At 37.9% G+C, this 116,626-nt stretch overlaps 1 protein-coding gene across 1 annotated transcript; it reads right to left on the bottom strand.

Moving 5' to 3' along the window:
- Window positions 1–49,974: 49,974 nt before the first annotated feature.
- LOC149801291 (superoxide dismutase [Cu-Zn]-like) lies at window positions 49,975–71,762 on the bottom strand. The gene is made up of 5 exons (XM_089956785.1): window positions 71,372–71,762; window positions 67,206–67,288; window positions 53,949–54,139; window positions 53,307–53,430; window positions 49,975–50,082 (listed from the first exon to the last, which is right to left on the bottom strand). The coding sequence occupies exons 1-5, from the start codon at window positions 71,451–71,453 to the stop codon at window positions 49,975–49,977; spliced, it is 588 nt and encodes a 195-aa protein (XP_089812911.1). The 5' UTR covers window positions 71,454–71,762.
- Window positions 71,763–116,626: the final 44,864 nt, after the last annotated feature.

Below are 116,626 nucleotides of genomic sequence, written 5' to 3'. Positions count from 1 at the left end.
AAAATTGTAAAAGTGGCAAAATCTATGGATGGTTCAGATTTTGAAGAGGACTATTCGAATCAAATTCTTGTTTACCATATTTTAACAAATCCTGTCTTTTGTTGGAGTTATGAATCTGATTGTATCAAAACTGACTTTTAATATAGGTGTCAATAAGTTTCGTCCATTAGACCTTTTCGTCTTGTCTTTGGCTACAAGTCCCGGAAGAATTACTCTTTAATTCATTTGGCGCTTTTTAGAAAGGGTAAAGACTTTCATTCGGTGTACGATATATTCAAGAGACAGTAGGTCGCGTATTGAGAACTGTCTACAAGTTTTTCTCACTAGAGTTTACTATTCCCTGAGACTGAGGTGACAAGTAAAACGATGCATAGATATGTACAATTATTTCAGTCTAACGCTAAGACAGCTACCGATTTGATTCTCGCGTACATCTTTCATTTTAATGACAGTATGACACAGGATTTTGTGCATGAAATACTTGTTTTTCAGTTATGAGACATGATGCGTCAATATCGCGATGTTCACTTGCGGAATTCACCTTTTTATTGCCTTATTATATATTTTTTTTATACTTTTAGTTGGTGTCTAGTGGCTACATGTCATCAGTTCTGTACGTACATCTTATCAACATACTACCAGATGTACCTTTTGATGATCTGATTATCCTTAGTGAATAATAAATTCTATACAAATTCCTTTATTAAAATTTTTTCCTGTATTTTTCTACTTTCAATTTAATCAGGATGAGATTGAAACCAACAAAAGAAGGTGTGAATTATGTATGTTTCATAATTATAACCAAGGAAGGTCGGTGTAACTAGTTATACAATTAATTATATTTTTCATCTGGTTTTTGAGAGAACAACACTGCCTTCAGTCATAGTTACAGCGATTCATTATTTACGTGTTTGTTATTATACAGAAGATACATAACATCTACAATCTTTGCATGACCTAGGAACAATCAAACACGTAGGACTGTTACAGGAAAGAACGTACACGTCCAGGAACGGCCCTAGCAAACGAGGGGCCCGATTTCAATCGTTCTGGCTTGGCCTCTGGATTTACGCGCAGGGTTCCATGTGCACGACATTTGGAAATAAATTTAAAAAAAACTTGTAAGCAAGTTTTATATGGCATTAAACTGTACAATTTTGTTATCGCTTTACAATTACTTTCTCTATAATGATATATTTTTAACAGTTATTAACGCAAGGGGGCCCTGTGAGAGCGGAGCCCGATTGGGCCAAAAGGTAATACACGGATGCCAAGGTACATAGAGAGAGATAGAACGCAGATACACAACAGATTTGGCTAAAATCCAACATTTCCTCGCGGAGTTATTTTGGGAAACCAAAATTGTTGAGGGATTGAGGGACGGTCAGACAGAGAGAAGGATGGACGAGGGTCCGACGACTTGGTAGTTATGGGACCCTAATTATAAAGAGAAACTAATCAGCTTATATGAAAATGGAAGTTAACTGTGGCTGTGCAGCTTATGAGAGAGAAAGAGACATGCTGAACATCGCAAATCTAAGACAGCTTTGCTTCGAGTATTTTTACATTTAAAAGTGTCGTTTTAGAGGTTATCGAATTATGCTTTTTGACCATGTGCTGTCTCTGAATGCTGTGTGTCAAAAAGGTGGTATTAAGTCAGAAATTTATTTTGCTTTTGAGAGCTATTGCATGTTCGTTGTCGTTTTGAAAGATTAGGTAAATAGTTTTTATTTACTTCGTGCTTACTTTAAAACATAACATTCGCAGTGTTTAGAGTCTCTGAATTTAACATGCTGTTAGACATATTATTGATGGTACTTACGTGTTTTAGAAGTCCATGAACAAATATGTCTTGGACGTGCGCTTGATAGTATTTTCGCCCTTTTAGAGGAGCACTGTAATTGCGATTTTAGTATATAAGATAAGCGTCTTGTGCATGGGGATATGCGTTAAAAAGATCGTAGTAATTAATTAAATACCCTCATACATACTTCCTGGTTCACGATGTGTAAACAATTGATGTTGTTTTCTTGTTGACAATATTTCATTAACTAATTAACTAAAAATTAATTAATTCGTGGTTTCATGTTTGCATGTTGAGCAGCAGAGGTGAACCGACCTTTTGCCGAAACGTCATTTTTGGAAAAATAAAACCTCATACGAAATAAAACGAAATAAATAATGACAAACCGAAGCCTCTAATTTACCGAGAGTTTCTCTAAGTGGGTTCGTTTTTTTCTTTTCTTACTTTATCTTTGTCGTTCGTGTTTTTAAAATGTTTATGTGCGTTCGTTTACTCGATGAACGTTTCATTGAGGTCCCACATCCTCTGCTACTATAAACTTGTCAGTAATTAAATCAGTCTCTCAACCTTATATTTTATCAAGACCTATACGATATCGTGATCGATGATCGTGCACATTTATTGTTATAAATCCATGTGGATCAGATCGTGCTTTTGAAAAGAAGTTTTTGAACCAAATCATATCCATGTCCCCACTACACCAAGTCTGATGAATATTTCGCAGAGTATGTGTATCGACTCTATTAAACACAACTAAAATATTGCAGTTATCTCTGATCACTTTATGTATTTTTGTATATAGATGAGTAATATAAATCACATCGGTATTTTTATGTCTGCCTCGAGATAATATTCTTCCTGGATTTGATTGTTTGTCCAGCATTACATCGTCATATACTACCAAATTATTAATAAATCCATTGAGGTCATCTACAAGTGGGGCTTCATTAATATCTGTGATAAAATCAATAATATCATTGCCATCTTCGTTCAACAATTTTGCGCTTTCATTAAAATCTTTAAATACATCGTAACATCTCTGATCATCAACTAACGGTGCTACTAAATAAAACTTGACTCCCTTGAGTCATCTCATTATCAAATTAAGCAGTAATTGTGTTTTTTCCCGATCCGGATGGACCTCTTATTGTCGTTCTGATTTAATTCAGTAATGCTGAAATATCTTTGACTGGTCCTTGTTTTCCATTCGCTGAAAAATCAATGACATGCATGTTGTACAAATATAATAAATAACATGGATTTATATTAGTTCGATGTAAAGCATACACCCCCACAAGTGGATTAACAACAATAATAGCAAAAATAAAAAGTATAAATGTATGAAATGTGGTACAAATAAATATAAATTTATGTCTAATAATAAAATTGGTGGTGATATCACTACCTCATTAGTAAAATTACCAGGAACTCCATGAGCTAAATGAACAGGAGGAAAAAAGACATCTTCCAGGATATAATTATTGTGTTCCTTGAACCCGACTTGATATCCGACTTGACGAGCAAGATCAACGAAGACATTTCAGAGTATCCTATAAAGGAAATTGGTAAATCATGCCACGTTCTTTGTGTAGATTATAAAAGTAAAGATCTGCAACAACGACATGTTGCGGATGTGAAGTCGATTCACTTGTTAAATTCAACAACAATAAAATCCTTTAAAGAATTATTAGCTAATTGGTTAATAAGATTTGCGATGAAAGGTAAACTAGTATTAGGAGCCGGTAATTGATCAAACGATTATTATAAAATAATGGAATCGATTTATTATAGCCCAAGAGGCTGTTGGAGAGGAAGAGCAGCGATTAGTAAACTCGCTGATGCAGCAAATGTTACATGTTTGCTGCCAAGTGGCTAGCACGACAAGGAATATGGCAAATTTATTTACCACCACCTAAACAAATTCAGCATGCACATTTTGATGTCAGCACTCCTAATGATGTTCTTCAAGCACATACGTTTTTAACAAATGATACTATTACAATTGGTAGACGTTAATCACGTACATACAAATATGTGTTAATTATCGTTGATGTTGCAAGTTGATATAACGAAGCAGACCCGTTATTAACTAAAACAGCAACTGAAGTTTCTTCTGCATTTGAACGAATTTATCAACGAGGACCCTTACGAAAGCCACAACTATTACAGTTTGATCCTGGCAAGAAATTTCTTGGTGCATTATCATCTCTGATAAAAAGTACGTAACGTCAAAATCAAACGAAGACATACTACAATTCGTCGTGATTAGGACATTGTTGAATGATTTAGTCGAACAATCGCTGTGTGGTTATTTGGATATCAATATGCAAAGGAAATCATTCAGACACATATGAGATCTTGCGAATGGGTTGCAAGATTACCAATTGTAAGAGCTGCATTAAATAATGAAATTACTAAAACAACTGCCAGGAAACTCATTCATGCAACTACACAAAACAAAAAACAAAACACAAACCAATACAACGACATGAATTTTCAAACTAACCAGTATTAGGTAATGTTATTGTAAATCCTTTATATGAACCCGGTGAACTTGAAGGTGGTAAAAAAAAGGAACGACCGATTCTACTTGGAGTATTAAGACACACAACGCTTCTAGCGTAATGAGATCCACGGGTAGACCTGCAGTCTACAGACTAGACTGAACTGCTCCTCAACATAGATTGTACGCGAGCAATTACACGTAATTCCTGAAGACAAACAATTACCATAACGTTCACTTTAGTAAACTAGCACCTCGACGTCGACTACATTCAAGACAGGTCAGCATCACATTTTCGCGTGTATGACCAAGACTACTATTAATTATGTCTACGGTAAATTATGTTGGATTTTTTTATAAAGAAACACATCTCCGCAACAATACTGTATTACAGCTTGCACACTGATTATTCTATTGTTGTTTTAACATCATGATAAATTCAGCAACGAGATCAAATTCGCGCTTATTTGTTTTGTGAAATTGTTTATCACTAAAATATTTCCTACTATATGATCGCCATTGCCGGCAATGGTTTCCTGAATTTGATCATTATTTTCTGTGAAGTCTATGACAATTCTCCGCAGCTGAGATATTCTTCTGACTCGAGACACTGCGAGATAAACTGAGTTTGACCATTCGATACGATCATCGACGATTGAAACATTTGCATCATAGATGGTTAATCCTTATAATCAATGAATCGTCATTGTGTATCCTAGCGTCCATGGAGTTTTGTACATAGTTAACGCGCTCTCAGCAACACTGACAGGCACTAAAACAATATCATTTAAAACAAGATTTTGCTTCACTGACAATCCTGGTATATTAAACGTCGATATTTTGTCGTCGCGTATCTGCTTGTCGATAACACAATGGTACGAGTAGATTTGAAATTTTTTCTTTATTTAGCATAAATAATTGTTGTACAAGTGTATCACATACTATCTTTCTACTTGCAACATTCAGTTCATTTGGTCTCCATAAATTCCAAAAATTGTTAATAGGCGTTTCTGAAATTATTTCACGCATTATTTCACATTGAATTTTATTTGGTTATAGTCTGAATAATTTCTTAAACTCTCTTAATTATGGATCAAGTGCTCTATGATCATTAGTTGCTTTTTTATAATAATCTATAAAATTCCTGAGCCATTTATGTGAAGACAAGCTAACAAAAGGTGGTGGCTGGCCACGATCGCCACACATTATCACAGGAGATATTTTTTTCAATAACCAATCAAGAAATATTTTTTATGTTTCTAATGAAACGGTGCATATTTCATCCCAAACAATACTCCTTGGAATATATTTCTCTCTCGTTCGTTCAGGAGTGCATTTATCTCCCTTCCATCGAAAGAATTTGTGATAAGTGCATGATTTAATATTTCTTTCTCTCATTTTTCTTGCGAGAGTTGTATGTAGGTGTTAATACAACTATTTCTGAACAATTGTTCAAGAATAATTTAATCACGCGAGTTGTTTTACCACAACCCCAAGTCCATTGAGATAAACTGTTTTATGTGTAGCTACAGGATCATATACAGATGGTGCTGATGACAATTTTGTTATTTTATTTTTTGGTAATAAACATCCCTAATTTCAACGTCAGCAGATTCAGAATAATTAAGTATATTTCTTGTTTTATTCTCCATTCACCCGATGATGCATAAGTGCCGACATATAGTTGTTTTAGCAATCCTGTATTTTGCTATTCATAAAAAATGAATCTGTAGCAACTCTGACAGCAAACTCAGAAACTCTATTTATCATTGATAATAGGTTTATCGAAATGTACGCAAGCATTCAAGATCTTAAATGAGTAAACTGTGGTGACTCACCATCAGTATAACTTACAATTGTATCTAACTTAGTTCCGTCTGATAAATTAATATTACTTCGACTTATAAATCTGTTTCTATTTGTTGTATCAGCAATTATAAAATCTAGTTCAGCGTCATATAAAAAATCAATCTTGTAGAATGTCGTTTATGACCATGTGATCCTCCTTGGGTGAATTTACCGATTATTATTATGCCATGATCTTTTGCTATTTTATTCTTAAAATCAGTTATATCAGGATTTCCATCATCAGAATATTTCTTTTGTTATGGTAACAAAATTGTTTCTGCGAACTATACGATATAATTGCCTCACTTACTGTTAAGAATATTAGTATTTGCACATCGAGCATATACCGTAATAGTACTGTTGGTACACACATGTTTTCTGAAAAGTGTTTACCAAACCAGACAGAATCTAATCGGATGAAGATCTTCGGAAAAATGTAAATGTTCGATACAAGCGAATCCAGTGAAATCAAAATCCGGTAATGGGACATTTATTGATAATCTGGTCATCTCGTGTGTTGGATGCCCAAATCGCTCAAAATACATAGAACACTCTCCTATTCAAAGAAAACGTCCGGGATAACATGCAACCATATCAAACAAAATAAAATTCCTATAATCGTATTTATTATTCCATAATGCAATTGTCAGTATTCGATAAATTGCAAATGTCAAATAGCCTTCGTGTTGCCCTGATTTACGTGTACACCATGATGTCAAATCGCCTTCCTGTTGCCCTAATTTACGTGTACAACATGATGTCATATCGCCTTCCTATTTCCCTGATATACGTGTACACCATGATGTCAAATCAGCTTCATGTTGCCCTGATTTACATGTACACCATGATGTCAAATCGCCTTCGTGTTGCCCTGATTTTCGTGTACACCATGATGTCAAATCGCCTTCGTGTTGCCCTGATTTTCGTGTACACCATGATGTCAAATCACCTTCATGTTGACCGCTCCGGTGGCCTAGTGCTTAGAGCGTCAGCCTCGGAAGCATGAGGTCATGGGTTCGAACCGCGGCCGAGTCATACCAAAGACTTGCAAAAATGGTACTAACAGCTGCCTCGCTAGGCGCTCAGCGTTAAGAGGTTAGTGTTAGGACTGTTTGGCCTGGCGTCAGGATAATGTAACTGTGTGGGATATCATGCTACATGTCTGAGGCATGATGCCCTAGTGCTAGGCACTATAAATTTCCACACTGCAGACATCTTATCGTTATGACTGAAAAACTGTTAAAGCTAAGTTAAAATTCTTAATCACACATCACACACACCTTTATGTTGCCCTAATTTACTTGTACACCATGATGCATGCTTTAAATCAAGGTGCAGACCAGATTAATAAAGGGACAAACCTTCAACAGAGCCTTGACCGATAGAAAGTGGAAAGGCGATGATTGCTGTGCAATCAGGAACGATTACTGGGAAAATGGGAAAGTGGCAACCGAAAGTACCGCCATAACATAATCAAGAAGAAGTGTGATACGTCCGGCAGGATACAAAGAGTTGATTTTAAAAAAATGTCTCTGGATTCAGCATAGAATTGCTATTTTCATTACATTCGAAGTAAGAACATTACATTTGAACAAGTAGTGTTCTTTTCTTTCGTTTTTGCGCATGTGTATTTCTGTCAAATGCTTCTAATTCATTGAGGAAGTATGCCAACCAAGTTATTTATTTTTTATATAGATTATGAAGCATTTTATCGGAGGTGGTGACAATTGCTAGCTTATGAGCAATGTACGTCAAATGTGCAGTTTATTATCTGTGAAACTTTGAACTGGAAGGATAATACAAATGCTTCATTAATTCTATTTAAAACATGCAACATTTCTCTAATATATATGTATGTATGTGTATACAAATTCAGGCCTATTTCGGGGATCAATCATAGAGTTCAGTTTATCAGAAACAGTATGAAACTAAAATCTCCGAAAATACAGTAAGTGAAGAATTGAAACACTTTGTGGTGTTTCTACTAAACTCCACCTCAGAAATAATTCAGTGGCGTGGTACAATGAAAAGAGGGATACATCCTTCGAAAATGGCGAATAACTCGGTCACATGATAAAGTACGCTAGACGAAATAGATCCATGTACAAAGTAGTACAATATATTATGGGATCATTTGGTCAAGTTAAGGGGAAAACAAACAATGCGTGTACATGCTTGAACGAACAAACTTGGACGTAAGTCGTTCCAGCCTGCCTATAATAATGAAAGATATGATGATGTGGTTACCCATAATTTGATAACCTAGGTACATGTGTATGTGATGGCGGCTACCATAGACTTTCTGAGGTGTGGTTCTAGTTATTAGTTGAAAAGTTCCAGCGTATTTAAATAAGTAAGTAATTTCAAGTTTGTTGTCAACATTGTTTGTAATCCTAGGGTCACGTGCCTGATCAAGGAAGAACTAACTGGAACGTACACGGCTTCTGTCAATGGATGATTCTGTACAATTGCCAACAGAACAGGGGGAGGGGTTAAGGCATACAATGAAAAACAAATGCACATTTTGTTTTCTTAAATTTCATGCAATTTTAATTAGTTTCAATAATTTGCACTAATGATCAAAATGATATTACAAATATAGAAAATATTTAGTATTATTTGTATGGTGTCTTCTTCCGAACAATAATAGCTGACCCTCCGGTTCCAGTAGACCTCAAGAGGCCCAATGCATTTCTAGTACTCCTCGATGAGACTCTAAGGGTTTCCAAGTATTATTTCCAACAGAAATAACTGATCTTGCGTATCTCAGGCAGAAATAATATTTTAAAGTCAAGCTGAATTTTATCAGGGGCATGCCATCAAGGTATCAATATGATTAAATGATCAAATATTTCGAATATAAGGCCATGTGTAAATAATACAAATGAACCTACTGAAAATTGCCCCTACATTCCTGACCGTCATGCCATTTGTCTGCGAATAAAACACAACGATGCTTATCATAATAAATGGAGAAACACTGAATGTATCTACCTTTTGTACAAAAATAAAACAACGTAATGAAGGATGAGACCCCTTTGACTTCACATATATGAATTAGTCCGCAAACTAATTTACTGTCCTTTCCTGCGGATACCTTTGATATATATTGTCAGTTACAGAGTGGAAAAAAATTATTGAAATATGTCAATAGACTGTTGACTCATACATTAGAGTGATCTATATTTTTTAAGTTGAGAAATTCTTAAAATTTCAGGAAATTCATAACCATTCTGCAGAAAATAAAGGAGACCATGTTCCAAGCAATTAAAGTTGTAAGACCTGTATAGTCATCTATGACGTATGTAAACTTTTGGACCGCTTCGGTGGCCTAGTGGTTAGAGTGTTCGTCTCGGATGCGGGAGGTCGTGGGTTCGATCCCCGTTCGAGTCATACCAAAAACTTAGAAAAATGATACTAACAACTGCCTCGCCTGGCGCTCAACATTAAGACGTTAGTGTTAGGACTGGTCGGCCTGGTGTCAGGATAATGTGACTGGGTGGGAAATCGTGCTACATGTCTGCGGCATGATGCCCCAGTGCTAGACATCACTGTAAACTGTCACACTGCAGACAGCGTAGCGATATGACTGAAAAAATGTTAAAGCCACGTTAAAAATCCAAATCACACACGCACATTAACTTTTGTTTAATCATTTTATGATTGAAGACTAAGCAATATGACGATAAACAGACAGACAAACAGACAGATAGACAGCCTGTTATGCTAAGTCTCTATGTACTGTGTCCTTTTTTGTCTGTACCTTGGTATCTGTATTACCTTTCCTTCCACGCTAAGCCACACTGCGCACGTTCTTTTCTCTTCTCGCTCACATTCTTTTGGGGCCAAGTCCAAATTGAAAAATATAAGCAGAATCGGCATAATTGATGAACCACAATGGGTTGCACATAACCCAGATTTGCATGATTTGTACCACTATTTCGTGTGCATAAATCGGAGTCTGAATAATTTCTACCAGTAGTGAATGGGGCCACATTAGGGACAATGGGACTTAGCATTAAAAACACCCCTGGGCCACTTTAGGGACAATGGAAATTTAACATGGAGAAAAACGCTGGGCCAATTTAGGGACAATGTAATTTAACACAGAGTGTGGGTCTGTCTAGGGACAATGGGAATTTAACATGGGTAATAGATCGTGGGACTGTCTAGGGACAATGGGAAATTTAACATGGGGAATAGATCGTGGGACTGTCTAGGGACAATGGGAAATTTAACATTAAGGAAACCCCTGGGGGATATAGCCTCAAGGGAATTTAACATATGGAAATTGAACATGGTGGATCTGTATAGCGTCAAGGGGAATTGAACATGGTGGGACTATCTAGGGACAATGATGGTAGAGGGTCAAACACAACAGAGACAGAAACATACAAACACTAGTACAAGCGTGGGATTTATATATAAAGCGTTACCAAGACCTGAAATCTTGCTGGGGTGTTCAAAAATTTGCATAATTGTAATGATGCTATAAATAGCTATAATCAAGGAAATGCTCAACGACAAAATGGATGTGACTAAAAGTAACGTTAAAATGACGAAATTGTCCCAGAATTTAAAGGAAAATAAACATATCCACGAAAATTAAGTTACAATGGTTTAGACTAAAATGGATAAAATTAGTAACTACTTACAATATCAACTTCTGTGACGATCGTGGATAAATACCTATGTATCTATAATCAGCTGAAATTCCTATGAAATCCCACTATCTATTTATAGCTCCAACTTGTGGGTTTTTCCTTTGGAAAATCCCACTATCTTTTTATAGCCTCAGCTTGAATGACGTTCCTGTTTATGAATTCTAGTATATATGTATAGCTACAAAATGTGGAAATCCCCAAGTCGATATTTATAGTCTCAAAATTTCCAGCGTCAGTGACGTCACTGTACTGAACACTAGGGGATAAATGGCAACAGTGTTGCAAGTGGCTGACCTGAATACGCGCTACTGTAGGCAGGTAGGTAGACTGTATCTGATAGGGATAAAGTGAGTTTTATAGGGACAAACAGAGACCAATACGCAGACACACACACACACACACACACACACACACAACATACGCGCGCAGACAAACTCACACACACACACACACACACACACACAGAGGGAAGAGGAAAAAACAAACCCCAAAAATACTATCCACACTCGGGAGGAAAAAAAAACAACCAAATATACGATCTACACAACGAACGCGAACACACACACACACACACACACACACACACACACTATAAAATGGATAAAATTAGTAACTACTTACAATATCAACTTCTGTGATGATCGTGGATAAATACCTATGCATCTATAATCAGCTGAAATTCCTATGAAATCCCACTATCTATTTATAGCTCCAACTTGTGGGTTTTTCCTTTGGAAAATCCCACTATCTTTTTATAGCCTCAGCTTGAGTGACGTTCCTGTTTATGAATTCTAGTATATATGTATAGCTACAAAATGTGGAAATCCCCAAGTCGATATTTATAGTCTCAAAATTTCCAGCGTCAGTGACGTCACTTTACTGAACACTAGGGGATAAATGGCAACAGTGTTGCAAGTAGCTGACCTGAATACGCGCTACTGTAGGTAGGTAGGTAGAGTGTATCTGATAGGGATAAAGTGAGTTTTATAGGAACAAACAGAGACCAATACACACACACACACACACACAGGGAAGAGGAAAAAAGCAAACCCCAAATACACTATCAACACAGAGGGGAGATAATACAAACCCCAAATGAACTATCCACACAAACGTACGCGAACGCATACAAACCCCAAATATACTATCCACACAAGGTCGCTAACGCATACAAACCCCAAATATACTATCCACACTCGGGAGGAAGAAAAATAAAACAAAAAAACAACCAAATATACGATCTACACAACTTACGCTAACACACACACACACACACACACACACACACACACACGCACACCACAGAGGGAAGAAGAAAACCATTATACACTATCCACACGGAGGGAAGACATGACCCTTTATATATATATATATATATATATATATATATATATATATATATATATATATATATATATATATATATATATATATACATATATATACTATCAACAGAGAGTGAAGAAAATAACCCATTATATTCCATCAACACAGAGTGAAGAAGAAAAAGTTTTTGAAAGCACCTAAGCCCTCACCTGCATTGACCAACTCTGCCAAACACCTACACCCCACCCCACCCCCACTCCCAACACTACAAAACCCATTTAACCCGTTATTTTATGGCATCAGTGTGTGCTTTAGGAAACATCAAGACACAAAATGATGGATGAATAGACTGACTATTTTTTACGGACTTGCATGCCTAAAGAGTGTGCGTGAAGGAAAACATCCTTCCATTTCAATTCTAACTAAAACATGATCCAGAGGGATAGAGAAAGGTGAAAGAGCACAATTTCATAAAGTGTGAGTTAAAACAAAACACGCCATCCTTATTATACAATGTCAAGACCAAGAGACACTTACGTTTTCTTTCTGGTTTATTCTCTTTCAGAAGGTAGTATGAAATTTCACATCAGGGCCAACGCATCGGTTCACATTGTTAATTTTTCCATTTCCATGTCTTTACTGGCGCAAGTTCTTCATCATCTTCAATTTCTTCTTCTTCTGAATCCCTCTTCTCTGTTTCGTCTTGTTTCTGTTTTTTCTCTTTTCTCGTAGGGCACTCTGAATTCCAGTGTCCTTTCTCCTGACAACGATATTAGGTATCTTGACTTTTGTCTCTCTTTCTTAGACGAAGCAGGTATTTTGGAGACAAATACCCATTTACCTTTGCAGATATAGCAAACTTCATTAGCACACACTTTCGTATGACTCTCATCAAATCAACGACCAAAAGAGTAAGTTTTGTTGCCACTTTCGCCTGTGAATTATGCTTTCGTATGACTTTTAGCAAATATTTGACCAGCAGGTCGATCTGTGCTGACTCTTCCATCTTCTTGATCGTTTGAGAGTGGGATGAATACACTGACGCTAAGACACTCTCCTTATATACAGGGACCTGCTGCGTATGAAACCTAGTCAAATGTAATTTTGCAATAAGATGAAACGATTTCATTGAGGAAGTAAAAGGCAATGATGTACCGTATCGCCTCACACAAAACCTGAAGTGTTAGCTCAGATCCGTGTCAGCGATTTCGAAGACGACATAACTGAGCTTTCATCAATGCTCTCCATTTATGCAACAAAACCACGAGTCCTGATTCACGCCAAAAGAAATTTCGTTCGGTCCATAAAAAATAGTATCACATCTGAGAAACGCAAAAACGAACTTCCAGAAAACTGAGAACGACGGCTTACACCTACAATGTGAAATGTATGAGTTCAAGTAGTGCGTAAAACTTAGTCAAATTAAATTTTTTATAGTCAAGACGAAACGATCTCTTTTCGAAGAAGAAAGCAGACACCAAGCGACAATGGCGATCTGTGTCACACAACACTTTTCAAAATGTATATGATCAGAGGTTTGTTCTAGCGATCTGCACGGTTAAATTAAATGTTGATGTATTTTGTAATAAGACGGACACAATTTCCATGGGATCGCCCATGGAACCATTGTTCGTGCATTAGTTTAATTTTTTAAAATATTTTTTTAATATAAATCGCCTATAGGATAGACCCAGTAAAGTATGGCCATTCTCGTCACTGTGTGAATAGCTACTCAAGTCAATTCGAAGTGAACGCGGTAAGAAAATAAGTATAGCCAATGAAATGGCTTACAACGGGTGATGCATTGTTTTGTTCTAGGACTGTGGCATAATAATCCCTATGTTCTTGCGTTGTTACCATTACAGTGCAGACAGACTGAAATGTGAACTTACAAGCCCTCTTTGTGTGTGTTGTACCATTTCTTCTTACCACATCAGAATACTGAGCGTCACAGTATTGGTTCGCGTTTTCAAGCTGACCATTTTTTTATATCTCACTTAAACATTTTAACATAAACACTCACACTCACATCGGTAGAGTCAGAACAGATGTGTTACAGTACTGAGGGGCATGTTATCTTTTTTTTTTGTTTGTTTTTTTTTTTTTTTTTAAACTAATAAATTTGGGGTTTATATGAAGTAAAGAACCGAAAGTACAGTGAAACTCAAGGATGATGACCCAATCTGTCTGTCTATTGATGCGTGTATTTACTTAAGAAGAAATATGACCTCTAAAACACAAAGAGATACGGCAAGCATGATTAGAATGAACACAACGATGTTTTCCTTCACGCCCATGTAATTTAGAGCTTCAATCCTCTTTGAAGACAAACTTGGTCTCCTTTTGTAGGGCTTGAAATAATAAAAAAACCTGAAAAAATCTTAAGCACTTTGCTATAGATAATTTTATCAACAGACTAACAACATAAATACCCTTACAACACTAGAAAGCCTTAAATCTTCTATCAAAAAGAAATGCATGAAAAAATTAAAGATTAACGATAACTAACCAATGAAACCGAATTTAACAAAGGCAATGACATGTGAAGAAATGGCTCTCACTTTGGAAAGGTAGGCGAATGTACTCTGTCATGCACCATCAACTTGAAAAAAATTATAAACAGAGAGAAACCTGAATTCAAAATTCAGTTGTTTTTTTTTTTCAAAATTATTTCGTTTCTTTTTTTCTTTTTTTTTGGAACAAATCTAAGCACTAATATAGAGTGGAAAAGTGAAAATGCACATACAAGCTTTGATATTTCTGAAAAAATGAGGGGATATTCCTAACATTCATGACCACCTATGGACTTGTCTGTGACTTATCCACAAAACAAGATGTACATATTTCTGGTCCAGCTGCAAGTGTGTGCGTGTTTTTGAAAATGGTAAAAATTGGATATACAATTTTCTCGTGACACTTATAAAGTGCAGAGTCTGTGCAAGTGTCAAAAGCCAAAGTCATATAAGTTTTGTATTTTGTACGGCTTGTAAAGATTTCCACTTTAGAAAATGTGAAGTATCACAAGTTATTATCACAAACAGAAGTGGAACATAGAGGCTTGCAAGAAAGAAAATAACCCAGACAGTTGGTGTCATCAAGAGTGCCAGAGACGGTACCCGAACTTGCTTGCTTGCTTACTTGAATTAAAGTGATTTTCGCTCTAATGGAGCATATATCACTGGTTTAATAACGCACCGCGTGATTTTTAATTACTCCTGGGGAAGGAAAGAGAGCCTCATCCCCCAGGCTTTTATGTACTCACAGACTACTTTTAAATTTAGCCACTCAGGTGTAGAACTAACTAGTCCTTAACAACCTGACTGAAAGGCTTTAAACATGAGTGGGAATAGTCTCACCACACACTCATTTTTCTGTCCGAGCGTGGTAAAGGAGGAAAAAGGTGCTCAAAAAGACAGCCATGGGTGTTAAGTACTCAACAAAACGCTAGCCCGTACTTATTTCAAATCAAGTCGTGTCACCAAAAAAAACGACGTGTACGACATCAAAGGCATTGTCAAACGCAGAAACCGTAAAGTGGGCAAACGACGTGTCAAAGAAGTCAAAGTACGTTGGAAAGGATATCCACCCAGTTTTGATTCTTGCATCGACGCTTCGCCCTATAAAAAGAAGTGACCATCATGCCCTTTCACACAGATTCAGCTACTGCGATCACTCCTTCACCCAATTCTTCTCTGCAAGATTTACAAACACAACCCTTGTGGGTGTGGTATGGAAAACGTGTGCCTAAAACGCAAATCGTCTTTTTCTGCCAAACCTTCGTGGTGTATTGTGTCATCGGTGCATCCATTGCCAATATGAGTTTGCAACAAGGAGACAAACACGTGTGAACCATTGTATTGAGCAGTTACATCGGTTACCTCTTCCTAATCCCTCCCTGAAATTCTCCTCGAACGGGAACCACGGGAACCTAGTGTCCAGTGCCAGTGCCAGTGCCAGTCACCAGTCGAACAACAACAACCACAACAACAACAACAACCCCATTTTGGGCGGAGACACTCTTCTAACTTCCAGTATCGCCTCGGAAAGCCACAAAACTCTGGAAGTATGAGCAATAACAACCAATTTTACTTAACCTTACCCAGTGACAGTTCCATGGAGGTGTTTCCCAACAACACGTTGTGCTGTTACACGGTCAAATTACCTCAGGCCATCCAGTTAGAGCACGAAGCCCATTGGGAAGTGGCTTTAGTGGAAATCATTCACCCAACACAAATCAAAAACATCACCGAAAAGCAAAACACTTTCGAGGTGGAAATCCTGAATGCCCAATTGGAGGAAGAAATCAACAAAATCGGGTTTTTAGGGGACACAAGACCAGCCAGCAATCCAGCCTTCATTATCTACACCTTGAAAATTCCTTCAGGTTATTATTTTAGTGGTGAACATTTGGTGGACACTATTGCGGACAGGTTCAACTTAGCCTTTGGCAAAGCACTGAACAGAGCCAAAAAAAGTGCGAAGATTGAGTACCATAAAGTGGCTCATCGTCTCGTGATCAAATTTCAAGATACGGACACATTGTCCCTCAGGTTCAATGGTAGTTTGTTTGAAATTTTGGGTGGACATGCAGAAATGGTCGCAAACAATATGAGCCCCAAGATCAAAAGTAATATGGATTTTTACAGAGCTTTTGGAAACCCGGTAGAACTGAACCAAGGACTTAATTTGATCTTTGTGTATTCCGATGTGGTGGAGTACAACGTGGTGGGACACACCTCTATTCCGTCACTGCGTGTCATTCCTTTCAAAGTGGATAGTACCACAAACAATGACCAGGAAAGTGCAAACACCTAACACGTACACCGTGAATTTGTACATCCTCACTATATGCCCGTCAGTAAGTCGTATTTAGACACTGTCAACATTGCTATAAAAGGAGATCTGGGACAAAATATTCCATTCTCCAAAGGGAAAGTTACAGTGAAACTTCATTTTCGAAAACGGTTCTCTAACGAATTGTAAGTCAAGACAGCGAGGAGGGACATTTTCACCCTATAAAATCCGGCCAGATGCGTGTGGAATTTCAGTTTGCAGAAAATCTACGCGCAGATAATACGGTGAACGTCATCCTGTATGCTGAATTGGACAATACGATATAAACCAACAGATTGAGAGAAGTCATTCTAGACTATTAGAAGTCATGGAAGACTTTTATCAATGTTTGTATAGTAGGGATTCTTTGGACATGGAATGTGAAGATCCTGAGGAAGGAGAACCCCAAGACAAAGACGAAAAAGTCATCATGATGAAGTCTATGGTACTCAATCTTCACACTTTTCTTGGTTCTGTTCAGTGCTTTGCCAAAGGCTAAGTTGAACCTGTCTGAAATAGTGTCCACCAAATGTTCACCACTAAAATAATAACCTGAAGGAATTTTCAAGGTGTAGATAATGAAGGCTGGATTGCTGGCTGGTCTTGTGTCCCCTAAAAACCCGATTTTGTTGATTTCTTCCTCCAACTGGGCATTCAGGATTTCCACCTCGAAAGTGTTTTGCTTTTCGGTGATGTTTTTGATTTGTGTTGGGTGAATGATTTCCACTAAAGCCACTTCCCAATGGGCTTCGTGATCTAACTGGATGGCCTGAGGTAATTTGACCGTGTAACAGCACAACGTGTTGTTGGGAAACACCTCCATGGAACTGTCACTGGGTAAGGTTAAGTAAAATTGGTTGTTATTGCTCCTAATTCCAGAGTTTTGTGGCTTTCCGAGGCGATACTGGAAGTTAGAAGAGTGTCTCCGCCCAAAATGGGGTTGTTGTTGTTGTTGTGGTTGTTGTTGTTCGACTGGTGACTGGCACTGGCACTGGCACTGGACACTAGGTTCCCGTGGTTCCCGTTCGAGGAGAATTTCAGGGAGGGATTAGGAAGAGGTAACCGATGTAACTGCTCAATACAATGGTTCACACGTGTTTGTCTCCTTGTTGCAAACTCAAATTGGCAATGGATGCACCGATGACACAATACACCACGAAGGTTTGGCAGAAAAAGACGATTTGCGTTTTAGGCACACGTTTTCCATACCACACCCACAAGGGTTGTGTTTGTAAATCTTGCAGAGAAGAATTGGGTGAAGGAGTGATCGCAGTAGCTGAATCTGTGTGAAAGGGCATGATGGTCACTTCTTTTTATAGGGCGAAGCGTCGATGCAAGAATCAAAACTGGGTGGATATCCTTTCCAACGTACTTTGACTTCTTTGACACGTCGTTTGCCCACTTTACGGTTTCTGCGTTTGACAATGCCTTTGATGTCGTACACGTCGTTTTTTTTTGGTGACACGACTTGATTTGAAATAAGTACGGGCTAGCGTTTTGTTGAGTTCTTAACACCCATGGCTGTCTTTTTGAGCACCTTTTTCCTCCTTTACCACGCTCGGACAGAAAAATGAGTGTGTGGTGAGACTATTCCCACTCATGTTTAAAGCCTTTCAGTCAGGTTGTTAAGGACTAGTTAGTCCTACACCTGAGTGGCTAAATTTAAAAGTAGTCTGTGAGTACATAAAAGCCTGGGGGATGAGGCTCTCTTTCCTTCCCCAGGAGTAATTAAAAATCACGCGGTGCGTTATTAAACCAGTGATATATGCTCCATTAGAGCGAAAATCACTTTAATTCAAGTAAGCAAGCAAGCAAGTTCGGGTACCGTCTCTGGCACTCTTGATGACACCAACTGTCTGGGTTATTTTCTTTCTTGCAAGCCCCTATGTTCCACTTCTGTTTGTGATAATAACTTGTGATACTTCACATTTTCTAAAGTGGAAATCTTTACAAGCCGTACAAAATACAAAACTTATATGACTTTGGCTTTTGACACTTGCACAGACTCTGCACTTTATAAGTGTCACGAGAAAATTGTATATCCAATTTTTACCATTTTCAAAAACACGCACACACTTGCAGCTGGACCAGAAATATGTACATCTTGTTTTGTGGATAAGTCACAGACAAATCCATAGGTGGTTATGAACGTTAGGAATATCCCCTCATTTTTTCAGAAATATCAAAGATTGTATGTGCATTTTCCCTTTTCCACTCTATATTAGTGCTTAGATTTGTTCCAAAAAAAAAATGAAAAAAGGAAACGAAATAATTTTGAAAAAAAAAAAACAACTGAATTTTGAATTCAGGTTTCTCTCTGTTTATAATTTTTTTTTCAAGTTGATGGTGCATGACAGTACATTCGCCTACCTTTCCAAAGTGAGAGCCATTTCTTCACATGTCATTGCCTTTGTTAAATTCGGTTTCATTGGTTAGTTATCGTTAATCTTTAATTTTTTCATGCATTTCTTTTTGATAGAAGATTTAAGGCTTTCTAGTGTTGTAAGGGTATTTATGTTGTTTAGTCTGTTGATGAAATTATCTATAGCAAAGTGCTTAAGATTTTTTCAGGTTTTTTTATTATTTCAAGCCCTACAAAAGGAGACCAAGTTTGTCTTCAAAGAGGATTGAAGCTCTAAATTACACGGGCGTGAAGGAAAACATCGTTGTGTTCATTCTAATCATGCTTGCCGTATCTCTTTGTGTTTTAGAGGTCATATTTCTTCTTAAGTAAATACACGCATCAATAGACAGACAGATTGGGTCATCATCCTTGAGTTTCACTGTACTTTCGGTTCTTTACTTCATACAAACCCCAAATTTATTAGTTTAAAAAAAAAAACAAACAAACAAAAAAAAAGATAACATGCCCCTCAGTACTGTAACACATCTGTTCTGACTCTACCGATGTGAGTGTGAGTGTTTATGTTAAAATGTTTAAGTGAGATATAAAAAAATGGTCAGCTTGAAAACGCGAACCAATACTGTGACGCTCAGTATTCTGATGTGGTAAGAAGAAATGGTACAACACACACAAAGAGGGCTTGTAAGTTCACATTTCAGTCTGTCTGCACTGTAATGGTAACAACGCAAGAACATAGGGATTATTATGCCACAGTCCTAGAACAAAACAATGCATCACCCGTTGTAAGCCATTTCATTGGCTATACTTATTTTCTTACCGCGTTCACTTCGAATTGACTTGAGTAGCTATTCACACAGTGACGAGAATGGCCATGCTTTACTGGGTCTATCCTATAGGCGATTTATATTAAAAAAATATTTTAAAAAATTAAACTAATGCACGAACAATGGTTCCATGGGCCATCCCATGGAAATTGTGTCCGTCTTATTACAAAATACATCAACATTTAATTTAACCGTGCAGATCGCTAGAACAAACCTCTGATCATATACATTTTGAAAAGTGTTGTGTGACACAGATCGCCATTGTCGCTTGGTGTCTGCTTTCTTCTTCGAAAAGAGATCGTTTCGTCTTGACTATAAAAAATTTAATTTGACTAAGTTTTACGCACTACTTGAACTCATACATTTCACATTGTAGGTGTAAGCCGTCGTTCTCAGTTTTCTGGAAGTTCGTTTTTGCGTTTCTCAGATGTGATACTATTTTTATGGACCGAACGAAATTTCTTTTGGCGTGAATCAGGACTCGTGGTTTTGTTGCATAAATGGAGAGCATTGATGAAAGCTCAGTTATGTCGTCTTCGAAATCGCTGACACGGATCTGAGCTAACACTTCAGGTTTTGTGTGAGGCGATACGGTACATCATTGCCTTTTACTTCCTCAATGAAATCGTTTCATCTTATTGCAAAATTACATTTGACTAGGTTTCATACGCAGCAGGTCCCTGTATATAAGGAGAGTGTCTTAGCGTCAGTGTATTCATCCCACTCTCAAACGATCAAGAAGATGGAAGAGTCAGCACAGATCGACCTGCTGGTCAAATATTTGCTAAAAGTCATACGAAAGCATAATTCACAGGCGAAAGTGGCAACAAAACTTACTCTTTTGGTCGTTGATTTGATGAGAGTCATACGAAAGTGTGTGCTAATGAAGTTTGCTATATCTGCAAAGGTAAATGGGTATTTGTCTCCAAAATACCTGCTTCGTCTAAGAAAGAGAGACAAAAGTCAAGATACCTAATATCGTTGTCAGGAGAAAGGACACTGGAATTCAGAGTGCCCTACGAGAAAAGAGAAAAAACAGAAACAAGACGAAACAGAGAAGAGGGATTCAGAAGAAGAAGAAATTGAAGATGATGAAGAACTTGCGCCAGTAAAGACATGGAAATGGAAAAATTAACAATGTGAGCCGATGCGTTGGCCCTGATGTGAAATTTCATACTACCTTCTAAAAGAGAATAAACCAGAAAGAAAACGTAAGTGTCTCTTGGTCTTGACATTGTATAATAAGGATGGCGTGTTTTGTTTTTACTCACACTTTATGAAATTGTGCTCTTTCACCTTTCTCTATCCCTCTGGATCATGTTTTAGTTAGAATTGAAATGGAAGGATGTTTTCCTTCACGCACGCTCTTTAGGCATGCAAGTCCGTAAAAAATAGTCAGTCTATTCATCCATCATTTTGTGTCTTGATGTTTCCTAAAGCACACACTGATGCCATAAAATAACGGGTTAAATGGGTTTTGTAGTGTTGGGAGTGGGGGTGGGGTGGGGTGTAGGTGTTTGGCAGAGTTGGTCAATGCAGGTGAGGGCTTAGGTGCTTTCAAAAACTTTTTCTTCTTCACTCTGTGTTGATGGAATATAATGGGTTATTTTCTTCACTCTCTGTTGATAGTATATATATATATATATATATATATATATATATATATATATATATATATATATATATATATATATATATATATATATATATATATATAAGGGTTCTTTCTTCCCTCCGTGTGGATAGTGTATAATGGTTTCTTCTTCCCTCTGTGGTGTGCGTGTGTGTGTGTGTGTGTGTGTGTGTTAGCGTAAGTTGTGCAGATCGTATATTTGGTTGTTTTTTTGGTTTTTTTTCTTCCTCCCGAGTGTGGATAGTATATTTGGGGTTTGTATGCGTTAGCGACCTTGTGTGGATAGTATATTTGGGGTTTGTATGCGTTCGCGTACGTTTGTGTGGATAGTTCATTTGGGGGTTTGTATTATCTCCCCTCTGTGTTGATAGTGTATTTGGGGTTTGTTTTTTTCCTCTTCCCTGTGTGTGTGTGTGTGTGTGTGTGTGTGTATTGGTCTCTGTTTGTCCCTATAAAACTCACTTTATCCCTATCAGATACACTCTACCTACCTACCTACAGTAGCGCGTATTCAGGTCAGCCACTTGCAACACTGTTGCCATTTATCCCCTAGTGTTCAGTACAGTGACGTCACTGACGCTGGAAATTTTGAGACTATAAATATCGACTTGGGGATTTCCACATTTTGTAGCTATACATATATACTAGAATTCATAAACAGGAACGTCATTCAAGCTGAGGCTATAAAAAGATAGTGGGATTTTCCAAAGGAAAAACCCACAAGTTGGAGCTATAAATAGATAGTGGGATTTCATAGGAATTTCAGCTGATTATAGATACATAGGTGTTTATCCACGATCGTCACAGAAGTTGATATTGTAAGTAGTTACTAATTTTATCCATTTTAGTCTAAACCATTGTAACTTAATTTTCGTGGATATGTTTATTTTCCTTTAAATTCTGGGACAATTTCGTCATTTTAACGTTACTTTTAGTCACATCCATTTTGTCGTTGAGCATTTCCTTGATTATAGCTATTTATAGCATCATTACAATTATGCAAATTTTTGAACACCCCAGCAAGATTTCAGGTCTTGGTAACGCTTTATATATAAATTCCACGCTTGTACTAGTGTTTGTATGTTTCTGTCTCTGTTGTGTTTGACCCTCTACCATCATTGTCCCTAGATAGTCCCACCATGTTCAATTCCCCTTGACGCTATACAGATCCACCATGTTCAATTTCCATATGTTAAATTCCCTTGAGGCTATATCCCCCAGGGGTTTCCGTAATGTTAAATTTCCCATTGTCCCTAGACAGTCCCACGATCTATTCCCCATGTTAAATTTCCCATTGTCCCTAGACAGTCCCACGATCTATTCCCCATGTTAAATTCCCATTGTCCCTAGACAGACCCACACTCTATGTTAAATTCCCATTGTCCCTAAAGTGGCCCAGCGTTTTTCTCCATGTTAAATTTCCATTGTCCCTAAAGTGGCCCAGGGGTGTTTTTAATGCTAAGTCCCATTGTCCCTAATGTGGCCCCATTCACTACTTCTACCACTCTGGGTTTCCTATAAATCCGAATTTGCAAAATAGGAACCAAATGCCCTTCAAAGGACATAGTCAGACAGCCGACATAACAAGATAGATAGGGACTATGAAACAGCAGCACAGAGAGAGAGAGAGGTGCGTATGAAAGGTATAGACAAAAGATGCTCAGAGAAGATGAATTAAAATTACTCTGTTTTTCAGACGTTTTTATATCTTAAGACAATTGTTTAGAGCTCAGTTTTAGGATATCCAGGCCTGGTGATCATATGTTGTAATAACAATTCCAAGATTTAAACAAGACTTCCATTATTTAAACACAACTTCCAAGAATCGAGCACGACTTTCATGATATCTACACGACTCAAAAGACTTATAAACAACTTCCAAGACTTAATTATAACTTCCAGTACTTAAGCACAACTTCCCAAACTTAAAACCAATTTAAAAATTACAACTTTTAGAAAAAGTATTATCTATTGCAATATATACCTCTAAACATTTCATTATTTAGATTGTAATGTGGAAAAAAATAACAGTCGGCTTATTTACACCAATTAATCCCAAAAGTCACAAGCCAGTCCATAATTGACCAAATGTGTGCGCTTGAAGTTGTCATTGCATTGTATATTAATGTAGATATAAGACTGGTCATATTACCCGGATAATTACGCATACATCATTTGCATATACTCCCGTTCTATGGGACTATCACGAAGTATACTAACATACTTTACTCAGATAAGCGACTTATCGTCGCACGTGGAAATTGTACTCCTCATAGTATAACGTACTTCGCACTGTTTTTGCCCATCTTACACGTGTATAAAAGGCTTCTATCAGAACAGGTACTTTACGTGATGACGTCTTCTTCACGACAGTTTATATTTGTCAGCGTGCAGGTGTGTGTGTAATAATCATATGGGTTCCTCTTTCTTCCAACTTCTGCGCTTGATGAAGACTATATACATGTCATTTGTGTGAATTATATTGTACAAGATGTGTCTACAGGATACTTATATGGTGTTGAATATGCAAAGTACAGTTTTTCTATTGTACAAATGACAGATACAACAGTAACATTCTGGAAATTTTTTATAATAACGTGGTTATTGAGTACACCAGGTTGACCCTGCTTGACATCTGCCTTGACCAATTACAGCGCATTCGATGATTACACCGTTATTTATCATATAAATATTAAGAATAAACGTGACGCAAGAATAAGAGACGGTCAGTTTATAAAAACGTGGTCAGTGAGTACACCAGGATGATCCTAAATGAATTTTAATGTCGTTAGTACAAGCTCGCTCTTGCGATTAAGCGATACACCTGGAGCTGTCATACAAGTAACATATACAGTGCAGAACTTAACGTGAACATTTCCTCTTTGTTAATAATCTTTTAAATTCTATTAAAATTTGACCATTAGATGGGAAGTTATTCGCTTGTTCCAGCAGTTATTGTTAGAGCAGGGACTAGTATACAGTTCATTCTAGTGAGTACATGAGCGGTAAAATAACATCTTTAATTTTGTTTATGTTGCAATTTATCTCATAATTGTGTACATGGTGTACATAGTCACCATAAGATCAACAAGACCAGTAATAGCGACATTCTGAGCATAGATATTGAATAGAAAGACACCTGCTAATGTATGAAAATATAATAATAATAATAATGAGGACTTTGTATAGCGCCTAATCTTTAGAAGCTCTAAGCGCTTTACAACATTAGACAACACCTATAAGATAAGAAACATAATAATATTATTACAAAAGCAAACAACACGAAATTATAAAAACATTAAAAAATAAAAAAACATGCTGAGAATATTTCAGGTAGGAAACATTATTAGGTCTTTAAGTTTGCTCTTGCATTCGAAATAAGTGAGTTGTAGAGCCGTCTTGAATGTGATCACTGTGTCTTTGTGTCTAAGTTCAGTGGGCAATTCATTCCAAGTTGCTGGGCCCTGGTATGCAAAAGAACGCTGTCCATAAGTAGTTAAGTGGGGCACTATACGTACAATGGAAATTAGCATTACGGAGACCCCTGGGTGAATATACGTACAATGGAAATTTAACATGGCGAAAAATCGTGGGTTAATATACGTACAAGGGGAATTAACATGGGAAAAAATTGTGGGCCGATATACGTACAAGGGGAATTTAACATGGGAATAGAGTTTGGGGGTTGTTTAGGGACAAAGGGGAATTGAATATGGGATTTATTTTTAAAAAAAAATTTTTTTAAAAAGGGGTAGGCAATGGAAAGGCTATCTCTTTTCGAGAAATATGGCTGGCCCTGAAAAGGGCCTTTGGGTTTATGTTAATGTATTCATTAACATAAATGGTACCGCATTGGTCTTCTTCTTGTCCTTAGGCTACGTCTCACTGTTGGTCCGTAAATCAGCACTCTTTTCAGGCATCCTTGTCTTTCAACGTAGATCCTACGTATCCACAGGCTGGTGTTTGTCCTGTGGACAACGGTCCACTTGGATCGGACATACATGAGCATGTCCGTCCGGAACATCATGGAAGACACAAGCGTAGAAGATTGCACATCGGTCCACATCTTGAAGCGACGAGAACAAGTGAATCAATGAAGTGAACTGCGTTTATTTATAGGTACAGGAAGGATTAAAACGAATTGAATTCATTCACCAATCCGAACACGCGTTACAAAATTCAGTCAGCTCGCATCCAATCCGAAGAGAGCAGTCTGTGACGTCACGTGGTCTATATAGATTCGTTAGCGCTTGTGTGCAGTCAATCTATGCGACAGTGATTCAACATGACGGAAACTCAGAAAACGATCCATTGGGGTGCACCAGCAGGGGAGACTGCCCAAGGGAACCCGGACTTACTTTCAGAAGAGGTACATTGGGATTTTGTGGATTTTCTTACCTCGCAAGAATTTGTTCCGGAACCTTCGTTACCTTCTTCATTACCGCAAGTGGAGAATTTTAGACAGAGACAGAAAGAAGAATTGGAGAAATTTATGCAACGACAAAAGGAAGCGGAACAAGCTTTTCTCCTACAGCAACAGCAACAGCAACAAGAAGAGGTAAGAAAAAAACAACAGCAACAACAGCAAGAACAAGTAGCAGCAAAGAAACAAGAGGGTGAAAATCAAACGGCTACGGTACTGTTGGACATTTTAGCGGAGTTAAGAAGTCTGAAACAAATGTATCAGACTTCGTTATCACGGCCGAAGAGAATACGACCTTCCCGAGCTAAACACGCCAACCCTGTGACTAAGCCTGTCGTACCACCCTTAGTGATTTCAACCCAATCATCAGAAGTAGGCCTTGGCCGTGGCAAAGGCTTAAGGCAGTTAAAGTTGATTGGTTAAACTCACCCCTACACCAAAATAAAAAGGCCCTTTTCAGGGCCACCCACATTTCTCGAAAAGAAATACAATTTCAATTTGCCAATAACTCAAAAATAAACCCCACCCATTTTACCCTTATAGTACGTGTCTGTGTATGAGTGCGTGAGTGTAGCTTCTTATTTTAAAATCAAAACTCAAAGACACTTACCTTATATCATTCATGTATTCTTTTATCCATTTTTTACAATCCAATTCACAACACAACACTTTAATTAAAAGTTCATTAACTTCTTCTTTCTCCTTGTTTAGTCTCTCTGTTTTTTGAATTTCTTCACCGTTTTTTCCTCATTTTCTTCCCTTCTTTTCTTCTCTAGTTTCTTTGCTTCTTTTAAATAGAATTGTCTTCTTTCTTCCTCTGAAGAATCCCTCTCTTCTTCCGAAGAATCCCTCTCTTCTTCTGAAGAATCCTTCTTTTCTTCTGACTCCTCTTGTTTCTTTTTTGGGCAATCTGGAGACCAATGTGCTTTTTCTTTACAATAATAACAGGTATCTTGACTTTTGTCTTTTTTAGCCCCTGTTTTTTTTTTTTTTTTGACGGTCTGGACACTCTGAAGACCAATGCCCTTTCTTCTGACAGATATAGCAAGTATCCTGACTCTTATCTCGAAAGGAAGGAGAGTAGTCCGTCGGCTGGTCTGTAGAGAATTTTCTAATGACCCCTCGCAAAGCTCTGACGAAACGTTCCATCTGGGTAGTCTCTTCCATCGTTCTCCTCGGTTTGAGAGTGAAATGAATAGTGAAAGGACAAGACACACCCTTTTTATATACGCTGGTTTGCCAAGACTATAAATTAGTCTATGGTGTTTAAACTTGAGTCATTTGACCTTTTGCACTCAAGATGAAACGATCCCATTCATTCGAGAAGAAAGAAGAAGAAGAAGAAAGTAAGAGGCAGAAACGTGATCTATCGCCTCGTAACAGGGCTGAAATCTTGGCACAAATTCATGCCAGTGATTTTGAAGAGGACATGAGTGAACCAGAATCCGAACCCTCTAAACCAAGTTCACCACCCTTAGTCAACCCTGAAAAGTACTATTCCATTCGAGAGACGGAAAAGCGCTCCTCTAGAAAATTTAGAACCACGGCTTACACCTACACAGTGAAGTTTAAAGATTTCAAGTCCGACGTACCATTGGAGAAAGCAGAAGGGTTTATCACCGAGATGTGGGATTCTTTGCTCACCGCACTCAAGCGACAATGTCAACCCAAAGAAGACGATCGCTTGACACTATCCATAGATCACGACGGTTTGAAATCCCCTGTTTGGATCGAGTTTAGCAGACCCGCAGAACTAACCCCTTCCAAAATCATGGACAAGATTCAACACGTACAACAATCTAATGACCAGTTTGACATCACCGATGGTAAAGCCACACTGAAAATGGCCCACGTCTCTCTTCCTCAAGGGACAGGACGCAAAAAGATGTTATTGGTGAACGAGTTTCGCAGCATTAAGCGTAGTCTTGTCCAAATTCACAATCCTCATGACCAGATGTGTTTAGCCCGTGCCATCGTGGTGGGACGAACCTATGCCAACAAGAACGACACGACAGAATGGAAAAGAACCTGGAACACTATTCAACGATCCGATCGAGCCAAACAACGAAACGAAGCAGAACTCCTGTTGCAACAAGCTGGCCTGTCCAAAGACACACCCTGTGGCATTCCTGAGATGCAAAAATTGCAAGATGCCCTAGCTCCACGCTACACCTTGAAAGTGCACCCTCAAGAAATGCGCGGGCCTCTGTTGTTTCGAGGCCAGGATTTTAAGGACGGAAAATACATTCACCTTTATTATCACGATGACCATTTCGATACCATTACCAGTATCACCGCATTCCTGGGATACAGTTATTATTGTGAGAAATGTGATTATGGTTATAACAATCGAGAGCAACACAAGCATTGTGGATTGAAATGCCCAGGATGTTTGGCCTCTCCACCCTGTCTGAGCGAAGAACCAGTGCCTTGTTCAACTTGTCTGCGCACGTTTGTCAGCCCTGCCTGTTACCAGCAACATTTGAAAACACAAGGTTCACAGAAGAAATGTGCTTGTCAACTCCTGAGATTGTGCCCTACGTGTGGACAAGGCATACTTACCAACAATGCCAAGGCACACGTATGTCGAGGAAAGAAAAAATGTCACATTTGTCACCACATCGTGGACTTGGAACACGAATGTTACGTACAAAAATACCAACCCCCACCAGAAAAAGAGGACGGTCACAAGAAGAAAGGCAATTTCATCTTTTTCGATTTCGAATGCATGCAAGAGACCGGCATTCACATTCCTAATTTCTGCGTGGCTCATCGAGCGTGCGAGAAGTGCATTCAAGAACCTATCTTCAGTCATTGCCCTCACTGCAGCAAGATTCCCGGAGGGCGTGAAAAAATCTTTCGGGGACCAAACACGTTAGCCGATTTTGCCCGATGGGTCTTAAACCCCATCGACAAGACGTGGAGCCAAGAGGACATCGAACGTTACGGAGATTGTCATCGTCATGCCACGGTGATGGCTCACAATTTCTCCGGATACGATGGACAGTTTCTTTTGAGGTACTATACGGAACATGGCACCGAACGTCCTAAAGTGATTTTGAACGGAGCCAAAATCATTTTCATGCAAGTGGGACAAGTGCAGTTTAAAGATTCAATGAGTTACTTGGCCATGCCTTTGAGTCGAATGCCTAAAACGTTTGGAATGACAGAAATGGCTAAAGGGTACTTTCCACACTTTTTCAATACGGAAGCCAATCAACACGCCCTTCTACCCCATTTGCCTGAGGCTCACTATTACGACCCCGACAACATGCGTACCGAACAACGAGAAGCTTTCTACGCTTGGTACCAGGCTCACGCCTCGGACCCTTTCGACTTTCAGGAAGAAATGCTAAAGTATTGTCGTTCCGACGTGGACATTTTACGGCGTTGCTGTGGAAAATTTCGAGAACTGTTCATGGAACACGGAGGGGTCGATCCTTTGAAAGAAGCTTGCACCATTGCCAAAGCGTGTTCCTTAGTGTATCGACAACGATTCATGCCTGAAAACACCGTGGCTGTCATCAGTCCTCAAACGACCCACTATGTCAAACGTCAATACTCGGTCAAAGCCCTACTCTGGTTACATTACTTGTGCGACAAGGAAGACAAATGGATTCAGCATGCCCGCAACGGAGGAGGCGAAAAGACCATCGGAACGTATTCGGTAGATGGCTGGGACTTAGAAAACCCCAAGATCGTGTACGAGTTTAACGGTTGCTTATTTCACGGATGTCCCATCTGTTACCCTGACCGTGACACTAAAAATCAGTTTTTCCAACGAACCATGGAAGACTTGTACCAGGACACTTGTCAGCGACGCCTAAAGTTAGAACAGCAAGGATACCAAGTGGTGGAAATGTGGGAACACGAGTACGATCACCGTTTGAAAACCGATCCCGAGTTTAAACGCCTCGTGGAAAGTTACCAGTTCATGGACCCGCTGAACCCGAGGGATAGTTTGTACGGAGGAAGGACCAATGCCACCTGTTTGCTGTACCAAGCCGACGAAGAGAAAGGAGAAGAAATCAAATACTTGGACGTGTGTTCGCTGTATCCCTACGTGTGCAAATATTGTCGCTTTCCTGTAGGGCACCCGCAATTGTTCAGGGAACACATCGACCTGAAAAACATTCGACAATACGAAATCTATAAAAACCTCAGACCCTTTTTCGTCTGTCTCACTCTCAGTGCGAACATGACGTCCCTTCAGTCGCATCTTCCCGTCAAAGTGATTCGTGCCTTGTATGGCATCAGTCGAGAAAAAGATCCACAAACACGAGCTCGTGTCTTAGAAGCTAGTCTCAAAGAAGTCTTACGATGGTTCACGGTGACGGCACGTCAATTACTCCAAGGAATCATTCAGATTCCTCATCAAACCAAACGCATTTTCGATCGAAACAAAGTCGCTTTGGTCCAACTGGCCGATCCCCGCATCGACACTCAAACCAAAAAACAAATCATTTTGAAACCTGGAGGGAGCGGTACTCTAGGAGGGGTCATCATTCGCTCACTCTTAAGATGGGATCCTAATGCCCCCAAAGTTATCCCCAAGACAAAAGTCCAACGAATCCCCAAGAAGAAAAAGACCAGGTCCCCAAGGAGAACTTCTCCAGTGGCAGGACCCTCCTCTGACCAGACACCACCACCACCCCGGAAAAAGAAAAGAAGCCCCCAGAAAAAGAAAAGTCCACAGAAAGCTAGTCGCAAGAGAGGCACTTCGGCCAGGACGCAACCTTACACTCGCAAACCACGACCTGCAACGGCGGTGACTGCGTCTCCGGCAGCTTCACGTTTGTCCACTTCTCTGTTAATGACACCCAGAACTGAAGAGTACTTGGAGACGTTGATCACACCAAGAACTTCTCCGTTGATGACCCCCAAAAGAACTTCCCCAGTGGCAAGAGCTTCCAATTTAGTGGCAGTGGCTGCTGCTCACAAAGTACCTTCTCCCAAAATCAAAGTTCAAGAAAGATCGGGCATGTTACAAAGTTTACTGGATTTGTCCAAGCAAGAACTGGCTCGATTTAGTCCGTTACGTACCCCTGCACGACGTGTCATGCCTGTCCTCAAACTAATACGACGTAAAGACAATCAGTGGCGACGCGTTCCAGTATAAAAAAGGCCTGTGACCAAGTCGGGTATCAGTGTTTTTTGGTGCTCGTGAAGACTCAAAGATGTCACCCTCCAGAAAACCCCAAAGAAAGAAAAGGAAAGGACTGCCACCACGTTTAGCCAAACATGGGGACATGTTATCTGTCCTGTCCAAAGCTTCTCCACCCCTACGAAAAAAACTCATTCAAACAGCCTCCAAACAGGTCATCGATACCGTGTGCGAATGTTGTTTGAACGTTTTGAAAGGCACGATCCCTTTGTCCAAACACCAGAAACAATGCTTAGGCAAACATCGTCAAAAAAGGAAGATGTTAGTGCAACGTGGAGGTATTTTACCTCTCTTGTTAGGCCCCATACTGAAAGGAGTCTTGGGAACCATGTTGGGAGGCCTGGTGGGAGCAAGATAAAAAGGCCTCGGAAGTTCCACGATCTCAGAATCGACCCCTGACAACCCCATGGAAGGACGAAAACTAGCTTTAGTGCCTTACAAACGATGGATGGAATACCATCGGTGGCAAGAACAACACACCCCGCATTTGCCTCCCAATCCCAATTTGAGCGAGATGTCCCAGTTACAACACGAATTGCAGTCCTTGATGGATCGCCAAGATTTGTCCGAAACAGAAAAATCGCAAAAGTACGGTCAACTCTTGCAACGACTGCAACTCTTTCACCAGAAAGCTTTAGACGAAACAGCTCTACCCACTCTGAAAGATTTTAAGACCTTGATGAAAAGTCCAGCACCATCACCAGTACCAGTACCAGTACCAGTACCACCAGTACCCGTGACCAAGACAGAAAAAGGAGAAGAAGAGGAAGGGTTTCAAACTCCACCAGGAAAAGTACGCAAGTTAACAACACCACCTACCTCCAGAATTGGATGGATTAAAAAGATGATGGTCACCCCTTCTTCCTCACAAGAGAAAAAGAAAGTGAAGACAGAAGTGAAGACAGAAGTGAAACAAGAACGGATATCCCCCGCTCAGACATCCTTCTCCTCTTCGACACCTATTGCTGGCCGCACACGCAAAGCATTGCAATCCAAGAAAATACCCCAAGAGAAAAAGAGTAGCATCCTCCAAGAGTGGGTGTCTTATTAACACACCTACCAACACAAAAAAATGGAAAAAGTCTTAGCCAGCATTTACTACGATCCCTCCCATCCTGCAGGTTACGCAGGAGTTCAAAAATTGTATCGTGCTGCCAAAACGCGACTGAAAAGTCTCCGTTTACCTCAAGTGCAACGATGGTTACAAGAACAAGCTACCTACACTTTACACAAACCCATTCGACGCAAGTTTGCCAGAAGTCGCACCCGAGTGGAAGGCATCGATCATCAATGGCAAGCCGATATAGCCGATGTTTCTCGTTTGGCCAGCTACAATCGTGGCTACAAATATTTGTTTTGTGTCATCGACGTCTTTTCCAAATTTGCCTGGGTCGTGCCCTTGACTTCCAAATCGAGCAGCGAGTTAGTGCGAGCCCTGCAACGGGTGTTGAAACAAAGCGGTCGTCACCCTCTTCGATGGCAAACGGACAAAGGCACCGAATTTCTGAACCAAGCTTTCCAAAAAGAATTAAAGAAACGTGACATTCATTTTTTTACCACCGAGAATCCCGAAACCAAAGCCAGCATCGTGGAACGTTTTCAACGCACTTTGAAAGAACGCATGTGGAAATATTTTACGCATCACCACACTCTGAAGTACATCGACATCTTACCGCACCTGGTGCAAGCGTACAACCAATCTTACCATCGAAGCATCGGACGTGCCCCGCAAGACGTGACTCCCGACAACGAAGTGTTGGTGTTTGAGCGCCTGTTTGGTACGTCCCCGACGAGGGCTGTCCCCGAGAAAAGTGGAATGTTGGCTGTAGGAGATTGGGTGCGCATTGGCAAAACCAAACGCACTTTCGACAAAGGTTACTTACCTAACTGGACGACCGAATTGTTTCGCGTCACTGGACGAGTGCATGGCCGTCATCCTGCCGTCTATAAATTGGAAGACATGAACGGAGAAGTGCTCAAAGGAACGTTTTATTCACCCGAGTTACAACGTGTCACCAAAAAAGAAGACGACGTGTACGACATCGAAAGCATTCTCGAACGCAGAACCCGTAAAGTGGGCAAACGACGTGTCAAAGAAGTCAAAGTACGTTGGAAAGGATATCCACCCAGTTTTGATTCTTGGATCGACGCTTCGCAAGTCATCGACTATAAAAAGAAGTGACCATCATGCCCTTTCATACAGCAGACGCAGCTACGTTGACCACTCCTCCTTCACCTAGTTCTTCTGTGCAAGATTTACAAAAACAACCCTTGTGGGTGTGGTGTGGAGAACGTGTGCCTAAAACGCAAATCGTCTTTTTCTGCCAAATCTTCGTGGTGTATTGTGTCATCGGGGCAGCCATTGCCAATTTGAGTTTGCAACAAGGAGACAAACAATTGTGGACCATTTTATTGAGCAGTTGCATCGGTTACCTGCTTCCTAATCCCTCCTTGAAATTCTCCTCGAACGGGAACCCCGGGAACCTTGTGTCCAGTGCCAGTGCCAGTCACCACTTCAACCACAATCAGAACCCCATTTTGGGCGGAGACACGCCTCTGACGTCCAGTAATATCCCCTCGGACAGCCACAGAACTCTGGAATTATGAGTCACCAAAACCAATTTTACTTAACTTTACCCAGTGACAGTTCCATGGAGGTGTTTCCCAAGAACACGTTGTGCTGTTACACGGCCAAATTACCTCAAGCCATCCAGTTAGATCACGAAGCCCATTGGGAAGTGGCTTTAGTAGAAATGATTCACCCGACCCAAGTCCTCAATGTCCTTCCCAATCAAAATTTTTTTGATGTGGAAGTTCATGACGAGCAAATGCAACAGTGGATGGATAGCAATGTCAAATATGACAAGAAAACCCGTACACAAAAGTACACCACCTATCACTTGTTCATTCCCTCAGGCTATTATTTTAGTGGTCAACATTTGGTCAGCACCATAGCCTCCAGGTTTAATGTCGTGTTTCTGAAAGCTTTGGAGCATGTCAACAAAAGTGTCACCATGGAGTACCACAAAGCAGCTCGTCGCTTCTTGATGAAATTTGAACGAAGTAAAATCGTAGCCATTTTATTTTGTCCTGAATTGTTTGACATGTTGGGCGGAGACATGGACATGAGAAAGGCCATGCTCAAGAAAAACGAATTACCCATCGTTTACGACAACGAGTCTTTTAGCAAGTTATTTCGTGCCCCGGTAGAACTGAACCAAGGACTGAATTTGATGTTCGTGTATTCCGATGTGTTGGAGTACAACGTGGTGGGACACACCTCCGTACCGTTACTGCGTGTCATTCCTTTCAAAGTGGATTCTGCCACGAACACTGACGAGGAAGGTGGAAACACTTACCACGTCCACCGCGAATTTGTACATCTTCACTATTTGCCTTTCAGTAAGTCGTATTTGGACACGGTCAACATTGCTATAAAAGGAGATCTGGGACAAAATATTCCATTCACCAAAGGAAAAGTCACGGTGAAACTCCATTTTCGAAAACGGTTCTCTCACGATTCTTAAGTCAGGTATCCAGTGTACCGAGGGGTTGCTCGACAGCGAGGACACGGCTTAGGAGATATGTTAAAATCGGCCTTTCGTTCGGTGGCCCCGGTGTTGAAACCGATGGTGACACGCGGATTGCACGCCTTGAAAGATGCGGCACTGACGAAAGGCAAAGAATTTCTCCAAAATGTCATCATCGACAAACAAAACCCTAAAGAAGCCTTCATGAGGGCAGGCAAAAATGTCTTGCTGCAAACAGGCAAAGACATTTTAGGCCAACGAGAAACACCTATAAATGCCCTGCACGCTACCGAGTCAGGCATTCAGCAAGGACAAGGCAGAAAGAGACGACGAAGAAAACACCCTTTCACCAGACTTCAAGCGAGAAAGGCCAAGAAAAGAAGAACCGTTCGAGACTTAGACGTTTTCGATTATTGAGAAAAGAGACAAAAAAATGATGCACCGAGAATCTTGCGCTTGTTCCAAGACGGAACTGGATCTGTTTGCCATGCCCCCCACGAAGATGACGATGCAAGAATCCCAGTGGGTGGAATTTCACCCCGTCTCCTCACTGACCGATTCCGCTCCCATCGAGTTTGAAATCAAAGGACAGCCCGAAGATTACATCGATCTGAATAGCAGTTACTTGTACCTGAAAGTCAAAATTCTAGATAAGACTGGAGGTGCTATAGACGATGAAGCAGTAGCTCCCGTCAACAATTTCATGCATTCCTTGTTCAGTGGAGTGGACTTGTACTTGAATAACAAACTGGTCAGTAGCAGCATGGATACTTACCCTTATCGTGCCTACCTGGAAAATCTCTTGACGTACGGAGTAGATGCCAAGAACACTCATCTCAATGCCTGTGTGGTATGGGAAGCTGACGAACCTACCAAGTTTGAAATATTGGAAACTGATGAAAAGAAAGACAACAATGATGAATTTCTAGAACGAAGAAAGAGAATCACGGGAGCCGACACAAGTTTAGAACTGATGGATTGTTTGCATTTGGACATGTGGTTGCAAGAAAAGTATTTGCTGAACGGGGTGGATGTCCGCCTGAGACTGAATCGTAGCAGTGCCGCTTTCCATTTGATGGCTGATAGTGACGGTTACAAAACCAAAATCCTAGAAGCCAGACTCTACGTACGCCGTGTGGAAGTGTTACCTAAAGTGGGAAACGACATCAGTCAGACGTTGAGCAGAACGACTGCCAAGCATCCCATACGACGCGTGGAAGTGAAAACCTTCACCATTCCCAAGGGACAGCGATCCATGATCGAAGATCATCTGTTCCAAGGACAGTTACCCAAACGTTTGATCGTTGGTATCGTCGAGAATACAGCCTTCAACGGAGCTGCCGAAAAAATCCTTTCTACTTTCAACACTTTGGCGTGTCCAAAATCGAAGTCAGTCGCGATGGCAAGACCTTGTGTACCCGACCTTTCGAACCTGACTTTACCAAGAAGAATTACTTGAGATCGTACTTGTCCTTGTACGAAGCCACCGGACAGTTAGGAACCAATACCAGTCACGGTATTACGTACGAGGATTATGCAGGAGGCTACGCTTTGTGGGCTTTCGATTTCACTCCAGACCAAGGCAGCGACGAGGGACATTTCCACCCTATAAAATCCGGCCAGATTCGTGTGGAAATTCAGTTTAAAGACCGAGACCCTGATGAAATGGTGAACGTCATCCTGTATGCAGAATTCGATAATACCTTAGAAATCAACAGTTTGAGAGAAGTCATCCTAGATTACTAGAAACCATGGAAGACTGTTATCCCTCTTTACCTAGTGGAGAAACGTTTAGTGCTGCATTGTTGTTAAAAAATGTTAGAGTTGTTGTTTAGTGTTAAGTGATTTTTGAATAAAAAATGTTGTGTTTTGAAAAAATTGTTTGATGTTATATTGTTGGATTATTGTTAAAAATGTTAGAGTTGTTGTTTAGTGTTAAGTGATTTTTGAATAAAAAATGTTGTGTTTTGAAAAAAAATGCCTTTGTCTTTTGTTTAGCTATAAGAATGTTGGATTGATGCTCTTTCATTTCTTACTATCCCTCTCATGACACTCACTAAACGTTGCGACTCAAAAACCGTGTGGGGGATGTTTTCCTTCACGTCCGCGCTTTGACTTTAAGAACCGGGTTGTTTCCAGTCTAACCATCCATTGTCGACTCAGCCTCCTAAGAAGATGTGCTCCAAACTAGCTAAACTCAACGAAGCCTACGTGAATTTGCATAGGGTCAGACACAGTCTGATACCGAAGCCAGAAGAAATAGAGAATGTGAGAATGTTAAAAATCACTGAAGACCTGATAGAAGAGCTCTTCAGAGAAGAAATGAACAGGGAAAAAGAAGAATGGACAGAGAAGTACAGACTTCAGAGACAGCAGCAACAACAACAACAAGAGCGGCAGCAGCAACCTGAAGCTGACAGAGACTTTGTCGATTGTCGTATCGACACCAAAGAGTTCTTCTTCTCTTTCCGAAGAAGCAGACCTATCGCCAGAAAGTCTATCCTCAGAGGACATCGCATTCTTAGAAACTAAAAAGAATGCCATAGCAAAAAAATAAAACAGCCCTTTTCAGGGCTACCCAATACTCTAGAAAAGAAATAACAATCGATTTGCCAATGTGTGTAGGCAGAGTAGTGTGAAAATAAACACTAACTCTTTTTTAAAAAATGTGAGGGTATGTGTTTGTGTGTTTGTGTTTGTAAGTGGTTAAGTAAGTTGGTATGGATAGTAGATTAAAATGATGTCTTTTTTGGTGTTTGAGGTGTAAATTTTGGGTTAGATTGGATTGCTTTGCGTATGTGGATAGTCTATTGAAGTGATTTATAAAAAATTTTAAAATAGTGATGGGTAGCATAAAAAGTGAGTGAGTGTTTCTTTTAGGTCCGCGCGTTGTTGTTTTTTTTGGTTATGATCTAGGTAAGATCAATTTTATGTTTTTAGGGGGATGTTTTCCATCACGTCCGCGCTTTCACTATAAATTGAAACTCGCTGGGCAGTCTAGCTACCCTTGTTGATTGATCAACACAAGAATGAATAGCAGAATAAGCAAACTTCTTGAACTCCAGTTACATCTGGAATATGTCAGGCGCCTGTTAAATGAACTGGCCGCGGAGGCTATAGTAGAAGAGGAAAGAATGAAGAACAAAGAGGAGGAGAGAAGACAGAGGGAAGAGGAGGAAAAGAAACTAGAAGAGAGGATGTCGTACAATATTCCCGAGACAGAGGATTGGGGTGTTGAAGCGAATCATCCTCCCTCTGCGCTCCCCAGAAGAAAGGTGAAAGGAGACTGGGGAAGAAGATGCGTGTGTGGCGCCAGGCCAGGAAGGTGCAACCATTAGATAGGTGCATCTGGAGTTCAAAAAAAAAACAGCCCTTTTAAGGGCTACCCAATACTCTAGAAAAGAAATAACTATCGATTTGCCAATGTGTGTGTGTGTGTGTGTGTGTGTGTGTAGGTAGAGTAGTGTGATTATAAACACTAACTCTTTTTTCATAGTGCGAGGATATGTGTTTGTGTGTTTGTGTTTGTAACTGCTCACATAAGTTTGTGTGAATGGTAGATTATGGGTTTCTTTATTGTTTCTTAGCGTATGTGAAGAGTATAGTTTGGGTTTTGTAAGCGCTCACGTACGATTGTGTGGATAGTAGATTATGGATTTTGTTTATTGTTTCTTAGCGTATGTGAAGAGTATAGTTTGGGTTTTGTAAGCGCTCACGTAAGATTGTGTGGATAGTAGATTATGGATTTTGTTTATTGTTTCTTAGCGTATGTGGAGAGTATAGTTTGGGTTTTTATTATATGAAATGAGAAAGTATAGTTTGGGTTTTATTATATGAAATGAAAAAGTAGGGGGATGTTTTCCTTCACGTTCGCGCGTTGTTTGGTCATGATCTAGGTAAGATCAATTTTACGTTTTAGAGGGATGTTTTCCTTCACGTACGCGTTTTAAGTATAAGAACCCACAGTATTCGTCGTTCAAACCATTCTGCAAAGAATAAAAAAAGAAGATGGTTTCTAACCAAATGGACAAAATACAAACATTACAAGACGTTTAAACAACTTAGGAATGATGGAGCAGATGTTAATAAGACTGGTTGAAGACCATTATTCCTATAGTCCCCATCGTGTAAAGATGGAAATTAATAACTTAAAAAAGGTAAAAGACAAGATTAGTGGTGTCATGAAAGAGATAAAGGAGGAGAAGGAGGATGAAGAGGAAAGAATAAGAATAAGCAAATGGAACGAAAAGATTGGAAAAGAAGACGAAAATGAGAAGAGGAAGAAAGAAGAGGAGGAAGAAAAGAAGAAGAAAGAAGAGCAGGAGAAAAAGAAAGAGAAGAAGAGAAAGAGTGTTGGAGATAAAATAAGAACTTGGTGGAGAAAAAGAAGAAATTAGAAGCAGAAGAAGAAAACCCAAAGGCCCTTTTCAGGGCCAGCCATATTTCTCGAAAAGAGATAGCCTTTCCATTGCCTACCCCTTTTTTAAAAAAAAATTGTTAAAAAAAATCCCATATTCAATTCCCCTTTGTCCCTAAACAACCCCCAAACTCTATTCCCATGTTAAATTCCCCTTGTACGTATATCGGCCCACAATTTTTTCCCATGTTAATTCCCCTTGTACGTATATTAACCCACGATTTTTCGCCATGTTAAATTTCCATTGTACGTATATTCACCCAGGGGTCTCCGTAATGCTAATTTCCATTGTACGTATAGTGCCCCACTTAACTACTTCCATATGATTTTGTTTTCATAGTGGGAATAATGAGTATACGATTGTCAGAAGAGGAGCGTAAGTATCTTGCTGGTGTGTACACATGGGTGAGGTCCGATAGGTATGTTGGACTAGAGTCCGACAGTGAAATGTAGCACAGAGAACAAATTTTATGTTTGATTCTGGATCGAATGGATAGCCAGTGTAGGGTACAGAGCAGCGGAGAGGTGTACTCTGATCGTGGTACTCTAAGTATGATCCGAGCAGCTGTGTTTTGAACTTTTTGAAGTTTCTGGAGTAGATATTGAGATGAACCAGACATAATTGAGTTACAATAGTCCAGTCTTGAAAGTACTAATGAACACACAAGTGTTTTAGTGGCATCAACTGAAAGATATTTGCGAATTGAGCTGATGCGTCTAAGATCAAAATATGCAGCCTTGCATATGTTCATGACATGTTGGTGCAATGTGACAGTACTGTTCAGAGTAACACCTAGGTTTCGTACTGATTGTGTGAATTCAATGTTGGTGTTGCTGATATTTATTGTTTGAGGTAAAGGATGTGAATGAGAAAGTCTTTGTGTTGTGATCAGGATGGCCTTAGTTTTATCATCATTCATCTGCAGCTTGTTACAAGTCATCCATGATTTCACATCAGAAATTCACCTCTCTACACCTTGGATGGTAGCATCAGCTTCAGTTGGGTGGCTAGATTTGTATATTTGGGTGTCATCAGCGTACAATTGGGCAGACACTGCATGATGATCTATGACACTTGAGAGCGACTGAGTGTACATAATGAAGAGAACAGGTCCAAGAACAGACCCCTGTGGAACACCACAACATAGATCAACTGGGCTGGAGTGTATTCCATTTGCAGATACAATTTATGTCATGTTGACCAAGTAGGACTTGAACCACAGTAATGCTGTATCATGAATGCCAAATACATGCTGGAGACGGTGAAGTAATATATCATGGTCTATTGTGTGAAACGCTGCAGACAAATCAAGGAGTGTGAAGACTGTAATCTTTCCACTTTCCAACGCAGAGAGAATGTCATTAACTACTTTTAGAAGAGTTGTTTCAGTACTGTGGCAAGGGCGATATGCAGATTGTACATTGCTAAAAAGACTATTTGAATTTAGATGAGATACAAGCTTGGATAGAACAACCTTTTCTAAGATTTTTTAAATGAATGGGAGATTAGAAACTGGGCGGTAGTTCTTTAAATCGTTATGGTCTAGTGTTGGTTTCTTCAGCAGAGGCTTTACAATGGCAGTTTTGAAAAATGATGGGAATTCCCCAGATGAGAGAGAGGTATTAATAACATCAGTTAGTGAAGGAAATACTGGATCTAAGCACTCAAGCAGCAATGATGTTGGAATTGGATCAAGTTCACATGACTCTTCATCACGACTGTACATACGAAATCCATAGAGACAGGTTCAAACCTTGCTAATAGTTGCCGCTCAAATTCTGTATCCTAACTGTATGTTGACGACGAGTCAGTTGAAATTGTGGTGTCAAGCTTATCTCTAATGGTTTGTACTTTGTCACGGAAGAAATTTGCAAACATGTCCGGAAGATCAACTGGAGAGAAGGTAGTTGGAAGTGGTGTTGATTTGTTCCTTGACATTAGCTTTTTAGTAATCTCGAAGAGCTCTTTGCAGCTGAAACTTTCCATGATCTTAGTAATGTAATGGGCTGATTTCGCTGCATGGACTATATCTGTGAAATTCTTCTTAGCGACTTCATAGATTTGCTTATAAATAGTGAGTCTGTTGGAAAGCCAGAGCCTCTCAGCTTTACGGCTGTCTCTTTTAGCAGTGCGAAGCTGGTCCCTAACACTGCCATACCATGGAGAACACTTTTGAATTGATACTCTGCACTTGGTAGCTGGGGCATGTCTGTCAAGTAATGAACGCAGACAGTTATCGAGTTGTTCTGCGGTAGGAGGTAAGCAAGTTGTTAGGTTAGGTTGGATGTCGTGCATTAGTTTGGTTCTATTTATCATACGGAGGTTTCTCTTAGTAGCAAATAAAGGTGGAGGGTTAGGGACTGATACGTCAAGATGGCATATAATGGAGAGGTGATCTGATGCAAGGTCATGGGATACCAGGGAGGACCGTAGAATGTTATCATCAGGTCTATGAAAAATCCAGTCTAAAATGTGACCATGTTTATGGGTGGGTTGGTTAACTGACTGATTGAAGTTGAAAACGTTAATGGAATCTATGAGTTTTGATGTATTTGAGTTTCCGGGACAGTCAAAGTGAAAGTTGAAATCTCCAAGAATAATCAGGTTGTCATCTATCGAATTTCCATAGTCCAGGAGATTCGGAAACTGCTCCAAAAAGAGAGAGTCAGCCAGCTTGTTTTTTCTACTAGGAGGAGGGCGGTATAGGCAGAAGAAATGGACTGACCTTTCCTCCAGTGTGGTTTGGACTAGTTCAAACGATGTATGGTCGAAATTGAATGTTGTGGGATAGTTAAGATGTTTTATCATGGAGTTCTTTGTGATGACAGCAATTCCACCTCCGCGAGAATTACGAGGAAACGACTTGATGGAGTAACCAGTGGATGTTAGTCCCGCACACTTGGGCTCATCGCCTGATGTTTTTAGCCATGCTTCTGTCACGAAAAATATGTCAAAATTTTGGTCGTTGATAAAATTAACTATTTCTGTGCGCTTTTCCGTTGGTCCTACTGACTGGGCATTGAATAATGACTAGGGACTCTTAAACGCGTTGACGAATTAATTGGTATTTAAATTAGGTTATCTAAATTAACGGTCGAAAATATTTTAAATGGTTGTACCGAAGAAAGGGAGATAACTGGAATTCTTCCTGTTCTACGACGGCCAGCTTTGAAACAACGTTTCTTTTTTCGCTTCTGTTTACATTTAGGTAATGATGAATGTAGTCCCAGTTCGTTTAGTCTAGAGCACAATGTAGTGTGGAGAGCCAAGCAGTGAACATTTAAAGCAATTAATGAGGGTCCATCGTAGCATAAACGGGTTGACTGGAGAGTATCACGTGATGGCGGTTTGTTCAGAAACATTGGAGCAAGACAGCTGAGAATAAGTCTAATTATTCTCGTTTCGAAAACAACGAGATGAAGAAACACAAACGAACTTAACAGCCAATACATAATGAACACAATAACGAAGATGAAAACATGCAACAAGCACAAATATCATGAAAACTGCACTAAAACACGGAACAGCTGCTTCAAGCCAGTTAAGCGATAGCGGCCATCTTGGAGATGTTTAATCAGGTACAAAAATGAAATGATATTGAGCATGTTATTTGCATGATTCACTTTCTCTTAGAAATAGTTACAACATTTATGCTGAATTCAATTAGACGTTCTGTTTTATCGATATAACATAATTTCATATAATCCATTGAACTCAGATTGCCGACATGTTAGCATCACCTTTATGCATCCGATCTTTTCCAAATCAACGATAGTGAGAAGTCGGTGTTTTTCGTACTACTCTCTCTCTCTCTCCTTCTTTCTTCTTCTTTCTTCTTCTTCGGGTCATCAACCGTCTAGGATGTTGACTGTGCTCTTTAGCACTATGCAGTGCAGGTATGGAACTAATTTTCGGTTCATGTAAAAATATCATATCCAACCTAAATACGTGCAAGATTTTTAGTCTCTTGCGATCAACCACTATTCCCACCTTTTCACGACAGAGACTGTCTTACACCATTTCAACAGAACTAAGCTAATATGGTCAGATCGCCACATAATACACACTCATCCAATTATCAGAAAATTATTGTCTTTTGAAGCGATTACTCGCTTCCTACTGGAACATGACATAATTAGACATCGTAGATAAACAGCACACCCTTCTGTGGCTATACATTACTAGCTGAATTGTCATAGAAGAATCAATTTTCAGCATACATGATGCAAATTACTTAAAATATATAATCTACATCACAAAATTAGTATCAAAAGAGATGCATGAAAGCTTTCGGATCCATGATTTATATCACCGTCAAGACAAATGAATAATCACAATGAGTATCAGAATAATGAATGAAATTTATGTACTGCATGATTTATATTGCATACAAAACCACTCAGTCAGAACTCCTTCATATAATGCATGAGTCATATTATATAACGCATGTAAACAATTAACTTCTGATCTCAAGTAAATGTTTAGTATAACTTCGAAATGTATAATTCAACAAATAATTACAAACTTACATCAACGAACATGTTATATGCAATTGAGTCTAACCGTGTGCCTTACTGAAACTCACTCATACTATGCAGCTAAACTCTGTTTTGTGTCCAAAAATTTCCGACACACGTCCATTGGACATTCTAACGAGACACGCTTGTTATTTCCCGGAGCTAAATACGTGCTTTCCTCAGAAACTAAGACGGTCTCATTTCGCGAGGAAGATTTACTTCAACACCATGAAATCCGTATGGAAAACACCTCTTCGGTTAATTTAGCCAATCAGGATTACTTTATCTAACCGCCAAAACTTTTAACGAGCCCATCAGAGTGAGAATAATCCTCTCTAGAGTGCCATTACTAATAACTATTCTGGAAAATATCGTTTTATGACATCTATTTTATTTCCCAAAATGTTTGATTTGGTTTGTCTTAATTCTGTATATAAGACCTTACACTGACATATATGTCAGCCGATGTCGAACGGACCCTAATTAAAATTCAATTCATGACCCAAAAAGAGCAGATCCCATCGCTCACAGTCAGCAATTTATTGCGAGACTAGCCCATAGTCAAGCTGAATGGTTACTTGTCACGCTGTCCACGAAAGAATGTACGGAGAAATTATCTTGATAAACCATTGCACCATTCCAATATATATTGATATAGTTATAGATGTATGTGTGTGCTTATGTATGCGTGTGTGTGCGTGCGTGTGTCTGTGTGTGCAGTTATTCCGGTTGTTAGGGGTTTGTGAGGCACAGAACTATCAGATAAGCTTTGGATCAAAAGAGACGACAATTATTTATTTGAGAGCATTGTTTTGTCGTAAGTTCCTTTTCGGGATAAAAGATGAATGTCAAGGTGTCATAAACTGCCCATTGCTTATGATTGTCCTTTAAATCTACTTTTATACATATAATTATGCGATTATCAGTCTGAAAATGTTGCTGCCCACCTAGTCTTTAATTTGAAAATTAGTTTCTTCATTTCCTTCTCTTCCTTTCGTTCCCTTGTTTTTATTTATTTCATGTCATGCACGTTTGTTTACCTGTTTTCTATTGTAAAACTACATTTCTATAAATGAGATGACCTCTAGGTTAATTTAAATTTGATTACGAGCACCTGCAAATGCATGTCTGACAAAAGTATGTAAACAAATGTACAAGAAGATCTAATCGCTCTAGACGTACTTTAATCAACCAATCAACTTATAAACGTGGCATCTTTTAAAATCAGGGGAAAGAGCAAAGGATGTGGGGGCTTTTTTCAAAATTCTGCATGCAGTTAATGTCAGTTACATCTTGCTAATGAATCAGTGTTTCACAGTATTTTTAAGCCTAAATTTTACTCCAACCTGTATCAATGCGGATGTAGTGAAAATTATTTTATGATGATAAGTAATGTGATAATACTGTCCATTATTTACGACATATCGAAGTAGTGTGGCACAACTAAGATAATGACACAATTCGTTGTGTTTGTGTTTGTCACTGTGTCCATGTGTATAACGTTACTAATTTCAAACCAATACAAGATAATATACAGCTAAAAGAATAAAGACTCGTGGAGCAGCTGGCACAAATTATCATAAATAATTGTTATCGGCGATGCTGACAAAGATTGCCAAAATTAATACTGTAACACTCAAGGTGTCTGACAGGTCTTCACGACAAAAAGCAGAACAATCAATGCCAGAACGTTGTGTAAGGTTGATGTGAGGTCGATGTTACTCCTATTGACAAGGACTCCAAGACAACGATTTTTTTTAACTTAGGGACTCTTAAACGCGTTGATAGCACAAATAAATTCCTTTAATCTTACAATCACGAAACACACATTTCACACTTTCATCGTTTTCTTGCTTCAAGTCGATATTATTTATCAGTATGCTTTTATAAGTTGCAGATCGGCATTTTATGCCACGTATCACAAAACAAAACCAAAAAGTCTCATACATATACGTATTCCTAGCTCACATGACCAACGCTTGAACAAGAAAAAATCGCGTCAATGAATTATATTAACTGCTTAGGAAATATCCATTTTGCAAACCAATCCATGCGACTGGAAAGTCTTGCGAATATTATGCAAAGTAGAAGGGAGTAAATATTGCTTATCATTGACATCACGGGGACTGTAAGGGCTTGTAAAGCATTTTTTACTTATAAGAGATGCAAATCCTGTTTTTATACCCCCTGTTTTACATACTACCCCGTGTGAATGGGATGGCACTTGTGTTCAAAATATGAGGTACAGCTACTTATAAATGGATTACATATTTTACTTTAGTTATAGAGGAGATAGAGAAGTTATTTTTGTTTGGAGGAAATTTCAATTCTATTTTACCTCCTTTTACGTCCTACCTCGTTTGGACAATTTATAAGTGAATGTTGGTCGCTCCAAACGGATGTAATGAAGTGATCAGGGATATGACTTTTACTTTGTTTAGTATGAGATGATATGAACGTCATATGAAGATGGAGAAGTTTGTTGTACTTAGAAGGGATTTGAATTATATTTTATGCTCTTTCTTTTATATCCTACCCTGCGTGGTCAGTAGATGAATGGGTAATGGTCCCTCCATTCATACTTAGTTTATAAGAGGATCACAGGTTGATATGCAAGATAGAGAAGTTAGTTTTGTATATAAGGGATTTGAATTATCTTATCATTTTATGTTCCTTCTTTTACATCATACGTTTTGTTGTCAATACATGATTGAGTGATGGTCATACCAGAAGACATTTTAAATAGTATATGCCGTTAAACAATAATTTCTTGCTATGTGCCAGAAAACCTCACGCATGATCTTCGGTTACAGGGCAGACAAGCACACAAAGCCAAAAAAGATCCATACACTGATAAATTTCAAACTAGGACATATTCATCATGTGAAAACCATCTCTTTGTCATTTTAGTTAGAGAACAGATAAAACCGATTTTTGTTAACTTACTGTCTGTAACTCACCTAGCAATGTTTAGTGAGAGCATTCCGTATCTTTCCATCCTTAGCCCCGTACTATCATTCCAATGTTAAATATCCCTTTTGCCCCAGAGTGAAATTCACATATGAAATTTCCTTTTGAGTCCAGAAACATTTTTACCCCGTTTAGCTTGGGAGTTCTGTGTGAGCCTAGATGATCGCACTTTACTTACTATTGTTGTAAAATTATAAAACTTCGTCATAGTGGCGTTTGGTTTAATGAATGCTCTTTGAATATCTGGCTCAGAATAAACTTAATTCACCATATTTAACTGCTTAACTGTGTTCTGCCGGAAAATAATTGTTGGAGTTCATCTCCAACTTTCATATATTATCATCGTTTTTAACACATCTCATGGAGTGACATAAATTTAGATGGAATGCAGAAATCTCTCCTGCCATTTGCAGCCATCGTCACTTCATAGTTGTATATGAGACCACAATGACTGTTATATTTAGATGTTTTAAATTTACGAAAGCAAAATAACAACACATTATTAAAGTAAGAAAGTGAGAACATCTCATGAGTCATTTTATCGTGACGCTACCCCATGTTTTACAATCTCACCATATCAATTGCTTCTGAGCCAAGTACTTGCGTACCAAATTACGTTTAACATACATCATAAATGACATGGCCATTCCACTGTTCATATTAAAACTGGATTTAAAGTTTTGTTTTCAGCCAGTCAAAAGCACAAGACTTGTTGTTGTAAATGTGCTCCCTATGATAATCGGAGCACCAATATCCTCGTAGATACGAGTATCGCAGGTTTTCTGCTAGTTATATGTAGATGAAAGACATTATGCGCATTAATGATATGTACTGCTTTCATTAGTAACGTTTCATCAAGGTCTAAGATGTAAAAGCCACCTTTAAGTCCAACATATATATATTTTTTGTAATGTATATAGTTATATTAATTATCCAGCCAGCAGAAAATCGAATAATGTAACAAGACAGGAATCTGCATCAGTATCGTCCATGATTTACGTGTATGGGTTTGGAAGTTCTTTCTTTGCAAACCACAGTGTTTCTATTGAAATGGTTAATTTTTTAATTCATCACCATGATATACCAGTGTTAAAATCATGTATTGATGTACCGATAGGTATATATATATACATTGTACAAACCTGTACCATTTATATGCTTCTTGTGAAAGTTAGTTTATCTGAAGCAAACAAAATTCTAAGAGCCATTTTTGTCTTGCAGATATATCATATAATGCCCTTCTGACAAGTAAACGTTATACCTAACTTTATGAGTCTATGAAAGGATTTCTATCTTTTGAACTATAAAAATAAATAAAACTGACCTCTTAATTATTTGTGAATGAATTCATGAGTATGTACGTATGTGTGTGTGTGTGTGTGTGTGTGTGTATGTGTGTCTGTGTGATTAGGATTTTTAACGTAGCTTCGACAATTTTTCAGTCATATCTCTACGATGTCTGCAGTGTGGCAGTTTGTAGTGATGTATAGCTCTGGGGCATCATGCTGCAGACGTGTAGTCAAATTATCCTGACACCAGGCCAAGCGGTCCTAACACTAACCTCTTAATGCTAAGCAACTAGCGAGGCTGCTGGTATCACCATTTTTGTAAGTCTTTGGTACGAATCAGCCGGGGTTCGAACCCACGACCTTCCGCTTAGGCCACCGGAGCAGTTTATGTATGTATGTATGTATGTATGTATGTATGTATGTATGTATGTATGTATGTATGTATGTATGTATGTATGTGTGTGTGTATGTATGTATGTATGTATGTATGTTGTTATTGTTGTAGGGTTTAACGCCATTTTTCAGCACAGAATAGGCTATACATGGCGGCCAGTATTAATGATGGAGGAAGAAACCGGGAAAACCCGGGAAGAACCACCGACCCACGAAAAGCTACTGGCAAGCTTTCTCACATACCCACATTGGCCGAATCCGAGACTCGAACCTACGCAGACAGAGGTGAGATGGCAGTGATCCGTAACGGAGAGCGCTTTAGACCACTAGGCCACTCGGGGCCCCATGTATGTATGTATGTATGTATGTATGCATGCATGCATGCATGCATGTATGTATAAATGTAAGTATGTGTTATGCATATTTGATTCAATTTTCATTTGATTTAATTTACTTGTTTGTTAGTTTTAATTTTTTTATTATTTCATTACATGCTATTGTAATGTAATTTTATTTGCTGGAATAGAGTTTTCAGTTCTGGCTGATTTTTTTCTTCATATTTGACCTAAACGATTTTTTAGAAACATTGTATCTAATGTTGACCAAGATCCTGGCCTTGATTCAGAATCATTATTAGTTGGAGAAAACAACTTTCATATTGTTTTTATTCTTTCTCGGAGTAAGATTCATAAAGTGAAATAGATGCCATACTTGGAGTACTTGATAAAAAACATATATCAATTAGGTTTTTCCAGAGGATTCGCCCACATCCGGGCATCTTTTTTACCTCGTAGCTAGATTTATTATTGATGCTTTGCGAAATAATAGTCATTACTTGCCTTACGTTAAAGTGTTTTAAGTTGTGACCAGTTATGCGGCTAATTATTTTGTTTTCTTCAAATTATCTGGATTCCAATCGATTTTTTTCTCCTTGAAATACATGTGCTCTAAATTAATTCTTGGACAAGGACAGTTATCGAAACTTACAAAATTCAAACAGTGCAATATTATTTTCTGTGGCTCAACAAACATATATGCACGCACGCACGCGCACACGCACGGTTATATTTTAATTTAGATTCTGAGATTTTCTTCCAAACTAGATTTTAAAAATACAACAAATCTCAAAAAGAGTGTCCACAAGGAAAGTCCATTATTAGAAAGATACACTTATCGATCTTTTCTACTAAGAACTGTATGATGCATCAACCAAAGAAATAATATTTTTGAATAATAAGCACGTGCGAATAATGAATTATTATGTAAAAGATTGCATTATATATTACTGTTATCAATTTACTTTTCTAAATGATATAATAATGTTAGTATGACAAAAACAATTATGTAACATATTTTATTTTACAAAGTTATGCAGATAATGCCACAATACATTTCTACGCAGCTAAACGCGATGCTAATGACGTAAATGTGCTTAAACAAGAGTATGCAAGCCCACCTGGGGCTCATTCCTCAGTGAATTGGCACAATTTTGCAACAAGCCACGCGTCCACCCGAATTACCAGTCATTAGGCTCTCATCGTTTCCTCCTCTGCCAAAATCGTCAGGGTTTTCGTGGATCTAATTAATAAGAATAAACTATTTTAATAGACATGCATAAATAACGGTATTCGCGTACGTGAATAATATAACTGAAAACAGACATACAGTATTATAAAAAATGCATACCTACCAACCTACCAACATATATACATACATAAGTACATACATAATTACTTACATACATACATCCATATATGCATATATACATACAAGAATTTGTTTTTGTTTTTCGGACATGAATTGATCTCTGTCATTCTTTGGAATGGCCTTTATTTGTGTAATTTTATTTCTTTTTCTTTTCTTTCAAGGCGATCGGTGGATAATTAAATTAATTTCACTACTTTATCAAACTTCATACATATTGGATTTGTAGGAAATAATGATTAGATATTAAAGCTTGACTCAGTACATAAGTTTGCCTATAAAGTAGTTTTCGGTTATGAATACATGACGTTAGTAAGCATTAATTGGGTTAAGTCGATTAATATTCAATAAAAGTTTGGATCATATTAAAGCTAACTGAATGTTATAACTGATAAGTAAAAGCTCAGAGTACTTACTCTGCAAAATATCCTCAACATTGAATCAAACCATTTTCCTTAAAATTAATATTTATCCATCTCTATCATAATGAAGAGAAAACATCCATCGACCATCTCTTCTGACCTGGTAGCGTCTAACAGTAAGTTACTATTTTTATACATTTTATAACTTTTTCTGCCAGAACTTGCAGTCCTAAAGGAACATTATGTCCTCAGAGAGGAAATGATTTTGTTTCCGTATGGATGCATTTTCATTTGTACACGTTTACCTATGGTAGATCATGAACCTGCATTATCCACGAGTTTAAAATTGGTGACCATATATGTTTTAAACATTCTGTCAAGAATTTGGTTGTCCTTTCCATAACGGTTCTTCCTTTAAAGACAGCTTCAGGTAGACAAATTTTACAAACAAATTATTGACAGAGATCAGAACCATGAAAGCTCTAAAAAGACTGTGTGTTTATTTGTCTACTCTTGTTTCTTTGAACTATTTCGCATAATTAAAAAGTCGCAGAGCCATACATTGTAACTGTATTCAAATTTGTATGCAAATGTTAAGCCTGAAAAGAGTGATACAGTGAACGACGATTTACTGCAAACCCGCGATAAGTTATTCAAGTATCTAGATATTTGTTGCTCATCGCGATCCATTCTTTTAGAGCTGGCCTGATACAAGACGTCTGAAACTGTATCTATAACTTTATGTCCGTGATTCAAAGGAATCTCATTCATAGTTTTATTTTATTAACATTATTTTTTAAAACTTCTCTTGAATATATCAACTGAGATGATATAGGTGTCGCTTTTAGTCCTAAAGTTATTTGCTCTCTTCAAAACCTGCAGGGATGTGAGTTTAATTGTCATTTTCGATATTACGAATTACTCAAGGGTACATTTACAAAAAGGGTTTAGCTTTTGCAATGCCGTGTGAACGACTGTCTTTGGTTTGCTGGTGTTGTGATTGTATGGCTATGTATTGCGTTTTCGCAGTAAATCGCAGTATACAGTAACATAACCACACACAAAAAATAAATTTACATAAAGTTTGAACAGCAAACATAAAATAAAGTCTAAAACCTATGGACACTCTGTATCGTTTAAGATTAGCTTGAAATCATGTAACTTCTAATACTCTCCCAACTTCATTTGTTCTCTTTGTGTGTTACACTTAAATAACACGGATTTTCTGCTATGCTATAGCTGGATCCACCTTTGTGAAACTTTTCTCAAGCAAAACTTCCAACATCCAATGACCCTTGTTTTTCACTAACTTCTAAATTATAATTTTTTCCAATTTATCTTTAAAAAGTTAAATCTTTCTGAAATCTTTGATAGATAGTTTGTACACAAACGTTCTGATAATTTCGGGTTTGCTTTGGGTTCATGGAATTTAAATCGATTTTCATATTCAACAATTTAGGAGACTACGTTATTTACACTTGTGAATTCTTCATGAACTCTGCGCTTTTGGCTCTTACAATATATGGAGAGGAAGAAAAAATAATTTCGAGTTTGCGTTCTACTTTAAACACAAATTCTCTGCAACGAAATTAAGTATTATTATTTATGAGAAATACGTCTCTTATGGTTACCGTGAAAAATTTACTTCTCTTACCCAGATTACTATGTAGCAGGAGCATATATTTTATTTTGTATATTCATGTTTTAATTAGGCTGAAGTAGGTATTTTATTATTTTATGTAGTTAATGTTTATTAATTAGTAAAATAAAGTCATCAGTTGCAATTATTGTGCTATTCTCATTTTACACATATTTAGCCATTTAGACAACCTTGAAACAGGATTACCTGTTCGAATTTTGTTCACTGAGCAATGAAGCTACCCTGATTACTGTTCATGCTGGGTTGGTCGACTGTATGACAAGTGGTAAGTAACTTTCTGATTGGTTAGTTTGCTACTTGTCTGTATAAACAACATAGCATGACCAGCATATTAGTGCTGGTCATTCAATTTGAATTTCTGAAGGGTGCTGGCCATGGCATTGCATTAAGAAAATTGCCTGATGATTCTTTTGCTTGAAGGAAAATGTGACTTGACCTTTGTCACATATGACAAGGGTGTAACAAAGCAGGATAAATGTATCAATCTCTACTTATCAACCTCAATGCACAATAAAACCCAGTAATAACAAATGCTGGACTTGTATCGTCTATTAAGTGAGTAGAAGGCAAGTGCGTTAACAACTACATGGTTAAAGTATGGTCTGGCGTAGTTGTTGTAATATGTGCGGAAAATATAAATTGTAAGGTCGTTTATGACTTAATTTCATAAATCGTTTGTGATTCGTATATACAGAAATTAATGCGCTGTTATAAAATATCAATCATGGTCGAGAGACCACACTTTTTAAGTTTGATTTAAGTTTTTGAAAATTTATGACTTAGGTCTTACTTTATGAACGTTTCAATACAGTGCGGCAACTGTACTTATTACAACACAGTGTCTTACCTGCCATTAAAGATACCTGCAAGTTGTACATTTATTTCATGCGTCCTATGAAGGACATATATTGGTCCTGTCTTTTGGTTCCTGAGAAGACTTTATTTGTTTTCCTAAAAGTAGAATAGTAGCTATGCCGGTAAGGCACGTATTATACTATAAACAGTTGCTAGTATTCGACATTATTAATACGACAAAGATAAAAGAGGAAAGAATGGAATGTAGAGAGCATCCTTACAATTAGACCTCTTCCAAGGATGGAGAAAGGACCAACAAGGGACATAAAGAGATCTTTTGTGACAACTTTCACAAATCCAAATGGGTCCTTCACTACTTTACCCAGATCACCAAGATGCTTCCTTCTGCAAAAATATATATAACGATCCATTACTGTTTCTGTTTTTTTTTTTACCCTGTTGAAAGGCTTTGATCATTTGTGATTGGAACAAGAGCAAAGCGACTCAATTGAATTGACTGGCTGTAAACAAAAATTGTAAAGGAACCAGTTGAGTAATTCAATTTTAGGCACTGACATTTATGGCCTATGAGTTGTGTACGTAACTGTGTATCAGTGGTTCTTCTATTGTAAACTTGACATATTTTCTATTTCCTAAATGCAAAATTTTAGTAAAATGGTCATTCCTTGATGAGTCTTCATTTCTATCATTTAAAATTATTTATCCGTAGATGAGTAAAGTAAACGAATAGGAAAGATTGAAAGATGTTTAAAATGCATGTAGTTTCATCAACTGTGATAACAGATCAAACTATCTGAGATTCCATCAATAATGTAGTTGCTGGAAAATGACATGGATGATACACTTAAATTATGTCCAAAAATGTTTTAGGTTTGTATAATGGCAATGATTGGTACATTTACCCAAGGGGATCCTTTGGGCCACCGTGGACAGTCTGGAAAGGGTTATAATGCGATCCGAAAGATTCACAGCCATTGGAAAAATCTGAATTCTCGTGAACATGAAAACCATGATAAGCTAATTGACCGTTATGCGGAAACCCTGCCACGTCCACCTTGATCAGCAAAGGCCCCACGGCCCCGGAGCATTCATCCTATGAAAAGAAGAGTCATTGCTGGAATTCCCATTATTAAATACAAATCAAAATAATTGTAATTGATAGACTCTATCTAATTAATGTTCTTGGTAGGTGATTGAGTATCTCAGTTGAGATGGGGTCGTTCTAATGAAGAACATATAAGTTCACGGATATGTGGAAGGATGGGCCCCTATCTGACCCTGCATAGGCCCATAGGTCTGGCCTCGTATCATTTAACTATTCTGATGACAAAACTGAAGCTCAGACTCAAACACCTCAAAATCGTAAAGTAAACGTGTATTATTTTACCTTTTTCAAAATTTCATTTAGAGAATGTCGCAAATTACGGAGTATAAACACCAGCATGAGTTTAGCGATCACATAGCTTCGAGACTACAGGGCCCAAGTAAACAATACCATGTACAGACCATTTTAGGACGTTGTTCCATTTATTGTAGTCCTCGCTTGAGAGAATGACATCATATTGCCCATGCGCAACAGACATTCTAAATGTATCTGAGATTGTCCAGATTATATTATAATTTTAGCAAAAGATTTTCCCACCTTAACTAACATTTTATTTTGTAACCGTTAAGAACATATTAAAAGGTTATTTTCCATTAGGTAATACTTTTCTTTAGAAAATGTTAATTGTGACCCAAGTCAAGTAAAGGACTGTACAATATTGTCACTGGAAAAATTATTCATTCGTGCTTATGATCTAGCAGAATATATTTGTATTATATTTTTGTCCAGTAAACCGTTTGGGCTGGAATTTATTTCTTCACATTGTTCAGTTCAAGTGGATTTTCTCTGGAAATACATAGTGCTCATTAAAACATAACATTATTGATAGAGACATTAACTGGGAATTATGTTAATTCAAAAATGGAATTATATTACTGTGTTTCAAAAAAAGACGGTTAGTGCAACAACACAATACAGGCACATCATCACTTCAAATGTTTGGCTTCATTTGGATTTCTACTAAAATTTATTCAGAAATTTAAATTAGTAGGACTTGTGTCTGTAATTCCAGGATTGTTTGGGGTTTTTATTCGCATTACAGTTTCTTTTTTCCACATTCACTTACTATTCTTGAGAAATAAATTATTTGTAGAATTTTATAAAGCTAGTTGCTTTTCACTATTTTCTGTTACTTATTTTAAGAGGAGAAACTCGTATATATATATATATATATATATATATATATATATATATATATATATATATATATATATATATATATATATATATATATATGTGTGTGTGTGTGTGTGTGTGTGTGTGTGTGTGCAAAATGCAAAGTTCAACCTAAGACGAATGAGATAACAAGACAAGGCAAATCTGCTATGACTGATCTGTGTAATTGTGTTATTTACCTATATCAATACAAATTAGTTCGCCTCGTATGGCTACTGCGAGGGGCCGCGAGGGGCCCAGTGGTCTACCATTACATACCACTGCCATCTCACCTCTGTCTAATTGGGTTCGAGTCTCGGTTTCGGCCAATGTGGTATGTAAGAACGCTTGCCAGTAGCTTCTCGTGGGTCGGTGGTTCTTTCCGAAGCTTTATCGGGTTCTTCTTCCACCATTTATACTGGCCGCCATTTTTAGCCTCGCTTATGCTGAAACATGGAGTTAAACCCTACAATAATAACAACAACAACAACATTGCTACTGCGAAATGATGAAACTCGAAGTTTGCAAGACCGAGTAGCCAGACTAGATTTATTGGTTATTGCCTGCCAACCCCCACCTCCTTTTTCCGTGACATGTGCATAAGGTATAGTATTTTCTAACTTAATTGTTCGTTATAGCTGTAATGGCTCACATCCTGTTCGGACAATTGTTGGACTGGGCTTTTTCTTTGATTTGCTTGTATAAGTATAATGTTCTCATTTTACCTCGAAGTTTAACCCAATTTGGTACGAGATTCTATCATAACAAAATCCAAAACAAGTTGCTAAGAAGCATCTTGTGTCGCCTTGTAAGAAAGTATCACCAATATTCAATATAAAATACATCAAAACTATTATTGGTGCAGCTCTCGAGTTCACATTTCTTTTCCGAAATAATTATAAATTTTAAATGAAGGCATATCTAAACAAGATTTCAAATAAATCTGACAATTACCAAATGTTTGCTAACATTAGTAGCTAAAACGTAGACATAAGTTATAGCTCACCCACCCCACCCAGCCCAGCGCACCCACACCCACCCTCCCCACACCCACAAACAATGATAACGGACAGTGCAAAACTAGTATCGAATTCGCATGAGCGCTTTCGACTCTTAATGAGTCTTTTTCGAAGGCAAATACAAAACATAGACAAGACAAAGAAATAAAACAGAAAAACCGTTCTGTTTGCAAAACTTTTAATGATTATGTCTACAAGAATTATACCTTTAATTTTGTATGCTTCAACTGTACAGCTTTTTTGTCATCCAATCAGATCTATGAAAGTCGATCCTTTTGATTAGCTATTTAGTTTTACCGACATACTAAAGGCTACAGATCTTATATGTGATGAGAAAAATGACATTCTGTGTTTTTCAAATTCCACCGATGCTAAAAGTTAACGAAGGGATACAGGCGTGCAGAGAAGCGTGAGAAACAAGAACTGTGGACAATCCACCCACTCGCTTCCTAGTCCAACTTTTGGAGCTTGTCCTAAAACTCAATAAAACTTTGCATTTAATGAAGAAAACTAACTCCAAATCAATGGAACCCAATGGGTACAAAAATGGCACCTTTGTATGCTACATTTTTATAGGAAAACTGGAGGGTCAAATTGTAGCATTGATGAAACTTACATCATACCATCGGGTACACTTTATTAGCAACAGGGGATGATTTTTTCATGATTATAGAATATATAAAAATGGAATGTTTGCTGCATAATGTGAGTGTGCAGATTTAAAAAATGAGCCCATCTTTATGATATCTTTTTAAATAAAGTCACAGGAAGCATTCAAACACATGTACCGTCCACCATTTTTAATATTGGTCTTTGGCAATTTTTGAGAATTTCTTGACCTCATGTTATTTCAAGCTGCAATTTTCATGTTTCTTACATATATTTTATATAGAAATGTTTTGTGAACATTCAGCTTTAAGAATAAATTGACTTTTTATGTTCCAGGTAAGTCAGGAGCCCACCTGTGCCTTTTTATCACCCCATCCCCCAACTTGTTTGCATGAAATACTATATATTTTAGTCATACACAAGTTGAAATTATATGTTGCTTTTAAAATGGAATATTTTCTGCTTAATTTGAGTGTGCAGATTTAAAAAATGAGCCCATCTTTATGATATCTCTTCAAATAAATTCACAGGAAGGATTCAAACACATGTACCATCCACCATTTTTAATATTTGTCTTTGGTCACTTTTTGAAAATTCTTGACCTCATGTTACTTCATGCTAAAAGTTGCATATTTTTTACATATGGTTATATATAAATGTGTTGTGAACATTCAGCTTCAAGAATAAATTCACTTTTTCTATGTTCCCTGTACTTCTGAAGACTTTCTTTGCCTTTTTATCACATGCCCCCTAACATTTTTGCATGAAATATCATAATCATGAGACATACCAAGTTGAAATTGTATGTTACTCTTAAAACCAATAGTGCATATTCTTTACAGTGTTCTTGTACATATATACATTTATCTGAAATCACAATTTAGTAAATAACAATTGCTATCTTAGAATTTAGTTATCAAAGATATATTTGGTCAGTTTTCATATCTATAAAATAAAATCAATGACAAAAGGTTTTCCACTAAGTTTTCATTACAGTAAGTCAGGATTTCTATAGTGTCAGCTTAGGATGGTGCAACATTAAATTTTGGATGTCCTAAATTTGCAATATTTTCATAATAATTCTGACCATTGTTTTGAACAATATTACATAGTTCATGAAGTAAAGTCAATTGTGGTAACAGACATGGAGAAGAAACTGGCACTAAGTTGGTTCTCAAGAAATATTTATGATTATATATTTGTTTAAATGGAGAAATACTACAGATTGATTCTCTATTTCTTGGCTTATGATGACACTATTCATATTGATATTCACAAAAAAATGGCATGACAATTTTAAATGAATTTGTTTTCATTCTTCAAAATTCTGAAAAATAGTTTAACTTTTTACCTCTTTTCCATCCCTACTAAACATGAACATTTTAATTTTAATACCGGTGTCTCTAGATAAGAATCGTACGTAGAACAGATGACCTGACATTGATAATATCTCAGTGATCACAATCACATACATATTATCAATACGTCTAGTATCACTGATTCGGTAAGTGATACTCCCGTCGAGTCTCTAACCTCGAAAATATATTACACAAAAAATGTTGTACAAATATTTTATAAGTTTGGTATAATGAATGACAGTACGTCTGTATAATCCGATTCCTTGCTATAAACGACTGCCTTTTCATAAATCCAGTTTTCGTGTGCTTTTGAACCCAAATTATGTCGTATTATTGTCATTGTTTACATTTTGTACGTACCCATGTGCAGGGAAGAGTTACCGTTCTTGCTGGCATGGGTGACCTTAGAAAAAGACGTAATTCGTAGGTTTTCCGCAAATATTCGCACACAATTTACCATTATTCTCGTAAAAAGAACTCCAAAGTATATTAAAAAAAGTAGGCGTAGGTGAGCGTATATGTTCGTTTATTTAGTTTTTCAGCATTTGGAACAATTCGGTTTTCGTTTTATTTCCGCTGAATAAGTTGTAGAAATGGCCCAGTGTCATATACGCAAAATATAGACATTTGACTTTTCAACCATGAATACATTCAGATGTAACAATGTCGGCTTTTTTACATATTAAAGCGGAGAAAGTACCGGGTGTAATGAGGTTGACATTTTGAGAAATCGTTAATCTTGATCGCCAGTGCCCTCTAGCGGCGTCCCCTGTTGCTAATTTTATCGATGATATAGAAATGAAGTGGCAACATGGAAGAGAAAATCTTGATGATTTCATATCAAAGGCAAACAACTTCCATCCTTCGATAAAATTCACGGCAGAAGTCTCCAACTTAAACCACGTTTTCCTGGACACAACAACCTGACAGGTAAAATACAAACTCCATATGACATCTACTCGAATCCAACCGACAAACACCAGTATCTCATCCCAAGCTGCTGTCATCCAAACCACTGCATTAGGAACATCCCAGACAGCCAGGCAATGAGGATACTCAGAATTTTCTGAAACATTCCTAAATAGGTCTGAAGAGTTGTCTAAACATTTAATTTACCAAGGCTACGACAAAGGTCTGATTGCCGAGGCAACCCAAAGGGCGAAAGAAACAAACCGCGATGACCTATTAAAATATGGAGAGAAGGAAAAGGCTGATAAGATACAATTTATCCTGGCCTACCATGCAGACAATCCCAAAATAGGTAAAATCGTCGGGAAACACTGGCCCATCATGGAATCATCTGACGTACTAAAGTTAATCCTCCCGAACAAACCTGTAGTAGCCTAACGGAGACCAAAAAACCTCAAGGACATCCTAGTCAGGGCGAAGCTAACGCCTATCACGAATAAAGACTACCTTAGTCAATATTGCCTCTGTGGCGAATAAAGGTGCAAAACCTGTCAACATATGATAGAAACAAGGAAATTTTCTAGCACAGTGACTAGAGAAAAAATCTGAACACACATGGTCCAAATAAGACGTGCAAAACATATAATGTGATTTATCTCATCACATGTAAGATCTTTAGCCTTCAGTACGTCGGAGAAACTGAAAAGCTACACAAAAGGACCAACCTTCATAGATGTGATTGGAAGGCAAAGAAGCTGTACAGAAGCCCGGTCGCAGAACACTTCTCCTCCCCTGGCTACTTTCAGTGATATAACACTTATGGCAATTGCTCACTACCCAAACTGGGGTTCCGAAATTAGGAAAGAAAAAAAATCTTACTAGATACGCCGCCTTAGAACATTCAAACCAAGTGGTTTAAACTAGAAGGCTCGAAAATTACAGCCATGCACAAATAAAATTATCTTTTTGCAACCAACACATTTTCTTTTAAATAATTTTTTTAATTTGCTTATTAGTCACCCTATAATTACAAAAATAGCAATGACATATCCGGGATATAATTTGCACTTATATAAATTTATATAAAGAAACAGATGTCGCTATGGCTCATCGATTTCTAGGTCAATAACAAATATTTTCTAGGAACCACAACAAGTTGAAATAAACTAGTTCAAACATTAAAAAAAAATGTTAAGGTTTATTTCTTGTCGAAATTATCATGCAAAGTTTTGCAAACACAACGGTTTTTCTGTTTATTTGTTTGTCTTGTCTTTGTTTTGTATTCGCCTTTGACAAATACTCATTAAGTGTCGAAAGCGCTCAAGCAAATTAGATACTAGTTTTGCACTGTTCGTTGTCAGTTTATTGCATTTATTTTAATCAATCCCTGACACACGTGGTCGCTTGGTGGATCCAGTGCACTTAAAAGAGCTGTTATTCGCTATTTCCTTTGTATTATTATTATTATTATTATTATTATTATTACTATTATATATATATATATATATATATATATATATATATATATATATATATATATATATATATATATATATATTGTCTTTAGTTGGACGAGTTTACCTCTAAACGTGAAAGGTGAATGTATTCATGGCCGATTTATAATGTCTGATTGATTATACCTTTCGATGGCATTTAAAAAACAACATTATAAATAGAGAATAGGCACGTAACTGCAGAGTTATATTTCCCTTCACGTTTTGTTATTTATGATATCTACACCTTGTGGCTATGTCATAATGCACGACATTATTAACATTTTAATTAGCTTTTAATGATTGTCATAAATTCTTAATTTTGGTACAAAATGACTGGCCTTTGTTTAAACATTTTATTCCCTGATAGCTCACAAGTATGTATACAGGGTAAACGAACTGGAAAAAGTTTCAGCAAGTTCCTCTTTATTGTAAACATATATAATCAAACGACCAGCATGCAGGCAAGAGTTCTGGGAAAAGTCAAGATAGATGACATAAATAGGTATAATGAAATGAGTGTGATGATGAAGGATAGGAGCGTAGCGATGGTGTTGTTGTGTTCCGGTACGTAAAATATGTAATGCAGGCATAATGAAACGGAACGTAGTTATATGTTTGTGTTTATAATAAATTTCTGCATTTCTTTTAGTATCATAATGTTATTTTCTGCAGTGTAAAGTACGTTGAAATAAAGTTTATCAGAATCAATATTAATATTAATTACGTGCGCCATTTTCTTACAATTGTTGATGCATTTTCACAAATGGCGCACGTGACGGGAACAAAATTTCTTCATTTAAATTCATGCAACTGTTCAAGTATAAGCGAAAGTAAAGAAAACAACAGTAAAAACAAACAGAATAACATTGCAATATTGTTTAGAATTTTTGTTATAATATATCCGAATGAATATTACAAATCTAGTCATGCCTGTTAGAAACAGACAGAATCTTCGATTTCTTAAAAGAAGTTACTAAATTATCATTTTAAGTTAAGTGCATCATTACTTTAAATGAAAACATAAAAATTTTGAATGAACTGTAATGAGCTTTACGTATAACATCGAATGCGGGTAATTACAAATTTGCCCCGAAATTTCCTTGGAAGTAGTGTCTGTTCAGTAAACATAATATAAGAGAAGGGGCTAAACACTGGTTCAAAACCTATTGTCCATTTGAAAAGCAAGGAAAAATATACTTACCTGTGACTGCAGATTAGGTCCAATAATACGTACCATACAACATTAAACAAAATTCAAAGAGAATAATAGTAAATCCAAAAATGCAATGCAGATAGACAAATGACGCCACTGCACGTGGCAAGCCCCGATTACGTGCATAAGGTTTGGACAAAATGACCCATAAAAAGCCAAATGCCTATTTCATTTTTTCAAGTAAACATTAAAAATCGTTAAAAGAATGTATGAATAAAAAGGAAGTGCATGTTATAAATACAAAACTACGTAAGTATTTTGTTCCGATTATTTTGGCCGTTTATATACCATATCAAACTTGCTCGTTCCGCCCAGTATTATCTATTAACATTTTTGTGTGGATAGCGGTAGGTATTTCCACGAGTCGATACATTTTGGTGTACACAATGTTTGAAAATGGTTAGACTGATAATGAATCTTAAATTACAAGGCACTATGCTTCATGAACATGATAAGAGTACATCAATTCCATGATCCAGATAATGGTTCTTGACAATTTTTTAAAAGATGAGGATATTTTTATGTTGCGCTTTCTTCACGAATATGCCATCCAGTTTCAAAACAAAGCGCTTTTCTGTCATCCAATGTTTGCTGTCAAGAAACAGAAATGTGAGCTTCCATATGTAGTAGTTCGTGTTTTTATGAATCCGTGTTAATACCGGAATGGTATATTTTAGATACATATTTCAGAACTGGTCTCATAGAAGTTATATCGGTTTTATGCAAACGCTGTCGATGCCATCGGTATCAGAAACTCTGTTGTTTTGTATCCATGTTTTATGCAAACGCTGCCGATGCCATCGGTATCATAAATTTGTTGTTTTGTAGTGTGGTAATTATGCTCATATTTCTTTCAGTTTGGTTGATTTGGTTCAATGTCTGTAGGGTTTTCGTCTCCAAGAAAGGCAACTCTCTTTTGTGATCATTAGAAGAGACGGTTTTGTAAAAATAAATATTAAGTACGTTTGCTTTTAAAAATTAGTAATAGACTAGTTCTGAATCATTAAAAAGGAGCGGTGAAAATTGTAACCATCCAACAATAAAATATATTATATTCAAGTAGTATGTTTGATTGGATCTATTGTTTCCGGACAGATTAATGTCCAGGGTTCGACAATAATGTTCTTGATTACTTTTTCAAGTGGTTCTCTCTGTTTCATTGCTTTTGATAATAATTTACACTTTAATTCTTTTTTCAGTGTGTCGTTTAATATGATGTATCGTCTTTAATGTGAGATAAACCATATTTTATTCCCGGATTTAATTATAACTAGTGCCCTGTAGAGAAAACAGATTTATAACATTTTATTATAATTTGCTAATCTCTTTAACACTTTACATCAAATAAAAAATTCATCCCATGTGTAATCAGCAATTAACGTTTGAATCGTTCATTAATGCCTTTTGGATGAGCTTGACATTTCCTTTGAGTGAGTTAATTTTAGGGTAGTCTTGCTTTATGATGACAAATACGGTGTTGATGTCGCTGCCATGTATCAGATTCAGCAGTATGGTAGCCTGCTGTTATGACAATTTCATCAAGCATGGTGCGTGTATAAGTGCGTTGGTTCATTTATTGCATTATTCAAATGGCATTGCTCTAAAATATCGTGCAATTTATCGTTCATTTGTCTTACAAGGTCGACATTTAGATTGCCCATTATAATTATCACGGAGATGATTTGCTCGCAGCATCAATACTGGACGAAATGGTATCTTACAAATCAGCTGTTGGATTTCGCGGCACGTATAGGGTAAATATTTGGTTCCAAGAAATAGATGCAACTAAATCATGGCATAGCCAATAAACTCAGTATATTGTCTTCTTTTACGATGCATACTTCATTGTCTAAAATTTCCGAACCGCCACAAATTGGTTCAATCCTTCCGAAATGTTCGTAAAACCCTCAAGCTCTAATATTATCACAAATAGAAGGCTTCAATAGATATATTTAACTAGTGTCTGCTTTGTTTTGTTTGGTGCTTTACGGCTCAGCAAAGTAAATAGGTTCTTTGGTGCAGGGAACGTTAGAGTGAAATGCCTTGTCCAAGAACACAATATGGTGGCTGACACAGTCTGGTACAATGGTAGGATTAAAACCCACACGCTTTCGGTCACGTGTCCGGCTTATTAACCACTGAGCCAGTGTGGTTACAGTTTAGTGTAAGAACACACAAGATTTGAATATAGACCTGAAATATTTAAAACTGAACAAGGCAAGCTGTGATTACAGGATGTGTTTTTTTCAAACGAAACAGTCCAGTACATACTCTATATTGACATAACAGCTACAACATAGAAAGACGAACGTGTATCGCAGAGTTTCGGCTGTGAAATTGTAAACAGATTAGGACTGGCCGACCAAACAAGAGATAGAAGACAAGTCGAATAATCAAATGGAGGGAAAAAGAAATGAAATATAAATATATGCGTAAAGCGCAAAAGGAACTAAATTAATCGGCATGAGTAAGTTGGTAATTCGCTTCATGTAGAAAAGTAATTTTAAATAGGGAGAAATAATAATAATAATAATAATAATAATAATTAATAATAATAATATTTCTCACATAGCCTCCGTTGGTAATTAGTTGCAGCATATATATATATATATATATATATATATATATATATATATATATATATATATATATATATATATATATAGGAGAGAGAGAGAGAGAGAGACGCATAAATATACATTCTTATACACACACAAATATGCCATATGCACACATATTTGGCGAAATCCAACACGTTGTGTGTAATTCAACAAATGCTTTATTTCTTCTGAATGCAAACGTGAAAAATAAAAAAGAACTTGCAATATTGGGTGTTTAATCCCAAATAATCCTATAGTTTCTTAAACGTTTAGTGGTATTCCAAACTAAATCTATCGCTAGAAGTGTTATTGTGCCTGTGATGGATTGTGTCATAGTTATTTGTCAATAGCCTTTTGTTTAATCATAATATTACATTCCAAGAATATATCTTTATTTGAATTTCACTATAAATCCAAGTCTTTATTTCCAAGAATATTTTTGAACACTTTATATTTCCAGACAAGACTAACTTGAAGTATTTGAATAAATAAATTGTAGCCCGGATGAAATACTGGAAAACATTAATAACAATATTGATTCTGCTAAGATTTTACAGTACAAATTAACAATTTCTTGATAAACAAAATTATATAGTTCTGCTTGAACTCAGGTCACAATTAGCATTTTCTAAAAATCAAATTACCTAATGGAAACTTTCATTGTGGAAGGTTTCAAATATTTACAAGATAAAGTCTTAGATATCATTAGAATTATGTTACTAAATTATAATAAGGAATGTGGTTAAAAAAAAACGGGTAGATACGATATTTCATGAGGAAGTTCCAAAGTTCTGGACACAGATTGTGATACATGTTGTTTTCCAAACCAAAATCAGTGATTCAGGTCAGAATGAAAATGAACTTGAATTTCGAAAAGACAAAGTCCAAAATGTAATTATTGATACCATATATGAAAAAACTTACAAACAATGCGAATTAAATATGCATAAAAAGACACATATACACGATATGAACAGATACACACATATATGCATATAAACATACATGAACACACACATGCACACATATGAATGCACACATGTACCATATTATGATGAATGAGGTTCTGATATATTTAGAGTCTTACATATACTTGAAGTAAACAGACGAATGTATGCATACACAGTGTGAGGAAATGCAGCAAACAGTATTATTTTCCAAAGTTAAACATTATTTTACAATAATCTGAATATGTAATAATGTTTTGTAATGTATATAGATTAAACCTTAAACAGCCATTGAATAGAAGATATAGCAACCCTGATGATGTTATAAAAATGACCTTTGCCATTGATGATTTAATTTATGTATGCTAATAGTCAGGGAGGGGTGGCAACGCAGAGTTTATTGATGTCAAATTTAGGCCTGATTTATAGTTTTTTGATGTCACATTGCTTCTTCGCAATCACACGACCATCCATTGTCCTGAACCGAGAAATGTTCTTGCTGTTCCGTTTGACTCTGAGCTCCTTTATTAGTTCATGGTTTAGTCAGATTAGGTCTTCATCTACAAACATTTGGTTTCTCTTTAGCTTTTACTTCTTCCATCACTTTGGTGCTAGTCTGATAAGATGGGAATTTAACACTAACCCTGTGCCTATCGCAATGGTCCTGTTCAATGTAGGGTATATTGCCAAGTCCATTGGATCTACAGATGTAATTTAGAGTCAAGCCCAAACCGAATGTTGTGTTTACAGTGTTTAAATTGACATCTTCTATTTATCTTGGATCCATGAGAGGTGCATTGTAAATGTGTTTCATCCGACATGCTTATCGTAGAGTTCTGTTTTGAGAGTAATGTCCGAAATTGTTGCATTTCGCTTTGTAATTGCGACGTGTGCTCCTCAAAGCGTCAGATTTAATTTTCCTTTTCAAAGATGACTTTGTTCAGACGTGAGATAGTTGGGTAATGATAGAATGAATGGTAGATTGATTTTGTTTTTCTCTGAGAGTATCATTTACAGACTCAATTAATGATGGAAGAATGGAATAGGATTTTGTATCTAACACTAATATAATTCAAATGTAGCGAGACAAGAAAAGACCAAACGAATGGATGGCTGCATTAAGAAGTAGAATAGTATTTTTTAAAATTGTAATAACTCCAATTTAAAATTTCTTCACCGGAGAATGAAAGCGGAAGTTGACGTGCGATTTTATTTGTCCAAAGCAGCAATTTGATAGAAGTATCAGTAGCAGTAGTAGTAGTAGTAGCATTGGCGACGTCAAGAAAGTCTATTATATTTCTTTAGCTCTTTCATATATTTTACGGAGAGAAGCAACTTAACTAAAAAGGAATAAATGAAAGTTATGTAGGTTGAAGATAGCTGCAGCAGAGAAACCTGTAGCTTGCCACAGGCATTGTTTGAATGCCTTAAACTGAGCTGATCCATCGAGGGAAGCGAACTGGTATTGTTTATAACGTTGTTACACCAGATATAGATTTGATGTTTCTGAAGTGTACAAATGATCAACCAAATCTTTCGTTTCTTAGATATAACAACTTTATTAATGTATAAAATTAGATTTTCAATAAATCATTTTTTTCTACAATTTGAACAAAATGAGGCATACATTTTCTACACAGCAGGAATGAGGGAAGTGTATCAGAATTACTGAAAAATCCGGCACAAAAGAGGGATATGACATGTATCAAATCAATTTGTCCATGATGATAACAACAACAAAAACTTACTATTCTCTGTGTAAATAGCACCACTCCACGTATACTGGTCATTGGTCTGCTAGGGTTCCCTTGCATCGAACATACTGCCTGTACTAAAATAATACAACACAGATTAGAAATAGATTACGTAACATACGCAAACGAACATGAATCTTTTAATTCTAACTGTCTAAAATGTACCCCCTCCCCCAAAGTGTCACCCAACTAGAATAAATGTTCTATATTTTAGTAATTTGGTTCTGCTAAAAGTGACGTACTAGTAGTACTCCATGGTGCTTAGATCCCCTTTCACTCTGACGCCCAAAGCATTATTGTTGTTTTCACTTGAGTTCATGGCATACTCTGGTCAGATGATGTTACGGATCTGATACATTTGGACTCGAATCTATTATGGTTCCTTTTAAACGTATTTTGTCAATCGTCTGGTATAAGTATGGGTACATAGATTAATTTGTTCCCCTTTGCTCTATTGGTTTTTTGTGGGTGAGGTTTGTTTGCCTTTCTAATATTACAATCTTCACTTTGGGGCATGTATTTTAAAACATCTGCATTAGTATGCATTTTGCTGCAGTTTTGAACTTCCACATTTTATCTTTGAAGTAATTTCTTTATATCCATTGACTCTCAACGCTGGCTTGATATTCAGCTCTTTTGCGCTTGTTTCCGACTCCTCTGTACTGACGTGTTCAGCTGTCTAGAGACAGGTTCTGAGTACCGACCTTTCATCTGTTCAATAGGAGTAAAATCCCTAGATTCCATGAACGTCGCAAGGACCCCTTCCGTACGAGAAAACATATTCTTTCATCTTAAAAGTTAGATTTGACTAATTGAGGAAGAACGAAATCAATTCAACGTCTTAGTGAATGAAGGTTTTTCAACACGCTCGAGCATTTTCACCAATGGTAAGAAAAACACAACAGAAATATACTATTGTAGCCACAGCTGCATATACATGTAACATGGCTACCAAGTAACGTCATGTACACATCACTTTCCATCATAAAGTTCATTACGGGCCACTCGACTCAAACCTCTTATTCTTGACCAAAGCATTTAAAAGTTTAATTTTTCAAAACTCTGACTAGAAAAATTTCTTCAACTTTCGACTGTAAAGGTGCGCGCTTTAAGTACTAACTTTAATGATTTAAGTACCAAAATAAGATCCAGCCACCACATATTCATTTAAATATTTAACTGCTAAATATATATCTTGTACGAAAATCGCATATCACAATAAAACTGCAGTATATATTGACAAAATATCGACATCAAAAATCGAAACTACTCCATACAATACAGAGACCATAGTAATAATGACGAAAGCATCTAATATAAAGAAAACTTCATCAAACATAGAAACAGCAGATGACATACGAATGCCTGTCCAGCCATATTTATACAGTTTGTCATCAAAAGTACGCTAGGTCCGTGCTCTTTCCGCGGATCCAAACTGCCTACATTTTCGTTTCAAAGGTTCAATGACACTACCAGGTTTCATCGTTAGGAAAAGGCTTCCGTTAACTAGCACGTCTACTAGCAACCAAAAAATAACTTTACGGCTCCTGTCGTTGATCGATACTTCGAGAAAGGTAAGACCACAGGACCAGGTATGTGCTCTCCGAATTTATCCGAAGCGCACGAAGTCCATCCGGTCTTTCCTCCCACTATAACCAGGGAAACAGGCATCCCGTCAGGCATCCCGTCAGCATACGCTGATCTCTCGCAGATATGTATAGTTCAGATGCTGATTTCTGGTCATGAACGACAAGCTATTTTTTACGAGCTTTTCCTTTCAATGCAACTTCTCAGTTCCAGATGTAATGGAAATCATTGCATTGGCATGCCCAGTCCACTTTTTCCCCTTTCTATTTGCTTAACAGGGCATCGGAAAACTCGGAGTTGAATCTAGTTGGTCCTGTGGTTGCTGCCAAAGCAATCACCAGACCACGCCACTCCGGACATACCCACATCTTCAGTAGGGCCTGAATACTTTCGCTGTAGAAAAATCTTTTGGGGTTATTTAGCGAGTGCTTAGTCCGCAGGATAGTTCCTTTTACATGTATTTACGGTATCATTATTTATGTTTTATTCTTAAAACAAGAGAGCTCTATTGAACCTACAAGGTTCTTTTAGGCAGACGTTGGATGCTTAGTACTTCCTCCTCCTCTTACATATTCTCCAATTGTCAATGCGATTGGATAATGTATTTGATGGACAAAGAACATTTTATAGTAAATTATGTTTCTCCGAAAATAATTATCCAATTACACCAATACAAAACCGTTACAAACCCTCACGGCAATATTCCACCTCAGACATGGCTAAAGTTATACTAACTGCCACCTAGCGGGGTAAAGGAGGTACTTCCATTTATCTATACAAAGTGTAGTCTGCTAGACTGTTTTCAAAACTATGTGAGGGCTGGATTCAGGACATTAGTTTGGTGATGTAAATATTTTCTGAGAAACATAATTTACTATAAAATCTCTCTCTCTCTCTCTCTCTCTCTCTGGCGTACTAAGGGTATATGGCGCCATGGGCCAGTGGCGTCAATGATGCCGAGGGCTTCGATATGGCAAAAGAAAAAAAAATACGAAACCGAAATTCCTAAAACTGGAGAAGGTTCTTTAGAGCGGTCTAGCGCCCCCACCTACCAACTAGGGGTTAGGGGATCGCTTTGAGCTCCCACAGCTTGTCCCTAGGCTAAGCTTTGATTATCTTGCAATTTAATGCCATTTGGTTGCTTTCCTGGCATTTAAACTCTATCATTCACAGAAGTCGATCAAGCACCAAATTATGCAATGTCTGTGATTTCCACATTAGGCCCAGTAATTCCACCTCAAACAAATTACTGTTAAGCATGTACAGAAACAATACATTTTAATAAAATGGATTTATTTATCGACTGTTTACAAAATTATAGATAGATGTCTATTTCAACTGATTAGTGCACAGGTGATCGATCTAGGCACTAGTGGATAGAGCTGGTCTGGTTGACTGCCAGTTGTACTATCATACGTCCAGAGACATCATCACATGGCATGGGCATCCGTTACACTTTTTGTCACCGACATTCACCTGTCGCTTGCGAAGATGATCCAAGTCTATTAATCGAGTGTTTGCAAGGGTTTGTAAGTGATTTGTAATGATGTGATCGGAGAGAGAGAGAGAGAGAGAGAGAGAGAGAGAGAGAGAGAGAGAGAGATCTTGATCAAATGAGGTGATAATGAATCTTTTGGTAGACACTTCCTATATGTCTTTGGCGACAACAGATTATTATTTCCTATTGACAAATATGGTAAGCACAGTTATAAATGATAGGAAAAACATATTTAAGTAGGTTACATAGGTTTGTCCTTACATCAAATATCTCAACCAGATGTGACGACGGACTATCGCAGCATTAGCACCAGCAGTAGTAATATTAGTATTAGCACCTGTAGCAGTAGTAGTAATAGTGACGGTGACAGAGGTTTTGAGCCAATTAATAGTAATTATACCGTACTTGTATATTCATATGGAATTAAATTTAACAAGCCATCTTTAAATTTAGCAAGTCAGAAAAATAATGTGTATTTCCAATAATAAATTCAAAATTTGATAAAACTTATTGAAATCTTCAAATGATACCCAGCTATAGGTTAAACTAGTTTTCTCTTTTATCTTAAGGAATTTACTATATAATTTTTCCTACTATATTCAAAATTACAACTTTCGCTGTTTTTTTTTTTTTTTTTTGGAAACAAATATTTCTACACTAACTGAAAATTATTGAGAGATTTACGGAAGCTAGGGCCGGGATCAATCGCACTTCTCAAGTCCGGAAATACGTAAAGCGCACTTTTTAACACTTTTTAGGAGAAACGATGGAGTACCTTCTAGCCTATTTATACAAAACTACAATTACAGAAGCAAAAGAAAACAATCACAGAAACAATACCAACTAACACCAAATCACTATTATTATAATAATTTTAGTATAAAAACTTTAAAAAAACAGCAACACACTTTTCTTGTACACAAGAAATAGTATGAATTGAACCCATGGGCATTTGCTGTCAAAGATATAAGGCAGGTATCAAACCAAACTTAACAGTGAATGATTAACCAGTTGCTGTCCAAGATATACCTGAAGTGTCTAACAAATATGAACATTGAACAAGTACAACACTTACCCTCCTTTTGGTAACAAGGAACAGCATGAATTGAAACGCCAAAGTAAAGGATAACAAATCCACATAATGTTATCCTGAACATCTTCGCAACGTTGTGGAAGTGCTTGAAAGTCGGTTGCTTCTAGAAGGGTTTGAGATACGTTCCTAATATAGACAGTTTTGTACATGCTAAATGAGGTTTGATCGTTTGATCTCTCTTTGACAGGTCATTCTGGCTTCATATACATCTTTTCTTAGACAGGTAATATTTTCCTTGTCATCAAACTGTCAAAGACGTCGTGCGATGTTACATCAGAAAGTAAGGTAAGTCCGTTTCAATGCAGGTCCGTACAGGTGGATTAGATAAGATAAACTTCGGTCGTAGTAGGTGGTAGTAGTTTTCTTGCTTTTGTTTTGCAACATAAACATAAAATGGACAGCTTTGACACACTACGTGTCATTTGGCATAGGTTTTCATATACATGAGCAATGGTCGCTATAAAAGCTTTTGTCTGGCATTCCCTTTATGTTTCTGGTAGTACATTGTTATATCGTACTGACCAACACAAAATGCATCTTAATATATATATATATATATATATATATATATATATATATATATATATATATATATATATATATATATATATATTCCATTAAGTAATACTTTTTTTAGAAAATGCTAAATGTGACCTATGTCAGGTAAGTGAATATAAAATAATGTTTACTGGGAAAATTATTTAATGATGGTGTAAGATCATGAAGCAGACTCGTTGTTGCTTTCAGTGTTTGATTTAGGCTGAAATTATTTCATTAAAATTATACTTCTCCCGAAATACAAGCTACGTGTGTGTGTGTGTGTGTGTGTGTGTGTGTGTGTGTGTGTGTGTGTGTTTGGTAATAATAGTAATATCGGTGGTGTTGATGGAAACAACATCAGCAGTATTCGTTGCAAATGTTGTTCTTGGTATACGTTTAAAACAATATGCAAGTCTAGATCATTCAAATTTTGTTAAGCCGTTTTTCTCTAGGTAACCAAAATGTGTGTAGTATGCATTTATTCGTGGAAATATCTATACTTCTTCAATGTTCGCAAGCATTCCGAAAAAGATGATTTGAGAATAAAGCACATCTGTATGTTGTAAGTATAAACTTACTTTTAGATGAGAGACCGCTCCAGTTGCCTGGTTGTTTGAGCGTCCACCTCGGATGCTGGAGGTCGTGGGTTCGATCCACGGCCGAGTCATATCAAAGACTTATACAAATGGTGCTAACAGCTGCCTCGCTCAGCATTAAGAGGTTATTGTTAGGACTGGTCATCCTGGTGTAAGGATAATGTGACTGGGTGGGACATCATGTTACATATCTGCGGTAAGATGCCCCAGAGCTAGACATCACTATAAACTGCCACACGGCAGACATCGTAGCGACATGACTGAAAAAATTGTTAAAACTACGTTAATAATCCGAATCACACATACACATATTTTTAATGCGAAAATCTTCAATCGGATGGAGACAGAAAAGTCAAGTATTAAATTAAAATGTTGTTATATACTTCTAAATTATTTCTCGTAGAGATCCCTTAAGGATAATGATTTTTTTGCATATCCTGAGCCACTTCCTGAAAATACTTATCAGTGTATACTTATGGATTGATATTTCTTAACCCGACATGTAGGATGAGAAATATGCCAAAGGAAGTTCAAATCATAATCTCACATTGATCCCGAAATAAGCCCTGATGATTATTTAAATTCTTACTTTGAAAGCGTGTTACATGCAGTCATTTTGTTGTCTCTTTATATATGGTTTATGTTTACTGCTAGAAATAGCAATATAAGAGTTGCTTAAAATCAAAACAGTTTCTTAAAATCCTCAGAGTTAATTCAACTGTAAAGTTGCTCAACATCAACAGATTTTTATTGTGCTGTTTTCGGTATTCCTAAAGAGGACACAAATGTTTCATTGCTGACCTACTCGCTTACTTCAAAAATTGAAATTTATTTGCTCTTATTGTATCATTACTTTTAATATTTACATCATTTAGATTCTAAAAAGTAATTTCCAAATTATTTTTTTTTGTTCTTGTCTCATTATTTTTCATTAGTCCTTAGAATCTTTGTAGAATTTAGAAAAATAAATCCGTAGTAGTGAATAGGGGCGGTTTGGCGTCAATGGGAATTAGCATTAAAAACCACCCTGGGCCTGTTTAGCGTCTATGTAAATTTAACATGGGAAAAAATCGTGGGCCTGTTTAGCGTCAAGGGAATTTAACATGGGAAAAATAATCTTGGGCCTGTTTAGCGTCGAGGGAAATGGAACAGGGTCGGGACCCTATTTTAATAGGGTCCCGACCTGATGGGTCTATGGAAATGGAACATGGGAAATTTAAACAGGGAGAGGGATAGAACACACACACACACACATACACACACACACAATATAGACAACAGACATTTTTTTAAAAAAAGGGGTAGGCAATGAAAGTCAAGGTCTTTTCGAGACCTATGTAGGGGCCCTGAAAAGGGCCTTTGGTTTTATGTTAATATACCCTTAATATTAACATAAAGGGCATCTGTGAGATCTTCTTCTTCTCAAGCTGCGCCTGACTGCAGGGCCATATACTAATACTCTCTTTAGGCATCCTTGCCTCTCCACATATATCCTTCTTATCCACAGGCTGGTGTCTGTCCTGTGGACAACTGTCCACTTGGATCGGACATACATCGGTATGTCCGTCCGGAACATCATGGGTGAAATGATAGTTGATGACTCCACGGTAGTCCACATGTTGGGGTGCCGAGAAAAGGTGAAGGAATGCAGTGAACTGCGCTTATTTATAGGGAAAGGGAGGATCGAAACGGATTGAGTTAGTTCACCAATCCAAACAAAATTCAGTCACCCCACGTCCAATCCGAAGAGAGTAGTCCGTGACGTCACGTGGCCTATATAGATTCGCTAGCGCCTGTGCGCAGTCAATCCATGCGGCAGTTTTTCAACATGACGGAAACTAAGAAAAGGATAAATTGGGGTGCACCAGCCGTGGAGACTACCCAAGGGAACCCGGACTTACTTTCAGAAGAGGTGAATTGGGATTTTGTGGATTTTCTTACTTCGCAAGAATTTGTTCCAGAACCTTCGTCACCTTCTCCGTCTTTACCACACGTGGAAAATTTTAGACAGAGACAGAAAGAAGAATTGGAGAAATTTATACAACAGCGAAAGGAAGCGGAACAAGCTTTTCTCCTACAGCAACAGTAGCAAGAAGAAGAGGTAAGAAAGAAACAACAAGAAGAAGCAGCAAAGAAACAAGGATGTGAAAGTCAAACGGTCACGGTACTGTTAGACATTTTAGCAGAGTTAAGAAGTCTGAAACAAATGTATCAGACTTCTTTATTACGACCGAAGAGAATACGACCTTCCCGAGCTAAACACTCCAACCCTGTGACTAAGCCTACCGTCCCACCCTTAGTGATTTCAACCACATCATCATCATCATCAACAGTACGCAGTCCAGAAGTAGACCTTGGCCGTGGCAAAGGCTTAAGACAGTTAAAGTTGATTGCTTAAACTCACCCCTACCCCCAAAGGCCCTTTTCAGGGCCACCCATGTCTCTCGAAAAGAGATAGACTTTCAATTGCCAATAACTAAAAAAAAACATTTTACCCCTAAAGTACGTGTCTGTGTATGAGTGCGTGAGTATAACTTCTTATTTTAAAATCAAAACCCAAAGATACTTACCTTTATATCTAATTTATTCTTTTATAAATATTTACAATCCAATTCACAATTCACAACATAGCACTTTAAAAAGTTCATAGACTTCTTCTGTCTCATTGTTTACTCTCCCTGTTTTTTCAATTTCTTCACAGTTACAGTCTTTTCCACCTCTTCCTCCTCACTTTCTTCCCTTCTTCTTTTCTTCTCCTGTCTCTTTTTCTTCACCTGTCTGCTTTCTTCCTCTTCTTCCTCTCTATCACTCTCCTCTTCTTCTTCTTGCTCCTCTTGTTTCTTAGGGCAATCTGGAGACCAGTGTCCTTTTACTTGACAATGATAACAGGTATCTTGACTTTTGTCTCTTTTAACCCCTGTTTTGCTTTTTTTATCGGCCTGGACACTCTGAAAATCAATGCCCTTTCTTCTGACAGATATAGCAAGTATATTGACTTTTATCTCGATAGGAGAGTGAGTAGTCCCTCGGCTGGTCTGAAGAGAATTTTCTAATGACCCCTCGCGAAGCTCTGATGAAAAGTTCGATCTGTGTAGTCTCTTCCATCGTTGTGCTCGGTTTGAGAGTGAAATGAATAGTGAAAGGACAAGACACATACCCTTTATATACGCTGGTCTGCCATGACTATAAAGTAACCCATGGTTCTTAAACTTTAGTCATTTGACTTTTTGCTATCGAGATGAAACGATCCAATTCATTTGAGAAGAAAGAAGAAGAAAGTAAGAGGTAGAAACGTGATCTATCGCCTCGTACCACGGCTGAAGTCTTGGCACAGATTCATGCCAGTGATTTTGAAGAGGACATGAGTGAACCAGAATCCAAACCCAGAGAGTTTTCCTCTAAACAAAGTTCACCACCCTTAGTTAACCCTGAAAAATACTATTCCATTCGAGAGACAGAAAAGCGTCCCTCTAGAAAATTTAGAACCACGGCTTACAAATACACGGTGAAGTTTAAAGATTTCAAGGCCGAAGTACCGTTAGAGAAAGCACAAGGGTTCATCACCGAGATGTGGGATTCTTTGCTCACCTCACTCAAGCGACAATGTCAACCCAAAGAAGACGATGGCTTGAGACTTTCCATACAACACGACGGTTTGAAATCCCCTGTTTGGATCGAGTTTAGCAGCCCTGCAGAATTGACCGCTTCCAAAGTCATGGACAAGATTCAACACGTGCAACAATCTAATGACCAGTTTGGCCTCACCGATGGAAAAGCCACACTGGACATTACCCACGTCTCTCCTCCTCAAGGGACCGGACAACGCAATAAGGTGTTATTGGTGAACGGTCTTCGCAGCACCAAAAAGAGCCTCGTCCAAATTCACAATTCTCAAGACCAGATGTGTTTAGCCAGGGCCATCGTGGTGGGACGAACCTATGCCAACAAAAACGACACGGCAGAATGGAAAAGAGCCTGCAAAAACTCAACAATCGGACCGAGCCAAACAACGAAACGAAGCAGAACTCCTGTTTCAACAAGCCCGCTTGCCCAAAGACAAACCCTGTGGCATTCCTGAGATGCAAAAATTGCAAGATATCCTATCTCCACGCTACACCTTGAAAGTGCACCCTCAAGAAGTGCGCGGGCCTCTGTTGTTTCGAAGGAAAGACTTTAAGAATGGAAAATACATTCACCTCTATCATCACGATGAACATTTCGATACCATTACCAGTATCACCGCATTCCTGGGATACAGTTATTACTGTGAGAAATGTGACTATGGCTATAACAATCGAGAGCAACACAAGCATTGTGGATCGAAATGCTCAGGATGTTTGGCCTCTCAACTCAGTCTGAACGAAGGGCAAGAACGAGTGCATTGTCCGGCTTGTCTGCGCACGTTTGTCAGCCCTGCCTGTTACCAACAACATCTGAAGACGCAAGGTTCACAGCAGAAATGTGCTTGTCAACTCCTGAGATTGTGCCCTACGTGTGGACAAGGCATATGTACCAATACTGCCAAGGCACACGTATGTCGAGGAAAGAAAAAATGTCACATTTGTCACCACATCGTGGACTTGGAAAACCAATGCTACGTGCAAAAATACCAACCCCAACCAGAGAAAGAGGACGGTCAAAAGAAGAAAGGCAATTTCATCTTTTTCGATTTTGAATGCATGCAAGAGACTGGCGATCACATTCCTAATTTCTGCGTGGCTCATCGAGCGTGCGAGAAGTGCATTCAAGAACCTACTTTCAGTCATTGCCCTCACTGCAGTAAGATTCCTGGAGGGCGTGAAAAAATCTTTCGATGACTGAACACGCTAGCCGATTTCGCTCAATGGGCCTTAGACCCCATCGACAAAACCCAAGAGGACATCGAACGTTACGGAGATTGTCATCGTCATGCCACGGTGATGGCTCACAATTTCTCCGGATACGATGGACAGTTTCTTTTGAGATACTATACGGAACATGGTACCAAGCGTCCTAAAGTCACTTTGAACGGAGCCAAAATCATTTTCATGCAAGTGGGACAAGTGCAGTTTAAAGATTCGATGAGTTATTTGGCCATGCCTTTGAGTCGAATGCCTAAAACGTTTGGAATGACAGAAGTGGCTAAAGGATACTTTCCACATTTTTTCAATACGGAAGCCAATCAACATGCCGTTCTACCCCATTTGCCTGAGGCTCATTATTACGACCCCGACAACATGCGTACCGAACAACGAGAAGCTTTCTACTCTTGGTACCAGGTCCATGCCTCCGACCCTTTCGACTTTCAGGAAGAAATGTTAAAGTATTGTCGTTCCGACGTGGACATTTTACGGAGATGCTGTGGAAAATTTCGAGAACTGTTCATGGAACATGGAGGGGTCGATCCTTTGAAAGGAGCTTGCACCATTGCCAAAGCGTGTTCCTTAGTGTACCGGCAACGATTCATGCCTGAAAACACCGTGGCTGTCATCAGTCCACAAACGACCAACTATGTCAAACGTCAATACTCGGTCAAAGCCCTACTCTGGTTACATTACTTGTGCGACAAGGAAGACAAATGGATTCAGCATGACCGCAACGGAGGCGGCGAAAAGACAATCGGAACGCATTCGGTCGATGGCTGAAACTTAGAAAACCCCAAGATCTTGTACGAGTTTAACGGCTGCTTATTTCAGGGATGCCCCGTCTGTTACCCTGATCGTAGCACAAAAATCAGTTTTTACAACGAACCATGGAAGACTTGTACCAAGCCACTTGTCAGCGACGCCTAAAGTTAGAACAGGAAGGATACCAAGTGGTGGAAATGTCGGAACACGAGTACGATCACCGCTTGAAAACCGATCCCGAGTTTAAACGCATCGTGGAAAATTACCAGTTCATGGACCCCCTGAACCCGAGGGATAGTTTATACGGAGGAAGGACCAATGCCACCTGTTTGCTGTACCAAGCCGACGAAGAGAAAGGAGAAGAAATCAAATACTTGGACGTGTGTTCGCTGTATCCCTACGTGTGCAAATATTGTCGCTTTCCTGCAGGGCACCCACAATTGTTAACGGAACACATCGACCCGAAAAACATTCGACAATACGAAGGTTTGATCAAGTGCAAAGTTTTGCCTCCCACCGTCTTGTACCATCCCGTCTTACCTCACCATTGCCAAGACAAACTGATGTTTCCTTTGTGCCGTACTTGTGCTGAAATGTGCAACCATGACCAACCTTGTCAGCACACCCAGGAAGAACGGGCCTTGACAAGGACGTGGGTCAGCGTAGAATTGTTCAAAGCTATGGACATGGGATACCAACTGTTAGAAGTGTATGAAATTTGTCACTTTCCCAAGACACAACAATACCACAAGGGTGACCCCAGTCAGAAAGGCATTTTCGCAGACTACGTGGATGCCTTTTTGAAACTAAAGCAAGAAGCCAGCGGCTATCCTTCCTGGTGTCACACTTCCGAAGACCAAATACAATTCAAAGAGAAATACTGGGCACAAGAAGGCATCATTTTAGATCACATCGAGAAACGCGACGGCAGGCGATCGTTTGCCAAAGTGATGTTAAATTGTTTGTGGGGTAAAATGGCACAACGGTCGTGTTTACCCAAGACGGAGTATTTGACAGAACCTTCCCGCTACTTCCAGATGATTCACGACAAAACCAAATTCATGAAACACGTGGACGTCGTTCGCGAGGATTTGATCTTAGTGAATTACGAAGAAGATCTGGACTTTGTAGAAGCCGATCCCTTTGGAAATGTCATCATTGCGGCTTACGTGACAGCTCATGCTCGCTTAAAATTGTACGAAGCTTTAGAACTGTTAGGGGAACGCGTCCTGTACTTTGACACGGACAGTTGCATTTACATCGATCACCCGAATCAACAGCACCCTGACATCGAAGGAGACCGTTTAGGAGCCTGGACAGACGAGCACCCCGACGACAAGATTATAAGTTTCGCTAGTGGCGGTCCTAAAAATTACGGCCACGAATACCGGGACAAACAAGGAGAAGTGCACACGAAGTGTAAAGTGAAAGGATTGACTCTGAATTATTGTACCAGTCGAGTGGTGAACTTTGGCGTATTGAAAGAAGCCTTGCAGTCTAGAGAAGATGAACACTTTAAAGTGACCACCTATCAACCCAACAAAATTGTACGTTTACCCACTCACCACATCATCAGTCGACCCTTGGAAAAAGTCTATCAAATCGTGTACCAGAAGCGAGTGCGACTTCCCAACCACTTTACTTTGCCGTATGGACATGTCGGTATAAAACATTGGTTGTAAGAGGATAGCCACCCACCAGAAGTATGACTTCGCCAAAGAAATAATCGAGTGAGAAATCCAGTGAGAACTCCAAGTTCAAACCCTACCATTTTCCGGTCTTCTTACCTGACTATTGTGATTGTGCCCATCGACTGGAAACGTTTCAAGCATGGCCTACGGATAGGGAAGGATTACCTTCTTCGAATGTTTTAGCTAGAACAGGATTTGTCTACTTGGGACCTGAGTCTGGATTGGTATACGAAGTACAGTGTTTCGCTTGCGGACTGAAGTTACGAATGGATCTATGTATCTACAAAGATTCAGCTATTCTGGAACATACTCGATGGTCTCCGCACTGCCCTTACCTTTCTATGGCCTTTCCACCCATTACACTACGGTACAATTCTGACGGTACCCTAGAGACGGAACCTTCCAAAACTAGACATAAAAAAGGAACGATGTACAAGCTTGAGACTGCATTGCGACTAGTATAAAAAGGGGCTATGGTCAAGATCGATAGTTCATTGGGACTACCAAGACCAAGCGAACAAGATGAATACTTTCAGAGAAACACAAAACAAGTTCAGACAGGCACAATTCAAGTCTGGGGCTTCTGAAGTGGAATGCGATTGTGAGCCTTGCGATGGGAACGATGCTGTACGCTGTGACCTTAGCGATGCCGTAAAGCATCATGGGAACTTTGTTCTCACTACCCCTATCATGGAAAGTGATGATGTGCGTGTCAAACCTGAGGGATGCGAAAGCGATGCCGCTCGTCCTCTTGGACACTTTACTGGGTTTCGTTTTAAATGTGGATGTCAACCTTCACGTCTACCCCCCCCCCCCCTGCGGATGTCATCAAGCCCTGAGCAAACTCCTGTCCAACCCTCATCGAAACAAACCTGTGAAAGACGAATATTCGTTTCCTGTGCGTTTTGTCGGAATACTGCAACCTTGAAAATCGCCTTCAATCGTTCAAAGGAAAATGGCCTAAGTATCTGGGAGGACCGACCCCCGAAGAATTAGCCAGAGCCGGATTTTTCTACTTGGGTGAAGGGGACAAAGTCAAGTGCTTCAGTTGCGGTGTGTCACTTCACCACTGGGAACCACAAGATTCGGCCTACTTAGAACATGCTCTTTGGTCACCGAATTGTCATTACTTACCCTTAGTGGGACCGAGACATTGAAGTAACTTACCATGTCGTTGAAGAAGAAACCAGATTGGTTAGGAGTCAAATGTTGGATATCACCGAGACCTGTATTTAAACTTCATTTCAAAAACGACATTGAATCATTACCTAAAGAACTGAAAGAGACGATTTACAAGTAAGTTTGGCAGGAACTTGCCAGAGTGAAATCTCAATGGGTCACTGTAGAACTTTTATGCCGAGAAATTCACAAGAGGAAAGTGAAAAAAATTAATCAATGTGTTAGATTTCTCTGGGTCAAGTGTGCATTCATCCTGTTATATCACTCTAGACCGTTTACATCAAAAGAGTTCAATGAGATTCTTGGACGTTACCCTGAGTGGCAGTGGTCAGAAATTACTTACTATGTGGATTACTTTTGCTCTAGGAGAAGATTGTGAATTGTACTGACTGACCTGTTCATGGATACTTTACAAGAGAACATTCGTGCTTTGCCTGTGGAGTTGAGAGAACGCATTTACCGAGAACTGGTCAAAATACAAGTGAAACGTAAAGAACAATTGCATCCGTTACGTCACCAGATGTTTAACCAATGGTACCTGAATGGTATAAAAGAACTGATTCGTCAGAAATTATTTCAGTTGTCAGACCTTGTTCAACACTTTGAGTTAGTGAATGAACGAAATGTTCATCATTTTGGTTACTTCAAGATTCACCTAGAACAACGCATTGATGAAGACGAGTTAAAGGATTACCAACATATTTTACGTGGAATCTGCTTAGCGGAAGAGGAAACTTCTAAACGAACTCTGAAGCGTAGGTTACAGTATGCAAGATTTAAATTCCTAACTGGAGAACGAAGATCTCTAGTTAGAAAGTACCTTTATTGCTTCCGAAATAAAGAGACTATAAAAACAGGAATCCATGCCACGGCTTATGTCACAAGTGATTGAACATATTCCGTGGAAGGAACTCAATGACCATATTCAAACCGTAGATCATTACCATCAATTATTACAAGAACTGTATCCAGTCAATTTGTGACGACGCATAGTGTGTGTCTTAGTGACTTGTTTTCTGGGATTTCGTTTACCAGCCGATTCCTTGTGGACTCTTTACGAATAGTATTTACCACCCCATTCAACATGAAAGTGGTGCCTTTAAATGTTCACAAAAGACTCATTTTGCTCAAAGCCTTACGTTTTCATCTGGATACTTCTCGACCTCTACGGGAAAAAGAGATTCGTCAACTTTTAGCTACCCAAGACGTGTATGACGATGTGTGTGTAGCTTCTGACTTACACCCCAATTGGACAGATGTCTGTGCCTGGAAAAAATGGGATTTTGAGGCTTGGACCCAAGAAGTGGCCCAGTATGCACGAGAGTTGTTCAAGTAAAAAAGTTACTTTTCAACATGTGTTAGTGACGGTACCAGAAGAAGAATTCGTCACCCAGGACAGGACTGTCGTGGACATGCCTGAAAGACCCTTTCGAGAGGACACTTGTGTGACCTTACCACCTATAGAACTGGTCAGAACATTACCCAAAACATATTGTACAGAAACTTATTTCTATTCCACGTTGATGGTTTTCATGTGTCTTTTATCGTTGCACTTAAGCCTTTGGCTTTTATGTATTTTTGTTTTTCTTATTCATGTTTAAAACATTCAATAAACGTGTCCTGAAAAAAGTATATAAACTCTTGTCTTGTCTGTTTTCGTGTAACAAGTGACATTCCTGACGCTATGGCTACCTCTGCTGTCTCTGCTCCCTCTTCCTCTACTGTCAAAGTCATCGACGGACACTTAGATCGTACCAGTTGGGAGGCTTTGTATCTTCGCCATCCCTTTAACATGCTCATTGCTGGACCTAGCGGTTCAGGCAAAACCGAATTCGTCAAACGTTTGATCGAACATAAACATCATTTGATCGATCGTCCACCTCATCGCAGCGTGTGGTGTTACAAAGAGTGGCAATCGGCGTACAGCCTCTTGCGAGAAAGTCAAGGCGATTCCATCGTGTTTGTGGAAGGCATTCCTAAAGAAGACGACGGAATCGTCTCTGACTCCCGTCAAACCCATTTGGTCATTTTCGACGACATGTTAGGAGAAGACGAAGAAGAAATTAAATTGTGGTTCACGCGCAAAGGGCATCATCGTAATGACAGCGTCATTTACATCACCCAAAATTTGTTTCAACAAAGTAAAGCCCATCGCACCATCAGTCTCAATGCGCATTACGTGGTCTTGTTTAAAAGCCCTCGAGGTAAATCGCAAGTGCAAGTCTTAGCTAAACAGTTAGGAACGCCTTGGCTGACTCAGGCGTACGACGATGCCACTCAAACTCCACACGCCTATTTACTCGTCGATTTGAAACCTACTACCCCCGATGATTTGCGATTTCGCACCCAATTGTTTCACCACTGGTGCCAAGACGGAGGGCCTGTCCTGTACACGTTTCCGTCCTCGACTTAATTTCACTCAAAAAAATCTATAAAATCCCCAGACACTTTTCGTCTGTCTCACATAGTTTGAATATGACATCACTTCAGTCGCATCTTCCCGTCAAATTGATTCGTGTCTTGTATGGCATCAGTCGAGAAAAAAATCCACAAATAGGGGCTCGTGTGTTAGAAGCTAGTCTCAAAGAAGTCTTACGATGGTTCACGGTGACAGCACGTCAATTACTACAAGGGATCATTTAGATTCCTCATCAAACCAAACGCTTTTTTGATCGAAACAAAGTCGCTTTGACCCAACTGGCCGATCCCCGCATCGAAACTCAAACCAAAAAAAAAAATCATTTTGAAACCTGGAGGGAGCGGTACTCTAGGAGGGGTCATCATTCGCTCTCTCTTAAGATGGGATCCTAATACTCCTAAAGTTCTCTCCAAAGAAAAAGCCAAACGAAGCTCCAAGAAGAAGAAAAAGAACCACGGTGTCAAGACCAGGTTCCCAAGGAGACCCGTGTCTCCAAGAACTTCTCCAGTGGCGGAACCATCCTTTTACCAGTCACCACCCCGGAAAAAGAAAAGTCCCCAGAAAAAGAAGCAGAGAAAAAGTCAACAGAAAAAGAAAAGCCCACAGAAAACTAGTCGCAAGAGAGGCACTTCGGCCAGGACGCAACCTTACACTCGCAAACCACGACCTGCAATGGCGGTGAACGCGTCTCCGGTAGCGTCAGGTTCATCCACTTCTCCGTTGATGACACCAAGAACAGAAAAGTACTTGGAGACGTTGATCACACCAAGAACTTCTCCGATGACGACCCCAAGAACTTCCCCAGTGGCAGGTCCCTTCAATTTAGCGGCAGTGGCCGCTGTTGACAAAAGTACCTGCTCCCAAAATCAAAGTTTAAGGATGATCGGGCATGTTACAAAATTTACTGGATTTGTCCAAGCAAGAACTGGCTCGATTTAGTCCGTTGCGTACCCCTGCACGACGTGTCATGCCTCTCCTCAAGTTGATACAACGTAAAGACAATCAGTGGCGACGCGTTCCAGTATAAAAATGCCTGCGACAAAGTAGGGGTATCAGTGAACTTCCAAAAGATGTCACCTCCAAGAACTGCACACCGTCACTATCGTCAAAAAAGAAAGAGACAAAGGCAGACTCGTCATCCGACAAAGCGCTTAGCCAAGCTTCGACGTTACCCTACGAAAAGGCACAGACGTTCAAAGAAAAAGAGGCGTCAACAAAGGGGAGGATTCCTTGGCGATTTTGGAAAAAACATTGTCACCTTTATGACAAAGCGATAGTCCCAAAAAAAAGATAAAATAGCGTGTGTTAAGTCATCTACGTTAGGATATGTTTGGTGAATGTCCCGGAAGCCACAAGCAGAGATGTCACCCTCCAGAAAACATTCCTCTTCTAAACCACAAGGAAAGAAAAGGAAAGGACTGCCTCCACGTTTAGTCAAGCATGGAGACATGTTATCTGTCCAGTCCAAAGCTTCTCCGCCCCTGCGAAAAAAACTCATTCAAACGGCCTCCAAAGAGGTCATCGATACCGTGTGCGAATGTTGTTTGATTGCCTCCTCTGGAAGAGATATCATTGACTTTATGAGAAGAAATGCTCAGACCACACGATTCAATAATGTGAAATTACAAGGCACAGATTCCTTGGTGTGTGGACAATATTGTGTGTATTTTCTGCATCATCGCAGCCTGGGCTATTCCTTAGAACATTCAGTGACTCATTTTGATCCTCGTTCTTCTTCTAGAAACGATGTGAAAGTAGATCGATGGTTCTGTGACCATTATGCTTATATTTTGTCTCAAGCTAGGAAACGTAGTGTCCTTCAATGGCCTAATGACTTCCAACAGTGGAAATCACAATTTCATTCACAACGTTGTCAGCCCTGTCCAAAAAAATGTGTTAGTTGAAAAAAAAATGTTTGTGATTTGAAAAAAATGTTTGATGTTATATTGTTTGTTTATTGTTAAAATGTTATAGTTACTTATTAGTGTTAAATGATTTTGAATAAAAATGTTGTTTTGAAGAAAAAATGTCTTTGTGGTTTGTTTTGCTATAGGAATCTTGATTCATGCTCTTTGACTTCTTACTATCCTTCTCATGACACTCACTGAACGGTCCGACTCGAAAACCGTGTAGGGATGTTTTCCTTCACGTCCGCGCTTTGATCATAAAACCGGGGGAAGTCTCCAGTCTAACCATCCATTATCGACTCATCCTCCTACGAAGACGTGCTCCAGACTAGCTAAGCTAAACGATGCCTACGTGAATTTGCATAGGGTCAGACACAGTCTGATACCGAAGCCAGAAGAGATAGAGAATGTGAGAATGTTGAAAGTCACTGAAGACCTAATAGAAGAGCTCTTCAGAGAAGAAATTAACAGGGAGAAAGAAGAATGGACAGAGAAGTACAGACTTCAGAAACAGCAGAGAGATCAACAACAGCAATAAGAGCAGCAGCAGCAGCAACCTGAAAGTGACAGAAGCTGTTTCCGAAGAAGCAGACCTTATCCTGGGAGAAAGCCTATCGTCAGAGGAGGCCGCAATCTTAGAGCCTAAAAGATGGCCATAGCTTCAAGTTCACACACAAAAAAACCGCAGCCCTTTACAGGGCTACCCAAATCTCTAGAAAAGAAATAGTAATCGATTTGCCAATGTGTGTATGTAGAGTAGTGTGAATATAAACACTCACTCTTTTCTGGTGTGATTGTATATGTTTATGTGTTTGTTTGTAAGCACTCACGTACGTTTGTGTGGATAGCAGATAATGATAATGTTTTTTTGCTGTTTGACGTGCGTGGATAGTAGATTTTGGGTATGATTTGACTGCTTTGCGTATGTGGATAGTATATTATTTATTTAAATGATTAATGAAAATTTTAAAATTAGTAATGGGTAGTAAAAAAGTGAGTGAGTGTTTCTTTTAGGTCCGCGCGTTTTAGACCATAATGTAGGTAATATAGGTTTTGGGTTGTAGGGGATGTTTTCTTTCACGTCCGCGCTTTTCGTATAAATACAAAAGCAGTCTGCAGTCGGGCTACCATCGTTGACTAGTTAACAACAAGACAATGAATACAAGGATTGTAAAACTTCTAGAACTCCAGATGCACCTGGAATATGCCAGGCGTATAGTGAATGAGCTGGCTGCGGAGGCCATTGTTGAAGAAGGGAGAATAAAAGAGGAAGAGGAGCAAAAAAAGGAAAAAAGAAGAGGAGGAAAAGAAAATAGGAGAGAGGATGTCGTACAATATTCCAGAGACAGAGGATTTGGGTGCTGAAGCCAATCATCCTCCCTCTGCGCTCCCAGTCAAAAGAGTCAACGGGAAAGATTGGAGTAGAAGATGTGTGTGTGGTGCCAGGCCTTGAAGGTGCCATCATTTACCAGGTTTAGTGGAGTTCTTAAAAAAACAGCCCTTTTCAGGGCTACCCAAACCTTTAGAAAAGAAATAATAATCGATTTGCCAATGTGTGTATGTGGAGTAGTGTGAATATAAACACCGACCCTTTTTTCCTGATGTGATTGTATTTGTTTATGTGTGTTTGTGTTTGTGTGTGTGTGTGTGTGTGTTTGTCAGCACTCACGTACGTTTGTGTGAATAGTAGATAATATGAGATGAGAAAAGTAGGGGATGTTTTCCTTCACGTCCGCGCGTTTTAAGTGATGCTCTAGGTAATATAAGATTTGGGTCTTAGGGGGATGTTTTCCTTCACGTCAGCGCTTTTTATATAAGAACCCACAACGTTCATCGTTCGCACCATTCTACAAAGAATAAAAAAGAAGATGGCTTCGAACCACCTTGACAAAAATGAAAAAATTGCAAGACATTTTGGACAATTTAGGAATAATGGAGCAAATGTTAGTAAGACTGGACGAGGATCGCTATTCTTACAGTCCACATAGAATAAAGATGGAGATCAACAATTTAAGAAAACTAAAGGAAATCATCAGTGCTCTGCTGAAAGAAATAAAGGAGGAGAAGGAGGATGAAGAGGAAAGGATAAGGATGAGAGCTTGGAATGAAAAAATTGAAAAGGAAGAAGAAAATGAGAAGAGGAAGAAAGAAGAGGAGGAGAAGCAGAAAGAGGAGAAAAAGGAGGAAGAAAAAAAGAAAAGAAGAGAAAAAGTGTAGGAGAGAAAATAAAAAGCTGGTGGAAGAATAGAAGAAATTAGAAGAAGATGAAAACCAAAGGCCCTTTTTAGGGCCCCTTCATAGGTCTCGAAAAGACCTTGACTTTCATTGCCTACACCTTTTTTCAAAACAAATGTCTGTTGTCTATAGTGTGTGTGTGTGTGTGTGTGTGTGTGTGTGTGTGTGTGTTCTATCCCTCTCCCTGTTTAATTTTCCCATGTTCCATTTCCATAGACCCATCAGGTCGGGACCCTATTTTAATAGGGTCCCGACCCTGTTCCATTTCCCTTGACGCTAAACAAGCCCACCCTGTTCAATTCCCCTTGACGCTAAACAGGCCCAAGATTTTTTTTTCCCATGTTAAATTCCCTTGACGCTAAACAGGCCCACGATTTTTTCCCATGTTAAATTTACATAGACGCTAAACAGGCCCAGGGTGGTTTTTAATGCTAATTCCCATTGACGCCAAACCGCCCCTATTCACTACTATCCGTAGTTTCCAATAGCGCTTTGGCTGGCAAGTTTTTAGCTGTTTTTGTCAATTTTTTTTTCTTCTTTCATATATCCTATTTTTCCTGGCCAGCATAAAATAAGCTTTATGGCCTATTATAAGTCAACAAGACTTTTACGCCCTGTGGGATTATATATACTTTCCAGGTTAGTTGCAAACGGTAGCGCTTTTGGCTGGCAAGTTTTTAGCTGTTTTTGCCTCTCTTTTTTTCTTCTTTCATATATCCGATGTTTCCTGGCCAGCATTAAATAAGCTTTATGATCTATTATAAGTCAGCAAGACTTTTATACCCTTTGGGATTACATATACTTTCCAGGTTAGTTACAAACGGTTATTTTTTAAGGTATAGAGTAAACGGACAGTATTCTAAGGTATACTTTATATGGTCGACAGTCTGTACATTTAGAGATTGATAGAATAGCTGCATGAAATATAGATCATATTTACATATAATTTCTTACAGAGAATATTCCTCGTCTAAATAAACCTACCCACGAGGTTTCATAACTGCGAATATAAGAGTTTCTGAGACGTCTAACCCCGATGTCCATGGTACCAACATTAAAGCTGGCAACATTATACATGTTTCGCATAATCTTTGCAGATTAGACCAATAAATCATGCGTATGTTGCCAAAGTTTCCATAACTATGCGAGTAGCAGAGTCTATAATCTGCTCTTGTATAATGCACAGGCAAATTAGGGTTTATGCTGCTTGATGAAATTATATGTGCAACGAACAGAAGATATGCTTATCTCTCAGCGCACTTTACAGCGGCAGATGTTGCAGCTACCCATTTTACAGTTTGGTAAGTACTATATACGCACGAGCAAATACGGTAATTTTGTAAGCAACTACTGCGAAATGACTGATTAATTACCTTTATAAGAGAAGTCAGAAACATGTCAATATGTCAGTCTCGTATCTCTCATGTATGTAATCGATAACAGACGTAGGTTACGAATGGATGCATCATGTGATAACCTGTTTCCGTAAATACCTAATTTGTGAATTGATATCCCACCGATGCATATAGACAGTAGACAGGAAATTCTACATTACCATTTTCTGTTTAGAAACTAAAACATCAATCATTGATAATAGTTTGATAAGTCAGTGGAATTTTATGCCATTATGTTCATTTTAAAAAATTCGCTTTGACAATATGACATTTTCGATAAAAGAAATCGATGTTCTAAACCTTTAAAGAATGAAGATGGTTAATGTGTCAAACTCCAGAAGAATCTCTTAAAGTAGTAAACATTCGCGTTTTCAAAATTCTTTATCTCATAATAAAAACTTCTGAAAATGAAGTTTATTGTAAGTGGAGAAGAGAATACGTGAAATTAAAACACATCAAGGTACTGTGGACTCGCTTCAATAGATTGATAATGTGATATATGAGTTATACATCACATGGGCTTAATGACGAATTTTCTTCTTTCTCTAATAATGTATTTCTCGTTGTCTTCAAAAGTGCACTTCGATGTAGACTTCCACTGATATGGCGTTTTATAAACAACTACAATTTAAACAACATTACAAATTTGATATATATGTTCTGTCGAGAGAGCGAAATATTTCACTTTCGCTTTCTCCACGGAATGATAATCTGCTGTCGAAAGAAATTAGATTATCCATAATATATTTAAAGTATAATATTTGTATGATGCTACCATGAAAAGCATTTTGAAAACCGTTGTGTCTTCTCTGAAAGAGTTTGGACTTTAAGTGCACGCACGCATTTGGATAACAGTATACCAGTTTATGTTCAAAAATGTATAAGTTGTTACGAGCACTAAAAGAAACCCAGAGCGAAATGCTTAAATCATTATCGAATTAAAACGGTACGTCCAGTTACGATTAGTTTTAAATTAAAGATCCATCACTTGTTTAATTTGATTAGGGCCACAGATTAACTTAAATAAAAATTAAAGACAAAATTCAACCAATGATTTTGAACCAAAAATTTGTCAGAAAATGAATAATGCAAGTACACGGAAAAAGAAAACTTCCGTACGAGGATAATTGCAAAGCTATGTTCAAATGAAGACGCATTTTGTTATTCCGATATAAAAAAAACTAATCTTTAGTAAGGCGAAGAAAAACAGTTGTCAATTTGGTCTTTTCCAAGGTAGGGCAAATTAAGGACCCCATTTTATGTCGGAATTAAAGTGTTGGAGTTATCGAAATCGTTGATGTATGAATTTCTCTACAACAAGCGTAAAGTGAAATACGGTGTTACCGTCTCATTATTAATTACAGACAGATATTCGTTTTGCATGAGTACTAAAACGGGCAACGTTTAGAGATACCTGAATGATAACAGTCAGTTTTATCATACAAGTGAACGCAAACGTTTTTGGGTTAATCAATGGTAAAATGAATGGCACTTTCATTTCAGAGTTTTATGGTATTTGAAGAATGTTCTCCTTTACAAGTGATATACAAGAAACTAAGGTAAGCAAGCGTGTAAACAAATGTATTTCGAAGAAAGCAAATAAACATTGAAACGAACAGAGATTTTTTAACTTAAGAGGAAGTGAGTTTATTGAGAAGGTTCCTGCGTGAGGTAAGTAATATTGTTGCAAATAAGGTAGCAAGAGAAGTTATACTTTTACTATATGGGCATGTTCGCTCTTCAACACTATAATCAGACGGGTACTGGAGACGCATTGTAAGTTTGTTTCGCTTGCTTTCTTTTATTTGTTCAACTATCTTCCCTTATTAAATCTACATGTATTACATTGGTGTCCTGGAACACGTTTTTCATTGACCTTTTATCTTAGTAGTGAAAAATATCTAAAAATCTAAGGTTAGACTCTATGACATGTCTTAACTATATTCTGTACTTTTACCCATGTATGAGGGTTTAAAGTTTCTGAACCAATGACACTGCAGGATAAGGACGCTTTCTAGAGATCATTCAGCAGGTTTTGATGATCGGACAACATGAGGCAATTCATTCGCCATTTGATGGAAGCTGTAGATTTGGACAAATCATTGATTCACCTTTAACTCTCTTTATCGTCTTCTTATATTTCTTTCTGTAAATTTTAAGATGTTTAAGTTTACTAATTTTATTACTAAATGATAACTTAATTATGCTGAATGCCGTCATTCTTATATCTTACAAGATTATATCAATCATCTATCAAAAATGAAACATTAGCTTCATGGTTACAGCTGATAAGTAATTTTAACCGTTTGTCTAAGTATCACCACAGTCAGTCAAAATTGGTTGTCGTCTTTGAAACATCATTTCCCTGCTGAAAGATTTGTTGAACATAACATCTCGACACCTAATGCCAATTGGGTCAGTGAAGTACTGATATTCGGTTTCCCTTTAAGTCTAGTACAAAATTTCCTCAATTATGTTTGATGTTCTTTTAAATACATATATGTTTAAGTGAGATATAAAAGGTATGACTGATCATAAAAGTAATTTAAATAATACAATCAAAATTATTTTATATTAATTTTATTACTTGTCAACTATTTGTTTTCTCGTATGCAAAGTTGTAAACTTTGATGTTATGTTTATGTTTTAGTTTAGTAGAAATTTAATCAAATATGTTATTTAAAATGTAATCTTTCCACATTAATCATTGACTTTGCTATCGATGAGTTTAAATACTTCTATAGATCAATTTTCCCTGTCTTTTACGCAATATCAAAACTCTTTTCGAACCCCGTTGTGGTAAATCAAGTGCTACATTTGCTACAGATGCACAAGCTGCCACATAAATAACATCTATCTATCTATCTATCTATCTATCTATCCATCCATCCATCCGTCCATCCATCCATCCATCCATACATCCATCCATCCATCCATCCATCTATCTATCTATCTATCTATCTATCTATCTATCTATCTGTCTATCTATCTATCTATCTATCTATCTATCTATCTATCTATCTATCTATCTATCTATCTATCTATCTATCTATCTGTACAAGTAAGGAAATGTATTAAATAAATATCATTAATTGACTGATCCATTGCGTCTGAAGTAACTGTATCAAAACTTAAATATTTGTTCAACTCGTAATTTGGGTTACAATCTTTTATTACTTCAGAGGCCTTTCCTAATGTAATGTAAAACCTGAAATCGTCAGGGAAAGGAAAATATATAGGGGACAATGAGCTGTCATTAATGTTGAAGTCCATTGGTATCATTATTTTTTTTACGCTGCAAGCACGAGAGCTTGCTGTGTTGGTGTTTCGTCCGTTAGCTTTCTCGACTCTTCGTTCATGTTAGCATGTTCTATCTTGCATGTTCCAACAGGCGTTGATAGCTATAGATAACAGTACGTCGTGAAAATGTCTAATTCATTAAAGTTAAAAATATCATAGCCACCAAACTAAATAGTGATGTTTTAAATAGAATCATACTAACAGGATTTTTAGCAACTTATTCTACCTTTAAATAGAACGGTGTAAAAAATAAAATTATTCCACGCCAACTTAGATATTACGCTTTTGTTTTGTTCCCGGTCTCCGGTTGGACGCTGCTAACATTATGTGTAACACAACAATGTATAGGGTTAAGATGTTTAACACCTTGTGGTGTTTTTCTTTACTATAGGTCGTCATACGCTTCATATTAACTCAATTATTTAAGTTTAAAAAGTTATATTTGTAATGAGCATTAATACTAATAACCACTGTAGCACAATAAATCCATGTTGATATTTCACCTGATTATCAGAGGTTCGTAAAAATCACCTAATTTTGTTTTCATGATTTCTCTGAAATAACAATTATAGAATCAGTATAAGTAGAAAAAAAAGAGAAAAAGTTTGGTCCAATTTATTTAAGTACTTAGTAGCAAAACCTTCATCACTCTGCCATTTATATTCTTTTAGTAGAGTTTCTTTACACTTGTCATGGAATCGTGCGTGTAAACTATTTATCTATAATATGAATGAAAATGCACATGGATTTTATTGTCTTGTGTAGATTTATCCGGGTGTGTATTGCTTTAACCTCAGCTATTTCAAAAGTACTGAGTTCGGGTCAACCACTGATGCACGTATAAAGATCTGACCTTGAGAAACCCAACTATCATGAGTTCTCTCGCCGTAAATTTTTCTACAACCCTGGTACTAAAGTCCTAAATTCTCTGTATAGTCATAATATAAACGAGTCTTGTCAAGTAGCTTCCACTTTATAGAAGTAATCTTCAGTTATAGCGGTATGTGAAAATGCAGATGTATTCTTTTTTGCTGTCCGCTGTATGTGATACAATTGTTTTATATATTTCAAAATTTATTCTAAATTTTGCATAGAGTCAGAACTATGTCACACAAACTCGTGATATTTGATAAAAATTAATCTGTTTCAAGCTGGCCATTTTTATATCTGTACAAGCAAGTTGAATTCAGTCATAATTTGCTTAATACTTATCATTGTTAACCGTGTCTCACGTATTTCAGGATTCAGGCATTGTAGTTCTAAATATTCAGAGGAAATCGTCAAATCAGAATACTGCTGTAGATAGTGATGTTGGTCGGAAGAACGGAATTGGTCTAGTCAGTGTGCGGGACCAAAGGATTTGAACCAGTGGAAAATGGATAAGCAGGCTCTTGAGATATCCTTCTGCAGGTTGTGAGGAGCGGACCACTTAAGCCCGTTCCATCAGCATTCGACAGGACCTTTAGATTCGGAAAAATCATTAATTCTCTTCTATAATACCTTCATCGTTTTCCTTGATTTCTTTATCTACATTTTAAGATGTACAAGTTGTGATTGCAAATTATCATATATTTCTATATGTTATTTATGTTGTTCCATGTTAGAGTCAAATGGAGACATGTCCGGGATTATCATATTTGAATGATTGCCGGTATAGATGAATGTTTGTTATTTTCCCTGACCGTTTGCTTCTTTCCTCTCTGATTGCTTGCAGCGCTTGCACTGTGTTATTAAGAGTATTTAATCTGAATTTAAATGTATTGTGCTTTTGAATTCCTTGTTCTTGTTGTCATTGATTTGTTTTTAAAGCTCTTTCAAGAGAAACAAGTTTTTGCATTCGTTTGCTTAAATCTTGATATCTTTAGAATTATTATCTTCCACATTCTTACGTATTTAACTATTAAAACATGTATTTATAAATCGTCTTGTATATCAGTCTTTTTTAGTTCATTATGTAATTTAAACAGCAATACAGCTGTTATTCGTGTCTAAATTATTATTAAAAATTTGATCTATAATTATTTTTATTTCTGATATTTCATCCAGTCATTTCAAACCAAATTTATTTGGACCTCTTAATGATATTTCTGACCTTAAGTTATATTCCTAGGATGAAAAACGTATGTTACAGGCATTCCGTGAAAGTCTAAAAATGTCCCACTTTCATCTTTAATACTATTATTTAATCTCTTTAATGAACCCTATACAAATATCACCGTGAAAAAAGATTTTAATATATAGAATCTCAAGCAAACATAAACCTGCAAATATTGTTACGAGTCATATGTTACCTGTATTCATTAATTTATTTTATAAATGTTAGCCCTGGGAATGTAAAAATGAGCTATAAATTTTCGTCTTTCATCGTGAAAATAAGATCATGACACAGGATAGTGATATTCATCCTCTATTTGTTGAGACTGACAAAGTGTGAAATATCTTTCGTCATAGAGAACATTAGCCCATCTACCAGTTTCAACGGGAACCCAATGATTCAGTTCTAAACATAATTAAATTTTAAGCATCTTTTTTGGTTATGAGAAATAGATATTTTAAAAATCAAATCTAATTTTAAATAACATATAATTCAGACATTTAAATGATTTTATTGATGTTAGCCGTCCAAGCATGTTTTTATTGACCTTTTAGCAGTTTTTCTACCAAATCTTTTGACCAATTAACTGTTGCAAAATTTTGATTTCTCCATACGTAACTTAACCCAACTTAACCCAGCCTGAAGTAACCTTGCATCGTCATAGGAATTATCAGCAACGTGTTTCAATAAGAGAGAATACATAGGATTAGATAATTTTTCTTCATATGCCATCACAACATTAATGACGGAGACTTATCGATTGAGATAAGTTATTCTTGGCCAAAACATTTTTCGTTCCTTATCTCAATTATGAACTTAATGCAGAACTTTCTCTTCCTGAACTTGTACAAAACCTCATGAAATATACCCCGCTGCTGTTGACGTAGCCCAAATTTGCCTACCGTTCTTAAGCGTGTGACCGAGTTTTCCGTCATTTTCCTGCGCTTTCTCGAAGCATTTCCGAGATAGTTTTTAGGAAAATTTATCTCCAGATGGGACGCTCGCTTCTCTCGAAACACCACTTCCGTCATAACTTGTTTTTAAAACAGTCACTTTTTTGGCAGAAATGTCTGCTCTTCTTACGCCTCTTTTATAACGGATTTCAACAGGTAACGTAAATGATAGAATATACGCCTCTTTTATAAAGGATTTCAACAGGTAACGTAAATGATAGAATATTAAACCTCTAGCCAAGAGCGCAAACGTTAATAGTGTTAACTTTTCATCTTATTTGCCACAATTAAACGTAAAAATTATTTGAATGTCAATTCAAAGTGAAGCTGACCAGGGTTCAAATCATCTGTGAAGGTAGTAGTATTGTTTATTTAAGTCACTTAGAGGTTCGAGCGTCAGTCTTGGGTGGGCGAGGTCGCGAGTTCGAACCCAGGCCGAGTCACACCAAAGACGTATCAAAATGGTACTAGCAGCTGCCTCACTAGGTGCTCAGCATTCTGAGGTTAGTGTTAGGACTGGTCGGCCTGGTTTCAGGTTAATGTGGCTGGGTGGGACATGATGATACATGTCTGCGGCATAATGCACCAGTGCTAGACATCACTATAAACTACCGCACTGCAGACATCGTAGCGATATGACTGAAACTTTGTTGAAGCTACGTTCAAAAAAAATCTCACACACACACACAACACACACACACACACACACACACACACACACACACACGCACACCTAAGTCACTTGATGGCGGTTTGAGATATCGAATGAGCTGTAGAAAGGAGTCGTGAAAACTAATTCACTGATAGCACAAAAGTAGTGCATGGACTATTGATTGAACATGTTACACGTGCATAGATACACTAGATTTTTCAGTCGGACAACACTTGTGTTATAACAGCATTTGGACAACGAGATCACGTGCTCTCTACAGTTTGCTTTATATGGAAAGCCGCTATGGAAAGCCGCAGGTACCCAGCGGTGATCGAAAGTTTTTCCTATATTGTTATATGGGCAACAATTAGCGGCTCCAACAACAATTAGCGGCTTCGACAACAATTAGCGGCTCCTAAAATGACAGTGATTACATTTTTTTCCCTGTATTTTGATATGGACTACAATTAGCGGTTCTTAGTACAATTAGCGGCTTTTAAAACAATTTTTTAATCTACGGCTCCGTTAATAAAATTCACAATTAACGGCTTCAGAACATCTGAAGCTCAGTCTTCTATCAACGGCTCCTTTCAGAGAGGAAAATATGTGTTTGGACTGTTCACTGTAAAAAGGAAGTGCTCATTATTTGGACTATAATATTATTCTGAATCTGTTATCGAAGGAATTCAGGTCAAGTCATCTTGACAACGACACAGTTCTTGGAGGACCAGTACATTTCTGGTATTGAAATTTATAAGAAACATTTCTTTCATTTAGGACTTTCATCGACTCTTATAAGGACTAGCTTGGATTCACTTCATAATACTTTAAGTTCGACCACTCAGGTGGCCTAGTGGCTAGAGCGTCCGCCTCGGATGCGGGAGGTCATGGGTTCAATATTTCAAGGACCTGCATTAATTTGTAACATGGGAAGCTCGCTGTTCACTACCGTACAAACCGGGCTTAAACCTTTACACCTCTTTGCCTTTATGCGTATGACATGGGCACGTGTCAACAGGATTACATACCAATCAATTTATTAGAATAAACCATCTTTAGTTTCATTGTAGATGAATATTTCTGGCGTTGCTGTGCCCCGGCCAAGTCATACGAAAGACTTATGGTGGTACTAACAGTTGCCTCGCTTAGCGCTCAGCATTAAGAGGTTAGTGTTAAGACAGGTCGACCTGGTGTCAGGATAATGTGACTGAGTGGAACATCATGCTACATGTCTGTAGCATTATGCCCCAGTGCTATACATCACTATAAACTTCCAAACTGCAGACATCGTAGCGATATGACTGAAACATTATTAAAGTTACGTGAAAAATCCAAATCACGCACGTACACACACAGACACACACACACATACACACAAAATTTAAGTTCTTCTCATATTTTTAAATTATAACTTTGATAATAAAACTGTTAAGTTTTATAAAACTTGGTTTTGCTTCTTTTCTGTTTGTTAAGTTTGTGATCATAGAGTCGTAATATAAACTTGGGGGCTCATCGGAGATACCAATTGCAGAGAAATTGAAATTGTCTTTAAATTTAAATTATCTTAGTCCCTAATCTTTCTGACTTTACATAGTAAAACCAACAAGCTTTTACGATTTAACCTAAGATGCAGAATTGTCTTTTAAATCCTAGCCAGAAGCAGTTAGAGTCTTTGAAAAAGGACGAACTTTTCCAACTTTCCAGACAATATGATCTGTCAGGTGCAAAGCCATATTTTTAAAGGAAGAAATAAAAAAATCATTCAATATTTGGTATGGAATTGAAATGAAAATTCAAGAACGAAAAAGAATTAAGAAAGCTTGAGCTTGGAAAAGAGGAAGAGAGAAACTAATGCAAATTCAAAAAGAAGAGAAAAAAAATAAAGATGAAATTAAAAATGTAAAAAGTAAATAAATAAATAAAAATGCAAATGCAGGAAAACGAAAGAGAGACAAATGCAGGAAAAAGAAAGGGAGATGCAAATGTAGGACAAAGAGAGAGATAGATACAAACATTAGAGTTATAAATGAAATTGCAATTACAGAAAAAAGACCAGTACCCAAGTCTGTATTGATACTCACAATACATGGGACGACATTCTCACATTTAAGATTTGAAACAAATCCTTTGAGCTACATGTTCAGTGTAATAGTTTAACACCAAAGTTAAGCTCAGAGATTCGACATTTTGTACTACAAATTTAACTTAAGCTCCATCAGTGGTACTATCAAATTTAAACACTGTTACATCAAGTCATACCTGCATGAAAGCAATAGGAAGGTGATTCATTTTCTCAGAAATGGAGAGTATAATAATCATTATGTCTTAATCCAATCCACTGACAGACTTGAAACAACTGCAGCATAGATGGAACCTGACCCGGTACTCGTTATTTGCATTACTAGTCATATGATGACAAAAATCTCACACTACATCAGAAATCCAATAGTCGCGTGATATCAACAACACACTCCTTCCTAATGTTGTTGTATAAATATTAAAATATTTTAAATGAAAGTCAGAGACCTTCTGTAAAATCCAGAAAGAAAACGACAAGAAACCTGTCGCTTTCACTGCAATCTGAACAGTCAGATTCGTCAAACAGAGAGCACATGTTAACATGGTAGTCACGTGATACAACATAACCTATATATTTATTTTTTTAATATATATATATATATATATATATATATATATATATATATATATATATATATATATATATATATATGGAGAATTCTGTGTTCTTTCATGGTAGTGCTTTTATTACAAACAGTTTACAACTTTCACTTAAGATTTTATTTTGTTTCTACCACATTTCAAATGGGTTATTACTGACATCATGTGACAACTGACCTATGTCATGAATATGTGGGTTGCAAGATTTGTGTACTCATGCGACTAGCAACGCAAATGGTGACTACCAGGTCAAATTTCATCAGCGCCATAGTTGAATCTTATCTTTCAGCAGATTAAAGACATAATTATTCTAATACTAGCATTTTCTGAGAGGAAAAAATAATTTTCATATCGGTTTCGTGCAGGTATGGCTCTAGGTAACAGCATTAAGTTTGCTAGGCCATCTGGTAAGCGGCTTCGCTTTGCCAACACCATGTTGGTGTCTGTGATGCTTGATTGGTTTTCAAACCTTTCATGTCAGAAAAATGTCAATATCAAGCTGACTGTGAAACAACCAGTCGTCTAACCTAATCCAGTGAGTGTTTGGATTAACTCAACAACTATGTTTATGGTAAGCACCCAAATGATCCATACTGCAACCTCCGAATATTCTGGCCAGAACTAAATAAATTTAATTCACAATCAGTTATGGCTCAAATATGTAATTGTTTCTGTCATCAAGCGGTTGCAGAAAACTTTATGTTTTTCCTGACTTTCATCAATATTTGCAAATTTCAAGGAATTTTCATGGTCAGAAAAGAAATTATTTCTTCCAACCTTTTCCTGATTTCCCAGTAGCGTGGGAGCCCTGTATACTTGTTCAATTGTATATGTATCGGTAATGAAGTCAATATTAACATTTTGGCATATTTAAGAGCATGATGCATTGACAACATCAAGTGTCACTGGAGAGTCTTATTATATATGACTTTGTGACAAATGTTAATTTGTTTTGATCAAAGAAAATTTGGCTGATGTAGATTCTACTTGCGCTTGTATCAATAGCTGATGAACTTTTATTCGCCGTTAAGTCAGCCTTTATTATTAACAACAATTACATTGGCTTAGACTAGCTAATGTCTTGTGATGGGACATCACATGTCTTTAATCATGCTTGATTATTGGGTTTTTCTGTATGACAAATTACATTTTATTATATGGCAATCGCTTAGAGAGAACTGTGTGCAAGAATAGACAACTTTTTCTTGCATTTCACTCGCTCAGCTCCTCTTTCCTAAATGTATTTATTGTTACGTTAAGATAATGTCATTATTCAAAAGACCATCGTAATTATAATTGTACAAGATTATATGTGTTTGTTTCTGAATTATATTATTCTTGTTATAAGCTAGTGAGATGATTGGATAATTAGATTCATTCTTAAGCACATGTTGTAATAAGCAAACATTTTATGTGCCACGATAATAAAAATAATAGTCTGAATAATAATTATAATTCAATTCAATTTGTTCTGTTACATCTGATGATTCAGTTTTATAATCACTTCTGACAAAACAATGAAGATTTTAGCAATATCAAAGTCTTCTGCTGCATTTGGTATCTGATAAGTCTCTGTTGCTTCTTGTATAGTCCTAACAAAATCTGGATCAAGTTCTGTATAATTATTTTGACACAGTTCCTCCAAGTCCTGAATTTCCTCCTCTGTTCCTGGTGATTAACAGTTATCTGCTCTTGAAGAAAAGTTTGTATTAAGATTAAATAATTTGCATTCATGTACAGTTACACCAGCATTAACAGCGACATTTACCACGCGTATATTCCATCCTTGACTTAGAGCAGCATTTTTTATGCTTCTTGTAACTGATTTGTATAAATAAACCTTAAGAGACCATGTTCTTTAAAGTCTTTGCAAAAACCGCTTATGACAGGGTGAAATGCATTGTTTGGTTACAAAAACAAAATATAATAAATGTACAAAAGCTGCTTAAATTACCATGTACTGTGTCAAAGTAGCTTCCCTTCATTTTTAATTCAACCTTTTAGAAAACAACTGTAATTATAGGACATGAAATAATATTGACACAGGAGGAGCATATTAACAAATTCTACAAGTCCATTCAAACAAGTTATCAAGTCTTTTATTTCACAGAAACACCAACAGTTATCTTTGTCAGAAAAAGTGTAGTTTCCGAAACCAACAGAAGTTAAAATGACCTGGATAATTTTATTTATCAGACTGTTTGGGAGCTCGCTGACCAAGTGTGCAGGCTAGAAAAGTCACTAAAAGCTTATCATGCAAAATGAAAACAATTCAAAAGATGTTACCCCTTTTGCTTTTGCAGCATAAATCAGTATTTAAGCCTTGCTATCCAATGGCAGTCAACGCAATAAAAGAACATATGTTAAACAGAGAGATGGATATCAACGCGTCCTTTCTTCACAAACTGTTGGTTAGGTAATTAAAAAATGACAATAGATTATTCAGAAAAGAGTTAAGCCCATTCGCAGCAAATTTTGTATAGTTCTTACCTGTTATTTCTGGATAGCTGAAATGAATATCTGGGATGCTATTAACTACATCCTCCATTTTTCGTTGATGTATACTATGGCTATTCCACAGTACTACAACATCTCTTAGATGTTTCTGAATGAGCAGTACATATGCAAACTGCAGACACACTCTGGAATAATGATACAGTGTATCTGTATTTTGACGTCTATAATCAATTGATGACTTCTATGGATCTACTCACCGCTCCGGTGGTCTAGAGGTTAGAGCGTCCGTCTCGGAAGTGGGAGATCGTGGGTTCGATCCCCGGCCGAGTCAAACCAAAGACTTACACAAATGGTACTAACAGCTGCCTCGCTTGACGCTCAGCATTGAGAGGTTAGTGTTAGGACAGGTCGGTCTGGTGTTAGGATAATGTGACTGGGTGGGACATCATGCTACATGTCTACGGCATGATGTCCCAGTGCTAGATATCACTATAAACTGCCACACTGCAGACATCGTAGCGGTATGACTGCAAAATGACTGCACACACACACACACACACTATGAACCTTCTCAAATGAGATCACAGAAGAAATATTTTTAAGAAAGTGCAAATTTATAGAAGCAAACATTTTTTGAGAAAGACAAAGTTACACAGACATCTCTGTTTTTGTGTTTATGTAGTTTGGCATATTTTCAATTGGTGCATGTGTGCATACATGTAACAAATAATGCAGGTGTTTTAATTTGGCAATTTTAAGAAATTTGCCAAATTAACTTGAGCAACTTGTATCATCCTGCTTAGTAAAAAAAGAACATACATGCATAGAATAATCAACTTTTGTATCACATCCAATATATCCATACTGATGATATTTTAACTTGTAAGCATTCCAAAAAATGTATCCTTTCATTATATGTCATGCTTGATAGAGCTCCCAAGACTTTAGATACATAAAGAATTTTTTTTAAATCAGACCTGAAACTACAATACTGACCCAAATGTATATGTGACGATGACCCAAAGGTACAGGTGATGGTGACCCAAATGTAGTGTGACAAAGATCCAAATTTACTTGTGATGATGACATAAATGTGGTGTGAGAATGACCCAGATTTGATGATGACCCAAATGTGGTGTGATGATGACCCAAATGGGTGTCTACAAAGATATGGTTAGGACGATACAAAAACGGAACGGGAAGCAATTACTATACTAATTGATCCGATTTCTGCATCTTTCCATTTTTTAACTCCTACAAGGTATTAAAGTATAAAATGGATTCACATTAATTGTATTTGCATTCATAACATCATAGATATAGAACACTTACAGAGATTAAATTATAACAAGGATTCACATTAATTGTATTTGCATTCATAACATCATACATATAGAACACTTACAGAGATTAAATTATAACAAGGATTCACATTAGTTGTATTTGCATTCATAACATCATACATATAGAACACTTACAGAGCAAAGTCTTTTATTTTGAATCAGATGAGCATGCTGATCTGATCTTAAAGGTGTTACGCCTCAAAGATCTTAAAGGTATTACACCTCAAAGATCTTAAAGGTATTACACCTCAAAGATCTTAAAGGTATTACACCTCAAAGATCTTAAAGGTGTTACGCATCAAAGATCTTAAAGATATTACACCTCTTAGATCTTAAAGGTATTACACCTCAAATATCTTAAAGGTATTACACCTCTTAGATCTTAAACGTGTTACGCCTCAAAGATCTTAAAGGTGTTACGCCTCAAAGATCTTAAAGGTGTTACGCCTCAAAGATCTTAAAGGTGTTACGCCTCAAAGATCTTAAAGGTGTTACGCCTCAAAGATCTTAAAGGTATTACACCTCAAAGATCTTAAAGGTATTACACCTCTTAGATCTTAAACGTGTTACGCCTCAAAGATCTTAAAGGTGTTACGCCTCAAAGATCTTAAAGGTATTACACCTCAAAGATCTTAAAGGTGTTACGCCTCAAAGATCTTAAAGGTGTTACGCCTCAAAGATCTTAAAGGTATTACACCTCTTAGATCTTAAACGTGTTACGCCTCAAAGATCTTAAAGGTGTTACGCCTCAAAGATCTTAAAGGTATTACACCTCAAAGATCTTAAAGGTATTACACCTCTTAGATCTTAAACGTGTTACGCCTCAAAGATCTTAAAGGTGTTACACCTCAAAGATCTTAAAGGTGTTACGCCTCAAAGATCTTAAAGGTGTTACGCCTCAAAGATCTTAAAGGTGTTACGCCTCAAAGATCTTAAAGGTGTTACGTCTCAAAGATCTTAAAGGTGTTACGCATCAAAGATCTTAAAGGTATTACACCTCAAAGATCTTAAAGGTGTTACGCCTCAAAGATCTTAAAGGTGTTACGCCTCAAAGATCTTAAAGGTATTACACCTCAAAGATCTTAAAGGTGTTACGCCTCAAAGATCTTAAACGTGTTACGCCTCAAAGATCTTAAAGGTGTTACGCCTAAAGATCTTAAAGGTATTACACCTCAAAGATCTTAAAGGTGTTACGCCTCAAAGATCTTAAAGGTGTTACGCCTCAAAGATCTTAAACGTGTTACGCCTCAAAGATCTTAAAGGTATTGCACCTCAAAGATTTTAAAGGTATTACGCATCAAAGATCTTAAAGCTATTACGCCTCAAATATCTTAAACAGAAAAAAAGTGAAACCAACAAGAAAAATTCAACAAATGCTTTATTTTCACAGAATACGTGAACATTTAAAAGTAGCTTACATTATGAAATAAATTCCAAATAGTCCTCACAGGCCCAAAAAGAAAAAGTGTTCCGAATGAATTAGTGGTGTTCCGAATATATGCCAATCTTAAATGTGCTGATGTTCCAACAGTCTTAAATGCGCCGATGTGATAATCTTGATGTATCACAATGATATAATCTGGAATGTCCCTGAATGATTTCACACTAATCCCAAAATAGTGATAAAGTCCAAAAGTATATGCAAGCACTTTGCAATTCAAATGAATAACTGAAGTATATAAATCCTGTGTAATGATAACTGAACACAACTAAAAGACAGATTCCACTAGACAGATGTTACAATAGGAATATGTCATTAACTGTGTTGATCACAACCTTTATATAAAATTGATCACAACAATTATATAAAAACCTGACACAATAAGAGGACCAGGATGTGGGTCGTTTTCCCATCAAATTCATTAATAAGGTAAGGTATGTTTACTTTATACTTTTACTTTTTAGCTATGTTGTAAGCATTCCAAAAAACACGTTTACAAATATCGTCTCAGACGATAATCTACAATCAATGACAAAAGTTAGCATATCAATATCTTGCTTACATATGACCCTTTTAATCATTAACAAAAGTTAATCAATATATAAAATATATAGATATACAAAAGGGCACTTACAATGGTTTCTAACTGACCTGTATTACTCTTCTTTCAGTTCAAAACCTGCATGGCTTACATTTGATGCACCACATATGAAGGCATTTTCATTGTTAAGAAGGCCATCTGCATTGCAGCAACCATGCTGTTTCAAGTGTATGGGTTGCATCTCATGTTTATTGGACACCCTAAAAATATGTTTATATGATAGTATTAATCAAAGTATCATATATAAAATTTATTATAATTTATATCGACTTTTCTGATGGAAGTTAAAGTTCTCTTTTGCCTTTAAATACTGTCTGTATTGTACTGATGTTCAGGAAATGTAAAAAACATTATTTTACTGAATTTTTACAAACATTATTGAAATCCAATTTACCACAGAAACTGATCATGTAAACTTGTGACATAGTGTTAATTGCACAAATGGTATAGTGTATACCAGCAGTGTTATATTGCAGAAAAAACACCAACACAATTACTAGTTCACCATGAGTATACTTCAAGTAAACTACATTTTGCCCCTATAATACCAAAACGAAATGCCAATACAATATTTGCTTCAAGGGTAATTAAGAAATAATAATTAAGATCGATGAGAAAAACATTCATATGATATGAATCATAAACATTCTAAATCTGCCCCTCTGAGCAGATACTGTAGCGGAGATAATGCAAGATTTGTACAAAATAGTAAGCTTTACATGTGTGACACCAGGCCTGCAAACAAACAGATGTATCATTTATGGCTGACCAATCAGCCAATTATATCTAGCTTTGCTTACACCCATAGTCCAAGAAGAGATGACATGATTCGTTAATTCTGCATTTGAATATCTCATTTCCTGTCTTCAATTAATATAATTTTTACAGTAACACTGTTTTGGCATATAATTTCCTTGTATGGGTGTATAAAACAGTCATTAGAAAAGTATACCCACCTTTAAAATCTTGAGTGTGAACAGGACGACATAATAAACAACGCAATAAATTTACTGTTTACAATTCCAAGATGTATACATGCCTGTCAAGCATTTCGTTTTCAAAAAAATGACAATACTGAGATGACAACTATTCAAAATTTTAACTGCAATATAAATAACATATATGAACATGTAATTACTTTATAATTTGCATTATGTGAGTTGATATTGTCTTGATTTACCATGGGATTTATCAACTGTATCGACAAAGTACGAGGCAACTATCTCTGGTCGTCTATTGGTGATTCCCGAATGTAGCCAAATTATCTTCTGCAAACAACTGAAAATAAAATTTTTTTAAAATACATTGTATCAAAAATTCTTATAGATTTGTTTACATCATACACACTCCAACCATATCCCAAAGTATAACATTTCTATTTTCAACATTATGTACCTAGTTGTATGACACTACAACTCTATAAATTTGATATATAATTGCATACAGGTAAAACCCGTCATAACCCGATGCTTGGGGTCCACATAATAACATCGCAATATAAGCTGGATTGAGTTAACAAATTTTTTGAATAACTTCCCTACAGAAAATGTGCATTGAAATTTCAATGCCATCAGTTTTAACTAACCTCTTGCTCATATAAATCTGCTAGGGATACGAATAATTGGCTTTTCCGACAGCATGCATTTAGGTGTTAAAAAGAGAGGTCACCTTAAATTAAAAAATGGGAGCCATGCTACCATCGCATTATAAGCAGAATCGTGTTATAACGGGTTTTACCTGTATATGCAGAATTATTCCTACTCACTTTTGTCAAAGCCAACTCTGCTATTTAAGAGATGGTTAAAATTCTGACAATATGACAACATTAAAACGCAAGCTAATTTTGACTGCATCATTAGAATCCTTTGGACAATGTAGCACCTTTATATATTGCTTTTTACTTTCTAAAGCCTCTTATTTTCTCAGAATGTTATTGAAAAATGCAATGCTAAGAGTAAAATTTATGGGATCATTAATGTGATATGAAAATGCTAAGAAATTATGTATGTTTAAATTTTGCTAGCTATTTTACCCTATACAGTCACAAATCATGTCCAACTGAGCAAAGCAGCACACTTAGGTTACTGCTTACTATGTGTACTGCAGGGACATATCCATGTACAGAAGCAAACGGTCAGATATATTCAGCAAAAGATAATTTCCATGCCCGAAAGGTTACACAGTTACAATTTCTTTATATATCTCACGAAATGTTATTTTTTCTTGCTGTAATTATAACATATATAATCACATATCACATGGCATGGTGGGAAACCCTGTTTTATCATGCATGAAAATATAAAGGAATATATTTACCAAGAACATATAGGAAGGAAATATATATATAAATATTTCACTAATAATTTTGCTTTAGAACTGTACAAATGCCACATCAACTGTACAACTCTACGACTTTAAGACCTCACCTTAAAGTTGATTATGTCAAGGCTATGCTATCCGAAAAATGACCATGTGACAGAAGAAATGTCACATATCATATGATGCTGTGTCATTCAATTGCAAGCCATCTCTCACAGAAAGCTTGTAATAACATTATATTTACTCACCAATATGCCTTACATAATTAGGACCCTGAAAAAGATAATTACACTGACCATAACAAAAATATTTCAAAATCATAATGTACCAGACACATACAAACCACAGTCATTGATAAAAAATGTAAAAACATTGGAAACCATTCATTAAAAGTGGAAAGGTCTGAATAAGACTGAACCATTTTAAAAGCTTATGCTAACTTAACATTTTCTGATTAATTGCCTATACATTGGTTTGGGGTGTACTGAGAAGAAATACCATAATTTAAACTAGCGGAATAAATTGTACTGGCTGTTGCAAAATACCTATTGACTATCATAAGTAGGTAAAACATTAATGTGGCACATTTCATGACTGCAAGTCACATACTCCCTGAAAATTCAAATTTTGCCGTGACACACAAATGGGACAAATGCTAATGAGGCTAAATCCCAGTCTAGTTCGAAAACAAACTCTAGTAGAAATCTTGGCTTAGAACACTGAGACTGTACCTCGCTGGCGATGCCGGGAGAGAGATAAGCAACTAAATAGGAACAAACTAGTACTCGATGGTGCGCCCCGCTACCTTTTCGCCGCCCTCCTCTCCAAATGATTGGAAGAAAGAGTGCACTTTCAGCGAAATGCGATCGTAAATTGTTATGAAATCGGCGTTCCTCCTGCGAAAAATTAAGGCAGTAAATTGCCTCAAGTTGTGGGCCACCGTGGATGAATATTACGAATACAGTTAACAAAACAGACAAGAGAATTTTTAAATCAAGCGTTGACAAGCCTCATCCAGACGTTTCTCGGGTCCACTACCATCATTAGCAACGCTGGTAGTGAGCTCATTGGTGACCCATGACAAGCACACTTGGCGCTGGAATCTCATTGGCATTTGATTGCTTGTCGTGGTTTGTTCTCAGGAGCATCTAGGCGGAATTGGTGGTTACCAGCGTTTTGCGAACATGTTTAGCCTTGCCACGCTCAGCCTTTTGCTAACCGTGGCGTTTGGCTTTTCTGTGGAGTCTTGTGCCCTTGTCGATAATGAGCTGGTGGAGACTGTGCGGAGGAAGGAAAACACAAATAACTATCAGGTGATTAACTATTGATACCACTATTTTGTTCATCAATATATCGCGCAAACAACATAGAGCAAAAACAAAGGCTGACGCAGCAATTTAGGCCGGTCTCATACAAAACTGTAAGAGAAACTTTCGTAGTAAGCCCGGACAGGACCATTTAAAATTACCATGCTCAGCGTAAAAGTTTTGGCTAGGAGTCACAGATAGCGAATTTACTAATAGCACAAAAGAAGCTATGCTGATTAAGCCAGCTTGCAAGTTAAGTTCTATGCTGACCGTGAGCAACACGAGTGACTTATCTGTGATAATTCAGATATAACTCTGCCATACATCCCAAACGGGAACGCGTGGCGGGATGCCTACAATCGTGGCAAAACGAGGTTAGCTGATACAAAAGCTAAGCATAAAACGAGTAAGCACGCAAAGCACATTGCTGCACCGCCATGATTATTGCTGAGGAATGGAGGCCTGCTTCATGTATTCCACTGACAATGCTAGGCGTGCCATCAGAAACTCACTCTTTAAGCCGATGAAGCTCACGCTCCGCTATCGATACTCACAAGAATGTATAGAGCGGCTTGATGAGGACCATCAATTTCATCTGACAACTTCAGGCCGGTCACTTAGAGGGTGGTCCGGGCAGCACGACCCCTGAATTACACACTGCGCTATAGTACTAACTGCTTGTGCCAGCACGCCCGTGGCTCTTCTTATTATTAGATAGTCGGAGTTTGATTTGAACCGGATTTCATATTTTGAGCGTATTATTTGTGCATCTCGCTTAGGGCGAGGATTTCCTCGTCCTGTGTGATAAAACTGTCTCACCTTCCATTACAATTCTTTTGGGGGTAAAGCTATGGCAAACTTGAATGGCCACAATGTCATAACATATGTCTTTTCCTCTTGCCGTGTTGCCAAATGCAACGACTCTATCCATACAGAGGCTGGCGTTTTCGACGGAAGACCTGAAACGGCGAAGGCATGTTCAATGAGAAATATGACAACAGAGCATTCCAGTCGGAGATGTAACGACGATTTGCCCTTCGGGCAGATAACAATTACTAGTTCTTCTGAAAAGTAGTCTTTTTTCACGATGGAAACATAAAAGTTGAAGTTGGGACTCCGAACGTAATATGGTGCGTGGTATTTCAAACGTAATATGGTACTATTAAAAACACGCATTAGAGATATAGTAGCATGCATGCACAACCAGCTTAGGGACAGCTGTTTTCTGTTGAAGCACGAGCGCGATTGTGAGCGTGATTATAACAAGCTGCTTTCACGTTGGAATTTGGGCGATGAATATGGCTACATTGGTCAAAATCGATGTGTTTGGTGTCTTCATTCCAATTTGTTTTTTGTACAGCGTTAAGGCCACTCCAAGCTGCCACAGATCAATATAGATTTGCTGTTTTCTTTACCACATCATCATCATTGTTGGATAAACGCACCAAGACACGTGTAGAAAATTATGCTGTTCTAAAAGTAGATTATACTGGCAAATGTCTGTATGGCATCAACCCTTACGCCTTCGCATCTGTGGACTGATAATATCTCCCACGGGTCCTGGAGATGATGTGATTAAAACCTGGTTTGGGAATAGTTTATGGTGGAGCAGGTTACGTATATGTGCAAGGTGCCAACGTGTTGCACTACAGCTCCGCAAATAAAGCAGGATGTGTTGATCTCAGTGGAGTTACCAGGCAAGGCTACGCACAGTACATAAGAGTTTAGCACCCGACGGCTAAAAACCTTTCAATTGTTTTGTTGAACAACGAGATGGCTATCTTAAACACCAAAGAATGTCGACAACGGATCCCCAGATACCCATGCTAGCAGGGCCAGCACGTACAGCAGGACCGCGATGTTTTCCATCAAGCTCCACTTGCTGAGACATTCTGGAAACATATACTTTTAACTCAATCATCCATAAGTTTACAGTGTCTATCGTGTCGGTGCTCTGGGCCTCGATGTGTTCAAGCATGTCATTGGTCTTCGAGTTGGGAACGTTGCCAACGCAACGCTGGCTGACCTTTTTAACCGAGCGGTGATATCAACGCCTGAATTATTGATATTTTCTGATCCATTGTCAAACAGGACAAGGCCATTGGAGTTGGCACTGAGGGTGCGGCTTCTGTAACCGGTAATATTGGCCTTGGTTGTTTGGTTGTCACGTCACGTTAAATATAGCTGCAATGCCTAATGCTTGACTAAAGAGTGTTTTCTAGCTTTAATCTGAAAAATCTACTCTTTAATGACGCTTATTGTGTAAAATGTCGGAAGGTAATTATTTTCCGCCAAATTCAGAAATTGTTATGTCGTAATACTATTATACTCTTTGCTTCCCAAACTTAATACTTTTCAGTCATGACTTATTGCTTCTTTCCCACGTGAAAATCGAAATTAAATTGTTGCATTTGTTCAGCATTAAGACTACCGAACGGGCGGTCAACAAGATCAAAGAAGGAAAGCTCATCTGCACTTCACATTCCTTAGACGTAAATAAAACCTTATTCGCACCGTATACAATGGTTTAGCTTGCATCCAATAATGCGCTAGTTGGATGGGGACCTACAAACAACGCAGTATTACAGTGACTGAAGAAAATAAAGGCTTTATTTACTCCAAACAAGTTCCTGGCAGAAGCAATAAATCCACTACGGTCATCTTTGATTGGTAACTGGGGAAAGGGGCTTAGGTCGACATTGTTTTGTACCGACCACTTTGTCTCGCTGGCCAAGGTCCTGTATTTGGTCACGTCCTGGAGCTACATGGGGTTCGCCACGCTGATGATTTTGATGAATCCACGTTGAGTATCCATGCATCAAGTAATCTAACTTTCTCAACCTACAGATTCGATGTCACAGCATAGGAAATACATCAATTTTAAAGGATCACAATTACTGTCAACGTACCATGAATTGGCCACATCCGACTTAGCGGCGCCTTCGACCTTACACGGCTAGGTAAAGCAATCGCGCGAAACGTAGCGTGGTGGGTGGCGACCACTAGAATATTTCAACCGTACGCCGTCTTGGCGGCTTTGTTGCCACCAGTATGCTGGGACAATGCTAGACGCGGCCCGCATGTTTGATGCTAACAAAAGGTACTGACAAGTAGGACTCAGTGTGTGAGATGCCTATCCGGCGTCATGGCCGCCGTCAATGGCTCGGTAACCAGGCTAACGAGCAAAAAGTAATGAGAAGGAATTTGTGCTTGGTGGGCCGAAATCTACACGTCTATTTCCGCTTGAATGCTGAGCAAGCGAACTCTCCTTCCAGATGTCCTTCTGCTTCAAATTTACGAAGGTGACCACCTCCGCGCCACCGAGCCAGTATAGTCGTTCTAGTTGTACGGTTTCTCCCACCGGTTCAAGATGTCAGGTCAACCGTCTGTGTGCTACCGCTCTAGCCGCCAGTCTTAGCTACTGCAGATAATTTCATCAGGCCACCGTCGCAAGGGCTTTGTCTACAAGGAACTGCAGGTTATGTTACCTGATATCCAGTCCCCTCCTGTTGATGTTGTCCAGTCAGCAAGTGGAAAGTTAATGAACTCAGTTATCGCCCATTACTGAGCGATTCGTCATCTACAAAGCCAATCCTGTGGTGCACATACGCTAGAGCGATAACACCGTCTGGCGCAATCCGTTTCTTGTCAAGCGGGAATGAGTTGGGTTTGCTAATCTAGTAAATATGTATTCATTAACCGACACTGCCTGTGGTGGTCGGTGCGTGCCTAAACTTTTTGCGCTGGGTAAGAGATTCGACGTGAACTTTGTGGCAAAATTCGTGCTCAACGACCCCATGTAAGACACCTTATCCCGCTTCAGTGGGCGAGTTGCGTTAATGCTGTACAATTTGTGGTTAATACCCATGAACTCCTCTTTTGGTGTGCTGTTGAATTTATCATTAAATTTATTCACCGTGTTTTCTTGGCTTTTCGCTGTGGCAATGGTGGTCCGGCGGGTAGTAACTGGTTTACCTTCGACATAATTCCGCAAATGTGTGTGTGTACGTGCGTGCGTGTGTGTGTGTGTGTGTGTGTGTGTGTGTGTGTGTGTGTGTGTGTGTGTGTGTGATTAGGAGTGTAACGTAGCTTTAACAATTTTTTCTGCCATATCGCTACGATGTCTGCAGTCTAGCAGTTTATAGTGATGTCTAGCACTGGGGCATCATGTCGCAGACATGTAACATGATGTCCCGCCCAGTCACATTATCCTGACACCAGGCCGACAAGTCCTAACACTAACCTCTTCATGCTGAGCGCCAAGCGAGGAAACTGTTAGTACCAGTTTTGTAAGTCTTTGATATGACTCGGTTGGGGATCGAACCCACAATCTCCCGCTTCTGAGGCGGACGCTCTAACCACTAGGCCACCGGAGCGGTCTCCACGGATGCCATTTTTCCATAATAAGACGCATGCCAACGTCGGTTAGCAGCTCGTCCTCGCCGTTTTTCTATTATAAGTACGTCATCTCATTTCATTTAAGGTGGGCTCGTGTAGTAGGCGGGATCCACGCTGTAATGTTTGAATGAAACCCAGCAAAGGTCCTTGAACACGTCCAAACGCAGGAGAACATTTGTTTTGAGGTATAAGTAGTCGCCGAGATTTCTTCAGGCAAATGCAAGACATTCGTTTTTTTCGGTGGATGTAATCACCATCTCAATGTTGAAACTGGTTCACTGGTTAAAGAAGACCTCATATGACACCAACTGTTTCTTTTCAAAGCTGTCATAGCCGCTTATGCTTTCGTCAGGGTATTCGCCGTTTCTGGCAAGTAGTTCTAAGATTTCGTCTACATGTCGATTTAGCAATCCAAGTTTCTCGCCCGGACGCAATCATTCAGCTTTACGAGCTTCTGTTCAGAAATCGGAGGCTTTCGATACAAAGCAGCTGATCCAGCGTGATTTACACGTATTTTACAATGTTGTTAGGTGCTGAACTCACCTTGTTCTCCTGAGCCATCCCTGCGACCTACGTTATCAGGTGGCAGTCGTGTCCCTTCAGACGGTGAAACACACCTGGCACCTTTGTTTTCCGGCTGTATCCAGTTTTAGGTTGAAGGCATTGTGGATTGTGCAGCTTTGACTGCCTACAATGTGGCAGTGGTCGGACACGCGGTTGTCTCCGAGCTGTTCTCCTCAAATCCAGAAGGTCTCTGCACATTTCTAAACGACTCTTCTTTTTCCTCTTTTTTCTCTCATTTTGTGTTGCGGTACACTATGCGGCTCAGTTCCTTATACACACGCAGTTTTTAAACGCTGCTTAACAGCAGTAAGTCCACATCTTGGACACCATTTTGACTACTAGTGTGCAACTGGTAAAGGTCCTTGTCCGACGCAAAGACATTGGCTAAAGTTTCTGTGATACGGCTCTCAAACTTGTCAATGTCACTCATCTTTATCGGAAAGTCATTGCCGGCAAAGTTAAGATTGCCAAGGTGCTGACTGTAGCTATTTGCTCAGTATATATGCTCTCGGTATCTCATGATTGTAAGCGGACATAATTGTCCACTCACAACATCTGTCGAACTTAATTTGCACGTAAAAACAGCTCTGCGCGACATACTCTTTGGCACTGGTATGCAGCTTCATTCGCAAATGGGGCGGCACTGTGAGAGTCACGCACTGCTTAAAAAAACGACCCTAGCCCTAGGTCATAAACGCTGAAATGCGCTCACCAACTTTTGCGTTTGGATGCAAAACAAGAATTTCTAACTCATCGGCTGGTACCTTATTGAAAAAGGAACGTTGTATATACGGGTATCGAGTTGTCTTAAGATTGCTTCCAAATTGGTATACCATCAACTTAACGAGAAAACCGTTACTTGAATAAAATATTCAAAAGCAAGTTTAAGAAACTGACAAACAATTGTAGTCTTTTTTTCACAAAATCGGAAAGGTGGCAACTCGAAAATGTCAACTGGAAATGCAGTAAGCATTATCAAGGGCAGGGCTATGATCGACGTGTGCATATGTTCCTGATCTTATAGGTAATAAACTGTTGCTTTTGTTATGGACATTATATTATATATTGAATAATCAGAAAGCAATATTTTTTAAAATCATTCGAAGATGTTATTTTACTCGATATCCCTATAATTCTTTGTGTTACAGTTATAAATGCAATATTGAAATAGTAGTTTAATTTTTTTATTTCGTTGGTGATTGTATCCCTGACCTTGCTATAGCATATATATTGTGCCAAGTTTGCTTAAGTACTTTTAAATTTTATTTCGGTCTGCATGACATGAAGCGACTAAAGAAGTGGCAAGACTCCCCTTTTATTTCCAGAATGATACTCCAGCTAACACCACTCTTTCTCCCTTCACTATCCTATAGGCATTTATCCATTTTTATCTAGATACGTTGAGGAAATGGAGCGTAACTGCCTAGCTGAAGAGTGCGACAAATGTATTGCAAAGAAATTAAATGCAAAATAAAAAGAGAGTCTCAAAATGGAACTAGGGCCGAGTGGTCTAAAGCTCTCACCGTTACGGATCACTGCCATCTCACCTCTGTCTGCGTGGGTTCGAGTCTCGGATTCGGCCAATGTGGGTATGTGAAAGGGCTTCCCAGTAGCCTATCTTGCGCTGAAAATGGCTTTAAACCATACAATAATAACAAAATGGAAATAAGTATCGGCTTAATCAATAGGTGGACAGAAATGTTGTTCACAACAAACGGTTTATTATCGTTATTTGTGAATCATCGGTCACAGTAAAAGTGCTAGTTTTGTCATTTTATGGAGGTAACCAGTTGACAGAGGGTCAAATATCATTGCAACGGTTTAGTCAGGACCAAAAAACTCGGTTTGTCTGGAGATGTTCGGGCTACAGTTGCGCAGCATTGAACGTTTTACTATACTCGGTATACACATTTTATACTAGATCCCTCCAAAACGCAACCACTCGTTTCTGACGCAATCTTAAAGAATAGTAAAATACGATAGATCATTCGTGTAAATTTAGTCTTTCGCTGTTTAATATGGCATTATTTAAAGGAATTTCAAGATGAATAAATCCGGAGTTTTGAAATCTGACCCGTCACCGATTTTCTAATGATAATTGTCTTTTACCCTATGAGCAATTCAGCCACTCATGACGTATATGGGTACAAAGGAACCATTTCAGGTATTTTCTCCGTGTATAATTTAAATACATTTCTAATTATTTAATGGTCCGTTTTACTAGAAGTTTGTAATTTACTTCATGTAATGTCTACTTGGATACCGTTCTGACGGTTTGAACTTCTGGCATGCACGCAGTTAATAAACATGTCGAATAATGATTGGTAGTTACTGTTTACCCAGGGATAGAATATATTAGCATCAGTCATTACACTCAATCAAAACTGAAAGTAGTCTATTCACAAAATTAGCACGAAATCGGCGAGAGGTAAGATTTCAAACTGCGCGAGTAGTTTACCTTGTGTTCATTGCTTGTATGTTTTTGCTTGTTTTTCAGTGTTTACAGGTACAAACCAGCGCTTTTTTTTCTAGAAAATAAAAGAAAAGAAAAAATAGAGCTATTAAATACGACAAACCATGAATTCAAACAGCATGTAAAATTCTGATGTTTAGGTACAGTTGAGGTCACAAAAGGTCTGTGCTAGACCAAAACTTTGGGGCCCAGTTATGTAAGAATTTGAGACATCCGCCTTACTCAAATATCCGAATTTCAGTTTAAAGTAGATGTTGTTTTCATGTCGCTCATAATTTATTTGTTTGGTGACTGATAATAATATGTAACGCGATCTTCGCTAAGCTCAAGCGTCTGTAGAGCAAACTCTTCTCACACTCGGATAAACGTTTGAGCACATCAGCACGGGTATGACCGCCAATAGATAAAGCCACCGCGGCTGCTCTCCCGATTGGAAGTTAATACCTATGTTTCGGTATCCGTTGGCACAGGTGAGACAAATATATCGGAATATTCTCATCCTTACTGTCTTTATTATCGCTGTAAACATCACGCCATCATCGCCAATATAATCGTTATAAGCAGTCATTATCAAGATCTTTATTGTCGCCATCAAAATCATCATCATTATCATCTTCGCCATTAACAATAATCACCACATTCATCATCACCATTACCGCCACTGTCATCATCATTACCACCACTGCCACCACCATCATCATCATAATCTTTAGTTATGAAAACATCTAGGTATAGCTTTCATTAGAAGGAATCCTGCAATTTTATTAAAGCTTACGTACAACTCGGGTATAAAAAGGAATCACAACAAGAATAATAACAACACACGCAAACACACACACACATACATACATACATACATACATACATACATACATACATACATACATGCATGCATGCATGCATACATACATATATACATACATACATACATACATACACACACACATACATGCACACACATACATACACACACAGATACACACATACACACACACCAATAATAATAATAATTCCGAATAAAAAGAAATCTATTTTATCCAGAATGATTAATGTTGGAATGAAGGTAAGGATTACTTTTGATGTGGTAG

This window comes from Sinohyriopsis cumingii, chromosome 4 (genome assembly GCF_028554795.1).
Source record: "Sinohyriopsis cumingii isolate HCF-2022 chromosome 4, ASM2855479v2, whole genome shotgun sequence".
NCBI classification, from domain to species: Eukaryota; Metazoa; Mollusca; class Bivalvia; order Unionida; family Unionidae; genus Sinohyriopsis; species Sinohyriopsis cumingii.
Note: the sequence above shows the minus strand (reverse complement) of the source record. Positions and strands in the feature narration are given on the sequence as shown.

Coding starts and splice junctions, on each gene's coding strand:
- LOC149801291 (XM_089956785.1), bottom strand. CDS start 71,453: ATGTTCAGGATAACATTATGTGGATTTGTTATCCTTTACTTTGGCGTT. Junction 54,140..67,205: donor TGCTATTTACACAGAGAATA/GTAAGTTTTTGT, acceptor TTCTTTTCATAG/GATGAATGCTCCGGGGCCGT. Junction 50,083..53,306: donor TCCTTGGAAGAGGTCTAATT/GTAAGGATGCTC, acceptor CTTATTAATTAG/ATCCACGAAAACCCTGACGA.